This window comes from Danio rerio, chromosome 21, assembly GCF_049306965.1.
Source record: "Danio rerio strain Tuebingen ecotype United States chromosome 21, GRCz12tu, whole genome shotgun sequence".
Taxonomy (NCBI): domain Eukaryota; kingdom Metazoa; phylum Chordata; class Actinopteri; order Cypriniformes; family Danionidae; genus Danio; species Danio rerio.
The window spans coordinates 25,215,360-25,359,538 of record NC_133196.1 but is presented as its reverse complement, the minus strand read 5'-3'; the positions used below and the strand labels follow the sequence as shown (position 1 = coordinate 25,359,538).

Here is a 144,179-nt window from a genome sequence, read left to right as displayed (position 1 = left end):
AACGTGCTTCTAAAATAGATTTTTTATTTAACATTTTTTACCCCTCCTTACTCTTTCTGCCACACACACACTGAATGTATGCATGTATGTATATATATATATATATATATATATATATATATATATATATATATATATATTCATTCATTCATACATTCATTCATTTTCTTTTCTGCTTAGTCCCTTAATTATCGCCACTGCAGAATGAATTGTCAACCCAAAATGAATTTAGCCTACCCACTTTACTTGGGGCCTCATATACAAAGACTTGCGTTGAATTCATACTAAAACATTGCATACGGACAAAGCTGTAAATGTGCATGTAAAAAAAATCTAATGTATGCAACTCTGTGTACGCGGAATCCCACGCGTATTCTCTTTGTACATCCAAATTAATGTGAAATTGAGCACAACAAAGAGAAGAGTAACTTCACAGAATGTGAATTGAAGGTGCTCCTATAGGAGTGGACTGAAGAAAAACTGCTATTTGCATGTTTTTCCTCCGGAAGATAACAAAAGAAAAAAAATAGAGTGGGAGAGTTTAGCTGATGTGGTTAACGCAGTGGGGTCTGAACAGCGTACTGTGAACGAATTTAAAAAAGAAATGGTCCGATGTAAAGGTGCAGGTAAAGAGGAGACCAGCGGTGCACTGTTAAAGTGTGGACCGAACAGGCAGGAAAACGGGATGATGAGCTAACACCCTTTAAGGAAAAAGTTGCCTCCATTGTGGGTGACACTAACTGTCTGGAGTCTGTGAGAGACACAGATTAGAGGAACAGTTTGTTAGGGCAGTATAGCAGCATCCCTCCGCTCTTATCAAAGCAGCGGCATCTGCATTTCAGCTGCCCAACCCCCCGCTCTACAACTGATTGAGTGCGAGAATGGGCATTATTGTATCTGCACTCTTGGTCAGTTTGTGGGTTGTTAAGGGGGGTTAACAGCCACGTCTTTAATGGATAACCATAGTCTCATGAAATGCAGTTAAATAATTACGCTCAATAAAATTAAAAATAAAAAACAACTTAATATCTTTAAATACATCACTCACCAAGAAGTAACCCATCATGCACCCTGCCACCTTGGAGTCTCCTCGCTGTCTCTCTTTCCAAATTTGGACCCAACTCAACACAGAGCTCCAAGTTATGTCTTGGAAATCTGAAACGGCTAATAAGCCAGTCATCATCATGTGCCAGAAAATCACGGTGATCCCTAAAAAACGTGTTCCCTTCGGATTCGACCATTGACAATGTCCTCAAATAAGGCCAACACTGCCATTGCCATAGACTAAGGGTTGTATAAATTTGCAAATGCTTTTATATGTTTTTAATCACATAATTGGTAAAAAATAAATTGTGTCAATTAACCCATTTTATCAGTTATCAGTTAATAGGAATATTTTTCACATGTGTTGGTGCGATACTTTGTAGTGTGTAATTTAACGTAATATAACGAAATACACGTACGCCAGACATGAAGTTGGTGCAGACCAACATTCTCAAGTTAATTTCATAGTTAGTAAATCCAAACAGGACTGTGAAACCTGGCGTATACAAAGTTTTGGTGCATACGCAGCATTAACACATGAGGCCTGTGTACTGCTGCCGCATGTCTTTAAACTGTGGGGGAAACCGGAGCACCGGGAGAAACACCAACTAACACAGCCGAGGCTCGAACCAGAGACCCTTTCAGCCAAGGGCCTATATTTGGTGCACATATACTTTTCCAATATAAGAAAATAAGCCTTTTCGCTTGCAGACATATATTTATGAATATAAGCTCCATCTTTTTTAACTTGATCTTTTTGAGATATAAATTAAATAACAAAAATGAAAGGACAAACTAGCATATTAACCTCAAAAATGTTTTCTATCATTTCTTTTACACCTTTCCAGAAGTTCTGTATTTATTTATAATCCCATATGCAGTGATACAGCGTTTCTTTTTAGGTCCAAGCAAGTATCTCGAATATTTTACATACGTGTTTGGGTCTGGTTGGAGCTAAACTCCACAACACACTTGTCTTCCAGAGCCAGTTTTGGGCACCCCTGTCTTAAACTCTTAAGTACTTGGAAACAACACTGGTGTGATGTCACAACTTCATTGCATTTTGGGACATACAGTAGGTGATGGAGTGAACATTTGAAGCTGACTCGCTCTCTCTGTCAAAATCGAGGGATCAAGGGTATGTGTTACAGTAGCTTACCTCTCATTCATTTGATGAAGTGGAACACACTTTAAACTGGTGATGGGGATCCCCCAAGAGAACGAGGAAAGGGAAGTTCATTTATGTATTTGTGTAAAGGTAGAGTGGAACAAACCCTAGATAGATCTTTGTGAAATCTATGTGGCAAGCTTAAACGTGCCATACCAGGACTCAATGTCAACATAAAGTAATTAATCTCCATGAACCTAGAGGTCTCTGTTTTCCCCTGTACATTATTTCTTCATCATGTGTCTTTGTTAGCCTAATCCAGATCACCTGTGCCTTGTTTCCACTATGGTATTTAAGTTGTGTTTGTTCCTCTGTCTCTGACTTGATTTTTGAGTCTGAACACTGTGATCCTGCCTTGGGTTAGCAAGACCGCTTGATCTTTGCCTTGTAAGATGTTTTTGCATTCCTTTTGTTATTTTCTGCTGTCTTGTTTTGAGGTGAATTGTTTTCTGCTGCCTGAAATGCTGGTAATTCCTCTGAGAAGGGATTCTGTTGGATGTCCTTGCGTAGCTTTTATATTATGAAGCGGTTCAGTGGTAAAACTGTCCAGCCGCTACACCAGAGACCCAAGTTCAAGCCTTGGTTTTAAGACCCAATAAAACCAGAAATCTATCAAAAAGTATTCTCATTTGTAAAGAAATAGCTCATCCAAAAAATAAGTCTTCGCATAGATTACTTGCTTTTGATGTATGACTTTATTTAAATGAACAGTCAACATAGTTTTCAATTTTATTTGGGCTCTTCCATGATTAATAATGATTTGAGTTTCCAAAAGTACATCAAAACCAACTAAACCATGAGGCTAATGTATGTCCTAAGAAGTGGATCTACTGTATGTGTTTTTGTAACTCAAATATTTCTAATTATTTAATAACTGTGTGTGTGTGTGTGTGTGTGTGTGTGTGTGTGTGTGTGTGTGTGTGTGTGTGTGTGTGTGAATGAGTGTGGGTGGATGGATGTTTCCCAGTGATGGGTTGTGGCTGGAAAGAAATCCACCGCGTAAAAACGTGCTTGATAAGTTAGCGGTTCATTCCGCTGTAGCGACCCCAGATTAATAGGGACTAAGCCGAAAAGGAAATGAATGAATATGAGTATTACAGTACAGTTGGTCTATGGTAATTGATTCCCATAAGATTGCAGTCATGTGTCGGTGCAATAGCCTAGTGTTTAGCTTGCTGACATATGGTGCAGTACCGTTTTACCGTCCTGTGTTCGAATCCCAGCTCAAGGACATTTCCCATCTCTCTCCCACTTCGCTTTCTGTCTATAATACCATTCTATTGACTTAATAAAGGTCAAAAATACATTTTTAAAAAAAGATTACAGTCTTGTTAATTTTTATTGTTATTTTTATGAGCAATATCACACGAGTAGCAGTGAGATATGGCTGTATATCGGCACTGCGGTCTCGTGCCTTAGTGCCCCCACCAATGCACGTGACAGTTACACGTGCATCTTTTAAACTTTAGAGCTTTAGTGTCTGCTTTTTGCTGGTTGTATGTGGGCGGAGTAATACACAAAGGGTAAAGAGGCTGTGGGAGTTCTGACATTGCAGAATATCGCACGGCTATCAGCCAATCACATTTGAGAACCAGACAGAACTGTTGTAAATATATATATATATATATATATATATATATATATATATATATATATATATATATATATATATATATATATATATATATATATATATATATATATATATATATGTATTTATTTATTTTTTTTTTGCAAAAACACATTGATTCCTTTTTTTTAAGACTTGTGTTAACCCTGTGATGCATGTTATTTTTATGATGGATTTATGTGCCAAGGCCCACTAACCAAACACCATTATTCAGCATGGAAGAACCTGAATCAAATGTAAAACTATGCAGAGTATGTTTGTCTGACAGAAAAAAATACCATATACATTGAGGATGCCTCCAGGGTGAGGGAAGTATACATTTTCATTTTTGGGTGAACTATTCCTTCAATGCCACCGTTAAGCCAGCCATCTGCTCCTAGCTACAGTAAAATTGTAACTTTTTTTTTTTTCTTGGCTCCCTGACTGAGCTTTATTTCTCCCTAGGTTTTCTGTCACCTGATAGAGTTTGGCTTCATTACCACTGATGCTTTCTATCTTGCTCAGCTTGGGTCTGAAAGTCTTGCTTTTCAGAAATGCTAGTGGTCAAATCATGTCACTAAGGTAGGCATTCCTAAATTGTGCTTTTGTTATAACAGAAAATATATAAAGCTAAAAATGCCACAGAAAGTGCTGAAGGAAGTGCAAAATTTGAGCAATACCACAAATTAAGGAACACAGAGCTCATTTACATGATGACCAATGCAATCTACCAAAAGCAGCTCATGCTGGTTATCAGGTGTGGATAATCTATTGACAACACGGGCATAAAATGGGTTGAGATGTTTTAAGCAGCAACAAAAATGCAGTGCAAACTTTCATACACAAAGTTGCTTTAGATATTCTCCTATAAAATTGCATCATCTTGTATGATTCAGAATTTAATTGAATTTAGCTATTCTTGTAGATTGTAGGGAAAGTTCTACAAATGCATTTGCAGAAAGGTCAGCAGCAAAAATGACTTAAAAATCCCAACAGGGTAATTGCAATAGCAGTTTAATTTTTTTATTATTAAATATAGCTCACAGATTAATACATTTGAAATTATTATTTAATGTTTTTTATTGTTCAAGACTTAAACTAAAGCCAAAGTTTTATTTTATTGTATTTATTTTTATTTTTTAATTATGCTTCCAATAAGTTACTAGATTCGAATGCTTGGAGTCCATGTTACAAAAACTGAAGCTGAAGTATTTATTTTATTTTATTTTATTTTATTTTATTTTATTTTATTTTATTTTATTTTATATTTTATTTTATTTTTATTATAATTCTAATAAGCTACTAGACTACATTGTTTGTTTAGAGTTTCTGTAACAAAACAATAATGTATTATCAATTTATGTTTACCACAGACCTTATTTAACTGAAAAAAATGACAAATAACTAAAACTTAAAGATATGATTTTTAAACTAATAAAATTAAAGTTAAATACATAAATAAAATGTTGCAATACTTTTGTTACATAAATCTAGTGCTTATTGATGTTACTGGAAAAATATTGGTAGTCATGTTTTTTCCAATAGACATTGTTTTTAAAATATAATTTAGAGCTTTTGCTATTTTTAGCACCACTTAAACACAGTCTTATTTTCAGCTATTAATGTCAGCTTGTGGTTGTGATGCCGAAGTGTTTCGACTAATCATCTCAGTTTTATGAAGAGGGTATCAGTCAGATGTTTGTTTTGTGGAGTTGTTAGTGCCATTGTATGTAGCATTAAATTCCAAGATGGTCTTTTAACATTTAATCATGCTAATAACAAGAGCATACTTTGACCGTCAGCCTTCGGGAGATGCTTCCCATAAACCTTCACATTCAGCAAGTTCTCCAGTCAGCAAGCTTGTAATTGAATGGCCTCTCATTTCTGTCACAGTAACCTCTAAAAACATGTCCTCAGCATTAAAACCATTCCCTGAAAGGAAACAAGAAGGTTTCTGCGGTTGGTAAACCCATCAGCAATATTATAAATTGCATAACTTACAAATACAAGGGAGGAAAATGTGTGTATTTTCTTGTTTTATTTAGTGCAGACTAGACTATATTAAAAGTCATTTACAATTCAGTTTCTAATGACACTATCATGTCTTTTTCAAGAAAACAGCTGCTTTAGAACTTCAAATGTTCAACAACCCTAACAGTATTATATGTCTTAACATTAAAAATGAAAAGAAAAAAAAAAAATACTCGGGTGAGGTTCAAACTCTGGTCAGCGGCATCGTAACACAATGTGCTGACCACAGGAACACAACGATACTGTTACGCTGGTGTGTTTGGAATAAAAAATTAATATTGCACTGTTATCTACAAGACTCTTAACCATAGTAGTACTTTCTATTGATGGCTTGATCTTTTTCTCCCCTTTTTAGATTTCTGATCAAGTTATTGATTTTAGTCAGATTTATTAAAGTAGTGAATAATCTGATTGTCATTGAGCAGGTATAATATTCATTAATTTTAATTATTCAGATTCTTAAATTCACTAAGGTGCCGCTGTTTGGGGTTAAATGATAGTTACGTCATCATTAACCAGCAGGCTGAATTCTGCTCATGGTGCTGCAAGAAAATAAATAGAAAGGAGCTGCGGCAAAATAATGAATAAAAAAAGTGAGGCTATAGTCAAATAAATAAATAAATTAAAAAAGTGCGACTGCTGAGAGTGCAAGCAGCTAAGGAGACCGCCCCTTGTGGCCAAAAAATGGACCGGCCCTCCGGTAATTCTACTGGTCCGTCCGATTAGCCAATCCGGGCCTGCTGAATGCTGATTTGAGGCTTATTTAAATCATGTTCTAGACAATAGCAGTGGCACGCAATAGAAGGAATCTTTTCATATTAAAAGGAGTGTTTGTTTTAACCAACACCTGAAATATATATTTTAGAAACGGCATCTATTTCAACAGAACAACAGAAAATTGACAATGATCACCTCAGGTGACCTCATGCACACCTCATGTGCTTTATTCAGTGTTGAATGCTAATAATGTGAGTTAGAATGCCATTTCATATGACATTTATTGCCATAGTACCGAAAGCAGCAGCAGATCAAATAAAATCAAATAAACCATTTGAAATGGAACTTTAGAACTGTGACTCAGTGCAAGTCAACGCATATTAGTGATTCAACATGTACATTTGATAATGTTAAAGAGGTTTAATATGTATTAATGAGATTGTAAACCTTACCATTTTGTTAGAGTGCAGTAAGTGCACTATTCTGTGCTTCTGAATGGATGTGTTTGAATTTTTGTCATGTTTCGTCAGGTGCAAACAACCAAATTGCTTATTAACACAAATGTCCTCAAGTAGCGTGTTGTTAGGCCACAACAGAAGTTACAATGTAACCTGCTCACCTAATGTTTACGTTTATAATATTTATATTATTTGCTAATTAGAAACTACCTTAAGTGGAACTTGAATCTGCATGTCATTTCGAAGGCTGTCACAATCCACAGGAGGTAGCATTTTGGTCAAGGACGCATAATTTGAGAGCCTTTATGACTGAATGAATGAAATACGTTGTTTTCCACCAAGACAACTCTGGGTGCTGGAATTATTATCATAATATAATTATATAATATAATTGGCTAAACTAACTTTGGGCTGGTTAAAGTGACAAAAACAAAGACCATTCCAGCACGTATATCTTGTTTTTCAGATAAACAAGAATGTTCACTTAGCATGTTTCTTAAATGTCTGCAAACATACTATAATATTTTTATCCTTTTCGAAGAGTAAAAAACTTACAAACAGCACCTTTAAGCTAAACTGACGATGAAGCCTCAAGTAAATAATATTTTAATCTTAGATGATGCTAATTTAAATCAAACATTGCAACCGTGCCATTTAATGAAGGTAAATTATTAAATGTATAATATAATATAATATAATATAATATAATATAATATAATATAATATAATATAATATAATATCACTTTAAATGCATAATTTGCAGTGTTTCATAGGATAAAACATTGATTGGCCTGTGGTTTCATGAGTTACATATTAAATTAGCATTGAATTAACATTTGTTAGCTTATGATTTGTCTCAGATTTAACTGGTTTAAGCCTGGCTTTTCAGAGTAACATGTTTTTAATACCTCTGCACTATTAAAAGAAGTTTCAAACGGAGGTTTTTGAAACCCTAGTTGAAATTTTCATTTAGTTTTTAAAATAAAATTTTGTCTTAGTTCAACAAAAGTTTTGATAATCTATAACCTTTCTCGAATATATTAAAACACACTTTACATTACAGAATTACAAGTGCGTTTTATGATAAGGGTTCTTCTGGAATGTTAAGAAAGAACCTTAAGTTTTTAGAGTATGTAGAAAAAATGAATCTAAACTAATGGGCATTCACTTTTGTGCTCCAGTGCACATTGAAATAACACATAAATTACACATGTGTCCGGTAAATCAGACTGAATCTAATTTCATCAGAAGCACAAGGGAAATAGGAACTGCTAACTACAGACTCTAAACCAGGGCTTACTAATGATGTTAAATTAATAGGAAAATCTTTATTCTTTACTTGTCAGTATTCACCGTAATAAATGTCATATGATTAAACAAAAATGATTAAATTCCTTATCCCTGTTATATTAACTTTGAGTTTAAGCCCTTCAGCTGTGCTCGACTCATTTTAATGATCACCTCGAGCAATTATCTAAAAACTTGTGCCATCTCTACCAGTCAATTAGGCTGCTGCTGCGAAAACATCCCTGCGCTTCCCTGAACTCAAATTATAAGTGGATATTTGTTATAGACTTGAAGCCATGTATGTTCAGTACAATTTCCACCATGTTCACACTCTTCAAAATACATAATTGGCCCAGTGCGGCAGCTGCTGAAACCTTATTTTGGTCCCACAACAGTGACTTTCAAGCAAATTCCCTTCTGTGTAAAGTAGCTATGTGACAATAATTAAAACAGTCTCAAATTTACTGTAGCTTTCAACCCCAAAAATCTCTGCGTGTTGTATTTTAATGGATCTGTTTATGTCAGAGTTTATTTGAATCATCATTTCAGGATTATTTGTTGATGCTGAAAAGCAGTTTGACTATCCACACTGTATTTCTTAATCTTTTGATATATTTTTGAAAAACTTTTGAAATGTTTAACTGTAACATTTTCACATTCCCCAAAACAATATGCAGAGACCAATATTATAATTACGACAGTTTGTAGATTTGTAACTTTTGAAATGTTGTTAACCAATAGCATATTAACAATTATATTAGACTCTAATACATTCTATTAAGTACAGAACAGAATTTATGGACCAATAGAATATTGTATATATTATATAATAAAATTTTAAGCCATGAACTAATCTGTGTATAACTAAATGTTAATATTCATTAACAGACAACACTGTCCTTGTTTTATATTCAGAAGAGTTCATATTTAGTTAAATAACCCTGATTCAATCACAAAAATCATAATCAAAATATTTGTTATTCTGACCAAAACGATTTATAGAATGTGTTGATGACATTTATAAAATAAAACAAATGTTTTAAGCTCAAACCCACATCTAACATATCCAGTAATTGCAATAAAATGATCATGTCTGCTAGAAAGACCATGGAGATCCATATTACATTGTTACTAGTATTAAATTACATTTATTTGACAAGAGTATTATTAAACAATTTTTTTATTTAACAAAACTTAGGATTCCTTTGGCAGAGGCCCCACCAGTATGGAACAAAACCAATGCCAAAAGTCTTGAATTAAAAAGCTTGTTGAATAGCACAAACTGAAAAAAATAATACACCGTATTAACAAGTTCTTGCATTTTAATGACTTGAATTCCAGGGTTTGTATTTTTAGGTCCTGAAATTTGACATATCTGTTTATTTAAGCTGTGAATATTTCAACGAAAAATATTTCAAACACGTTTTCATACTTAAAAATTCAATAATTCATATTAAATTTTCAGATTTCACTTACAAAATATTCAATACCCTTTAAAAATACAATGTATAATATTCAAAAGGTCATTTTCAGTTCATTTTATTTCAGTTCAAATATTTGCTTCCATGAATTCAGTGGATCAAATTCTACTGTTAAAATTCAACATTACATCCGGGAACTGCAGGAAAAGCAATAGATTTTTCAGATAACAAATGACAATAGACATTTCAGATAAGTTCTATCCAAACACACATTGGTGATGCATACATCTCCAAAACCCAGCAGGTGGACAAATCTAAACTTGTTTTATTCAAACAAATATAAATATGCACATAATAAATAATTCTGCTAATAATTATACAACATTATAAATGCAAATTGTCATGAAAAAACAAACAGACATGGAGGTAATGGTTTTTATATTCATGTGGAAACATTTTAATCCTTTTTTTTTTTCATATGTAAAGATGTTTGTGTATTGCTGTATATCCTGTGTGTATTAAGCAATGTGTACGCATTTTGGACCTGTCTATTTCAGTTTTTCAAAATAGCAATGTGGCAACAATGCACCTTAACACACTCCCTTTTTAAACCAGCACTCCCATGAGTTCACAAAGTGGTGCAAACGGATTTGCTATTGAAACAATGTGGCACAAAACGTGAAAATTAGGGTGGCGCTGGTCTGAAAATAGCAACAAATCACCCCAAACATGTCTTGTGCCTTATTGTGCCGGGTGTATGATGGAGCACCAGGTCTTTAGTCGAACTAGTGCTAAAGTTACATTTTCATGAATTGATGCAAACACAATTATATCAACAACAACAACAAAAAATATTTGTTTATCAGATGGAGTAAATGGAGGTATAAAAAGAGTTCTTATCTGTCAGCATAAGCTTTTGATATTTTACAATAAATTTAACCTGTGTTTAATGCTTAAAAGGTTGCGTTACAAAAAGGCATCAGAAGAGCCACGTTTCGAGTGAATGTGTATGAGAAATAAAGGGATATAATGACTGTGGAGAACAAAGTTGAATGAGAGCTTTTGTTATACTGTAGATGGCTGGGCATTATCATTCAAAGGCAATATTTTGTCTTCTAGATTTATTGAAAAGGCAGCCTCTCATCCCCGCATAGGGAGCATACATCCACAAACTCTGATACGGCTTGAAATAATCATCGCCAAAGAGAGTGGGACTGAAGAAAATGAATTTTCTTTTTACAATAAAACAGAATTTGAAGAGCCACACTCGAGTGAGGCATTTTAATACAGTATGGCTCATTAAACTCTGCTGACTTGGCCTGGGTGGCAGATGAACATTAGCTTCACAACTCATAATGTGGAACTGCAGTCTTGAGGCAATTTGGGTGCTCTGCAGACCCCATGAAGCTTTGAAACTAGTTTTTATTCTAGGCAGAACTGTCAATCAGGATGCGAGCTGAAAAGAGTGAACCTTCTGACTGTAATTTACGTGCCACACTTCACTACGCCAGATGAAAATCCCATTTATGATTAATCCGTACAGTGGAGACAGATACTGCGTGTTCTGTCTGAGGATCTCTGAATGGAACCGTAAATATCACCGTCGTGTGTCAGCTCTTTTGTCTGTCATATTTATGTAGATGAAAAAGGTAGAAGTGAGGGTTTGGGGAAAGGAAAAAGCTTTTGAATATGATTTGTTTACCCTTTTTTACTGCAGAGCATTCCACTAGTTGTGGTTGTGCACTTGCTTTTTAAATAAATTCCAATGTATTGATTACATAGCATGATCATCAACCTGATTATTTAAAATACTTGAATGTTTGATTCTCTTTCTTTTCTGCCTTTTTATTCTGAAGAAAGAATGAAAAACATGATTTTCATTGTAATTCACATAGTAAAATATCATGGATGTGTACGAGTGGAGCTTTGCTGTGTGCTCTGGAATGATAAAAGAAGGGATGACAGTAAATGTTTACTCTGAGTTTTCTTTGAAAATCGTGCAAAGGTCTGTGTAAACAGCCAGCATACTCGACCGCCTCAGTAACGAACTCGGCTAACATCTAAACAAGCCAAATTTTCTTAAAGAGACAGCAACAGCACCACCTGAATGATCATGTAGGCCTATAAATAAATGTTGTTGCCACTCTGCATGGTCCTTATTCTAAATCTCATTTAGGGTCTTAAACAATTAGTTATGCAAAGGTCAGAATTTACGTTTTTAATGATTAAATTTACATTAAATTATACATTAAATTATAAACATTTTTGAGAAAAAAATACACTTGAAAACATTAAATAAAAAAACTATGTTAATATTTAATTCAATAAATTCATATATTTTATATTTGTAAATTATGTGTTTTAGTATTCATTTTTAGTATTAATACATTATATTAGTGTTATATATTGTCTTGATCTTGTCATGAGCTGAGGGTACAGTTTTGGTCCTGGGATAACACAATATATAATTATACCTTTTAAATGTCTCAAATTGGTCCTTTAGGGTAAAATTTTGTACCCAAAATGGGCTATAAATGTACAAAAATGTAAATCTAAATCTGAACGTTTGTACCTTTTATAGCCCATTTGGGAACAAAATTATATATTTTGTTACCTTTAGGAGCAAAATTGTACCCTCACTGTACATTTTTTACAGTGCAGGCTCCTTTGTATAGGCTCAGGAATATTACTTTTATGATGATGAATAGGTTATTTTTATTGGCTTTGAGGTAATAACTGAACATATGCAGACTAAAAAAAAAGCTAATTTTGGAAAGAGCTTTCAGATGACATTTTTGGATTTGAATTCTTGAAATGTACCCTCTCAGCTTTCTTAATGTACTTGTGCATCTGATGATTTCTTTTTATTTTTATATTATTTGGTTGCATTACAAAAACACAACAGCAGAAACATAAATGGGCAGATGTAATGCCAAAATTACTGCCTTGCTATGAGGGGAATTCACCATCTGTAGACACATTTAGAATGTGTTTTCATTTTAGATTACCTCTGTAAATGCCGTTTAAAAAGCCCTCACTGTAAAAACATCCCTAAATTAACAGTTTTATGTATTTTGTGAATATTATTTATTATTTTGAATAGCATCATAAAACCTTGATCTTTCTTCTGTCAACTTTTAACCCCAAAAAGTTTGAAAAAGTGACTTGTATAAACACACTCAACTGCATAGTATATGTATGCAGTGTCATCACAAATGAAACACTAATGGTTTTTTTACTAAGCGGAAATTCAAACCATTTTCCTAATGAGGTTTACCAAATATACCTGTACCTGCCATGACTAAAACTGCATTCACCATCGAGAGGCAGCATAATACGCGCTCAATTGCTCTGCCCCTTCTGCTATGTGAGCAAGCTGCAGTCGTTGAGTGCGTGAAGTGTCCAACATTCCACACTTCATTTTAAGGGTTGAATAAATGCATCATCCGGGGATTTAAAGTGTATTTATAATTTTTTGAATTTTCAGTGTGAATGCACTACTTGCACTATTTATACTGCAAAATGGAGAATAATAGTACATAAGTATGTGATTTGGGATGCACCTATTGTCTGGGTTAGTGTTGTATTTTGTGCTGCAAAAACCTTTTAATAAACTGCCAGTACATTTTTTTGTTATTTTACAGATTTTTGTATGCATTATTTTTTTGTACGTTATATTTTTTCAAACTACGAAAATATCAACACAAATCACTCTGATCAACTGTATAGATAAATTTTCAAAATCAAAAGTTGAAAGAGCAGAGATCAACATCCCATAATCATATTCACAACCATAAATAAACAAAAAACACTAAATACCAAAACTAGTAATTAACAGATATTTTTTTACAGCTAATCAGTGGTGGAAAGTGCAGAAAAAATCATAATCAAGTTACCTTTACCTGACAAAATATGTAGGGCAAGTATGATAAAAGTATCTGCTCTGAATACAACTCAAAGTGAGTATCTAAAAGTACTTAAGATGGTGAATAGTCACTATTTCACTGTGAAAAATTTTCCACCTTATACCCTGCAAATTAAAAATAGCTTACATCAATGTCATTTTCTTTTAATGGTGTTTCTAAATGCAAGTTAAATTATTTGCCATCCATGGACTGTACATTAAAATATGAGAACGCATTACATTAATATATGCAGCTATAATAAGTCGACAGAAAGCCGGTAACCAAAGGGGAAAAAATTCTTGCTGTTATGTTAAAGCTTAGCTTGTGCACTTTAAACCCTGACTAGCAAGTTAATGTCCAGCAATTTGGTGTGTTACAAAAACTACAGTATTACTACTGGAAGTGAGGGAATTTACATTTTTATATAGCCTTGAGACTGTTTTAGATTATTAGATTATTAATTTGATTAATTTCAGGCTATAAGGAATAATTGATGATGAGCTGCTGAATTATTAGACAATAATGCACACCCGAGGAGGATCCTGCTACACCTTGGCTGTAATAATTCAATAAGACCAGAGTTAATTATTCTACTTGTACTATTGTTACCACATCTAAAGGTATAATTCAAATGTTGTATTTCAAGAAAATTGTCGTGTTTCTACTCAAACTGCTCCTATCAATGGGACTATTTCCTTCACATCTCATCCAAAGTCTCCATGGCTGATTCCAAAATGTAATTTTAGAGCTAGTAAGAAAGGCTTGAGCTATTGAAAGCAGACTAATGCAGTTATTAAAGCAGTTATTAATGCAGTTATGAGAATGAAAGATTAAGCGTGCATGAATTATGTGTGTCCGGCAGCAGTGTTTCTACTTATAGCAAAACCAAGTTTAAGTTAAGAAAAGCACATCTAATAGAAGCTTGAGCTAAGGCAGCTATTATCTTTGACTATGTATCTTTGCCTTTGCTTGTTTTGTTATGGGCTAAAAAGTATGCATATGGAACTGTACACCACTGAATGTTCATCAGCCAATCAGAATCAATCATTAAACAACCTTTATAGTATTCTATAATTTTTTTAAATTATATTTAAGATATGATATATTTTAATTAAATCACTGCTAAGCTGTTATGTTTTAGCATCTTCTTGAAATACTTACGTTGTGTTCTGAGAAAATGCAGCGTGTTTTCATAAAATGTTTGCGTTGTGTGAAAATGCAGAGCATTATTTTAAAATGTGTATGCATTCTGAAAATTTGCAGCACGTGTGTTGAAACTGATGAAGATCTTTTCTCAATTTGCTTGCAGTTTTTTTTTTTTCTTAAATTACAGCATATTAAACTCTCTTGGTCACCATCAAAATCCATTCAGTCAAATAAATTCATTAAAGTTTAGAACCACTTTAGTGTTAGTAAAAACTATATTTATTTTTATTTTTGGTGGATCTTTTGGTTATCTCTGGAAATTAACTACAGAGCCTTTGACTTGACTTACTTTGAGTAGCAGAGTTTGAGTTTGACTCTTTGAGTTACAGACATACAAATTTAGGGGAAAATACAAAAGAAGGGCTTTTTGAAACACTTTAATTGCGTCCATATTTAAATAACCACACATTGCTAGAACAACCATATTTTATTAAAAAATCAATCAGTCTCTGTGTAAAATAAAATCCAGATGTTGTTTAAAGATAAAATAAAATAAAAACGTTCATCTAATGGCTCCAAGTTACAGGTTCCATTTAAACCCTTTTCCAAAACAGTTGATAAGTAAATATCCATCCATGAGATGTCATATTTTTTCCTTCAACTCTAATTCTATTTTCTTTAGTTATGTTGTTTTAGAATTAAATATTTACAATATTAGTTTTTTTGAGCTGTGGCAGCTAGCTGAATTGGTATTACCCTGCAGAGAGAGAATAATAGGAACCTTAAAATCAACGCAGCATGCTTCAAAAACATATGAGGGAAAATCAATGCATCCCTTAAGTCATTCAAAATGGTTATCCAATTTTTATGGAATTTTTAAAATTTTTAAACAAAGTTTATTTTTCTTAAATATATGGTCAATTTAAATTAACAATTTATTTGTTTGTTTGTTCGTTCTTACATTCATGACAATTTTATACAATTTTCGTTAAAACATATAGGTTTTTATATTTTTGTCCTACAATTGACAGTACAAATACACTGAATTATAATTATATATAAATAAATGTTGGTGTATTTTGTTTGGCCTTCTGTTGTAATGCATTTCATGTTGCTAGCAGTTTCTTGTAAAAGAAAAAAAAAAAAAAAAAAAAAAAAAAAAAAATATATATATATATATATATATATATATATATATATATATATATATATATATATATATATATATATACTGTATCTTAAATGTGCGTCAGGCTTAACATATATCTTATTTACAGATAAAATAAATGATTAATGCTCTGTTTTTGCACACTGTCCATCACACAATACATTTTACAACAGGGAGCTGAAATTCACTTCTATTTACTGAAGCCCTGGTGTTTTACTGATGCCAATCCTTGTCTCAAGTTAACATTTTATTATTGTGAAGATAATTGATCAGTATAGACAAGCCTAATTGGTTCCACCGGAGCCAAGTTTCTGTTCACATTAATGTCATTCTGTGTGAGGGAGAGATTTTTAAAATGGTCTGAGGCCTTACATGATCTTTCAAAAAAAAAAACAAAAAAAAAAACTGAAGCCTACAAAGATTGTTATTTGCCCCTCTAAATAAATAAAGCTACAGATTTTATTCTCCTCCTGTTTGCTAACCGTTAGGAATTTAATTAAATCTGTGAAAGAAAAATAATGGATCCTAATGCAATCAATTATCAAATACAAAATAAATTATTAAAACTTAATGCATTAATTAAAGCACAAATGCAATATAAACACTTTCAATGTATGTTTTTTTCAGAGATGTTTGCAGGGTTTTATTTTCTTTTAAGTGCAGATGCATAATATAGCAATGTGCATATAAATACATTTAATCCAATCCCAGTATTTCTTTAAAAGAAGTAACAGGGGGGTAAAAAAAGTCTGTCACTTCATAACATGGTAAAACAATTGATGTACAAGCCATCCATTTAATAATAGTCAAGGTTCAACTGTTTACAAGTTTTAGGTCGATTTTGCATATAGCCAACAATCAGGCAACTTAAAAATAAAATGTTTCCTGTGCGTCTGTGTTAAACAAATGGTGTTTAATATTATGTACAAAGCTCTACTTTAACATTGCATTAACCCTGAAACATTCACTGATTAATTGCTTTAGAGTTTTTGGAGTGGAAGAGATCCAAGGACCAACACCATAATACTTTCCTTGGATGCTTTAAACAGGCTTTATTGTGTTCTTGGAGCGAAGAAACTTGGCTCTGTCATAAATGTGCTTGAATATCAAGTGTCATCATGTTTTCTGAATATCATGTTTCATATAAAAACTGCATAGCCGGCATTAAAGTCATTGTGCCAATTACAACAGGCTTTAGTTTGAGGCCCAGGAGATTGAGCTGTTATGAAACAGCTTGTGCCACAACTGTGCCTTATTAAAGAAAACTGAAAGAGGTGATAAACCCACCATTACTTCCTTATGTTAGGTGTTTAAGCAGTGTACAAGTTCCTGCTTGCATAGTTCATTAATAACTTTTAATATATGGTAACCTAGTTTCTAGTTATTTGTCGATTATCATATGATAACTGATTTTCTCATTTTTTAATCAATATTAATATGAATTTATAAACCTCAAGACCAATCTTTTAATAAGACTTTTTTTTCTAATTAATAAATTTGAATAAAACTATTTTCTTAGTGCATCTGCAATCTAACAATTGCAATAAGATTAATTTTTTATTATATTTCTTATATTTCTTTTTCATCTTTATTGTATAGGACAGGGCGGCATGGTGGCTCAGTGGTTAGCCCTGTTGCCTCACAGCAAGAAGGTTGCTGATTCGAGTCTCAATTAGGCCAGTTGGCATTTCTGTGTGGAGTTTGCATGTTCTTTCCGTGTTCACACGGGTTTCCTCTGGGTGCTCTCACTGGATTGCGGTTTGAAGGGCATCCATTGTGTAACTCATATGCTGGAACAGTTGTTTGTTCATTCTGCTGTGGTGACCCCTGATAAATAAGGGACTAAGCTGAAGGAAAATGAATGAATGTATAGTACAATGGAGATGGAGACAGGAAAGCATTTGGCAAAAATGCATTTGGCAGATCTCTGAAAAAAAAAAATTTTGTAAAATTGTTGCAAAGAATTTATTAAGGCTGAATTTAAACAATCAAATTAAATTTAGTAATATTCAACGTGATTTTTGTTTACATTCAGCCCAGATAAATTGTTTGCAACCACTTGCATTAACAAAAATAGTAAATCCAATAAATCATTATTCATTCAGTCATTGACAATGTACCTTGAGCCAGGAATCGAACTCAAGACACTGTGAGCACCTCAGTACTATATATTGAAGTACTTTGTTAATATGTTACAAGGTCTCAGCTTTGAAATTCTGTCATGTAATACAAAAACATCATAATAGAAATTTATTGACAGAACATTCAAAGTAATTTAGTCAGAAACTAAAATATACAGACAGTCCTGTGGCCAAAAATGCTTTGTTGATGCCAGAGGTCAGAGGAGAATGGCCAGACTAGTTCGAGCTGATAGAAAGGCATCAGTAACTCAAATAGGCACTCGTTACAACTGAGGTATGCAAAAGAGCATCTCTAAATGCACAACACTTCCAACCTTGAGGTAGATTACAGCAGCAGAAGACCACACCGGGTGCCACTCCTGTCAGCTAACAACAGGAAACTGAGGCTACAATTTGAACTGACTCGCCAAAACTGGACAATAGAAGATTGGAAAAATGTTGGAAAAAAGTCTTAATTTCTGCTGCAACATTTGGAAGGTGGGGTCAGAATTTGGAATCAACAACATATAAGCATAGATTCATCCTGCCTTGTCTCAATGGTTCAGGCTGATGGGGGAGGTGTAATGGTGTGGGGGATATTTTCTTGGCACAATTTTGGCCCATTAGTACCAATTAAGCATGATGTCAATGTCACAGCCTACCTGCGTACTGTTGCTGACCGTGTCCATCCCTTTATGACCACAGTGCACTTATTTTTCTGATGGCTACTTCCAGCAGGATAACACACCATGTGATAAAACACAAGCATGACAAATTCACTGTACTCAAATGGCCTCCACAGTCACCAGAACTCAATCCAATAGAGCACCTTTGGGATGTGGTGGAACAGGAGATTCGCATCATGAATGTGCAGCCGACAATTCTGTCGTGATGTCAACTGCGTGATGCTATCATGTCAATATGGACCAAAATCTCTGAGGAATACTTCCAGAACTTTGTTGATTCTATGCCACGAAGGATTAAGGCAGTTCTGAAGGCAAACAGAGTCCAGCCGGTACTAGTATGGTGTACCTAATAAAGTGGCTGGTGATTTGTATAATGTAATCAATCATTTTGGGAAATGGGCTACTATTAACTTTTTGGGGAGGAAGTTTTGAGTTGCCATTGCTTTTGCCATCTTGGAGCTGGAAATCTTGAGAATGAAACTAATTTAATAGGAAATTTTATCACATAACATTACATTTACAGTACCACACAAGTCACTCAGTGTCCATAAACTCATTAGTCAGCTATACGAATTAGAATGAACAGTCTATATGCACATTTTATATTATATGTATATGTCTCCAGTGAAGTCTTTTCCAACCAGCAAAGCAAAATTTAGTTGACCAAACCACATCTTGTTGACTATTAAAGGGCAGCCCTAAACATATGTCTCTTTTATAAAATGAGCAAAGCATCAAACACATTTTCAATTAATTTATAAGGACTGCGAGACTTTTAGATTTTATTTTAATGCATTTCAACTCTTTCTAAACAGCTGAGTTTAGCGTGTTTTGTGTTCTATTTAGTTTTACTCTTAATTTTCTTATCACCATTATTAATGAAGGTGTTTTAGCTTTATTATGAGGAATTTAATGGAGGGTTTTCCTAATTAGTAAACAATCAGTCCTAACCATTGATTAAATGCCAGAAGAATGAACTTATCCTAATCAAGAAAGATTTGAGAAAGGACAAATACATCCACTTCAGTCAGTAGCATCTGCAGTCCTTGTGAGTTGCATGGCTTAAAGATAAACAGAGCCGTGATATTGATTCCTCATCATTCATAGCAACAGCATCTCCACAGTTGAATTACCGCTAGAAGAACGACAGAGAACTACCTGGGCTATTTTGCAGGTAAAAGAGTCTTTGTTAGCCTGAAAAATTAGGGCAGCGAAGTCACAGAATCGATCATTCAACAACAAATTTTAAGCAGATTGTCATTACCGAGCTCAGGCAGAGTGATCTGATGAATGAAGCAATGGTGTGCTCAAGACAGTCACCATTAACTGTTTACAGATGAAGTGCTGTGCCACAGAGTTTCTGTGTAAGCGTCTTGCTTCATTAAATCAGTGTCTCATATTACTTTGATCAAATCCTGTCCTGTCCAATCTTTCATCATAGTGCTGAGAAGTTTCCTCCAGCCAATGCAAGTCCCAGAAAGGCATTATGGTGACACATTTGGTTTGTTTATAAATCAAACTCTCTTCCACGTGAGTTGAAAACCAATGGCAAACAGTGTCCTTGCAATGTCCGAAGAGGCATAATGAAATACACCATTGGCTCTTTATCTTGTTCATAGACTCCAGCGGTGTCCTCCTTGTGTCAGTCTCCCAGACCTTCAATCATCAATACTGTACTGCCAGAGAAATGTAATAAAAGAGAAGCATGCTGTGTGTTCATTGTACTCCCCTTTCATCCATCTAGTTCATACGCAGTATTAATTATGCCTTTTATTCCTGAAATGCACAATGCATTAGATATGCTTCTCTAAACTAAGTACTGTCAAAAAATTAACATAGCCATCAAAACATTTTTATTGTGCCATGCAACACATACACAAAAAACACAAGCCCACCAAAATGGACATTTACAGCTGTTAGAGCACTCTGGGAATGAGACTTTATTTGTCTATGGTCCATTAGGGACAAAAAAGTGTATTGTTTGAATTCAGTACTAAAATATTGGAAAGAGTTATGTAATCAGCTTGCAGATCCTTTATCAACAGCCTAACGAATAGAATAGCCTTAAGTAATGTATAGTCACTTGCCTAATTAAGAGTTTGCAACCCGTGATAAATGAATCTAAATGAGCGCATTGAAAGCCAGATGTTCTTTACTGAGCCAATGGGTCATTACCTGGTTGCACAGGGTAATTCTGCATTAATTTTTTTTTTTTTTAATCCACTCCAACAGGGGCACATTTCTTTAGGAAGAGGGGCAGGAAATATACATTTTTGTACAAACAGATCTCTACAAAATTATCAGTTCACAAAACTTCACATAAAGAACATGCATGGTAATTTTTTAAATTTAACTAATTTATCACAGGAACAGGCTAAGACACAGTGTGCATATATTTATATTTTAGTTTCAAGTAATATATATATATATTATATATTATATATATATATATATATATATATATATATATATATATATATATATATATATATATATATATATATATATATATATATATATATATATATATATATATATGTATGTATGTATATGTATACAGTGGTCCCTCGCTATAGTGCGATTCACTTTTTGCCACCTCACAGATTTTTTCTGTAGAATTTGACATTTTTTATTTATTTATTTTAATTTTTTTGCATCGCATTGTGTTCTGCATCCTGACTGCAGACCACTTTTAATCAGTCTCCTCCGTGCCGTGTCTTATACAGTACGGAATACATTCAGCTTGCCAAATTTACAGTAATCTTTAACCGCTAGCAGAGTCACTCTGAAGTGCTGTACTGTAGCCTATTTGCAAGTTTTCTCCCCAGAATGTCGACGAAACGATCTGCACCATCAAAGGCACCTGTGGTAACACCCAAAAGGCAGAGGAAGATGCTAAGCATCGCACAAAAAACTTGGACTTCTGAACATGCTGACGGAAGGTAGAAGCTACACAGCTGTAGAGCAATATTAAGTAATAAATAAATGAAGATCAAATGGTTTTGATTTTTTTGTTTCATTTTATAATACTGGGTTTCTTTAGCAAAGGTTTGAACTTCGAGAGTATTTAAACGAGAGAAAAATGTGAAAATTTTAATGCCTGTCTAAGAAAAGTGTATAAAGCGTGTAGTGAGGGGTTTTACAGCCTTAAAACATCTAAAATACTTGTAGGTTACTTTATTTTGATGGTCCATTTGAGTAATAGTTGACTGCTTAGTATGTTGATACTGCTCCTTCAACAAACATTAAACTGACTATAAGAAACTTTGCAGGTACTGTACATGTTAACTTACACTAACCCCAACCTTACAGTCTACTTATAATCTATTGGGAATACATTGGTATGTAGATGCAATGTAACTTAAATTCAACAAACAGACCATCAAAATCAAGCATGACCTGATTTTTAAAAAAGAAAAAGATGACTACTGCGCATATTTCGCCTATTTCACCTATTTTTTTTTTACGTAAATCCCATGAATAATGAGGGACCACTGTATATTCAAACTAAATGCCTACGCAAAAGGGATGGACAAGTCCTCTCGTCCAAAAAATATCCTTGATGTCCAAAAAATGTACATGATGTCCAAAAGCAAGCTCCTTATGTCAGATGGATGTCTTCTGATGTCCAAAAGACATCTGAAAGTTGTCCACTGATGTCTAAAATTGGTTCCTACTGAGGTCCGAAAGTGGCCCGAGAGCAACAAAAAGACATTCACTAATGTAAGAAAGCAGTCTACTGATATTCATTCATTTTCTTGTCGGCTTAGTCCCTTTATTAATTCGGGGTTGCCACAGCGAAATGAACCGCCAACTTATCCAGCAAGTTTTTTTACGCAGCAGATGCCCTTCCAGCCGCAACCCATCTCCGGGAATCTTCCACACACACATTCACACACACACTCATACACTACGGACAATTTAGCCTACCCAATTCACCTGTCTTTGGACTGTGGGGGAAACCGGAGCACCCGGAGGAAACCCACACGAAAGCAATGAGAACATGCAAACTCCACACAGAAACGCTGACTGAGCCGAGGTTCGACTCAGCGACCTTCTTGCTGTGAGGCGACACCACTACCTACTGTGCCACTGCCTCGCCCTCAGTCTACTGATATTTGAAAGATAACTGAAAGCTGTTTAGTGACATCCAATTGACATCTACTAATGTCCAAAAGCAGTCTATTGATGTCCAAAAGATTTCCTAAAAAGTTCCACTGATGTTCAAAAGATTTCTGAAAGACATCCACTGACATACAAAAGCAGTCTACTGATGTCCAAAAGATATTCAAAAATGGTCCAATGATTTTCAAAGGATGACTTAATGACATCCAGGGACATCCGAATCACATAGAAAATTACATTTTAGTTCCACATCCCAAGTGCATGGGCGTACATGGCGAGCTACTTGGCAAACTGGTAACATCTAAAATGCATAAATATGGAGGTAAACGTGAAAGTGTGAATAGGAACAGAAGTTATCAGCAGCGCCATACTACCCAATAGCATTAATTTTACAGGAAAAAAAAAAATAGCCAGTTGTATCCCCAGGTACATATTTGTGGTTTCTCAGAAATATAGACCTGGGTATGTATCCACAATGAGTCTGTGTTACAAAATGCATTTATTTATATACACAGTATATAATCATACATAAATTACTATAGTTGCATGACATTTTTAAAAAATCAATCAAAGATGCATCTTGCCTGTGGTATTGCTAAGGAAGCTATTGATCAGAGCCCCTTCAGTGATGCAAGAGCAAATTAAAAATCAAGCACACCTCACATATTCTCAGCCTATCACTAATACATAAGGACGCAAAAATGATGCATCAAAATGCAGCCTTGAAATAGCATTTTCAGAGATTTAATATTAATATTAAAATAATATCTGTTTGGATAGTTCCAATCTGATGCAGTCTGACCTCCTCCTACATTCACCTGAAGTGATTCTGGCCTGTTATAGAGCCACTGCTGTCCATTCAGCCACAGGCCCAGCACATAGTCAGTCATTTTAATTAACAGCAGAGGATGTGATGTGTCATCTATGAACAGAGTTGGGAAAGTGAGCGGCGTTTGTTAGAGCTGTGTGCTCAAGCTTTAGTCGTTACCGGCCCTGTGTGGTTAAGAAAAGAAAATTAACCTCAGGGGAAAAATGGGGTGAGAAGCGTGCGTGCGTGTGTGTATGTCTGAACCTGTGTCTCAGTAAAGGAACGTTCAGCATCAGCGCTCAGAATAACTGGAACAAATCATAGTATGTTTAGATGCCAATGTTTTTCTCCATCAAATCTGCATCATGCTGTTAAAACCAGCTAAATGGAATTATTGACCCGGCAATTGAAAGCCCACACTCGGGGAAAGCGCTCGATAATATGCAAGTGTGCTTCCAGCATAATCTTCAAGGTTATTTGGAATTGTGTATTATAACAAAACTCTCGTCTGCTATCAAGGCAGTCGAATTCGGAGGTTATTTCACCAAGAAGGCTGGCATTTAGAGTGTTTGAGTTCAAGGCAATATTTCAGACTGGAAATTCACATCCCCTTAAAGCAAGCAAATTGAAAGCTCATTAAGCGTTCCAAGAGCCAATTCCCATAATCATTGTAAAAGTACATATTGCAAAGGCTTTTCATGTGCGTTTTCAGGCGAGCGAAAATTGCAGACGGTTTCGTAGATAAATATGTTTGTTTATCTACAAAAACATGCTCGGCAACACTTGCAAAAATATCTGAATAATTTATCTATCTTTGTCAGAAGCAACAAAAGCAGTCCGGCGCAAGAAAAGACTTCCTCCCACTGCGCTGCACGGTAAAAGAGTCTTAAACGTAATGTCTCTGAAGAGGGAAAACTTTTATGGCCACAGCCGAGATGAGACTGAATTGGTGTCATAGCCCATCTGGACAGGTTGCTATCAAGGAGGCAGCGAACAACAAAGCGGCGCTTGTAAAATCCAAGAAAAAGATGACGAAATGGAGCGAAATTCCATTTTGATTGATATGTAATGCAGCATGTATTCCAGAAATGGAGAGCGGAGCCTTTTTCAGCTCAATGTGCTGCCCATACGGCCTGAAGGCATCTGTCACTAAGCCATTACTGTCCGCTGACAATAGTGGGTGTACAGCCTGCAAATCACTAGCATTACTACTCGCACAATCCCCTCTCATTTATTTATAATAACAAGAAATCCCTTGTAATTCAGCAGTAATGCCGTATTAATGTGTTGCATTGGCAGGCACGATGAAATCACATTAGGATTCAAATCTTAATTTTAAAGGGCCTTGAATCTTTAAATGTGGAAAAGAGTAAGCTATTAAATGTAAGCCATCTATTCTTTAACCATATTATGAGTGTCATTAAACCTAATTAAATCTCTGAAGTTCAAGAAACCTTTGTTTCTGGGAAAGTCAGAAGGTTGCAAAGTTTCAGAAGAGAGCAGAGAGGGGTTTTGGCAGAGGATTTTGTCTTTTTTATGAGTCATGCGGTACTGTATGTCTATGACGACACATGGTAGTTTTGATGTCTTGACTCACTTTTCAAAAGTGAATCCAAAAAGCATCAGCACCTCAGACGACTAAAATAACTTGAAGTCCCAAGGTCAATGTCATTAGCAGAGCCTTGTGGGAGCCAAAGAGAATGGATTCTTATTTCAGGAATTCAATAACCTTGTTAAATTCAGCTGAAAATTGTTAATGTTTTATAAAATGTTCATATTAGGTTGTTTAAACTTAAACTCAAAGGGTTAGTTATCGTGGCTGAGAGAGCCTAACATGCTGCAATTTAAAAACTTTATTTGTTTTTTAAAAAACACACTGCATTTTCACACAAAGCAAACAATTTACAAAAACGCACTGCATTTTTTTCACAATACTTTTAAATAGCATGAAATACAGCAGAGGCGACGCAGTGGCGCAGTAACTAGTATTGTCGCCACACAGCAAGAAGGTTGTTGGTTCGAACCTCGCCTCATTTGGTGTTTCTGTGTGGAGTTTGCATGTTCTCCCTGTGTTTGCGTGGGTTTCCTCTGGGTGCTCCGGTTTCCCCCCACAGTCCAAAGACATGCAGTACAGGTGAATTCGGAAGGCTAAATTGTCCGTAGTGTATGAGTGTGTGTGTGGATGTTTGCCAGAGATCCGCTGCCTAAAAACGTACTGGACAAGTTGGTGGTTCATACCGCTGTGGCGACCCCAGATTAATAAAGGGACTAAGCCGACAAGAAAATGAATGAATAAAATACAGCGTAAATGTTTCAAGAGAACCCTAAAACGTGACGGACCCAGCTATTTAGCTTATGGGCTGTGTCCGAAACTGCACACTTCCATACTATACAGTACGCTAAAATCAGTATGCGAGCCAAGTAGTATGTCTGAATTTATAGAATTCGAAAATCAGTATGCGAGAAACACCCGGATGACTTCCGGCAAGTTCCACTGCACTATCCCATGATGCCCTGCAAGAGAATTCATGCATGGGATTGAAGCCACGCAACTGACGCATGTAGGTCACATGACCATGACAAAATCGCGGATGTAGTATGTCCGAATTCCATTCATACTTTTAACTTTCATATCGTATAGAACGTCCTTTTTTAACATCTGAGTTTAAATTCAAATGCAGTACCTGCTAAGTGGGCGGTTTCAGACAGCCATGGTAATTTAGGCAAATAATTACTAAAGAGACGAGAAACTGGATGTTAAAATAAACAAACAAAAAACTCAAATTTCAAAGATCACCTACAACTTAGAGCAATAGTCACGGCATGGCAGTGTCACTTTTTTTGGGTTCACTTGAGACGTTTCCATTGTTTTCCAAAGTTTTGGAACGCAAGTGTTGTGAGAAAATACATTGTATTTTCATAAATTGTTTGCATTGTGAAAAAATGCAGTGTGTTTTATTCATTTGCTTGCGTTGTATGAAAATGCAGCACATTTTTTGTGCATGCGTTGTGAGGATTTGAAGTACGTGTGTTGTCAAATGGATGATGATAGTTTCTTAAATTGCAGTTTTTTTTATGTAATTGCATGTGTTTTCTTTAATTGCCACACCTTAAGTTCTCTCGGCCACCGTAGAAAGTACATGCCAAAATGAAAACTGAACTGAAAAATGAATAATAATACTAATACAGAGGGGTCCAAACTCGGTCCTGGAGGGCCAGTGTCCTGGAGAATTTAGCTCCAACCCTAATCAAACACACCTGAAACAGCTAATCAAGATCTTACTAGATATACTAGAAACTTCCTGGCAGGTGTGCTGATGTAAGTTGAAGCTAAACTCAGCAGGACACCTGGCCCTCCAGGACCGAGTTTGGACACCCATGTATTAATAAGACATAATAAATGACATTTTATATTTTTTATTCTCTAAAACAAAATAATAAAAAAGAACTAAGAAAGAAAGAAATAATAAGTTCATAGAATCTAAGTCTACTGAATTTTATGTAGGCTTTTGTTCATATTAAAATATTAATGGGAACAATGTTTAAGTTGTTTTTAATTTGATGAAAAGTTTGAGCTTGTACAAGAGCCAATAAGGTTATATCTTAAACATCAATCATAATGTTTGTATATCAGTGTTTATATAGTACACTCTCAAAAATAAAGATACAGGAGCTGTCACTGGGGCAGTACCTTTTTAAAAGATACATATTTGTACCCAAAGAGACTACAGTGTTACCTCAAAGGTGCATATTAGTGCTTAAATGTACCTAAAAGTACCTTTGAGGTATTATTAGGGACCCTTCGGGTTCTGAGAGTGTATACTATTAATATGTGATTTTAAAAATCCAAAATTAATCTGTTAAATTGTATAATAGATTGTGTCACTTCAGATAGCTTGGAATAAATAGCTTGACTAAAAAGATAGTTCATCCAAAAAAGAAAATTGCCATCATTTCCTTGTCCTTCAATTGTTCCAAACCTGTGTGATTTTCCTCTGTTGAACACAAAGGGAGATATACTGAAAAAAAATCGCCATTGACCTACAGTATTTTTTTTTCAACTATGTATGTCAATGGCTGCTTTTCCCGCAAGATCCTTTAGAATAGCTATGTTTTGTGTTCAACAGAAGAAAGACAATTATAAACGTTTAGAACCATTTTAGTGTAATTGAATGGTAAGGAACTTTTTATTTTTTTGGGTAAACGATCCTTTTAACATGGATTTATTTTGTTGGTTCTTATTATGTTTTGTGGAGCTAAATGAGTTTTGGAGTGAGTTTGGAGTGAATAGCACAGAGTTAAATGAGCTGGAGAATATTTCATGGAAATAAGAAAAAAACATGGGTAAATCACATGGGCATTTATATTTACCGGCCATTTTATTAGGTACACCTGTCCAACTGCTCCCTAACGCAAATTTATAATCAGCCAATCACATGGCAGCAACTCGATGCATTTAAGCATGTAGACATGGTCAACACAATCTGCTGCTGTTCAAGACCACACAACGTGCCACTCATGTCAGCTAAGAACAGGAAACTGAGGCTAGAATCCACACAGGCTCACCAAAACTGAAAAATAGAAGATTGAAAAAAACATTGCCTGGTCTGATGAGTCTTGATTTCTGCTGTGACTTTCAGATGGTAGGGTCAGAATTTGACATGGACAGCATGAAAGAATAGATCCATCCTGGCTTTATATCAATGGTGTATCAGTGGTGTAATGGTGTGGGGGATTTTTTCTTGCCACACTTTGGGCCCATTAGTACCAATTGAGCATTGTGTCAATGCCACAGCCTATCTCAGCTTTGTTGCTGACCATGTCCATCCCTTTATGACCACTGATTATCAGTTTTATCAGTTTATCAGTTCATCTTTTGATGGCAACTTCAAGCAGGATAATGTGCCCCGTCATAATGCGCAAATCATCTCAAACTGGTTTCTTAAACATGACAATGAGTTGTACTCAGTTGTACTGTACTCAAATGGCCTCCACAGTCACCAGCGCTCAATCCAGTAGAGCCCTTTTGGGATGTGGTGGAATGGGAGATTCGCATAATGGATGTGCAGCTGACAAATACGCATGCTATCATGTCAATATGGACCAAAATCTCTGAGGAATATTTCCAGTACCTTGTTGAATCTATGCCTCAGAGGATTTTCCGAAGGCAGTTCCGAAGGCAAAAGTGGTCCAACACAGTACTAGTGCAGTGGCTGGTGAGTACTGTATATCACATTTAGGCTATGTACCTGTATTTAGTTGCATTGTAAATATCCGCAGCTCATTTTTTTCTGTATTTACTGTACTTGTGCAGTGACTATTGTATGCCCATTTCTTTATTTGATTTCTGTATTTGACCAAAGTAGGAATTTCTGCAGTGTTTGTGTAATTAGTTGCATTGTAAAGTTTTGTGACATCAAACTGATGAATGAGTTTTCTTCAGTAGCAGTGCTCTGAGCTCTCTTGAGCTGCGTCCCAAATTGCATACTTATGCACTATTCTACGCCATTTTGTAGTATAAATAGTGTATGTAGTGTGTGCACACTGAAAACAATAATAAAAAATAATATAAAAATAATAAGTAATAAGGCGGAGCTATCGGGCGCACATGTTGGATAACTTTGTTTATTTTGGATGGTAAGAGCAACATTCTCCTACAAAAGTGATTATACATATACTATACTGTTGAGTGTGTAAGTGCATAAGTACATAATGCATGAGTGCATAGTGTACAGTATAGTGTGCCATTTGGGACGCAGCTTTAGTCACTGTACAATATAAGCTCGGTGCTAGAAATCACTTCGATTTCATTAAAAATACCTGTTTTTTTTTTGTTTTGAAGATGAACGAAAGCTTTGAGTTTGAAATGACATGAGGATGAGTAAATGATGAGAGAACCCTTTAATGTCACTTTTGTTTGAGCGTTTTGTATACAGAACAGCCTGCATAATAATCATCTTCATTTCAATTTCGTCAAATGGCAGAATGGTTTCATTCTTGTCAAACCATCAAATTAAGCTCTCATTCAGAACAAACCTTCAAAATATCAATCCTAACTGATACTAATCTTGCTCCCATTTAGTTACAAACATGCTATTTGGAAAGCTGTATTTATTTATTTAAACTTAGTAAGGACTATTTCTTTATTACCGCTGTAGGATCTGTTTGGTTCAAGTTTTGTTGAACTCCTGTCAGCGTTTGTTCTCGTTTCTGTCAAAAATGTTTATGCTAACATCACTGGGCAAACACGATTGAGCCGCTCCGTAGACTCGCATGCCTGGATTGTGTTGTGTGTCACGTTGACTTTCTGTCAGGTCGTTGCTTAATTAGTCACATAATTGTCACTGTTATAATGAAGAAATATACCATCGCTGCTCCAAATTTAACACCCACATTTCACATAACGCATATGCTTTACACTCTGGGGACCAAAAGTAACCACTGACACCACTGAGTCATGAAATGCTTATTTCTGTAGCTCAAGAGAGAGTGGAATTATTATTCGATGTCAACAGAAAGTGAAGCCTTTAGAGCTTGAATAAGAACAGCATGGCATTTAATATTATTGATCTAAATGATTGCATCTTAACTGACCAAAAGAAGCATATATATATTTATGGGTAAAAGTAAATATGCATGCAGTACATAGCTTGAACTTTTTTTTGGTAAAACTGCTGGCTTTGATAAACTCTTGCCCTACTCTATTTATTGTTTTCATAGTGCATGTTCTATATTTGCAATTATTTTGCTAAAAGTCAGCTTCAATCATGTCTTGGTAATGCTAATGAATTCTGTTTCTATAGAAAAAAATTGACTACTATGAATAGTGCCTTTGAGGGCATGCTATTTTTATTAGTTTGTTTGTTTCTTTCTTTCGAGTTTGCAGAACTGGTTACCTCGTTATTGAAAATATAAAATGAATATACATGCAAACAATTGACATAATGATGTGAGAAATTAATTTGAACAATAATTTATTTAAATGGGTGTGTTATTGTGTTTTTGTTTTGCTCCTGTCGATTTGTACCTTGTCTATCGTTTATATATTTAAATGCATGTTTACTTATTATACAGTTAAGGATTTTTATGTTTTATTCAAATGCCAGAAGTCTTTTTAGAGCATGATTGCATTACTATTAAAAAACTTAATTAAAAGTAATGCAATTAAAACAAAGAAAAACTCAATTGATCGTTCTAATCTACTGACTGAAAAGATTTTTATTTTCACTCTTAGATTTAATCAAACTTTGCTGTTTGAACTAGCAATCAAGGACTAATAATTTAAAGAGAAAGCTCACCCACCAAAATTTAAATTGGCTGTTAATTTACCTTAGCATTACAAATGTGGACCTTCATTTTCTTCAATGCAACATTAAAGTTATTTTATTTATTTATTTATTTATTTGTTTATTGGATAATGCAATTCATGATTAATAATAAATTGCAAGTCAACTGATCCTGATATTTTAATAATAATAATAATAATAATAATAATAATAAATGTTACAATGGAGATTAAAATGAATGTTCTAAAATTTCCTACACTCCCTGGTCATACAGTGCTGTAAGTTATCCTAACCGGAGTAAAATGGCTGTTTTTAAGTATAGTTCATGAGTTACATGTCAGAAGCACAATATAAAAATCTTTTGAAGAAAATAAAGTATTTAAAGAATAAATCTATGATTTCTTGAATATTGCATTTTTACAGCATCACTTATTTTAGTCTCATGAAAAGGCTGATCATCCATGAAAGACAAATGGGAAGGAAAGGACTGGATAATGTGGAGAATCTCAATGGCCAGTCAGTTCAGTGCTAAACAGGGTGAAGATCTACTGTATGTCTCAACGTAGTATGCAGACATATCAGAAAATTTGAACTGAAAGCCCAGTGATCAAACCTTCAACAGCAGAAAGAATCAAATGTCTTGATTAAACTTCACTGAGCATGTTGTGTGGACAAAGAGCTGTCCCAAAGTTTACTTAAATTTATTTGAGTTTTGAGAAAAGATTAAACTAAATTGTGTTGTTTATCCGAACCCATACTTAAATTTAATTCTTTATATGGGCATATATAAAAACATTAATACATTATATTTATAGCCAATGTATGTGAACATATGCACAAACTTGTAATTCCAAAAAATAAAACAAGCAAACAAAGAAACAAACAAACATGTAAACAGCTATTTCATAAGTCATAAATGTGACCTTGTGGTCAATTTTTGGAAGTATTGGTTTATACAGCATCTGAATAGCTGAACAGATAGGAATTTCAATGATGTATGGTTGGTTATGATAGGATAACACTGGGTAGAGGCACAACTATTTGTAAATCTGGAATGTCAGGGTTAAAAAAATGAAAGAAAACACTGAATTTTTAAACAATATTGCCTCATACAGTACTTTTTTTTTGGGCTGTTTCCACAAATATACCTGGTTTTGTTATGAGGCACAAACTTAATTTACATACAATGCCATAAACAGTGTTTAGCATAAATGAGTACACGGCATTTTGAAAATGAATATTTTTATTCATTTCTCAATAAATATGGGTAATATATATGGATTTGGAAAAAAAACAGATTTATTAAACAGATATATTCATTAAAATAATATTTTAGTTACAGAACATCTTTATAAATGGAAAAATGTTAGATTTGAATGAATACTAAATAGTGCAAAAATAAAAATACCAACTACAACAATTCAACAAAATTGGATAGATATTTTGTTTCTCTAGATTTTTGCTATTTTTTGAAAGTTTTATTTAATATTTTTCCCTAACATATACATTTGGGCTACTAATTTTTGGACTGTATCATGTTTCTATATACATAAGCTCCTTTGGCCATATGTGAAAGCCACTTCAGTTAGGAACTGAACCCATTTAATAAATTTCATGTGGAAGAGTTTTTATTTTGATTTAATGCAAAAGAGCTCTTTATTTGAGGATTATTCTTGAACCTGTCAGAATGTTTTGCTTCTAAAACCCATCGATACCTTCCAGACCGAAAGCAACTAGTGATGCTTTTAACCGCAGATTTAACGTCAGCTCAAATCAAGCGTTGAAAAATAGCCTGCTGCAGTTGCTGTAGTCTCGCAGCCCAGCCATGCTTCAAATATCGAAAAAAGATCCAGAACAATCCCATCCAATTTAGTCATAAAGATCAAGTTCAAGGCCTGCGGAAAAACACAGAGGCGCATTTTGAACCTCCGGTGATGGGAACGGCAGACGGGAAAGCCGTAATAACTTTTGAGGCGTAGTTCACAGTCACCGGAGATGGCTTTTACAAGGATATGTGATACTTGCCTTGCAACACGGAGGTTAACAGTGACACCCACAAATATTACAGGCGCTGTGCTCTCCATATGAGAAAAAGCCAACCTCTCCATTTACAAACACTCTCTCATTTGTCACTGTCAGATTCAGCCAGATATTTATTTAACACCCAATTTCATTTCAATTTAACTAATCTCAGCATGGTGCATCAAACAGAGTAAGTAAGACATCAATCTACTCTGTGTTCTCAGCCAAGCCTGTTAATTTAAAGTCTCACCTAAGTGCTTGCGTGATATTCCTCCCGTTGGGAATTCATCAGGTAAAAGTGTGCTCCGTCTTTTATACAGACGTGCGGGTGTCCTCCCTCTGACCTTCCAGAAAATTAAGCATTTCATAAACCATTTGTAGCGTTTTGACTGAATAACAACTGTCTGCCTCGACGCCGCAGCTCGAGGTTTGAAATGTAAGCAAGATTAATTAGAGGATCTCCATGTTGTGCAGCCCATTTGATCATTCTCTTAAGTGGCCTGTTGGATTGTGTACTGCAGATCATTTCGCTCTGCTAAGTTAAGATGGAATGTCAAAAAGAATAGGATATTTTCATGAGATGAGATGAGCGCTTCAAAGCATGGGCAAATATGTTTGTTTGGCTGTAAAACTGATGATTCTTTGAAGTGCAGCTGGTCTGTTAGACATTCGGAGTCTTTCTGTTCTGTCTAATTTTTAAGTCTTGCGAATAGTGTTGCATAAAAAACGCACAACTTGATCTTTCAGTGCCAATCAAGCTGTGGTGTTGTTGCCAAATGTAACATTGCATTGAAGTTGAAGTGTACTATAATTGAATTAATCATAACAATGCTAGGAAACAATTGTAATAGATTATTTAGTAAAGCTAGAATTTGAAAAACAAATAAAAATTTTGCATGTATTGTGTATATTGAAGTATATATACAATTGAAGCAATGTTGCTGTCACGGGTGAAAGAGCGAGGACTCAAGTGCAGGGAAAATTATGGGTTTTTATTAGTAATAAAATAAACAGCCAAACAAACTAGCCCCTATGGGTAAAACATTACCAAACAAATAAACAAACAAACTTAACCAGGAAGGCTGGCAGGGATCAGGGTTGAACATGACACTGTAAAACCACAAAAATTATGGTAACTCGAACCATTTGGTGAAAACAATTGCAACAAACCCTTTAAGTTCAAAAACGAATCCTAATGAGTACTATGAACTTAATCCATTTGAGTAAGCAAAGCAATTTGAGCACAGTTAAAACTGATAAATGAAGAGAACTCAAACCAACTGTACTGTAAAACCTTATAAGTTAAGGCAACTCAAACCGTTTAAAGAAACCGATTGCTACAAACCATTTGAGTTAAAAACTAATCTATATGAGTACTGTGAACTTACTCTATTTACGTTGAAGTAATGAGGTATTTAATTAACTGATTACCTTCAACACTGAGTTCAAAACTCTTTCAAATGAGTGGAATTATCTTTCAGTAAATTTTGAGTTAACTACACTCTACTTGATAAAAATGACTGCTGTGTTTTACAGTACAGGACAAGGCAATACTCAACAATGAACTGGCAGAGGACAGCAGACATGAGGAGAATATAAAAGAGAAATAATTGACAATCAAATAGGTAAACAAACTAAAAATGGCTTAACAAGTAGGGTCGGAGTAGTCAAGAGACAAGAGCACATGACAAAGAAACAACAAGAGCCATGTGCTCTAAATGAGACTACAACTACAACCAATAAGAGAACTCAATAACCGCGTGTTCACATGAAACAACACTAACAGAAGACATAATGCAATACACAATCACACGTTAAATAACAATTACTGTGCACTCACACATGCAACGTGCATGTTTCATCCCAGTGCCAACCAAAACCAACTAGACAGAGACGCTGTGAATGAAACAGCATGCTTCAGACAGAACAAACACAAAGACCAGGATGAGAGCATGCATCCCGAGCACGCCCAGACCTCTTGCCTGTGTCAAGCGAAGACAAAAAAGACAAAGACAAACAAAAACAGAAAATATATGCTCGACCAAAGAAAACATACAAGACAGGACAGGAACAGTATTGACAACTTAGCGACTTTGTTGCTAGATTTAGCCACTATTCTGACCCCTAGTGACAAATTTCCAAACAAGCGACTAGCAACAAATCTAGCAACTTTGTGTTACTAGAGATTTCTATAGACTGTCAGTTGTCCATACTGTTCCATTCCTACTCTTCTCATTGAGCTGTTGGTGATGCCGTTGGCCCCTCCCCCGCCTCAGAGCACTGACAGGCGGCCCAGTCCTCATACAGCACCTGCAGCCTGAGAGCAGGTCACTCCTCTGCGTACCGACGGCAAATGATTTAGCACCGCCAGTGTGAAGGTATTTCCCTAGTACAGTCAAAACGATCTGCTTCTTCTTTATTTTAACAAATTAATTTGAATGTTTATTCTCTTCTTGTTCACAATCACAGATATTTTAAGTGACAGTTTCAAACTTCTCTGAATTTATTAAATCTGAGAAATTAGCCTACTGCAAATTCACCACATCTATATTGATATACTGTATTCAAACAGCAATCAATTTTATTAAATTGACATGCATATATAAAGCATAGTGCAAATATAAATATCCCTTTATTGACCATTAGCTGTAAACAAACAGAAATGGTAGAAGGTGATGATGTCAGTAATATGCAAATTGACGTATGACATAATCTAGCAACTTTTAGCAACTTTTCGGGCAGAGCTTAGGGCCTTTCCATTAAAAATAGTTGGCAACAATAGACAGGACTAGCGTTTGGACTGAAATTGACTAGACCAAAGTGGCAGAATCCATCATTGGGAGACACACTCATTCACACATACACTCATACAGTACGGTCAAATTTAGCTTACCTAATTCCCCTGTACCACATGTTTTTGGACGTGTGGGGGAAACGGAAGCACCAGGAGGTACTGGGAGAACATGCAAACTCCACACAGAAATGCCAACTGATCCAGCCGAGATTCAAACCAGTACCTTTCTTACTGTGTGGCAATTATGCTACCCACTGCGCCACCATGTCACCTTCTTTTACCATGATTTGGAAAAATCTGAATTTACAAATTATATAAATTGTGCAGCGGTGGCCCAGTAGTTAGCCTTTTCACCTCACAGCAAGAAGGTCGCTGGTTCGAGTCACAGCTGGGTCAGCAGGCATTTCTGAGTTTGCCTGTTCTCCCCGTGTTGTCATGGGTTTCCTCCAGATGCTCCGGTTACAACCACAGTCTGAATACATGCGCTATAGATGAATCGAATAAACTAAATTGTCCGTATGTGTTTGTGAACATGTGTATGGTTGTTTTACAATACTAGGCTGTGGCTGGAAGGGCATCCGCTGTTAAAAACATATTCTGGAATAGATGGCGGGTCATTTCACTGTAGAGACCTCTGAAATAGAGACTAAGCAGAAGGAAAATGAATGAATGAATGAATGAAGAAAAGTTGTACACTTAATTGTGTATTTATTTGAATTAAAACAGCCAAAAATTCCTGAAAAAACAAATAAGGATAATTATTATAATTGAAGATTAATCTTTAGTAAATATAATTTCTAAACAATTGCAAATTATGTACGTATTGATGTTGATTTAACCAAAATAATATCTGATTTATAAATGAGCATGTTATTTCTTGCTCAAATAAAACAGAGTAAAATATCTTTACTTAAGAAAAGGCAAATCTTTTCCATCAATATCCAAATCTTATTTTAATGACACAAGCTGTAAATGGCATAAATTATAAACTCCAAATAGTTTTATTTATGATTTTATAAATTCAAGGGCATATGGTTAGAGAACCAACAGTTCATGAAGAACTAATCGCATCGACGCATAAGCAGAAAAAGAGGAAGACCCATCACAACACATCCAAACAAAAACGCTGCTTGTATTTGTTCCTGCGTAATGGATCGCAATTGCAGTTGAAAAGCATGGAATTTTGTGCAGATGGAGAGAAAACAAACAATTATGAATGGCTATTAAATGTCCAAAGACACCAACCATGTCATTGCATTTGAGCGAGAGAAAGACGGCTTCTCCTGCACTCCACTGCTCGTATAAATGTTTATGGTCTTTCTCACTGACCCTTTAAAAAGTTTATCACGCCAAATTTACTCTGTGATTATCAAGTTCTTGTTGTTTTCCCCAGGCACAGGATGCAATTACTTGTCTTAATGGCAATTTTGATGGTGACCTTTTGTGCGCGCAGAAAAGAGATGCACAAATGACTTTACAGCTTCTTTCGGAAAGACAGCTGGTGTAACCGAGATGCTTTTATATTTAAGTCTTCACACCACACTAGCTTTGTGTTATACCCTGTTTTCACTAAAACGGCAATAATGTTGACAATTACACATTCATACATTGTAGAAATCAAACGCTGAATGAAAACTGTACGCTTAATTTGGCTCATATTCATGTGTGCCTTGATATCTTGATACAGCCTGTGGAACCAGCTGCACACGTTTTAACAGATGTTTTATAGCTCATACTGATTTGTAAATTATGCATGTTCTTAAAGGTAAAGTGTGAAATTATTGCAGTGTTAAAATGTATTATGTATTCTAGTTTAATATGCAGAGGCAACTGTAAATGAGGTTGATTTATACAGCTGTAATACTGCCGTTTTCAACTCAAATGCACTCTATAAAGCAATAAAACAAGTGCAACTTGTGTTCCTTGTCATGCAAATTATGATTATGAGACAGATTATTAAATACCAAGGGAAATTTTCAACACAATTCTTTGCACAATACTGTCACCAAGTCAAATCATTTTTATCATAGTGCATGATCTCTAAGCTAATATATTTTAACATACGTAGTGCGCGTATCTTCATCTGTACTGATTTTACCAAATAATAAACTTGCTCAGTAGCTCACCTGAGCCCTATTTTAGAAAGGAGGTTAAGTGAAAACTCAGAGTATGTTAACCCTGAAATGAGAGAAACTCTGGGTTTTTGTTTATGTGTCAAAATCGAGAAAGCCAGGTAAGTCAAGCTTGTTTCTGAAAGAGAGGTAGCCTTTATTCAGAGTCAGTTATCATGCAACTAACTCTGTACACCTAACCTGGGTTTCTGTCAGACTGCTCCCCTTTTTTAAAGACGAATCTGTATTTCTCATAAGCCTGATTTATACTTCTGTGTCGAGTCACTGGCGTGACCCATGGCGCATACCTTGCACGCTGCCATGCATTTACTGTATACTTCTGCTTGCTGTTTGTGTTGCTCTGCAATAACATTTCCGAAACGCTAGCTGCCAATGAGGTTTTTATCTTATATGTCCAGCTTCTTCACTGGTGTTTTGTTTGATACCTTATTGTAAAAGTAGCTCAAACTCACTCATTTTGAGGCGGGAACCAGGGGACGTGCATCAACAATAATCATAAGGTAAACACCAAACAAAAATTTCCATCTGGACTGGAGATTCTTCACGGGACTCGACACTTGTAAACAATAACTCCAGCAGGTTCGTGTGGCTCTCAGTCCCACCCAAACTCATCAGCGATACCAAGCTGACCAATTGCAGAGCTTGCACTATACGTTGTTTCAACATGTGCTTACATTTTTTAAATGGTGCTTGATGACCACGTAAACGACAAGGGCTATGCGTCTATGCGAAGGGTGCGGCGGAGCACACGTGTGCACTTGACACAGAAGTATAACTCAGCCTTTAGTCTGGTTTATACTTCTGCGTCAAGTGACCGGCGTGATCCACAAAGCATGCCTTGCATGTTGTCGTGCATTTATACTTATTTATACTTATACTTTAACACTTCCGAAATGTTAGCTGGTAGTGACGTTTTATGCACCTCTCGAGTTTCTTTGCTGGTGTTTTGTTTTTTTTCCTGCTCAAGTGCACTTTTAAAACAAAAACAAAAAAATCTATTTTAGAATTTTTTAGAACGTTTGTAAAAGTAGGAACCTTAAATAAAACATTTCCACTAAACATTAAGTTAAGGTTATATTTTATAAAACTTAAATAACTTCAAAATTATGGCCAATTCCCAACTTTTTCAACTGAAAAAAAAGTTTTTTTATTTTACTTAAATACTTAAAAAAAAAATTTAAGTGTAAACTTGTTTATTAACTTGAGTGTTTTTTTGTTTGTGTTTTTCCACACTAATTGTCTCTGTTTCGCCTATGAAGTGGTGTTTTTTTTTTTTTGTTAACAAATGGTCATATTTGCTCTGCATGAGCACATTAAGTTCAGCTAGAGAAAAAAATGCTGATTTGATTCATTTTCAGATGTTTCCATAGTGACTCGTAATATCTGCGATTCATTGATAAAGACTTTTTATAGTTGCGGTTTGCACGCTTAACTCTGAATTAGTCTACGCAGATTTGATTGACCTAATCTGATCAGCTGTTCTGAAACCTCTTGGTTTTTTCAATCTCTTGGTAAGTCAACTTAGAGTTCAAGTTTAAACTTCAAGTTGGTTAAACCTCCTTACCGAAACAGACCCCTAGTACATCGATACCCTTGTGAAGCCATTTTTGTCAAAATGACTGAAAGTAGTGTTAACAAAAGTGTGAAATAGCAGGGCTGCTTTATAGGTGTATTGGTATTAGGTAAGGTTTAGTAACGGTGGTGTGTTAAAGTCACAGCATTAACTGTTTAGGCTCTAAATTGTTGCACTACATGAACCAACACGATAAAATGTTGCCACAGTTACCTTAATTTGTAAAAAAAATCTAAACAATCTAGCATGATTTTTAGTGCCGTTTCACTTTTAAACTGCCATGAAACATGCAAGATGCAACGCAATGTCACATTTGCAAATAAACTGCCACAGGCACATATTTTTCATAAGCCTAGGTTGAATATATTTTACGAATATATTTGAATTCATTTTATTCTTATTCCTGCTATGCAAAGCTGAATGTTCTGCAGCCAATTCTCCAGCCGTATTATACAAATTGTTGTTTTAATTTATTTATTTTTTGTTACTAGGTTTTTTTATATAATGTTTTATACACATTAGAAATAAATGGTGTAGAAGTAGAGGTTAATTTTTTTTTTTCAAAAATGTCATTAAAACACTCATTAAAACATTTTGTTTTTGTTTATAGAAAAACAAACAGAAAATATATGCATGTTTGTGTGGGACTAATATTACAAATATTCAGTTTGTGCACTCGTGGGTGAAACATGTTGATAAGACAGAAGCAGATAAATAGATATGCATTCATATGTTTTCAGGAAATAAAAATGATTTAAAGTAATCAAAATAACGACTGATGTTAGTCTAATAAGTCACAGGGAAAATCTGAAAGTATATGAGCTAGTGAATGAGACTGAGCACATTTAGAGCATTCTAGATTACAAGCAGCAATCTAGATGACACGTTAGTGGTATTTCCTGATCAGTTTTTTTCATTAAAAATTAGACATTTAAAAATATAAGTGGTTTATGAATATAAATAAAATAAAAAAACATATAGGTTATATATTCAAAATCGTATTTCTGATTTTGAGTAGAAATTAATTTGATATATTCTGTGTACCTGCTATACCACATAAACCTACCAAATCCGGTATGGGCAAACTTGATTCTCAAGGGCTGGTGTTCCTACTGAGTTTTGCTCCAACACTAATCAAACACACCTGGACAAGCTAATCAGTAGCTGCGTCCGAGCTTGTGAGTCCAGCAGTGTGCCCGAATTCATAGAATTTGAAAAAACAGTCTCTGAGAAGTACCTGATGTCTGACCCACTACCTACCCATTGGATGGATAGTATGCTACACTATGCCATGGTGCATCATTTAAATGAATCGATCAATCAGTGGGAATAAATCGATCTGGAATAGATGCAACTGACGCGAGTAGGTGATGATGACAAAACGGCAAATGTAGGACATACGAGGTCCATTCATACTTCTGACATACTGTGTAAAACTCATACTGTAGAAAACTTTCCTAACGTAAAGGTAGCATAGTAAATTTACATTCTAATGCAATACCTACCGAGTGTTAGGCAAATTCAGACACAGGTAGTTTCTTTAAGATCACTAAAAAAGTTACAGGCAGGTGTGTTTGATTAGGGTTGAAGCAAAACTATGCAGGGCATAATCCTATCCAGGATTGAATTTGCCTATACCTTTAATAAACTTACTAGGTCTCTTAAAATCAACTGCATGCTTTGGCTTGTTTGTCAGACAAAATGGTGGATGTAAATATTAATTATTCATATCTGGGCAACACACTTTTTTAAATTGCAGATTCTAAAAAGGGTCTTCTCTGCCATTGCAGCAAAAAACTGAATTCCTAAAAAATCTTGTGGAACATGTATTTGTAAGAGTAGATCTTATCGGTCACACTTTATTAAGGTATACGATACCTGCTATTAATAAGTTACAAACATATTCTTTCAGCTCAATAAAACACTATTTTGCTGCTTATTAATTCTAAGTAAGGTACTGGTATTGGATAGGATTAGAGATGTAGAATAAGATAATAACTAAGTACTAACAAACTGCCACAAACTAACAAATGACTTAATAATAGGAAGATAATAAGCCAGTAGTTAATAGTGAGAATTTGTACGTAATCTAAAGTGTTACCATCTTCTGTATTCAAATTTCTGTATACAATACATTTTATATACAAATGTATAAATGTTAATTGTCACATTTTATTTTAATGTACAATTCATGCTTTTAACAAATCATCTTTTAGCTTAACAAACTACTAACTAGCTAATAGTTAGTAAGGGTTTAAGTAATAGGTAGGACCAGGGATGTAAATAAGAATCATACAAGTGCCAATAAAAAATGTATATCATCATAATAAGCAGGTAATAAGTCAGTAGTAAATGGTGTAAATTGAAACTAAAGTGTTACCACATTACTGAATACAGATTTATACACGCACTGTCTCATGAAATCCTTCATGTGAACACATCTGTCCAAATGAAAATATCTAGGATGAAAGTGCACATTTTAAAAACATTTTTATACATTACTTGACAAAGAAAAGCACAGCTATTTATTGTTACTCAACAGTCACTCTTTTTATTCCCAAATTGAAGGTTTCTGCCATTTAATTTCTGCCATTGCTTTGTGTTAAAACCACTGAGCAGTGCACTTTCTGTACCTGAGAAAACCGAGGAAGGGTTTGAGAGCTTTGCCATGTTTTTGCACCCGTGGAGTAACCGTTGAAGTTAAGTGGCATGCTCTAGGGCACAATGACCATGGGCAAAAAGACCAGCATGGATATAAATACCAGCAGCCCATAAAAAATATCCCAGGTGTCCCACCTGCCAGAATAACACTCAGACTGCTTGTGGGAAGCTTTTTTCCCCAATGCGCCATTGCTTTATACACTAAAACTACAGCTAAATCTACAGTGCCGCCATAATCGTTCAAATGTATCCTAGCAGGAACAGTCACAAACCTGTCAAATGTTTTATCTGTAGCATTATACCATTCATCCAAAGTGCTCAGGGCAAGTTTTTGAGTGTGATTCTAGTTTTAGTAGCTGTACTCGTATAATTTTATGCTTGTTTATACATGCCTTAGTGCAAATTGAAAGCATATTCTAAAGATGACAGAAAAGAAACAGGAGTCTGTCAGGCTGCTTTGACCAATCTACTGTCGGGATATATTTTTATTAAGATATGTTTATCTACAAAAGCCCAGCCTGTTCATTGTAATCCCACATTAATTTCTGACCTTTAATTGGGCTCTTCTTTCGCTGAAATATGGGTCAATATTAATATCCACGTATTGTAAGGATGATCAGGTTCCATTATTTAAATCTCCCTTATTAGGAAACCTTTTCCTCCCTGCTTTTATTGCCTCATAAACTTATCATTTCCACATTTATCATGCTCCGATGATTTCCACTCCTCTAATTCCTTGGAAGATCAGAGGCCAGAGACAGAAAGGGGTTGTGGTTGCGAGTGGATGAGCGATGTGTGTGCAGAACGTGCTCGTATGACGCATGTGTGCTTTCTGCTTGGTTACACTCACACAGGTGCTCCACGTTTTGGCAGTAACAGGAGTGGACGTGTATTAACTGTGTGCCCCGAGTGCAGGCCCATCTCGTTTCCCCCGCATTTCAATTTCAGGAAGAAAGAATGCAGTGATGGACACAGAATCGGACAGGTTGACAGTGCGAATGCAGAATGGTGTCATCGGGCACTCGCCCCGTGCATTCGGAAGGTTATCTGACACTCCGCAGACAAGATGTACTCTGTTTTTGGCTGGAGTCTGGTCTGCCTGCCTGTCTCAAAAAAAAGCAAGCTGAAGATTTGTACTTGAGTGTAAAATCTATTAAAATAGAAGGATTTCAGTAAAACCTGTTATGACCTGCTGCTGCTTTTCGTGGATAGATAGAGCCACATTCAAATGAACTGCAGGCTCACTATCTCATCAAACTCGGACTGCTTGCTAAACAACACTCCTAAAAAGAAAAGTTCTTTATTGACATCAGTGGCTCCATGAAGAACTTTTAACATTTTATTGAATCTTTTCAGAATGTTCTTCATACTAAGATTTTTTTTAATAACTCTTCACTCAAAGATTCTTTGCAGAACCATAATTGAGTATTTTATCTATTTTAGAGGGCATTTTATTTTTAAGGCTGAAGTGTTGGTCTCTGAGTGAGGCAGTGGTGCAGTGCTGTTGCCTTACCGCAAGAAGGATGCTGATTCGCGCATCGGCTGGGTCAGTTGGCGTTTCTGTGTGGAGTTTGCATGTTCTCCCCGCATTCGTGTGGGTTTCCTTTGGGTGCTCCGGTTTCGCCCACAGTCCAAAGACATGCGGTACAGGTGAATTGGGTAGGCTAAATTGTCCGTAGTGTACGAGTTTGAATAATTATGTATGGATGTTTCCCAGAGATGGGTTGCAGCTGGAAGGGTATTCGCTGAGTAAAACAAAAGCTGGATAAGTTGGCGGTTCATTCTGCTGTGGTGACCCCAGATTATTAAAGAGACTAAGCCAAAAAGAAAATGAATAAATGAATGTTGTTCTCTAAACATTGGTAGGGATGTTTTAACATTTAAGTTGTAGGAGTATTAAAAAGAGTATTAAAATGTTCAAGGAGTATTAAAATGATAATTATTAATAATAGCATTAACTTGCTTACAGGCAATATAAAAAAAATAGTACATTTGCTTTTTTATTGCTTTTTTATGCTTTTTATTTTTATTTTAAGTACAGTTTTTTAACTTCTTATACACATTTTCAAAACAGCGCCACCATTTATTTTAAAAATCTACACACAATTCCCAAAACTGCACACACAAAATGCAAAATGCCTCACATTCCCTTCAAAATGTAACACTGAATTCAAAATGCCATAAACACATGTTTTAATGAAGCTGTAACAGAAATTAGTTCATTTTATGAATATTAATAATCAACATTAATGGTTTATTCTTAATAATTAATATTCCGGCTTAAGCTTCAGTCAATTTGGTCAAACAAACATATAATTGTATATGATCCTGCCCGCGCGACCGATTCATTATTCGACTCTCAGATTATGAATATTAATTATCAACAATAACGAATTATTATTCATTATTAATATTCTGGATCGAGTGGACACGGTAATGATCTATTCATTTAGAAAAAGGGAATTTAATTGCTACTTCTTGTGAAGTAGATTGATCATTTATAAGTTTTAATCAACTTATAACAGCTAGGCAGGGGAATCTGTGTTTCAGTGACATTTCCGTGTGAGGCAAACAATACAATTTATTTGATTATAATGGGATTTATTGACTAGTCAGACAGATAACGAACAAACACTCGAACATACATTAAACATAGAACAAAGGTAAACCACGTGGAGATCGGCTGTACGGGTCTAGAGAATATGTAACAACAAAGAGAAATAGTAAAGCGAGGAAATATAGTTTTCAGATAAAGAGTGACAAAACTTCCAGTTCCACACGCACCATTAAGGATCACCAAGATTATAAAAACAAAAACACTAAAATAAAAGGGGCACAGCTTAATCGCATAACTAAAAATACCTGGACTTTAATGTCTGGGGTCTCTCCCTTTATGCTTCCGTCCTGATGAAACTCCTGATGTCCTTCTTGATGCGTTGAGTTTGTAATACAGTTCGGACGAACACAATCGCAAACCTTAAACTGAGTTTACTTTGCCGGAAAATAAGAAATGTGGCTGGAAGTCCAGCGGCCAGAGGAGCCGCTTGCCCCTTATAGGGGCGAAGAGTTCTTGAGTTCTTTGTTCAGACGTTATCTGTTCAGAGGTTGGGGGTCAGCCCGGTTATACCTGCGGGTCACGTGACAACCCGTTCAGCATTCTTGACCAATGATTTTAGGGCAAAGTTTGAGCGCGAAACCTTCCTTTGTCTCGAGGCTGCTCGTATGCAAACTTGAGTGTCCGCCCAAAGCATGCCGAGAGGCATTAATTCAGAGCATTAAAGAATGCATGCCGTACGAGTTATTATCCTGCTCTACGCATCATGTGTTGTAAAATGTCAGCAGAAACCTATCTGTACTAAACATGGGGGGTTTACAAGTACATCAACATAATTTTTCACATCCTTACATTATTTATGCTCTAAACAGGCCTAAAGCAAGGGTGTCAAACTCAATTCCTGGAGGGGTTGTACAGGTAGGAAAGGTCAGAAATGAGATACAAACATAACATTTATGTTTGCAAACATAACATTTTAGTTCTGTGCTAGTCCCTGGTTTCTCAGTCGATTTCTCTTTGGACTAGTGTCCTTGTGGGTGTGGGGATGAGTGTGTGTGTAAGAAATTAATGTCTTTGAAGCATTCTCCCTATCTCTCCAGTCTCTCTGGGTAGCGTAATATTCTGTCGCGGAAAACCAGACTTCTTGGAGCCAGGAGTCGTAAAACGTACGCAAGATACTCCGTGATAAAATCAATAAGTAATTTTATCTGTGGACTGTACGCTATAAAGTATTGTCATCAAACGGCAAACAATTCTTTCGTAATTTAATCCTTTTGCATATAGCTTGTCAACACTATTGTTCTAAATCTAAAGCTTTTTGCTCTTTCATAGACATTTGTCTACATTTCAGTACGGTGCTCTGCAGTGACAGTTTGTTCCAACTGCTTACGCACTAAATCTATTCTTGTCATACAATTTCTGAAACATCTCACTCAAAATGCAAAACTACACCTCAAATCTCCAAAACCAGAAGCTATTTCTCAGCCTTGAACTCAGTTTTCAATTGCATAAAACACTTTTTCAAAACACACAACTCTCTACCTAAAACACAAAACTCTATCAGGAAGCTAACTTACTTTCCTTTTTCAAACACAACAAATCAAAATGCTACACATATTAACAAGTTTGCACACACATGCTCCAAAAAAATGGTTTCCATTCACAATTTGTAGTTTTGTACCTACAGGATTTTTTTCATTTTCTAAATCCTGAATTCTAAAAGAATAGAGAATTCTTCTGAGCCTAGCACTGTAAAGTATATGATGGCCAACCCTATGACCACATGATGCTTTTCCAGGTAATGGATACCTCCTCCCTGAGACTCCATTCACACACAGTTGTGTTTTGTACTTTTCTATACTTTTGCTTTACATATGTTCAATTTTTTTTTATTTATTTACACACAGTACTGTATGTTTATGTTTTTTATGCTATAAACAACAACGATTTTTGGCCTAATAAGCCTAATGAGCAAAGAAAAAAATAATCTGCTGAGAGGAGTAATAAGTACACTGTAAATACTGAATTTATTATATAGGCCAAACGTTTTTGACGTATATAGCATAAAAAAAAAAAAAAAAAAAAATATATATATATATATATATATATATATATATATATATATATATATATATATATATATATATATATATATATACACACACACACACACACACACACACACACACACACACACACACACACACACACACCCCAAAAAAAAAATAAATAAATAAACATAAACATACTGTATGTAACAATGTAAAGTTTTTGGGGGCCAGAACAGCCCCCAAAGGTGTCACATCACCTTTGGCCTATACTAGAGTAAAACAGTGATTGATTATTGATTAGATATAGAATTAGTGTTTGCACTTGTGAGGAGTCTTTTTGTGTGACCTGGATAAGTGTAACATTTTGATTGGTTGTTTTGAAAAGGAAAGCAAGTTAGCCAAGGCTGAGGAATAATGTCTGGTTTTGGAGATTTGAGATTTTTGAATTTTGAGGGAGATGTTTCAGAAGTCATGTGACGAAAAGATGTTGTGTGTAAGCAATTCAATACATAATTTTAATGCGATTAACATTAGTCATTATCAGTACAAATGATTACGCATCTTACCCATCAGTTTTCATGTTTCAACGTTAAGAATCATTGGAAATCACTAGACACATTTTTTTTAATATTGTACACTTCTAATTTACAACGTAGAAGTTTTATTATCTATTGTTTAGTCTTGTCTACAGAGTGCCACTAAACATACCAAGTGTCCGCTGCTTCTTGCTGCATCAGCCAATATTTCTCGGCTCTGGGATCGGTTTCCATTCTGATGCAACAGAAAATGTATTAGCTATAAATGCTTCTCAGCTCCACCAAAGTTCCTTTGAGGAAAGCCAGTCCCCTGGGCGTCCATCTTGGTAATGTCTTGGGCAGCTATTTCTATTCACATGAGTAGGACTATAGCTCATGCCTTCAGTTTGAAAAGAAAAACTAAAAAAGTTAGTCTCCAAAAATACTTTTCATATCATATATGAACTGAGAAGATAGATAGATAGAAGCAATTCCAGCGTTATGATGTGACATTTGCAGTAAAAACTCAAAACATAAATTTGCATAGAAAGTATATGTTAACATTATATTGAAACTTTATATTTGAAAGTTTATATTTTCCCGAACAACTGACCACAGAGTTAAGGAACCAGAAAAATATCAATCTGTAAATATGTTTTGTCTATGCTTAGACAAAAAAAGTCTGCTGGTTTGCAGTATACAACATACTTTGTAGAAATTCTGTGAATTGAACTGCACAACCCAAAAGAAATAATGCTAATCAAAAGGAGAAGTGCTGGCTTTTTATAAAACAAAAATGATTGATTTAATTGAATATTTTCACATTTATGAGGAAAAAGTGTCGCTATGGATGTGAAATTGCCACTTGTTTGGTAAATCAAGTAGAACAGTTTGTAAACATTGACAGATGCATTTTTGAGTATTTATAAAGAACTGTAAAATACTTGCTTACCCAAAAAACCCAGAAAAGGTTTCCATATTTTGTTGTTTTTCATGGCAAGGTTGACATTTGCACAGGATAGCTCCGATAGATGGTGGATGGACGGACAGATAGATGGATAGATAGATGGATTGATGGTACAACAATTCATCTAGCATTCCCTTGCATTATATCAGTCTTATATTCTAACTTTCTTCCTTTCTAATACAATTCTTATTTTTCGATCTAGCAGACATTATCTATATTTTCTCATTTATATCGAACATTTTAGTATTTTATCTCACATTCACTGTCTAGTATTCTAGGTAGGGTTCTAGAATTCTGTCTATAGCATTTGTTCACCTGTTGTTGCTAAAATGGATCCAGATCTGCCAGAATTATTATTTAATATAACCTTTTTAATATCATTTAAATATTTAGCATTCTGTCTGTCTAGCTTTCTAACCTAGTGTCTTGTTTATTGTTTTTTCTATCTAGCATTCTTGCATCTGCTTTTATCTGTTTTTCCAACTAGCATCCTCTCTTCTAGCTTTCTAGCCTGCCACTTACAGTAGCATTTTAGCATTCTTTTTGGCATTTTAGCGCTCTCCAACACTCTTTCTGTCCAGCATTTTGTTCATCTTGTACTCCAGCATACTGTCTAAGCATTTTTTTGTCTAGCATTCTATCTCTCTAACATTCATTCTCTTTAGCATTCTATGTAGTGTTGTTAGCATTTTCTAGCAATTATTTTTTAGTATAGCATACTGTCTAGCATTTCTGCAGATAAAGTCCCTTTAAGGCAAGTCCTTTTACTCAGTGGCGATCTTTGAAACGTCTCTCGGGCAGTATTCTTGGGCATTTTGTCTGAATGGGGAAACATTAAACTCTCCAATACTATTTGCCAAGCTTACGATTACATTACATATTTGGACCCACCAATAAAATTAAACAACCATCCCACAAATTTCGTTTCTAAACATCCTAATTAAACAAAGTTGGCAGATTTTCAGGTTGCCCAAGCTAATTTGCATGTTTACAAGTTTGTGGGCATTTGAGGAATTGCTGTCACGTGATGTGCGTTTGACAGAATGGACTGTACCTCACGTTCGTTTCATGCATATTACAAAATCAAAAGTTGTTTTCAAGTGCACTTGGTTCATTTAAATGCACATATTTCGAAGTTGATCTTGATATATTTCCTATGTCTGTGAAGCAAGTTTTCGCTGAGATGCAGTGTGTTTGTCGACCACCAAACTGTCGTAAAAGCACACGTCTGGTCTGAGCTTTTCCCCTGGAGAAATGTCAGCCTACAGCAATCACTGATTGGCTCCTGTGCTACTAGGCGGGGCTTCATTTGCCATATTGACCTTTACGCTTTTCCGCATTCAAAACTATACGAGTGACATATGTCTTGTGTATTCTATAGACTTTGATTCTCTTTAGCATATATAGTAAAGCTAGTGCTTTAGCTTTCAGTTTAGTAATTGAAGCATTCAACATATGAAGAGTTTAGATGCTAAACCCTCTAAATGCCATCTGAAATTTTCCTCTAAAATGAGCATTTTTATCAGGCTCCTGTGTGTATGTTCAGTAATATCACTTTTATGGCAAATAATAAGTTTTTTTCCTGGTCTTTAAAGTAAAATATCTCAACATAAACAAAGGAGGCTGAGAAAAATGTTTATTTTCGATGGAAAATTAAGACAGGTATTTTGCAGAGGTTTTTGTATCTGAACTCTTCATATTTTATCTTAAATCTAGCATTAATTTCATTAATGGTTTTAGCATTTGTCTGGTTTTGGCTTTTTTTTTTTTTTTTGGCATTGTACCTAGCATTACCACTAGTGTTCTGTTTCATGCAAATAAGGAGCTAATTTATCATTTATCAAGGTAAATAGATCACTTTACAATTGTTATTTATAATAAAATATTTATTTTACAGTAAGTAGTCATAATCCATTTAAAGTAAGTCATTATTGGTAATGTAACCCACAGCCTCTCAAAATAGGCTTTACATACCTCTATATGACGAAGCTGTTCTCAATTAATCTCATAAGTCTTATTTTTCTTCTTTCTCTGCCTCTTTTGTTGATTAGTCAACCTTGATGAAATCAAGTTGCCATGCACTTTCCCATTCATCACCCTCAGCCTTGTCTTACAGTATGTGTTTTTCTTTGCATAGCTCTCTTATTGATTCACAACATAAAAACACTAGATATGACATATGAAGTAAGTGAGATGAACCTCTTGAAATCTATGCATTGTGAATGAATCGTTATTTTGATGAATTAGCCCTTTGGCTGGAGCAATCTAGATGAGCTGTGAATTTACAGCTGTTGGGCAGAGAGCCGGCGTTACTGTGAGTGTTTTTGTAGCATAATGAACCGAGCCGAGCAGTCACTGCAAGGTCATTGATGCACCATGGAGAATAAAGAGGAACTCTTGGCATCCTGTCCTCCTACACGGCAAGGGTAAAAACATCCATAATTCGGTCGTCTATGCTTCAAGTTTGGTCCGTAAGCTCTCAGGGGTCTTTTGGACCACCTGTCCCCCCTTAAAGCTTTTGATGCTGACTGGCAGACTTACATGTGAAAGTCATGCATTGAAATCCATAAGGACATTTGATGGACATAATTAAATTTCATGAATATTATTATTTCCTTCTCACATGTAGCATACTTTGAACTTCAGACTTGTTAAAGACCCAAAGTAAGTTTTTTATGATCCCTTGTGCATCCAGCACAAGGCATAAACGGCATAAATTTTGTCAAACAGTGCATTTTTATTGAAATGTATTATTCAATTCAAGTCACGTTTATTTGTATAGCCCTTTTTACAATAGTTATTGTTTCAATGCAGCTTTACAAAAGGTGCACATTATAGCATTACCATGAAATTAAGTTAAAGTTACAATCAAATATAAGTTATTATATACAGACATAGTTAACCTGCGATAGGCGATGTCTATATGTGTATATGTTTAACGAAGTGTATTTGTGTGTTAAGTCTATGTGTTGTCCTGCAATACTCGATGGTTGGCATTATCTCTTCATAAATGTTGTCTTTAAGGTTCTGGATAGTTAGCATCAGCTCTTTACAGGCCTTGGATTCTATCAATAGTGCTGCACAATCTCTAGAGGCCTCAGGATGAACATCCCCAGGTGGGAATAGACAACAAAGAAAATAGTTAGCATAGCTGCTGTTTATAATGCATTTGAACAAGAGATATTAAATGTCATAATGAAAATGAACTGCTATAAATAAAAAATAGCATACATATAAACAAACATAGAAAACATAAAAGTATTTCTAACAAAATACCTGATGCGTTAAGACATTAGGAGTGTGTTCTACAGGTGTTGTCAAGCCCAATCACCTGCATAGAGCACACTCATACATCATATCGTTATGTGATGCATTGTGTGTATGCTTTACTAAAAAGATAGGTCTTTAATCTAGTTTTAAACTGAGAGAGTGTGTCAGCCTCTGACATTATCAGGAAGGCTATTCCAGATGTTAGGGGCCATAAATGACAAGGCTCGACCTCCTTTAGTAGACTTTGCTAATCTGGGTACTAACAGAACCCCTGAGTTTTAAGATCTTAAAGAGCGTGTTGGGTTGTAGCAAGACAGGAGGTTGGTTAGATAAACAGGAGCTGGATAATTTAAAGCTTTATAGGTAAGAAGCAATATTTTATAATCAATACAAAACTGTAAGTGTAATGTGGATTAAATTTGGATGATATGGTCATATTTTCTATGCCTGGTAAGAACTCTGCCAGTTGCATTTTGTACTAACTGAAGTGCATTACTAGAGGATGCTGGGTAACCGGTGAACAGAGGATTACAGTAATCCAGCCTAGAAGTCATAAAAGCATGAACCAGCTGTTCTGCATCTGAGATGGACAGCATGCTTCATCACTTAGCAATATATTATCAGATATTATTTCAGTGACACTTTCTTTCAGTTTCTGTTTTCAACTAGACATACAAATTACTGTATTACTGTATAATACAGAATTACTGTACACTCAGGATCGTCAGAACGAAAACGTCCCTATTTGAAAGTGCATTTAAAGCTCCAGTTCCATTTAAGCAAACAGTCCAATATAAAGTATTTTTTATAAATGTCAAAATGTGTAATAATTAAGTGCTTTTCAAATAAAGTGTACAAAATATTTGTAATTTCTATTGGAATTGATATTTTTGTCCAATGTAGCAAATAAAACCAAGCAGACTGTCAAATATCCGGCTTTAACATTTCACTGAAATAAAAAATAGTGAAATACAAAAACAAAAAAACACTGGTTTATTTGTACATTTATCACATAGAAAAAAAAGGTTCTCAGTGCCTATATTCAAAATTGCATGACAAACCTGATCTAAATATGAATTATGGCAGGCCAAGAGCTTAAATTAAGATAGAGTATAACAATAGCATGCCAACAAACCATTTGATATATATGTTTTAGTCCAGGAATGATCCAGGAATAAGGAATAATCCATCAAAAGGCATAAATACAGTACATAACCCTCACCTAGAAATGAGAAAATGTTATAGAACTGCTTTTTACTTCTTTTCCATGCCAAGCATCCTGAAAATAATGTGTGCAGACACAGAATGAAGAAATCTATTGATAAAACATCTTATAGCAGGACTGAGTCTAAATTTAATGATGTTTTCACAGTCGATTTAATGGGGTGGTCCGGGCTACACTTCTCTATCCACAGGTCTCTGTTCACATTGTACTGCTGGGGTCTTATTGTGTGTTTGCATCACGGCAGCTGTTCATCACTGTATCCAGGTAACGAGTCAGTCGGGGAAAATGCCAGTTTCACTGTTATTGTAGGATCCGTCCCTTTGGATTAGCCAACAAAACCTTACACGCAGAGGCATTTGCGTTTATCAGTGGATGCATTGCAAAAGGTGCAAAGAATGAGAGCTTCCCTCTGAAGGCGAGTTTATTTTCAGAGCTTTGCATTTCTTTTTGATGTCTTTACATGCTTCAGGTCACATTTATTGTAGCATGGACTAAAAAGACTGTTTGACGTCATAGTTTGGATTGTAATTTTTTTTACCTTTAGAGCACACAGAATGTCAATAGTTCACAAAGGTATTCCGGTCACACTTTACAGTGCCATAAGATTTCAATTACCAATATTGTACAGCATTTATTGACAACATTTACTAATTGTGCTTGTTAGCATTGCTTAATGCAATGCGAGTTAACAAGAACTAAATATTTTTTTAAGAGTTATTTTATTAACACTGCAATAATGTAAATGTATATGTGTCGTTCATTGTTTGTTAATATTTACATTAACATTAACTAATGGAACCTAATTGTATCTGTTTTTTCTTTTTACCATACTTTATCATTCATTGTTTCAGGGTTTTAATTTTAATTGTAAATTAAGCAAGAATATATTAATTAAGGAAAATTACAGATATAATTTTAAGAAGTTCTAATAAGTTGTTTTTCTTTTTCAACAGTTTTTTTTAGCATTCTTAATTTGAAATGTTAATCATCATGTTGCAATTATTTATTGTCACAGTGAATGCAGCCTTGACAAGAGACAAATCTCACTGATCACTTTATTATAGTGTTATTTCCCCCCAATCTTTTTAAATCACTTTTCCAATATTCTGTTTTCAGTGTTTTAATTTTGTATTGATATGTATTAATTATGGTTTCATTTTAATGGTTCAAATTCATTTTAGTGATCAAAAAGCATGTTAATTCAAATTTTATTAAGAAGTGTTTTTTGTAGAACACTTAAAAAAATTTTCATTGCAAATTGTTACAAACAATTTATATAAGCCGAATTTAAACAAAGCAATTAAGTAAAACATTACTAAATTAATTATGTTTGTTCAGATTCAGTCCATATAAATTGTTTTAAAAACACTCAATGAAGAAAAAAAAAGTAAATCCAATTAATATAAGAGTATAAGAGAATTGTAAATAAATAAAGGAATACATTTTTTTTATTTGATGGTTTGTAAATAGAATATTTGCTTTTTGGTAATGCATGGTACAACAATAGTGTTTTTTACTCTAGTCAGATCAGCTATAGATATGAAGTTCATGTCTTCATGTTTCCATTCGCCATGTTGTTTAGATTTGTCCTCCTGTCAGGTTTTAGAGACGTATGCATCACCATATCGGGCATAAGAATCGGACATGTGTTTAGAACTCAAACACACTTTCTTATTATTGTTTAGTTATTCATTTGCTGGAAATTTGAACTGAATTTAGAAACAGTTTTAAAGACAAATATTTGCGCTTAACAAAACAGTATTAAATATGTAGGCTAATAGATGTCTTCAATGGAGTGCGTGAAAAAACACAATTTTCTTATCCACGAAAGTAAAGGAGTAAAGTAAAGAGTAAAAGTAAAATTAAGAGAAAGGGGCTGATTGGAGAAGGCTCATTCTTTATTCTCCCACTGCAGATGGTCTGTTTAACTGTTCTCTCCCTAGTAAAGCATTCAGTTTTTTCCCTCTATAAAGTCTGGCATGTAAATAGCAGCATGGTGCGATGCAACTGACTCTTAAAGGGAATGTGAGATGAGACTCTGATTGGTTTAATGCACATTATGCTCAAAACACACCCATAACTCATTAAGAGAATAAGCACAACCCTGTTTAACATGTGCTGTGCTGCAAACCTTATTTTTCCATCCATTAAATAGCAAAAGTGGATTCAGACCACTCTCTTGATGTTTTTACGCCATGTGCTTTAGACTTTGGACCTAGATCCTTAAAATAGAACCTTTTGAGTTTAAATAGTAGTTTTTGTATTTTAATATTTCTAGACATTATTGCAATATAGATGCACAGCCCTAGTTTTGATTTATTTGTCCAAATAACATTCTTGGACTTTTCACTTTATGACTCTGTCCACGATTTCCCACTTCACTGAAATCATAGAGTACCCCTAAAAGGCGCATATTAAAACACCTGACTTGAAAACATAACTTCTATTTCTAACTGCTTTTTCTCATAGCCCAGTTTTAATATCTTGAATCATCCATGCTTTCATGCACACTGTAACTGTATCAGTGTGAAATTTGTACATTTAGCATTCATAATGTGAATAATGCACAGCTGATCAGATAGCTAGATAATAACTCAAGCGAAATCTCCAATGCTTGCTCTGAGGGTTTAACATAATGCTTACAGTCTAGTAAAAATATAACTCTAAAACAAATGAAAGCACTGAAAATCTTCATTATGTTTACACACTCAAGCTGCTGTTTATTCCTTAACAAAAATAATGAGATGATTAAAAGAGGTAGAAAATAATCATGGAAATCTGGATTTTTTTCATGATTTAAGAATTTGTGCTCCTATGACAGCTGTTTTGTGAAGTTTAGCACTCTTATCCTTTGGCAAGGTGAATGTTGTCAGTCAAACGGTGAGGATACGGCACATTTAGAGGAGGGGGTGGCACTAGACAAGATGCCAGCTCTGCTTGCCAGTCAACACTAAACCTTCAGAAATATGTTCAAGATTACATCAGATCTTGATATTGATTGCCAGTAGTTGGATATTCTACACTCTTTTTGTTTCTTTTATATTACATATTATGAAATGGATCCTTTATTCTGGTCGGAGCCCTGCCATCTAGCAGAAAGATTGAATTAAATGTTTGCTTAAAAAGATAAAATAAATATTCATTTCATATTGGATTGAATTTAATCCTTTTGTTGAAAGCAAAATTAGACATTCTTAAGAATGTTGGAAATCCGTAGCCCTTGACTTCAATAGTATTTTTTTTTTTTTTTGATCTCACAAGGAAATGTAACTACAGTATTTTATGTATTTTCAAAAAAGTGGAAGGTGGATTTTTAAATTGAGTCATGCCCCTAAACCGCTCTCCTAAAGCCTGATTTTTACTTTCGCCGGGTACCGCGTCATGGAACTCCGCTGACTGCGAGCGCACCTGACATAACGGACAAGGCTTTTATACTTGACGCGTTCACTGTGATATTCTTTGAAACGGGGCGGTCAAAATAAACTGACCGTAAAATAAATTACACAGATAAACATAGCAGTAGGAAGCTTCCAGAAATAAGTCATATCATTTAATATTTTTAAAAAAATTATAACTATATAAAGTATTTTAATGATTCTAAGTATTTTTATAACCATTCAAGATTTTTTTGTAAGTCAAACTCGAATGCATCACTAGCTTTTGTTCATAGTTCTACCTATTAAAGTAAATTAAATTCATATGTTAATGACAAAAGAACATGGGTTGCTCTTCGAATATATATATATTATGGCAAGTATAAAAGAAAAATAAAACTTTTTTTTTTTTTAAATATAGCCTGCTCCGCAATTGACCCTTCAGTCTAGTTAGTGTCTGTCCTCTACTACAGTATACGCTAAAAAGGCTATAATGGTCCAACATTTCTGACCATTGTCACCAATAAAGCCTAGAAAAACAGGGCATCAGCATATTGTAAACTGCTTCAAATATTCATTTCCAGTTATCAAAAAAATATTTGTTTCTTAATTATAGTTTTGCAACTATTAAATTGTTTTAAATTCAAAATTGTAATGTATACATCAGTGTAAAGCCTATAAATGGTGGAAAAACATTTTTCTGTAATGTGCACCTTGATGTCCACTTTTACCATGGCCTCTTTTGGCTTAAACAAACTTATCTCTCAGATTTGATGAGTTCGTTCCGACTTGATTCTAAGTTGTCCAACATGATGACAGTGTTTTAATTGTTAAATGAACTATTACTTTAAATTCAAAATAAAAAAAATTAATTTGTGTAGTTTTGTGTGGCATAGCCTACTCAATGCACGATGTTTCAATGTATTGTACAAGTAAGGAAAGAAGGAAAATGCTATTCACAGCAAGCAAGCAAACAAATAAACACATTGATTAGGACATGTTGATCAGTCAGCTCCAGTAGCTGAAGGCTAGGACAATCAGTTTCCAATGTTGAAAGAAATCATGACGTTTTCTGAAACAGCAGTAGTATTAGAGCAGTCGAGCAGGCTCTAGAGGAGGAATTGCTGGTGCCTTCTGGAGTTTGTTTTGCAATATATGCATCACAGTGCCAGACATTGGAATTTAAAATTGATTTAAACCATTGAATGTTAGGTAGGTATATAAAACACTACTGTACATGTTTGTTTTATATCATACTTATGTTTTTTTTTTGTTTTTTTTTTACAAAATGCTGCATCATTGAAGGAAGATTTTACTATGGTTTCCACCATTAACAATAAGTTTCCTGGAAATGGAGTGCAACAAATAGGTTTTCCCTTGTTTGGTTGGTTTCAATAATATCAACCCAATCAGCAGCAATGTATACTGTATGTAAACCACACGGTATTAATGCTGAGATTCAAGTAAGTAAATGTAGTTAACATCAAAATAATTTCACAAGAACATGTATCTGGTTTGCACAGTTATTTACATTAATTAATGTGACATACAATAAATTTAAAATGTATTCATTTTGTTATAGTACTGTGAAGTGACACACTCATAAACCTTTCTATAATCCCCTGGTTGTATAATGGTAAATATTACAACATCATATCACAACAACAGTGATCAGCACTAATGAAAAGCCAAATACTCATAATAAAAGTGTAAGAATCAGCTCTTTGGTTTAAATCATGTTTAAACTTTGGGGATTCGAATCAAAGATTCGAACATGATTCACATAGAATTATTTAAAGCTTACACTTAACTTTAGTATTTGTCCAGCAAATAGAACGTTTAGTGTAAAGCAATTCTGTATTATATTATTACGTGGCCAACAATAACAATATAAAAACAGTATCTAATTATTTAATGAGCAAGGTAGCAGTATCTGAAGCTGAGGCATTAACTTATAAAGCACACAACACACCAACACGGATCTTAAAACGAAACAAAAGTTTATTGCTACTCTATAACACAAAGTACTAATCTACGTAAAACAAACAAATGCACATACATACACACACGCACAGGCAGTTTGAGGAGAGTTTTGACTGAGTGGATTCAACTTCTAGCCTTTGCTAAGTTCTTAGCATTGTAACCTGAGAGAAACCATAAAAGCAGAGAATCTTGCTATTCTTTACTACTTAAACATAATTCACACCAGTGTCAGCAATGGATAGAAACCTCGTTTGTGCTACTTGCGTTCTGATGTAATTTTTGGTTTCCTCGACTGGTCCAAAGGGAAATCCCGGCGAAGCTGATTGGTCAGCGTAGCAACTTCAGTGACGTGATGGAATTCCCTTGTCGGTGAAGAGGGGTTTCCTTAGTCGGTTGCTAGGGATACAGATGTTGGACAAAGCGGCGTTCGAAGTCCTTCCTGGGTTCCTGTAGTTATGATGAGTTTCAGAGTTTGGATGTGTTGACCCGATGGCTTGTTGTTGAAGCGGTTGCACAAGCAGATCGGGGGTCGAGCCGGCAGCAAGTGAAGGTCGCGGTCTGCTCCGTGATGTAACGAGGCTTCCGGCGAGGCGATGTAACGGCCACAGCACGAGAAGAGCGACGTCCGGGCAGCGACGGCGGTGACGACTGGCAAAGATGACCGGCAAAAGACGACGATGAAATTCCTTTGTTCAAAGTTTTATAGGCTTTGGTAGAGGCTGGGTCTACACAATACTTGTCCAATCAGATAAGGTGCGGGGTGGAGTCACACCCCAATTCTGCCCTCTAGGAGGCCGGGTTGACACCTGGTGTGGGTGCTGCTTTGATAGCATAGTGGTTAAAATAAAGTCTTATAACGTCAACACTTTTCATAGTATGGTTTCTTCATATAAACCAATGCATTTAAAATGTTCCTAGCTTTCAATCGATACCAAACATGAAGTATTTCACAAACATTCTGTAGATTTCATTTGTCACTGAGGGCTATTACTCAATAACTATCATAACAGTTTTGTTAAACAAATGGAACATGTACACACAAAAACCTACAGAAACATAAAGCAAACGTACATTACTCAAATAAACTGTTTTACTTAAATGTCCATTAAACTCTGGAAGCGTTTCTGATCGCTTCTGTGTCTGCCTGAGAATGTGTATTCCTTGCAGACGCCAAAGGACAAGCGAACCAAAAGGTACTTCTCAAAAACCGGTTTGGTGGGTTTTTGATTGTAGAGCCTCTTATTGTTTTAGGGTGTAAAGTTAATTAACACGCAACTGTGATGTTGACTGGCTAGGTATCCTGTGGATTTGCCTTTTGCTGGGTGCCTGTGGATTGCTTTGAAAATGAAATCAATCTCAGACTCGTAGGCACCAACCAATCTTTTAAGGATAACATGGTCTGTGGCTTGTTCGGTTCTGGAACGATCCGTTGACTCCCCACATCCCCCATTTGGATGGTGATGTTCCTGGCATGAACATCGGCAGACACTGGAACAAGAGGCATAGGTAGAGAGAGAACAGACACACAAGACACAAACCACATTTCCATTCCATAGACTGAGTTCTGGTGCAGGTTTTAGCTTAAATTGTTCGGGTTAAGAACACAAGGTGTAGTGTAACATTGCCTGAAATAATTCAAATTTAGTTATTTAGCTAGTTTACTTCATTGCAAGTATGGAGTGGCGCTAGCTTCAACTTAAATAAGCAATAATTCTGCAGCAATTGACACTAATTTGGGAGAAGGAGTCAATTCTACTTTTAGGCCCTATGCATGAATTTGCAGGAGTTCCCTGTAGAGGGGACTGGAACTGCAAATCAGTTAGGGAGAGAGAGAGAAAGAAGGAAATCAAGAGGTACAGGGATGCAAAAAAACAAGGTAGGTTAAAAACCAGCAATAACAGTGTTGCATATGTGAAGTGGCTCCTCTCTTACTAGAGGTTGTTCTAGCAGTGCTGTAGAGGAGAAAGTATTAGTGTTGTGTTTAACTAGGTGTTCCCTAGAATGTCAAAGGATATGTTAGTATGTAGAGGGTAGAACAGTTGATCTGTGTCAAGTTGTGGTCCTCCCCCATTTGTTGTTCAGTGATGATAGAGCTGTCAAATGTTCATCCAGTAACGGAGGTAGCGGAGTTTGGCATGGGTCAGGAAGAGTTTAGGACTGAACTGAGGTTTGTCGGAGAAGTGGCAGACGACCCGAACGGCACTTTTGGGAGCCTGAGGGCTTTCACCTGCAAGTGTTTGTTGGTTCAGGCGGTTGTTGCTTCTCCGCTCGGCGACTAGTCAGGCTGAATCTGCTTTTTCCTTTTCCCGTTTCCTGTCCTCCTCTATGCATTTGAGAAACTCTTTCATCATCAATTTTACCAGTTCTTGAGGGTCAAATCCCGGTGGGGCATTTTCCTCTTGCTGGGATTGATTCTGAGCGTTGTCAGGGTGGAAGTTTTTGGAGTACCTTCGTTGACTCCTTGGACTTGATGATCCAGGTTTTTGATGTCTTCCCTTGGATGGTGACCAGTTTTTGTTCGACCCCCATTGGTTTCTTTCCCGGTGGTGTTCAGGTGAGCGTCGTTGTCCACGCGGTCCATCCCAGTGACTGTTCCTCTGTTTGAATCTTGTGTCAGCATAGGAGTTCCGTTGTCTATTGGACGGAGACGCATTCCACGCTGGGGATAGTGGTCTCACGCTGTTTGGGCGTTGGGCACCCTCTAGTGCCAGTTCTGGATTCTGGGTGTTAAAGTCAAGAACTTTTGCAGTTTTAGTGTTCTTCTCTAACACCATCTTTTGTTTGTCGTGGGCTTTCTGTGTCAAATCTCGCAATTGCTGGATGCTCATTGTTCGTGGGCATGCGAGTACTCCGAGATGTTGGCTTACTGCAGGATGGAGGTTTCTCAGGAAGAGAATCTTAAAGTTCAGGTCTTCTTCCATATTCGGTTCGTTGCGAGTTCCGAAAAAGGCTTGCCTGAGTCGGTTGTAGTAAGCATGTGGGGACTCGTTGCGAGCTTGTTTTGTCTCCAGAGCACCTAACAGTCCTTGATCTGATTCAGGGTTTGCAAACTCTCTGATGAGGGCTTCTTGGAGCAAGCGATAATCATTCTTTACCCGAGCCGGTTGTCGGTCCAGGAAGCTGCGCACCTCAGTGCTGGATGTGGCTCGAAGCAAATACAGTCTTTCTTTATTAGAGACATTAGGTCTCATTTCCAGATGGAAATCAATGTCTTGCAAATAAGTGTGGACCTCCAGACCACCTGACACACTTGGAGTAAACTTGCCAATGTTTCTGGCCAGCTTGTCAAGGTCTTTAAGGTCCAGACTGTATGACGATCTGTGACTGGCTATCACAGGTTCTCGTCGCTGTGGGGTAAGGTAAGGCTCTTCAGAAGGTGCTGGTGAAGATCTTCGGCATGGTTTCTCACATCTTTCAATAGGTGAGAGCTCAGGGACAGGGGATCCTATCCTGCTTGGCAGGGGCGAGGCTGGTGCACATCTTGTCTTTGGAGGTTCATAGCGCAGTGCATAGGCATGCCTGAGTTCACTGGCGGACTCCTCTTTGATGTCATCCACTTCCTGCATTAGTCTGTCGATCTCATGTCTTGCTTCGCTCAGGTGAGTTTCAAGGGCTTTGATTCTGGCCTTTTTGTCTCTTAAGTCCACCTTCGCTTCCTTCAGTAGCTGTTCAGCGTAATCTAGCTTGTTAGCGACGTCAGCGTGGTCTGCTCTGGCTTGTTCTCTTTCTTCTGTGATGGCTGTTAGGGCTTCTTGTAGTTTGTTGATCTCCTCTGTGGTACCTTCATCCACCTCACTTGGTTGTTCCAGACGTTCCTGAGCCTCTAGCTCTAGCTGCTCGATGCGGGCTTGCAGGCGTGTCAGCTTGTGTTGGAGTTGGGAGGCATGTCTGTCACTCAATTTGAGGGTGGCTATGAGTGTGTGACTCAAAGTACCAGTGATTTTGGCCAGCTCCTTGTGGTTGAAGCTTTGACTTGGGTCTTGCTTCATGATGCTGTCTATGTTCTCATCCAATTGGTTTTGCGTCAGGGGCTGCAGTGTTTCGGCAGCTTTAGGGAGGAGACTGCCTGTTACAACGCTCAGCCACGTTTCCAGGTCCTTCCAGTGGCCAACAGGATCTTTGGAGTGAGCCATGTTTTGCGGCGGGGGGAGGACTTAGGATTTTAACTGACACAGACCTTGAAGAGAGATAGAGAGGAGAAAGAAAAGAAAAAGAAGGTAGAACAATGCAAACAGAAAAGGAGAAATGTTAATGTGCAATGTTAAGTGTGTTCTAATGTTGAGTGAAGTGTGGTTCTCTGGAACTGTGGCCCTCTGGTGGGTACGCGTGTCTAACTGGTAGTCTCTGTGGAAAGAGTCAGTAGCACAGACACAGTGAGAGAACAAAGAAAAACAAAAGTGATAGGGAGACCAAGGAGTAGGGTGAAAATCTGTAGTTTCCACTTTCCTAGAGAGAAGGTTCCTTTAGCTTTTGTTAAATATAAAAATAAGATTTCTAAATACCAGGACTGAAGTTGATATTAACTTTCTTCTGAAGTGACAGAAAGTAGGACAACAATAACAGTATTGGCTTCTGAATAGGATTGACTCCGTACACCAAATAAATTGTTTCTGGATGCGTGTTTAGAATTGGATCTAACGACGCCTATCTTCTTGGTGACCTGATGAGTGAGAAAGGAGGGGTGAGATCAGACAATTTTAACAATTAAAAGTGTTCAAGTGTCCCAAACATCTATTAAATGTTTCTAAAATTCTCTGCTTTTTGACTCTCACAAGCACAATCCTTAAACCAGCATCATTAGTCTAGTTAAAAGAAGATAACTAGTAGAAAGAGAGAACAAAGGAGTTAGTTTTCTCTTAGCATTAGGTGTATTTAAGGATGTCAAAGCGGTGGCGCTGTCGAGTTGACACTACAAGAAGTGTTGGTTTTATTGTGTTATATAGTAACTGCTTAGCCTACGTAGTAGAAAAATCTGAATTTTCCTTTTGAAGTTTGGCTAATTGGAGGGCTCCACTAGATGAAAAGACTAAATTCAAATTTGAATTGAACTTAACTTTAAACCTGTAAAGAAGTAATAACTTTTATAAATTATCATTAAGATTGATAAGAACACTTATGACTAAATTAAATTAATAATTGTTATTAAAATGATAGAGCCATGCATAAATGAACCATTAATGAAATTAAAATTTCAAAACAATGAAGTTGGTTAGAGTAACATTTAATGCAGTTTATCATCAAATTAAACAATCATAATTAATATAATCAAGGAGTCTTATCCGTATAAATCAACAGTCATAGGAAATGGGTGTTCCTAGATGTTGATGAATGGAAAAAGTATTTATACTTGAATAAGTCAGAGAGCATTAATTTATAGTCATGAAAACAAAACTATAATTCATCACTAATAAAACCAACAGCTTATGTGAGTTCAAACTGATCAAATTCAACAGGCCAGGTACAGCAGGAAAAACAAAAATAAAATAAAATAGTAGTGATTAAACTCAGCAGTTAGATCGTGCACACTTTTATTAACTTTGCATTCGTCAACTTTTCCAGGTGAGTAAAGAGAAACAACTGAGATGCAAGAGTTATTTCAAGCATCAGCCATGCAATGCATTTAAGACCACTAAATGCTACGTGCTATCTATTAGCCTTCGCTGCTACTGGAAATGCATAAACTTTAATGCAAACGCGTTAGCGTTAGTTTAGCTTAGCTTCACGCTATGCTCTTTGTTTACAATTCAAGCTGGCGCTGGCGGACTGCACATGCGCGCTTGAATGTAATTCCGGCAAGTCTCTCTGTACTTCCGGACCAGGGTTGCTGCTATGGCAACGACCACAAAGTGGAATAATAGCAAATTTCACAGTATCACTTGAGATGACGGCGCATCTCACACTGTTCAAGCAAAAAGCACTAGTTAGATTTTATATCTTAACAGTACTGAATGATTCTCAACTTATGAAAGTGAGACAAAATTAATCAACAGGATTTCTGAGATTAATACAAATCGTGACAGAGATATGGGGGATCTCAGCACTCTGTGTTAAGTCTGTGTAGACTGCAAACACATCCGTGGATTCAAACCACAATTTCAATTGATCAATTTCAAAACTTCTCCTATAAACTACGCTAGTCAGCTCTCTCTGAGCTCCGCGTTTTAAATAATTTACTAAGTATTAGCAAATTACAGGGCAACAAGAATTTAGTTAGCTATGCTAAATCAGTTACCAGGAGAAAACACAGCTGAGTTTCCATCCGGGAATCGCGGCGTACGAAATCATACTGTGAAGGCCTTATATAACGTTATGAGATAAGCACAAAGGAATACGCTTTGTCTTTCTCTACATGCGCTTTAGAGCGTCTTACAGTTTGTCTCGGCGGACAACTTAAATGAAGTTTTACTTTCTTAACAACACTAAATGCAGTCAAGCAATAAAACAACTGGTACCACAATGAAATTGTGCAGTAGCAAAACTTTTGTTCCCTCTAATCTATTCTTTCCGGACAAAAATAGAAAAGATTAACAACGTGATTTCTGGGTTTTGTGCTTTAAAAGTTAGATCTGCTTGCCCGCATTCTCCACCACTATGTAAGAATCAGCTCTTTGGTTTAAATCATGTTTAAACTTTGGGGATTCGAATCAAAGATTCGAACATGATTCACATAGAATTATTTAAAGCTTACACTTAACTTTAGTATTTGTCCAGCAAATAGAACGTTTAGTGTAAAGCAATTCTGTATTATATTATTACGTGGCCAACAATAACAATATAAAAACAGTATCTAATTATTTAATGAGCAAGGTAGCAGTATCTGAAGCTGAGGCATTAACTTATAAAGCACACAACACACCAACACGGATCTTAAAACGAAACAAAAGTTTATTGCTACTCTATAACACAAAGTACTAATCTACGTAAAACAAACAAATGCACATACATACACACACGCACAGGCAGTTTGAGGAGAGTTTTGACTGAGTGGATTCAACTTCTAGCCTTTGCTAAGTTCTTAGCATTGTAACCTGAGAGAAACCATAAAAGCAGAGAATCTTGCTATTCTTTACTACTTAAACATAATTCACACCAGTGTCAGCAATGGATAGAAACCTCGTTTGTGCTACTTGCGTTCTGATGTAATTTTTGGTTTCCTCGACTGGTCCAAAGGGAAATCCCGGCGAAGCTGATTGGTCAGCGTAGCAACTTCAGTGACGTGATGGAATTCCCTTGTCGGTGAAGAGGGGTTTCCTTAGTCGGTTGCTAGGGATACAGATGTTGGACAAAGCGGCGTTCGAAGTCCTTCCTGGGTTCCTGTAGTTATGATGAGTTTCAGAGTTTGGATGTGTTGACCCGATGGCTTGTTGTTGAAGCGGTTGCACAAGCAGATCGGGGGTCGAGCCGGCAGCAAGTGAAGGTCGCGGTCTGCTCCGTGATGTAACGAGGCTTCCGGCGAGGCGATGTAACGGCCACAGCACGAGAAGAGCGACGTCCGGGCAGCGACGGCGGTGACGACTGGCAAAGATGACCGGCAAAAGACGACGATGAAATTCCTTTGTTCAAAGTTTTATAGGCTTTGGTAGAGGCTGGGTCTACACAATACTTGTCCAATCAGATAAGGTGCGGGGTGGAGTCACACCCCAATTCTGCCCTCTAGGAGGCCGGGTTGACACCTGGTGTGGGTGCTGCTTTGATAGCATAGTGGTTAAAATAAAGTCTTATAACGTCAACACTTTTCATAGTATGGTTTCTTCATATAAACCAATGCATTTAAAATGTTCCTAGCTTTCAATCGATACCAAACATGAAGTATTTCACAAACATTCTGTAGATTTCATTTGTCACTGAGGGCTATTACTCAATAACTATCATAACAGTTTTGTTAAACAAATGGAACATGTACACACAAAAACCTACAGAAACATAAAGCAAACGTACATTACTCAAATAAACTGTTTTACTTAAATGTCCATTAAACTCTGGAAGCGTTTCTGATCGCTTCTGTGTCTGCCTGAGAATGTGTATTCCTTGCAGACGCCAAAGGACAAGCGAACCAAAAGGTACTTCTCAAAAACCGGTTTGGTGGGTTTTTGATTGTAGAGCCTCTTATTGTTTTAGGGTGTAAAGTTAATTAACACGCAACTGTGATGTTGACTGGCTAGGTATCCTGTGGATTTGCCTTTTGCTGGGTGCCTGTGGATTGCTTTGAAAATGAAATCAATCTCAGACTCGTAGGCACCAACCAATCTTTTAAGGATAACATGGTCTGTGGCTTGTTCGGTTCTGGAACGATCCGTTGACTCCCCACAAAAGTAATAAAGTAATATAAATCATAACAGTCTCAGAGGTAAGTGGATTGTCCTTCACCTGAATAGATTGTCTATTCATTTTGAAAAGTGGTAAATGCTGGATCACAGAAAATAGGAACCACACTCTCCACAAATCCCTTCACTTGATTGAGATGTTTTCTTATATTCTGGATGGAGTGACTGTAACATTGAGCTTATTTTGCAGTATTAAACACATATTTGTAATGACTTCATGTGGCTTTGAAAATTCTTCAAAAAGAACACAATAAATGGCCTTCTCAGCTTCTATAGATGCAATGCTTGCGTCATCAGAACAGGCTGCTCAATGCACCAATGTTTCCAATTTTAATATCTTTTGCATTGTCTTGTCATGGTTGATTGCATCCCAGACCAGTTTGAGGATGGTAACCGTATACAGCCTTAATAGATTATCAGATTATAGATTGTGTCCATTTATAAATATATATATACAGCTCACTGTTATGCATTTCAAATCCAACATACCAATTTGTTAGCTGTTTACTTGTTTTTTCTGGCAGAAATCAAGTAGATTGCTTACTGTTCAGTATTTATCTAAGCAAATGTTTGCCAAACTCGTTGGTTCTGTTCATTCCTTTCCTCTCATCTGAAGTTTAGCTGTGACTCATGTGCAACAGTCCTTGCTGTCAAGCTGACAGTGTCCTCTTGCTTTCACCCTTTAATCTCTGCTCCAGGTCTCTGTGCCAAATTGGATTCCACCTACGCAGACCCACCACCTGTTCTGCCCAGCCATGATGTTGTCCTCCAACACCTGCTGACCCCTCCGAGCACTCTGGTATGTCTTCAGATTAATTTCTGCCCCATTACTGCACTAAAACCAAGGCGTATTTCTACCCTTGGGGTGTCTAACACCTCCCATGAGTATTTAAAGTTAAAATTGTATGCCAGGTTTTTTTTTTTTTTTTTCAAGAAAGCCTTGATCTTGATTTTGACAGAATCAGCAAATGCACTATAACACAATTGTAGAGACTTTATTTATTTATTTATTTATTTTTGCACAAGCTGCTTTAGAAATGTGGAATGCATTCCATGTGAAAACACTTTACTTTGAACCAAAATGTCATGTTTTTACCTTGTATTAAAGGTAATGCTAAGCCAGCTTTTTTATGATATATGATTCATGAATATATGAATAAGTTGCAGAGTTTCACCTCACAATATGCAAATCTCCATGTGAAGATAAGATGTAGAGAGCGTCTTTGTCATTATAAATCTACCTCGGTGAGATCCGTGTATCGCTTGTATGTTATTACAAATCAATTGTGGGATGGAACAAGCAACGTCTACAATAACCCTGAAATGTCAGCTTCGCTGCATGTTAAAACTGGCCATGCAGCTAATCATATGCATGCTGCAAGATTCAGACACACATTTTCCGCATCTCAAATCTGTTAATTTGTCAATGTTGAACAGCAGTGTTAAGAGGGATGTTTATCAGCTGAGGGGTTTATATCATGCAGGTAATGAACCATGCAGTGTGCTCATCAAACACGTAGTGCTGCCTGGCATTTTTCAAGTCAGACTCGATGTGTTACCGGAATACCACTAGAGCCCGGGATCATGCTCTGAATATACTGAGACATTCATGCTGGTTCCGCTCACTTACATGCAGCAGTTATCCATCAGTGTGGCATTCAAATGTTTGCCATCCTTCTGCCATTTGATGCAATCGTTGTAGCAATGGACCTCCAGCTACTACCGATTGCTCACTTTATCAGCAGAAATGTTATTTAACGTGCTCTTCCATATGTTCAATATGGTGTGACATATTTGCAGGAAACTTTGAGGGACTACTGCAATGTTTTGTTTTCTTTTTTCACACTGCTCAGTTTGGCTTTAATAAGGGGATATTATTATTTAGGAAGAGCTGACCACTAAAAACAACTAATCAGTAAGAATCAAGGGTTCTAGAGAACTTTGTAATACACTGAAATTTTTTTTAAAATGTATGGTAAAAAAAGAGCTGTGGTTGCAAGAATTTTACCCTCAGACAATAGAAAAATCAGGTTTCAAAATATTATGGTGAGCTACAGGATTTCATTCATGTTTTGTGTTTTTCACCAATGTTTTGAAGTACTAATATCTACAGACCCAAACATAACCATAAACAGTAAGCATGTGAGAATGAGAAAGTCATGTGATGAACCAAGTGGAGAAACACCAACCTGATTTCACAAAGTAGAACATATTCCTGGATTAACATCTATGTTATGATAATGCCTTGATAATGCCTTAATTTTTAATAATTTATTTTGGACAGTAAGGTCTGACTTTGCTGAGATAAGTCTTGTCATTTAACAGAAATAATGTACAGTATAAAGTAATGCTGCAGTGGAAAAATAATTTATATTTTCTATGACTCCCATAAGCTTGGAGGACTGCATCAATACATTTCTGCAATGACTCAAATTACTTATTAATAAAGTCATCTGGAATGGCAAAGAAAGCGTTTTGCAGGACTCCCAGATTTCATCAAAATTCTTTGGATTCATCTCCAATGCCTCTTCCTACATGTTACCCCAGACTTGCTCAATAACAGTCAACAGCCCGTCTGGTAACTGGGCTGGCCAATCCTAGAGCACCTTGACCTTCTTTGCTTTTAAGAACTTTTATGTGGAGGCTGAAGTATTAGAAGAAGCACTACCCTGCTGAAGAATTTGCCCTCTATTGTGGTTTGTAATATAATGGGCAGCAAAGGCTGTTGATGTTGCCATCCACTCTGCAGATCTCTCACAGGCCCCATACTGAATGTAATACCAAACCACAAATTTTCCTTCACCAAACTTGACTGATTACTGTAAGACTCTTGAGTCCATGAGTCCATGTTCTTCCTCAGTACTTTTGAAGATTAGGTTGCAGCTCATTTATCGAAAAAAATCTACCTTCTGCACCTTTTCCAAATGATCAACTAGAAGCCATTTATTATTTGTTGCTTTTACAACTGGGATCGATGACAAAACTTTTGTCAGGTAGTACATGATTATTATCCAACTATTATTCTCCACGGATTTTGGGAATAATTTAAAGTTATGGTTGGGTTTATGGGTAGGGAGTAGGTATGTATTACATTTTTTAGACAACAATGATAATAACATAAATGTTAATCCAGGATCACATCAAACTTAGTAAATTCATGTATCCGCAGAGAAACATACTGATAAGGCACTCAGTGCCAATCACACAACTACTAAACACCATTATGGTTACAGACATGAAATTAATGTAATGTAATAAACATTATTATCAAAATTAGATGTACAGTATCATAAAACTCTAATGTACACAATTGATAAAAAATACTGTAGTAATGTCAATAAGAAAGCTTAAAAGTGAAGTGTCATTCAGGAAAGTAAATTGTAATAATTTATTTTGTTTTAAAGTACTAACTGACACACATACAGTATAACCATAAATATAAGGGAAATAGAAAGTCATATAATGAACCAATGCTCATCACAAACATTTCCCACAAGAATTCCCATTTATGCAGGGAATTCAATTTTTATGAAAGTAAATGTAAGGAAACCTAGTGTTAATCAGATTACAGATTTTTACCGTAGCATTTTAGTTGTTTTACTAATGATTTGTTATAGTCCTGGTTCTCAAATTTGATTGCTTAAGCTTCTTATTCTGTCCAATACATTAGAACTTTTCATTATCACCGTGCTGTTCATAATGTTTGTGTTTCTTGTGAAGTCAATTCTTTTGGTTTTCTTCTGAAGTCAAATGTGTGCATATAGGGCAGGGGAGTCAAACCCACAGCCCTGCATAGTATTAACCCTGCTGCAACACACTCACTTGTAGGTTACAAACAAGCCTGAAGTACTCAATAAGTTTGATCATGTGTATTTAATTAGGGTTGGAACTAAAACTGTGCAGAGCTGCAACCCTCCGGGAACTGAGTTTACAACACCTGTGATATAGAGAATTCTAGTGTTAAACACTGGTTTGAACTTTGACGTCTGTGGTCTTCTTTGCTTTTAAAATCAGTTCATATTTGAAAAGTGTCTTGTGTGAACAAGACATAAGGCACAAAAAATAAAAAACACTTTGGGCACATCAAAGTCATCTTCTCATTGGATGAATTCTACAGGATTTCTGCAAGATTTGTGTGTTGATTTTTATGACAGTCTGTCTGGCTGTAAACACTTGCTTTTCAAACGTATGTGAGGTTCACACCACGGTGACTCTTGATAACCGATGACTGAATTCTTGAATTAATGATGTATTGGTTTATTATGAACCACTAATTTAAATTTTTACAGTTAAAGATGCCTCTAATATAAACAAACTGTGATTGGTTGCTGTACAGTATATAGGTCAGATAGCATCTTGAGTAGTCCTTGGCTAATGAAAATGGTGATGGAGTCCGGATCTTCTGCTATAAGTACAAAGGGGTGTGTAAGACTATTGATTCATTTTCTCAGTTGATTTATTTAAACAGTGATTCAATTTGAAATTGCACTCCTCCTAATTCCCCACTATATGTTTACATGTTTGGTTGGTTCTGTCAATGTCAAACATGTCCGGATGTGTTTGATTTTTTTTGACGTATTCTGTTTTGTGAAGAAACATTTTCTATTTACAACGAGGGTTCTAGTCCCTATTTACATGCAGCAGTTAGTTATTATACTGTAAAAACTGAATACATTACAAAAGAAGAGACTGTGAATGTGATAACATCTGTTATTGCTGGATGAATTTGTTTAACTGAATTTTAATCAGAATTTTAGTTGTGTGATTTGTTAAAGATGTAGACAAAATAATTTGTTTATTAAAATAATTAAAAGTAATAGTAATCGCAATAGTAAATTGATGAAACAAATTAAAAATTTCTATACTACAATAAATGAATAAAATATAGTAATTTTTATTTTGAATATTTACTATTAACTATTATACTAGACCATTTACTACTAACTAGTATTTAGTACATGTATTTACTTGATGGTTAAAAAAAAAAAAATATATATATATATATATATATATATATATAATAATTATAACAATAAAATAAAAATGGTCGCATGGTGGCTCAGTGATTAGCCTCACAGCAATTAGTTTGCTGGTTCGAGTCCTGGCTGGACCAGTTGGCATTTTTATGTGGAGTTTGCATGTTCGCGTGAGTTTCCGCTGGGTGGTCCGGTTTCCCCCACAGTCCAAAAACATGCGCTATAGGTGAATTAAATAAACAAAATGTTTGTAAGTGAATGTGAGAGTGTATGGGTGTTTCCCAGTAATGGGTTGTGGCTGGAAGGACATCTGCTGCGTAAAACATATGCTGGAATAGTTGGCGGTTTATTCCAATTTGGCAATCTCGGATAAAATCAGAGACTAAGCTAAAGGAAAATGAATAAAATAAAATAAAATAAAAAAAAATTAAACATGATAATGACAAGTGATTTGATAATAATTGATACTAATGAAGTAACATTTGCATAATCTACTCATACAAAGGATATTATCAACTAAACCTTTATATTTTGTAAATATATATCTCTTAATTTGTATATCTAAAAATAATTGATTTCTTTCATTGTATATCATCAGTCTGCAGTTGTGTGGTTTTGTCAAATGTGTGCTTAAAGAGGTTTCTAGTGTTTACCACTGGTTTGAACTGTCCTTATGTCTGTGGTTTCTTTTGCTTTTAAAGTTAGTTAAGATTATTTATATATCTAAAAACAATGAATATTTTTTATTGCACATCATCAAATGTTGCTAGCTAATTCGTCACACTTAATTTGACACTGTCAAGTCATCATTGGGTATCAGAATTGAAAACATGTTGTTGTACTATCATGACGTGTCTATTATAAGATACTCTCAAGTGAAATCTACTTGGGTTATGTTAACAAAAGTTATTTCTTTAAGTCAGCTCAGGTAGATATACTGCAGATTCCTGAAATCACACACTTTGGCTGTTTTCAGCATTGCTTGCTTTATTTATTGGCTAGCTGTTGCACTGCATTTTGTTTGAGATGTTCAGTCCAACACCTGGAAAGGTTGCTGGAAGTTTTTCTTGTTTTTCTTTGATGTTTGAAGAAGGATGCTGAGAGAAAAGTCCACTTCCTTTGAAAGTCTGAACTTTGCCTCGGCAACTTCTAGTGGTGTTTTGATGGTGTTCACAGACTTTCACCCAACTTGTGCTGAGTGGACAATTGGTGAGATGGATATATTTTTTCATCACAGACATCCGCATTCTCTAAGTAGCCTCAGCATCCATCATTCAGCTGGCTTGATCTGAGAAAGATCTGAAAGTCATCATGCAGTTTGTATATGAAACGTACACATCTTTCATCCCCCGTGTTCGAAATATAGCCTTGAGCAATCAGATATTTCTGAATTGGACATATGGTTATGAAAAAGAATATGAAGCCTTTTTAATTTATCTGGATTTCTGCATGAATGGATCTTAAAATGCGAGCTGCTTTTCATCATTTTAAATCTTCCCTGAGGGAGTAATAAATAAGGCCTGTCTGTCTGTCTGTCAATCTCTCTAGCATCTGCTTATCACCACCAGATACACTGCATATTTTCTGAAAAAACAACCAAGGTCATTGGTGATAAAAGTAAACAGCGGATTAGTAAAGGTTAGAAGTTATCAAGTATAAATGGCTATGAGCAAAATAATGAATATTATGTTTTGTTTTGTTTTTTTGACATTCTTAAAAGACGCCCACTAAAATGTCATTGTTATTTAGTAAATTGTACTTTAAAAAAAAAAAGAAATCTTGTCAGTCATATTTATATACAATTATGACTACATATGAATTAATATGAATCATATGCTTAATATGTGATTATAACTCAAGCCATCTGAGATTTATGATATTTTTAACGTGCAAACTATTAATAGGGTCTGATACTTCAGATTTCTCTTTCTGCATTAAATATTCATTCTTAAGACAGCCAGGGGATTGAACTTGAGTTCTTTATTATTTCACACATTAACAGCATGGCTTATTGCGCTGGCTTGATGGAAAGACTCACAGGATTGAGAGAACAAAGGAGAGCTGGTAAAAGAAAGGGATTAAAGTCATAATTTCATTCAAAATGAATAAATAAATAAAATGTTGGAAAATTAAAGTGTAGTAATAAAGTGTTAATCAGGTGTTGCGTATTGAAAATTATTAATGTTAGAAGTTTATTCATATTCATTCATAACGTTCTACATCTTTACTGATGTTTGTATTTTCAGGATGGCTTTTTATTTTCACAGAAGATGTGAACGTTGATCTATTTTTCTCCTTGTACGATGCTTCCATCTGCAGGTTGAAGAAAGCTATTGCTCTTTTTGTGTGTCACTACTGTAGTTCAAAACATTAATTACTGTTTACTTGCTTTAAATTGATGTTAGATTGAACATTTAGGCCTACTGAATATTGAATATTTATTAAAAAATAATAAAAGTAACGTTTGTTGATATTAGCTACAATTTTGTGAACTAAAAAGTAACATGAAAATAATAAATTAGCCGAACAACGAAAAGCTTTTAAAAACCTATTTTAATTTTTAAAGACTAACTAACGCTAATAACAAAAACCTTCACAATCGAAACATTCTTTACTGCAATAATGATAGTTATGCATTACAGTACATTAAATGTTGTGTATTTATAAAATGTATATCTTAAACTTTACTATTTAAAAAATTGGATTCAGTAAAATTTACTAAGACTTTTAAAAGTCATTCATTCATTCATTTTTCTTCAGCTTTGTCCCTTATTTATTAGGCGTCACCACAGCAAATGAGCCACTTATCTTGCATAGGCCTATGTTTTATGCAGCGGATGCCCTTCCAGCCACAACCCAGAACTGGGAAATACCTATACTCTCAAACATTCACACACTCATACACTACAGTCAATTTAGTTGATCCAATTCACTTATAGTGCATGTCTTTGGACTGTGGGTGAATCCGGAACACCTGGATGAAACCGACGCAAACATGAAGAGAACATGAAAACTCCACACAGAAATGCCAAATAGTGCATTGTGCACACTGGACAAACCTAAAGCTCTCAAAGCACTTACAGTATATATAGATCCTGCTCGTAATCACTGTAATTCCACCCCAGCCACAGCATGCACATATGTTTTTGTCTTGTATAAAGCTTAACTGCTTTTGGGACACTATTTTAAAACTATGTGTTTTTGGGGGGTATATCTATATCCACTTGCCCATTGATTGCCACATTTGGGATTTTTCCCATGTCATTCATTCATTCATTTTCTTTTCGGCTTAGTCCCTTAATCTGGGTTCACAACAGCAGAATGAACCGCCAACTTATCCAGCACATGTTTTACGCAGCGGTCGCTCTTCCAGCTGCAACCCATCTCTGGGAAACATCCATACACACTCATTTACACACATACACTATACAGACAATTTAGCCTACCCAATTCCCCTATACCACGTCTTTGGACTTGTGGGGGAATCCGAAGCACCTGGAGGAAACCCTTGCACACATAGGAAGACCATGCAAACTCCTCGCAGAAATACCAAGTGACCCAACTGAGACTCGAACCAGCAACCTTCTTGCTGTGAGGCGATCGTTCTATTCACTGCTCCACTGACACCTTTCCCATGTTATATGATTTAAAAAAAAAGCTATGATTGCATAGCTTCCATTGTGCTCCTGGCCAAACGACTAATGTTAGGTGGAAGGGTCAGAAACCACCAACCCAAACACAGGATCCATGATATCCTCTTCTTCCTAAAGTTGGAAAAAATTAGACTGTTTAGAAGTTTGTCTAACCAGTTTAAGAATTTTTGGGATCCATTTAGGAAAATATCCAAGAACATGTTTTATTGTAAAATATGTACCAAGTCCTTGCTCCAGCTAATTGATACTTTTTCTTTGCCAAGTTCAAAGTAGAGTGTATTGTATGATACATTGCACAATTAAAGTTTAAGCCACATTAATTCAATTCAATTCAGCTTTATTTGTTTAGTGCTTTTACAATGTAGGTTGTGTCAAAGCAGCTTCACATAAATGGTCATAGTAACTGGATTATTATTTACCTTTTTTTGCTGGTGTGTTTTTTCCCCTTTTATTTCATTGTATGCACTTAAGTTTATACTACTTATACTTTTTAAAATATAATTGTTTTGTCTTTTTTTACTGTAATTTGCCATAAAATTCATACTGTAAATAAAATGAGATATATATATAAAAAAAAAGAAAGGCCAACTGGTTTAGCCAGCACTCGAACCAGTGACCTTCTTGCTCTGAGGTGACAGTGCTAACCACTGAGCCACCATGCTACCCCAAATTTTAAAATGTATTTATTAATTGAATTTTTTTAATCATTTGTTAAATTTATTAAATTAAAATAGATTTATTTAGCATCATTACTCCAGTCTTGGGTGTTACACGATCTTTCAAAAATCATTATTTTGGTAACACTTTAGTTTAGGTCACAATTCCTGCTTTAACGACTGGCTTATTACCTGCCTATTATTAAGCTATAAACTGTTCATTAGTAGTTATAAAGTCTTATTCTGATCTTATTCAGCATCCCTAATCCTACATAAAACCTAAACACAACTTCTATCTTACTAACTATTAATAAACAGCTAGTTTATTAAGCTAGTAGTGTAAGTAAATGGTTTGTTAATACCATGAATTGTGACCTAAACTAAATTTTACAGTTATTTCTTATGATTATCATATTATCAAATTATATCATATTTCTTATGATTTGTGCATCTGTATACATTCATGAAAACCTTTTTTTTTTTTTAGGATTTTTGATCATCACACCATTTGAAGATTAGCCCAAATATTATTATTAAAATACATTTACTCAGTAACATTCTAAATATATTTTCAATTGTTTTTAAACAAGTGAATATGTCCCTGCTGAATTAAACTATTTATTTATTTTGCTGAGAATAATGCAGATCTCAAATGTTGGACCGTTACCATACATTATGCTAATAAACAAATGTCACAATATCTTTAAACAATGCATACATACATTCTGAAGGCCAAGATTTTCCTTTTTGCATCAGTCACAACAACACCGCTTTCCCCAGCAGCTGTTAATGTTACTGTGAGATAATGTGAGAGTTTCAGGCTTCGTGCAGCTGATCAAGGGCCCATTGGCTGAGTAGGAGTGTCCTGTCACTCAAAGCACAAAGCTCAGACATATGGGCACACGGGGGCGGAAACTGACTGAAAACAGCCTCCACCGGTTTCTCTTTTCAGCTAATGAGAAACTGAATGCACTGGATTGAGCAGCCCACATACAAAAGTCACCATATGCACCTTAAGGGAGGCGTGCTTTTGCTGTCTGCAATTCTAAATATGGTACAGCATGGAGCTTTGTTGGGTCTAGTCTGTTAGAATATGCCTGACCTCACGAGGAAACGTAAGTATTTTTACGTTTTGTCAGTATGGTGGCTAATTTGTACGAATTAGTATGAGTTCAGTCAAAAGAAAATGTTCAATTTTAAAAAGAAGACGTGGCACCCAACCCCAGCCCTAACCCCAACCGCCATTGGGTGAGGAGCAAATCATACTAAATTGTATGATTTAGATTCTACGAACTCATTCAATTTAGCCACTAAATCAAAAAGTTATGAATTGCTGTAAGATTGCGTTGCATATGCTGCATTCTGTGTCCTGTTTATAATACATTTTTATTTACACATTTAACATAATTTCTAATGAATAAATATATTTCTGGATATTCTAAAAAAAACATTTAGTCCATTCTGTAGCACACCTCCCATTCAATAATGGCAAGAAGCATTCTCTGTTACTTTCAATAAGAAAACAGAGTCTTATCTTTTAAATTCTGTGCATTTTATGAGGAAATTCTAACTATAAATGCTGTTTTGACTTTAACACATACTATAAACCACAGGTAAGTGTAAATATGATTATTTCACCTATACTACTTACTTATTAGTTTGCTATTTGCTCAATTACATTCTATTTGCTCAATCAGATATGCTCACCAGCCACTTTATTAGGTACTCCTTACTAGTAACGGTTTGGACCCCTTTTTGCCTTAATCCTTTGTGACATAGATTCACATAGATGATGCGAATCTCCCGTTCCACCCCATTCCAAAGGTGCTCTATTGGATTGAAATCTGGTGACTGTGGAGGCCATTTGAGTACAGGGAACTCATTGTCATATTCAAGAAACCAGTCTGAGATGATTCACGCTTCATGAGATCAAATCAGAAGATGGGTACACAGTGGTCATAAAGGGATGGACATGGTCATCAACAATACTCGGGTAGGCTGTGGGGTTGACATGATGCTCAATTGGTACTAATGAACCCAAAGTGTGCCAGGATAATATCCTCCACACCATTACACCATCATCACCACCAGCCTGAACTGTTGATACAAGGCAGGATGGATGCATGCTTTCATAATGTTAATGCCAAATTCTGACCCTACAAACCGAATGTCGCAGCAGAAATCGTGACATCCCTAGCTGAAAGGACTGCCACCCGGTGTGGTCTTTTGCTGTTGTAGTCTATCTGTCTCAAGATTTGACGTGTTGTGCATTCAGAGATGCTCTTCTTTCTCAGTTTTGACGAGTGGTTATTTGAGTTACTGTTGCCTTTCTATCAGCTCAAACCAGTCTGGCCATTCTCTTCTGACCTCTGGCATCAACAAGGCATTGTCGTATTGTTGGCAAAAAATGTTGCTCTCTGGATAAATTCTTTTTCGGACCACTCTGTGTAAATCCTAGAGATGGCTATGCATGAAAATCTTAGTAGAGTTTCTGAAATATTCAGAGCAGCCTGTCTGGCACCAACAACCATACCACGTTTAAAGCCACTTAAATCACCTTTCTTCCCCATCCTGATGCTCGATTTGAACAGCAGGTCATCTTGACCATGACCACATGCCTAAATGTATTGAGATGCTGCCATGGGATTGGCTGACTAGAAATTTATGTTAACAAGCAGATGGACAGGTGTATCTGATAAAGTTGCCAGTGAGTGTACTGTTTATGTGAGGACAAACTTGTACCTTAATGTTTGAAAGTGTATTTACTAGTTGTCATATCAGCGGTTAATGGAGGAAAAAATGTACCAAAGTGCAACAGTTTTAAGAATACTGTTAAACATTTTAATACTCAATCATAGCAAACGTACATTTCTGAATGAAGTTACAATTTTCATCTCAGGTTTTAGTGTTTATTGAAAATGTGCCATATTTTAAACCCCAGTCTGTTATCTGGCAGTTTTGCAATGTATCAATAGCAGAAGACACTCAGTTTTGAGAAATGTAATGTTACAGTATTTCACCCTGTAATATTAGAATTGTGATACTCCTTTTTTGTTTTGTTTTATTTTTTTTCAGAATGAATTTTTCATTTTTTTTTTTTAGATTTACTTTTGCCATTTTTGCCTTTATTTAAAAGGACATAATGTTTGACTTGTTTTTTAGGCAATTATTGTTTTTTCATTAAAAATATTTTATTGAGGTTATTTTTAGTTTGTCTTGATTATTTTTAGCAGATCAGATAAAATATTAATTTATCATTTTGTTAATGTTGTCATGGTGTGCCCCACTTTTTTCCAACAATGTCTACCGTTTCTGTGTGTGTGCGTGTGTGTGTGTGTGTGTGCGTGTGTGTGTGCGTGCGTGTGTGCGTGCGTGTGTGCGTGCTTGTGTGCGTGCGTGTGTGCGTGCGTGTGTGTGCATGTGTGTGTGCGTGTGTGTGCGTGTGTGTGCGTGCGTGCGCGTGCGTGCGTGTGTGTGTGTGTGTGTGTGTGTGTGTGTGTGTTTTAAGGTTTTCTTTTCTTCTGATCAGGTTGCATATCCATACTTATGCAAAGTTATATGTAAAACTTTTAATAGTACATTGTGAAACCAAACCCATCTGTGTGATCTTTCCATACATTTAAATGTACAAATAAAAAAGTGGAAAAATGACAAAGCAACCCACTAGGTCTTGTTCAGCTAGAGTGCCACAATTGAATTGTCTGGTCGTCTGAAAATGCTGTTCGGAAGCAGCAGTCAGTCAGACATCTGTTACATTAGACTGCACTTTCTCTTTTGAATATTGCTGCTTTTTAAAGCAAATTGAAGCACCTACTTTGAAAAAGAAATGTGAACTGTCTAAAAGCTCAAAAACTGCTAAAAATGATTGGTTGCCTGTGCTGTCCTGCACCGACAAATGAATAGCATGTAGACGTGTAACTATTATCCTAGCATTGTTCTCTGATATATAGAAACAAGCACTTGTTTAATCATTGTATGATATTGTATGTGCTTTTGTCCTTTGAAATTGCAATGATTCAAATTGTGTACTTGAAGCGAAAACTTCTTAGATTCCACTTTGCGTCTTTTCAACCTTTTAGAACAAATTGAGTAGAAATAACAGCACATCTTAAAACAATTCCCCAGTTCCTAAAGTTTTCGGCATCCAAGTAATCTTTTCTCTTGAGAGTTATGCAAAATGAATGTGTCGTGTTCATTATTTGCATATCTTTTGCTTTTAATGTCTTCATCTTGAACACTCTGGGGATCCCCAAACGCCAGTGTAACTGATACAGGTTCGTTGGCTCTCTTGCTCGCACTAGCTTTTTCAACTCTGCCCACAAATTTTCTACAGGATTGAGGTAAGGGCTTTGTGATGGCCACTTTAAAATATTCACTCCGTTGTCTTTAAAGCACATTTTTAACTAATTTAACAGTATGCTTAGGGTCATGGTCTGTTTGGAAGACCCATTTGTGGCCATGTTTTAATTTCCTGGCTGATGTCTTTAGATGTTGCTTCAGTATTTCTAAATAATATTCTTTCTTGATGATGCCATCTATGCTGTGAAGCAGAACAGTACCACAACAAGATGCTGCCGCCCACATACTTCACAGTTGGGATGGTGTTCCTAGGCTTGTAAGCTTTTCCCTTTGTCCTCCAAATGTAACACTGGTCATTATGGCCAAACAGTTCAATCGTAGTTCCACCAGACCACAGGACATGTCTCCAAAAATGTTCTGTTTCCCAGTGTAGTTTAGCTAATTTTAATCTGCCTTTTGTTGTTGATTATAGCTTGTTGATTTTCTCATTTTGTAACACAAGGAAGCAGTGTGTTTGAGGTTTTTTTAAAATACTATTCTACAGTTGTGCCTCCAATTAACTTGAATGTTGTCATTTAACTAATCAGAAACTTCCAAAACCTTGACACCATCGTCTGAGCTTTTTCAGAAGCATAATAGTTTTAATGTATGTAAACTTGACTTTTAAGAAAAGTTTTAACAATTTCTCAAAAATATCTGTCTCGTTTTGCTGCTATTAAGCATAATAGAAACAAATTTAATATAGCCTAACTTACCTTTAAGAGAAAAAGTTTAGTCACATTAACATCTGACTTTTTTCAAGGGTTATGTGCCTTTTTATACAGTGTATGAAAACTTCTGGTTGCAACTGTATGTATCGTAAAATTTTCTAATGTGTAGCTAAACACTTAAATAAAAAAAACATTTAAGCAGCAACTTTTACAATTTAAATATATTAAATATTGTACTGTAGTTTTGACCCCCTGTGACTGCAATAGTGTTGCAGTAATACAAATGAGAAGAAACAAAGGCATAAACAACCTTCACCAATTAAAGGGCAAACAAAACAGGTTTCAGATTAGAGCCCAGAGGAACTCCACATTTTAATTTTACAACAGAAGGAGAACAGTTTAACGAACTGGCTGAAATGGTTCTAACCTTAAAATATAAGGAAAACCAATGCAAGGGTAGACCTTATTGTTCATATTGTAAATTATTATATTAAAATAGCATTAAAATACACTTTAATAATAATATAATACACAACCACAATTAAAAAAAGGTGTGACTGAATGAAAAAGGCAAATAAAAAAGAGAAAGTAGTGATTTCTAAATTTACTTTGACTTGTATTTTATTACTGACAATACAGTATGAACAAGTATTTCAGTTTTGTCTGGACAACTTACTTTGTCAATATACATTTTTTTCCTGTCATTCGGACCAGCAACACTGCAAAAAGAAAAATTTGCAGGAGCAATTTAGGGCTAGAAAAAACAGCATCCAACAAAGGTCTAATCCTTTAGGAGTAAAAATCGGTTGCCAACAAAGACATGATAAAATTATTAACGTGTTTTTAAAAACAATGTTCATTAGAAATAAAAGAAGACATTTGGGTCTTTAACTTTTAACTGTTCATAACATCAATAAAAGATTCAAGTAAAATGGAGAAATATCAGTGCATAAAGGACAAGGGCACAAGCCTAAGCTGAACAACTGTGATCTCCAATCCCTCAGGACACTGCATCAAGAATCGTCATTCATCTGTAAGTGAAGTCACATAGGTTCAGGACAACTTTGGCAAATCTTTGTGAAGTACCACAATACATAGTCACATTCACAAATGCCAGTTAAAACTATACTGTGCCAAAAGGAAGCCCTAACAGTGTTCAGAAGCTCCATCAACTTCTCTGGGCTTGGACACAGTGGAAACGTGTACTGGGGTCAGATGAATTAGTATTTCATGTATTTATTGGGAGAAATGGATGCTGTGTGCTCTGGACTAAAAAAATCTAGACATTTACCGGCAACAAGTTAAAAAACAGGGTTTGTCATGGTATGGGGTTGTGTTCATTGTCTGCAATGAAATACAAATCAAGGTACTTTTTATTTTATTTGCGTTTTCTATACTGTCCAAACTTTTCTCATTAGTGGCTGTGTAAATATAAAAATATATATATATAATTTTTGTGTGTTTAAGGATTAAATATAGATTGTAAAAGATATTTTAGTGTTTGACCAATTGCGTTGAGAATTATAGGGGTCTGTGTTATGTTGACATTTTGCCATGGTTACTAATATGAAGTATAGAGCCTGTATTTGTGTCGATGGCAGGTGTGTGTGTGTGTGTGTGTGTGTGTGTGTGTGTGTGTGTGTGTGTGTGTGTACGTGCATGTGTGCTTGCATTTTTGCTTTTTTTAACATTAATTATATTGTGATTCTTATTGCTTTCTTTATGACTTTAGACTTTATTATGCATTGAATGTTTTTTACTATTTCATGGTGTGCACTTTAACCTTAAGTTTTCTCAGTTTGCTAAAGTCAAGTCTGTCATAAATTATAAGCATTTTAAATTACTTACAACTTGGTCAAAAGTTTTTTGTAATAAATTTATTATTATTATTTTTAAATTATTTTTATCTTTGTTGTAGTTGTTGTTGTCATTGAAGTTATTGTTATTAATAATAATAATAATAAATAATAATATTAATAATAATAATAATGATAACGATGATAACGATGATGATGATGATAATAATAACAATAATAATAATAATAATAATAAAAATGATGATGATTATAATAATAATAATAATAATAATAATAATAATAATAATAATAATAATAACAATAATAATAACAATAATAATAATAATAATAATAATAATAATAATAATAATAATAATAATAATAATAATAATAAACTAAAGAATACGGTAAAAAGCAAACAAGCAATATTTAGTAGTCAGCCCTGAGCTTCTCATCTTCTTTTTCCAGCATTCAATCTACCATTTAACTAACAATTACTTGATGCATCATTTAGGTTTTTTTCATGGCTGATTCCAATTCCAATTTATTTTTACTAGCAAATTGGCCAATTCAATTTCCAATTTTTATGATTTTATTATTGTTTTAATGCTTTATCACACTGAATCTGCAGTGATTTCTTATTAGAGGCAACAGATGCCATTCATCATGATCCACACAAAAAGCAACAGAAAATATCTTGATAGTTAGCGATTTAAATTGTATATATGTGTATATATGTATGTATATATATAATTTTTTTTATTAAAAAATGAATACAACAAATTAATCAGTTAATTTTTTAATAGATTGACAGCACTAATATATATATATATATAGTGCTGTCAATCGATTAAAAAATAACTGATTAATTCTTTTTAAAATTACTCTCGATTAATCACAATTAATCACATTTAAAAGAATGAAACTTGTAATTTTAGCTATTCAAATGTAAAATTAATTTAAACGCAAAAATATTTAAATTCAAAATGTAATTGTTATTTGAATTTTTGTTAAACTTGTAACACAGATTTCTTCATGTAAACAACATACCTACAATAAACCATCAAGATCCAGGCTTGACAGTCATATTTATTACAGAAATTAAAACAAAGGCATGTTAGTGCCATTTGAATTTCAATACAAAATACAAATTCAATTTGTTCCAACAGGTGGTGCCTTTACTGTAGCACAGCAGAAGTACCAGCGGTATGCAAAACTTGTCATATTTAATATACATTATACTGATATAATCTAAGGAGAAAATACCACGTACATGTTTATAATGACAGTGTTTCGCTTGTAAATATCTTAATAAAATCCCAGAATATTTAGAATTGTCCTTCAATATTCCACTCATCACAAAAAATATGTGTGCTGGTGAGTTTTCAAACACCCTACTAACTTACTATAATCTACAAATAAACTGAAATTTTATATTTGGATGTACCGTTATATTAAATGGAGCTTTTGTACATAAAGTGGATGTTTACTTAAGCTTTAGACTTTGAAACTTTTATTAATCCAAGTGACTTTTATTAACCTAAGTGTTTGCCTAAATAAGCTCTAACAAAACCTGGACAAACAAAAATATGATCTGCACAGTATTTAATGTTGAAAATATTGAGGAAAAAATGAGACAAATAAAGGTTAAAGGTAATGTTCATTAAAATGGCTGCATCTTGTGCTTTCCTGTGCATATTCAGACATTTCCATGCAGCGCTCCTGTCACCAGTAATCAGACTGTAAAACATGTCTCTGCGGCATCATCTCTCATTCGCATTCTCAGATCTCTCTTAACATTTGCTTAAAAACGTTGTTGTATAAAGTTATTGCAGTGCTGTTTGTATGCTAAATCCAGACATAGATTGTCCAAACTGAAACCTGAAAACTGAATTGTGTGTTTTAACAAAAATTAGCTTGTTCTTTTTTCTTTTCTTTTCTTTTTTTGGTGCATACTGTACATATCTGCCCAATACCAGAAAATTCTAGTGGTGTATGGCTGCTTCTCACTCAGGGCTATCTGTGCTAATGAGGGAGAGATCATCACTAAAGAGCAGGACTTTTCCCATCCAACGACATTTACAAAGGGAGTGTTAGCAGACTGTTTCTATAAATTGTAAATATAAAAAATGGAATAGATTTAGAGTCTAGCTGTACACACACTGTTCTCAACTGGATCACTCTACCTGTTTTTATTTGTGATGGTGTTTTTTTTTTTGTTTTTTTTTACATGTCTTAAATAAAATGCATTTTTTTATTGATATTACAATAGAAAAAGTACTCATTACAAATTTATGTAGCATAATTTAAATAGCCAACCTAGATGTATGCAATGTAGTGTCTAGTTTCAAGCTTTGAAATGCCAATAAAAATAAATATTTAACATCAAAAGTTACCATATATCTAAGATCAAGTTTCTTTAATGTAATATAAATGCGTATATTAACTTGGATGTGTATAAATTGAGTGTTAATGCAGTCCATGCTATTAACAAACACAACTACATAAATAAAAGGGATTGCCTATTGTTGTCATAACAGATTTAGATTTAAAAAACTATATATTTTTGCTAAAAGTTCACTTTATAAAAGTCAGTATCTATTTACTTTTTTTTTTCCATGAACTAAATATAGTTTACATGCAGCTCTTGATTATTATGCATAATCATATTTGCATATAATTTGAATACACTATATTATTACTGCCACTCAGACACTGGCATTCATAAACTAAAGTTTTAGCATAAATATAGATTTATAGATCTAAAACCCTTATGACGGTAATGGGGAACTGATGACAGATGACGCTAAATGAACTTTAAATGACCCTAACAGCAAATCATAATAGCAATGGTTGTTGCTCATTCCACATTTCAAGATGCTAGCTATTCATCATAACAGAGGACGTTTATTATGTTTTTTTTTCATTCATCATCTATTTCATCCCAATTAAACAGAATGTCAAATCTCCTTTTTTTTACTCCTTTCTCCTCAGTTGGATTGCATTTGCTGCTTGCAGAATGCGACAGAGTAATAACTTACTGTCACTTTTGACTAGATAACACATGACATCCCACCACATGACCTCCATATCACAGCTTCGATGTTCTGACAGCGTTTATTCACATCTCAGACACTCTCTCTGAAATGTTGTAGCAATCCTTGCAAACAATTAACAGCTGTGCCTGGATCTGCTATTTATGTGCATCACGTTAGCTTAGAGCATGTGCATTAAGCCATCATTTAAACATTTGATGAAATATTATCTATATTACATGAGGCATTCATAAGAAAATCTCCTTGGGAAATTGGCTTTTACTGTATACTTGATTGCCCTATACTGTATCTGACATCATTATTATTGTATGCTGAGTTGGAGATTTTGCACTAGATGGCAGCATGATTCCACCACTAGAGCACATAATGCTGTTGTGTTGTGTGTAACAGATCTTTATGCTGGTGTGTACAAGTATTTTACAATACATTAGAAATACTCAATGTCTCTGTCAATGTTTTAAAAAATTTATTTGATTTACCAAAATCACACGAATGGCAATTTCACATCTGTCACATCCATAACGCAGAAGTGTCTCATCCATAACAAGGCTTTTCCCTCATAAATGCAAAAATATTAAATCGAATCAATCATGTTTGTTCTTTAGTGAGTTCCCTCTTATCCTTTTGATCAGCATTATTTTTAGAATGGAATTTTTACAATTTCCACAAAGTATGTTGTATACTGTAAACTCACATACACACACCTTTTTGATCACATCCATGCATGTTTATTTTCTTTATTTGAAGTATAAAACATGTTTACAGATTGATATTTTTTTTTGATCCCATAACTCTGTGCTGAGTTATTCTGGAAAATATAAATAGGTGTTTAAATAAAATGTTAACATACTGTATGCTTTCTATGTAAATTTAAGTTTTGAGTTTTTACAGCAAAGGTCACATACATATTGCTGGAATTGCTCATATAATATAATTTTGAAATTGAAATACTGAAATAACACTTTATTATTAATTCCAAAGATATTTAGACTGGTCATACATTGCTTTCTTGAGGGATATGTGTACAGGGAGAACATGCAAACTCCACACAGAAACACCAACTAAGCTGAGGCTCGAACCATAAATATATATATATATATATATATATATATATATATATATATATATATATATATATATATTGTAGCGAGCGATTACATGCCACGTCGCCCTGGTCGCTAATTTTACCCAGCTGGACCATCATCAAGCCAGGATCGTTCACAGCTGGACGGCATCAAGCGGAGAGACATATAAGCCCAACCCACGCCAGGAGAAGAGGAGCTTCATTCTTTCTATGACTCCCTGTGCTAATGCTTGTCTCTCTGTCTCTCCATAGCGGACTCCAGCTCGTGACGATCCTTCACCCGACTACTCACTGTCCTTCACCTACTTCCCGGAGCACCAGAGCACCTCACCCTAAAGAAGAGCACCTTTTACATCACATTCACTTTGTAAATAAAGCACCCTCCGGGGACTTGTCTGTAAACTCATCCTGTTGTGCCGCTGTTTTCCCTCTGCCTCGCTACAACTGGAGGAGAATGCGCGCTTTTTCAGAGGGAAAAAAATTCAGCACTTACCAGTAAGAAGAAGTAACCACTGAATTTTCTCTGTTTTTTCTTCTGTTTACAGACAGGCATCCGCTCTCTCTCTCACTCACGCTCTCTTACTCGGCTGTCATCCCCTCCTGAGTCATGTCGATCGAAGAGGTAGTACGCCATCTAGCGGAAATCTCAAGAAGACAACAAGTGATAACTGAACAACTCACCGCCAGACAAGACCGTATGGAACAACAGCTCCGCCAAGCGGCCGGTTCCAGCCAGTTCTCTGAGGTGAGCGCTCATAAATTCATCACAAAACTCAGCGACCTGGACGATATTGATGCTTACCTGCACACCTTCGAGGTAATTGCGGAAAGAGAGAGATGGCCGAAGGAAAGTTGGGCGAGGATGTTAGCACCATTTCTGACTGGAGAAGCTCAAAGAGCTTATTTCGCATTAGAGACACCGAAAAACGACGACTATAAAGCATTGAAAAAGGAGATACTCGCCAGAATGGGACTCTCCAACATAAGCGCAGCACAACAATTTTCTCAGTGGTCATATGATGACAAACAGCCGTTTCGGACCCAAGCAGCCAACTTATCCAGATTGGGAAGATTATGGTTGCTAGGAGGAGATCCAACCGCAGTCCAGGTCGCTGAGAAAGTGGTCATTGAAAAGATGATGAGGGCGCTACCCAAACGGCTCCGCACACTTACCAGCATGAGGAACCCCGACTCGCTGGCCGCTTTGGTGGAGGCGGTGGAGCTGGCGGAAGCTCACGTGGCCCGGGAGACTGGGGAGAGAGCGGCTCTGCCACCCCGGAGGGTAAATGCGCCATGGCGACCGGTGGAGGGCACAACAAGACCAGGCAGCAGACCGGCGGTCCCCAGCCCAGTCGACGAGCCGATGCCCACAGAGCCAACATCTCACTCGACCCCGGCCTGGATGGCAGGGTGCGTGGTACATCGCAACGTCCCTCCCGAAGCTCCTACCCGTAAAGTATGCATAGATGGGAAAACACAGACGGCCACATTGGATACAGGAAGTGCAATAACCCTGGTTCATCCAAAAACATTAAAATGTCATCAAGAAGGAAAAAGCCGAATCCCGATTACATGCGTACACGGGGATACCCGCCACGTACCCTCCCAAAAAGTCACCATAGCGACGAAGTCGGGAAGCTGGCGCATCGAAGTAGGAGTAGTTCCAGATCTGCCAGTACCCCTTCTTCTGGGCAGAGACTGGCCGGGGTTCGATGATCTCCTCACCCACCATCAGGCTCGATCGGCTCGTGCAAAGAAGAACAGCAAGGGATGGGCTCAACGGGACCGCCAACCAGCGCTGATGGCCACCGAGAGCGACAGAGGGGGTGAGTCATCATCGGCTAACCTGTACTATGATCTCTTCCAACAGATTACCGCAGGTGGCGATTTCGGAAGAGCACAGCGTGAAGACGAAACGTTGAAGCACTGCTGGCCACAAGTCCGGATCATAGACGGTAACGAACGGTTTCCCAGCCCTCACCCCCTCCCACATTTTATTGTACAAAATGGTCTGCTGTACTGTGTCGCAGAGAGGCGGGGGGAAACGAAGACGCTATTGGTCGTCCCGAGGACCAAAAGGGAGACTGTTCTGGAACTGGCACATACTCACCCGATGGCAGGACATCTAGGAGCAGCCAACACGATCAAGAGGATCAGAGATCGTTTCCACTGGCCCGGGTTGGATGGAGAAGTCAAGAGGTATTGTCAGGCATGCGACATCTGCCAAAGAACGTCTCCCCAACGACCACCCCCCAGCCCTCTGATACCATTACCCAACATTGAGGTGCCCTTCAACCGCATTGGCATGGACTTGATAGGGCCTTTGCCGAAGTCGGCCCGGGGACATGAACACATCCTTGTCATCCTCGACTACGCCACCAGATATCCAGAAGCGATCCCTCTGAGAAAAGCCACGTCATTGGCAATCGCTAAGGAGCTGTTTTTATTATGCAGCCGAGTAGGAATACCAGCAGAGATACTGACCGACCAGGGCACCCCATTCATGTCCCGGTTGATGGCAGACCTCTGCCGGCTCCTAAAGGTAAAGCAAATAAAAACCTCTGTTTATCATCCGCAGACTGATGGCTTGGTGGAGCGCTTTAACAAGACGCTGAAGCAGATGCTCCGCAGGGTGGTGGCAGAGGATGGGCGCGACTGGGACCTCATGATCCCGTACGTGCTTTTCGGGATCAGAGAAGTTCCCCAAGGATCTACAGGTTTCACACCATTTGAATTGCTGTTCGGCCGCCAACCACGAGGGCTATTGGATGTGGCTCGTCAAGCTTGGGAACAAGAGCCAGCCCCACAACGGTCAGTAATTGAGCACGTGCGGGACATGAGAGGACGAATAGAGAAAGTCATGCCTATCGTCAAGCAACATCTGACCGAAGCCCAGCGCGCCCAACAGCGATTATATAACCGGCCCGCCCAACCCAGAGAGTTCCAACCAGGGAACAAAGTAATGATCCTGATACCTACCACCACCTACCACCACGGCCTCTTGGAAGGGGCCATATACAGTGGTAGAAAGGGTAGGGCCGGTAAACTATCGAGTCCGTCAGCCGGGACGAAGAAGAGAAGAACAACTTTACCACATCAACTTGATGAAGAAATGGGTTGCAGCTCCAGGTCATCTAGTTGCCTTCTCAGAAGAAACTTCTCCCGTTATCCATATAGGTGAGCAACTCTCACCGAATCAGAAGGCGGAGCTGCAAGCCTTGGTCGGTCAGTTCAGGGATGTGTTCTCAGAGAAACCGGGCCGAACCACCATCATCCAGCACGACATCATCACCCCACCTGGCACCATCGTCCGGCAGAGGCCTTATCAAGTACCAGAAGCTCGCCCGCTGGCTATTAACGACGAGATCCAAAAGATGAGGAAATTGGGAATCATCGAACCATCTCGTAGCCCGTGGTCCAGCCCCATAGTGATGGTCCCCAAACCCGACGGCACCCTCCGCTTCTGCAATGACTTCAGGAAGCTGAATGAAATATCCAAATTCGACGGGTATCCCATGCCTCGGGTGGACGAGCTGCTGGATCGGCTGGGTGGAGCCCGATTCATATCCACGATCGACCTCACCAAAGGCTACTGGCAACTACCACTAAGTGAAAGCGCCAAGGAGAAAACCGCCTTCTCCACTCCCGGTGGGCACTGGCAATACCGGGTTCTTCCCTTCGGGCTCCACGGGGCTCCAGCAACATTCCAGCGTATGATGGACATCCTGCTGAGACCCCACCAGCCGTATGCAGCAGCATACCTCGACGACCTAATCGTCCACTCCGAGTCATGGGAAGAACATCTATCCCGGTTGCGGAGGGTGCTCCTTGATCTTCGTAGGGCTGGGCTCACAGCTAATCCCAAGAAATGCCACCTGGGTCTAGCAGAAGCCAAATACCTCGGTTTCCACATCGGTAGAGGTCTCATACAGCCACAACAGAACAAGATCAGAGCACTACAAGAAACTCCACAACCCACCACAAAGACCCAGGTACGTGCATTTCTGGGGTTAGCGGGCTACTATAGATGTTTCATTCCCAATTTCTCATCCATAGCCAGCCCTTTGACAGACCTGACCAGAAAGGGGCAGCCAGAGAAGATACAATGGAACAGGGAAACAGATGACGCGTTCCAAGCCCTTTAGACGGCACTGACATCCTCTCCGGTACTGCACGCACCTGACTTCGGCTGCCCCTTCATCCTACAGACAGACGCTTCCGACTCGGGCCTGGGCGCGGTCCTCTCCCAGGTCCACGGCGATGAAGAACACCCCATCATGTACGTGAGTCGGAAGCTTACCCCTGCAGAGACCCGATACGCCACGGTGGAAAAAGAGGCCCTGGCGATCAAGTGGGCAATACTGGAGCTCAGGTATTATCTCCTAGGCAGAAGATTTACCCTGGTGACCGACCACGCTCCCCTACAGTGGATGTCAACAGCGAAAAATAACAACGCTCGAGTCACCAGATGGTTCCTGTCGCTCCAGGATTACAATTTCACCGTTCAACATCGGGCCGGGGCCTCCCACGGAAACGCCGACGGGCTCTCAAGGCTATGGTCAGGATGGGCAGGTCTGTCAAACCATTCTACCCCCCCTCTCAATACTCTACCTTTTCTCCGCAGGACACCCAGGACCAGGACGACGCTAAGGGGGGGGGGGAATGTAGCGAGCGATTACATGCCACGTCGCCCTGGTCGCTAATTTCACCCAGCTGGACCATCATCAAGCCAGGATCGTTCACAGCTGGACGGCATCAAGCGGAGAGACATATAAGCCCAACCCACGCCAGGAGAAGAGGAGCTTCATTCTTTCTATGACTCCCTGTGCTAATGCTTGTCTCTCTGTCTCTCCATAGCGGACTCCAGCTCGTGACGATCCTTCACCCGACTACTCACTGTCCTTCACCTACTTCCCGGAGCACCAGAGCACCTCACCCTAAAGAAGAGCACCTTTTACATCACATTCACTTTGTAAATAAAGCACCCTCCGGGGACTTGTCTGTAAACTCATCCTGTTGTGCCGCTGTTTTCCCTCTGCCTCGCTACAATATATATATATGTGTGTGTGTGTGTGTGTGTGTGTGTGTGTGTGTGTGTGTGTGTGTGTGTGTGTGTTTGTGTGTGTGTGTGTATATATAGTTCGAGCCTCAGCTTAGTTGGCATTTCTCATTCGTTCTTCGTTTACATATATATATGTATATGTTTCCCAGAGGGTGCAGCTGGAAGGGCATCCCCTGCTTAAAAGACTTGCTGAATAAGTCAGCGGTTTATTCCGCTGTGGCGACCCCCTATTAATAAAGGGATTAAGCCAACAAGAAAATGAATGAACATATATATAATGCCATGATGACAGTAAATAATATTTGACTAGATATTTTTCAAGACACGTCTATACAGCTTAAAGTGACATTTACAGGTTTAATTGGGTAAATTAGTTTAACTAGACAGGTTAGGGTTATTTGGCACGGTATTGTATTATATTGGTTTGTTCTGTGGACTATCAAAAAATATACATTGCTTAAAAGGGCTTATAATTTTTACCTTAAAATGTTTCTTTTTCTTTTTGTTTTTTAATTACAAACTGCTTTTATTCTAGCCAAAATAAAACAAATAAGACCTTCTCCAGAAAAAGAAAAATATATTACATACTGTGAAAATTTCTATTAATATTAATTCTGACTTCAACTATAGTTCTGACTTCAACAACTTTAAGGTGCACAGTAATATGTTCATGCTATTTAAAAAATAATAAAACCTCATTATTTTTCAAATATGTTATTTATATTAATTAAACACCACTTGTACCATTCTCATTAAAATTCCTCAAGAGTTCTTGGTTCTATAAAGTCCCTCTCTCAGAAAGTTGGAACATGCTCTGATTGGTCAGCTGCCTCAGTGTGTTCTGATTTACCCGCCACTTAGTGCCATGACCAAAAAAAATTGAAACATCCCCCCACCACTTTTTTTTCTCACCTATTGTTTAGGTGCTTTCAGAGGGCTTAAAATGCAAAGTAAAAACAGAAAAATAATTTGCATCAGTTTAGAACACTGTCATGCATCAGGATTCTTAAAATAAAAACTTTGGACCATCTGCACACACAAAACATAATTGATTAAGATTTTTATTAATTTAAAAGATTAATTAAGCTTCTCTTTTAAAGGGAGTTAATTAAGGGACAGTGGGATTTCTTGTCTGAGAAAATTCAGCTTATTTGAGTTGTTTGTAATGACAGAATCTGTGATGGCACCAGATTGCTGTTGCAGGCAAGCTTTTGCTATCTGCTGAGTTAAAAGTGAGTGAAGATTGTATATTTTAGCAACAAGCTTTTAAATTTGAGATATTTGTTTACAACACAAAACGGGAAAGTATTTCTCAGATAACATTAGCCTTGTAGTGCAACATATACTGTGCATTTTCCACCAGCTGTATTCAAAGGACAGCTACAGTATCATTTTCTATTATTTTTGTTTTAGTCATAATTAGCACAATATTATGAAATTTTCACATCTCACATGGTGAAAATGCGACTGTGATGTGCGATTGACTGAAATGCAATAAGGTCGAAGTGAGACATTTTACTGCTGAAATTCGCACCTCTTATTGTGTCTGGAACACAACATTAGCCTCGGAGGGTAAGATAAGCACACTCAGCTCAATATTCCACAACAGTTGAAAATCCATCATCATTCTAAAATAAAAGTCCATAACAACTTCCAGTTCATGCAGACTTTAACATTTTTAACGCCACTGGTTTAAGCTCTTAAAAGTCAATTCTGTCAAATCGTTGTCCTCTTTAAAAATAGCTATTAATAAATGATTTATTGCTAAAAAAAAAAAAAGCAGTTGTCACCAAATAGTTTTGTATAATAATCTTATATGATAAATGTGTGTGAATTTTTACTGAACTTTTAAATTACTGCCAAAAATGTAAATTTTAAGTGCATAAATAACAAGCAATTGATCGTAATAAGTGTAATTTTAAAGAGAAAACATGCATGAATGGCTAACACTTCACAACAATGTTGCATTAGTTAATGTTAGCTGATGCATTTACTAACATGAACAAACAATAAACACTACATTTATTACAGTATTTGTTCAAGTTAGTTAACTTTAGTTAATGAAAATACAATTGTTCATTGTTAGTTCGTTAACACGTTAGTGCATTAACTAATGTTAACAAGCATGAATTTGTATGCTAATAATGCATTAGTAAATGTTGAATTATGATTAATAAAGTGTTGTATGTAGTTCATGTTAGTAAATGCATCAACTAATGATTGTTTAAAGTGTGACCAATGAATAATATATAATATATATTGTGAAGTATAATTAATATTCAATATTGAACAACCATATTATTATAGACTAGAATTACTATAATTTATCTCTCATCATACACACAGTATAATGTCAGCTATAATAATGAGAAACTTCACTGCAAAAAAAATAATAATAATAATCAGTTATTTTGCGGTTTTATTCCGGCAAATGGGGTGTAAAAAAAATACGTAAAATAACGTCCATTAAATTACAGAAATTTACTGCAAAATAATAGATGTTATATTACAGAACTATATATAATATACAGAAAAAATTAATTTCTGGTAAATTTCTGTAAAATGGCATCTATTATTTTACAGTAAAGTACTGTAATTTAACGGCTGTAATTTTTTTCCGGCATTCCAGCCGCAGGAATAAAACCGTAAAAATAACAGTTTTTTACAGTGTTGGATGGACACTATCAATTGATTTATTGTGAGTGAACATCATTATGAAAAAATATTGCATAGTAAATACTGTAATAAATAATTTCATAAAAGTCCTGTTTTTTTCTTTCTTTCTTTTTTCTTTCTTTCTTTCTTTCTTTCTTTCTTTCTTTCTTTATTATTATTTTTTTTATAAATATTTATTTACACATCACATAAAAGCTAAAAAAGATAAGATTTGCATTGATATATGGATTTTATAAGACAATGTTTGGCCGATATAACTATTTGGAAATCTGGAGTCTGAGGGTTAAAGGAAATAAAAAGATTGTTCCAAGCAATGTATCTTACCATTGAAAATTGAGTTTTTACATACATTTACAGGAAAATTACAAAATATCTTTATAGAACTTAATATTCTTACAGTTCTTAGCAATAACAAATATGACCCATATATTTTATGTATATATATTTTCATATATATATATACTTCTGTTTAATTTATTTCATATTAAACAGAACTGTGTTATTAAACAGAACTGCATTATGAAGGCTTTCAGTTTCTTAAAGTAACGTGAACTGACTGAGTAAAAAGAACTACAATGACTAATAAACTGTGAGGAAAGAGTAAGAGAACCAAGTGCAGTATCTTGTTTATCATGGAGCTGGTGTCTCTTCGGGTCTCACGTCCTGCCCATGGTTATAACACAACAGTGTCTATGAAAAGCTAAAGAGGGAATCTAATCTCCAGAGGCTTGTACCTCACAGACCCAATTATCTGCGCCTTCCTGGCTCTGTGTCCCTCAGTGCAGCTGCGCACGCTGGAGATGAAGCTCAGGGAAGGACAAAAGAGACAACCTGGCTTCACGCTTATTTTACACCTTCTATTCAGTGGCTATAAAACACAAGGCGATTTTAAATGTCATGGATCTGTGAGTCTTGTTTGCAGCTTTCAGTGTGTTTGTTTTTCTGTGTGTTTGTGAACAAGGTCAGTAGCATCAACAATATGTGCAGAGCAACAGGTCAAATTATTTAAACATCTGGTTTAAAGGTGTAGTTAATTAAAATTACTATTAAAATAAGACAATTTACATTTGTAATGGCATGATTTTATTTGTACAATTAAAAAAAAATTGTATGTACTTATTTATTCTGAATCTGAGCCAAAAATAATTAGTATTATACATTTTTGCTTGATTCACTAATGACATGTTGTTTACAGTAGTCATAAATCACGATTATCATTATAGTTATATAAGAAAAATGAATAGTATAGTCTTACAAAATATATTAAAATTTTTATATTCCAACTTTTTTAATGTAATTAATTATTATCATTATTTTTAATGTAAGCATGTTGGTATAAAATTGTTTCATTGCTACTTAAATATATTTATAATCCTAAATTGTAAAATTATTTTACTTGTATTATTATTATGATTATGATACATTTAATTTTTACTATTATGATTATTGTTGTTATTATTATTGAAAAAATAAAATAAAATAATAATAATAATAATAATAATAAAAGTACTAATAATGAATGAAATTATGTGAGTCAAGTGTGACAGCAAAGACCTTTATATATGCACTACCTGTCAAAAGTTAGGGGTCAATAGGATTTGAAATGTTTTAAAATAGGCTTATACTGCTCACCAAGGCTGCATTTATTTAATCAACAGTACTGTAAAATTGTGAAATGTTTTTGCACTATAAAATAACTGTTACTACTACTACTACTATTATTATTATTATTATTATTATTATTATTATTATTATTATTATTATTATTATTATTATTATTAATAATAATAGTAACGAAAGCAATAATGACTGGAGTAGTACTTTTATTTGAAACTACAATAAGAAAGCAGTTATTTAAAATTTGAATAAATATTTATTATTTACTGCCATCATAGCAAAGATAAAGTAAATCACTTATTAGAAATGAGTTATTAGAACTATTATGTTTAGAAATGTGTTAAAAATATGTAATGCATGGTTTTTCTTTTATTTTTTTAATAAAATTAGCTCTTTTCTTTGATGATTATTAGAATTTTTTGACTTATTTCTTTATTTTTATTTATTTAATAAATATTGTGTAATATTTTACAAAATGCAATACTCTTAATGTATTTCAGAAAGAGCATTAAAACAACATCTTCAATTTTCAAATTTGCATATGCTGAATTCCCAAACATTTTTTTGCCAATTAAAAATGAATTTCATTACCAGAGACAAAAACAGGTTTGGAACAACATGAGACTTATTTATTTTTCACGTTAAAACTTCAGCTTAACATGGATTTGAAATTATTCTGGAAGATGAAGACATGGAATAAAGAACCGGAAAATCGGTCTTACCACGTCTGTAATTACAGTATGTTTCTATTTGCATATATATAGAAAAGCATTCAAGCATAGATGTTAAAAAATTGCACCGCATTTAAACATCTATGTTTTTTTATTTAGCCAATATACAAGTCATTTTTTGTTTGATGGGAGTCAACATTTTATTCTGCTTATTTCCCATTACAAATTACATGACCGTTGTAATTACGAGTATACACAGGTAGTACAATTATTGCTGTACCAATTACAGTTAACATCTGATAACTGTGTAGTAGACAAGTGTAGTGGTATGATAAAGAAATAAGAAGCAGCAGTGTTTTTTTCCCCGTTATGATTCGCTTCCCGATTTGAGGCCAAACTAAACGCTGGAACTCCATTTTCAGTCTTGTACCTGTAACTCATTAGCACAGAGATTTCCATACAGATTAGACAATCAGATGAAATCTAGTATGAAATTATTCTCACAATTATGAGTTAACTATAGCCCTAGCATTCCTCAGAATATGTCCAGAATTGAATTATGTGTGTCTGGTTATGTGGAAAAAATTCATTCTCCTCAGCAAACACTCAACACAGAGCGAGACCTAACCAATAACACATGCATCATGATGCCTACCTATGATAATACCTGGAAAAAGTCATGAATAATGTGGAAAAATTGCATTTTGAAGGAATACCGTGTAGCCCAGAACAGAAAAAGATTGAGATGCTTCTTGGATTTGATGCATTCAGCTCTTTTCCAATATGTCCAATAAGAATCCATCTGTGAAACTCTATCAGCCGTGTGCGTTTCACATCATCAAATTTGCTTACCGCTTTTACTTAAACTCCTCTACATCCAAGCAGCTGAAAAAGTTGTCATTGCACTAAATAAATTACCCATCAGGCCTGGTATATTGCTTCCATAGTCCTTGTCACATTAAATCATCCTCCGACAGACAAATCTCCGAATGCACAGCTTCTTTCATGTCGATGTCTGGCTGGATGTCCACAATCTGATTAATTGGCGCTACTAAAGATACCAAGAATCAAGTCTTTTGAAGTCCGTTTACTTGGTGACTCTTGGCGACACCCATGGGCATTCGTTTCTAGGTAACAGACAGTCAAGTAAAGTTTATATACTTGAATCTGAAAAAAATCTAAGTCTACAAACATTTTTGGAATTGTTATGTTGCAATGGCGTAGTTCAAGGCTACATCTTACTGGCAAAAGCAATTGTTCTTTCACACACTGGCCTATTTGAGAGTGTAGGCTTTTTTTGGCTTACTGACGACTGGTAGAAAGGAAAAGTCCTACAGCAGATGAAAGAATATAGTTTGCCTGATAACCTCAAAAACAAAACATTTAGCTTGATATTTATCTTTTGTAATTATGTTAGTTTAAATGCAGTAATTGTTTTGATTTTGTGCTGGGTTTTATTTGTTTCAGTTTTTGATTTGAAGTATGTTTGATGTTTTGTTTATAATATATATATATATATATATATATATATATATATATATATATATATATATATATATATATATATATATATATATATATATATATATATATATATATATATATATATATTTTTTATTGTGCATGTGTGTTTAACATTTAGTTTGGGTTATTTTTGTTTCAGATTTTCCTTTCTTTTCTTGTTTTAAATGACTTGCTTTAAGAACAAAAAACAACAACAACAACACATTAAACAGACCAAACCCAGGAAAAATTAAAAAAAAATGTTATTAAAGTTAAATTAAATTAAATTAAGATTTTTTCTTGTTCGATCTGTTTAATGTGTTGTTGTTGGTTGTTTGTTTGTTTTGTCATAGGTCTTAAAGAACTGTGTACTGTTTATACAGTAGTTTTGTTCACTGCAAAATGTAATTTACTGAGAAATATGGTGATGTCTATTTTCGGCTTTTCTATCTTATATCTATGTTCTCTTTTCTATTTCTTTTTTACGTCGACATTAAATCAAAATGTAGTCTTATTTTTATATGTACTGTTTATAGTAGTGTTTGTTATGAACAATATTTTTGTGCACTTTATTATTTCATAATATTGAATGGAGGCAGTGCTTTAAATGAATAAGATACAATTCCATCTGTAAAATAAAGCTTCTTGCTCACATCATCATTGGCTATCTGAAAACATTCTGGAACAGAGAGTGCCGACAATTCCACAAGTAAGTACAAACTGGCATTTGAAACCTTTCTCCATTCTGTTAACAGCCATCTTCCAATGATCCAATTGGTTCCCAAAGGACAAAACCAGGCACATATACAAAAATACTTATTTTTCTCATTTCAGACACCTTTTCAATCAGATGTACATCACAATAAGGGGGATCATAAATTTAGCTTCAGTTTTTATGCTGACTTTAATCTTTACCCTCATCACCTGTGGTGTCTTTTACTGATGTTTACTCTTTATTTTGCTACCTTTTTTAAAAAATTCATTATTATGTGGCTTGTTTATCTTAATGTTTATTAATTTTTGTGGTTTTGGCTTGTTTTGTGCTTTGTTTAGTTGTTTTGTTCTGCCCCTATCATCTTCCTGTCTTGTCACAAATCCAACCCAATTTTAAAATCCTGCTCAAAACCAAACTCACTTCAGCAGAATAAATATATATTATATTTTTGGCTTGGATTTGTTTTGTTACATGCATCAATCTATGTAGCCTAATTTGTTTTGAACTAGTTTGTTTTGAATACTATCCAAAACCAGAGCCTCCTCTTTCGCCATTGATCTGACCTGTATAGTTTATTTCAGACGAGTGAATTACTGGGGTTGCTGTTAAAGCAAATACTTAAAGATGTTTCTCATTAATTTCTCATTAAAATTCACTGTGGTTTACTTGTTAATTGTGAGTGTTGATAGCCAAGGGCCTCTTGCTGCTAATTATACAATGGCACTTTTACAAAAGTGTATTTATAGAGCCTATTTATTTGATTCATTTGTAACAGAAAAGAGAACTCCAGAGTCAGCTCTTAGAAAAACCAACATAGGCATAGTTTGTATACATACACACACACCAATACCTAATACTTTTGCTTCCAGCTGCAAGGGAAGCTGAGGAAGCCTTATTCATGTTATGTTATGATGCACATGTGCAAAAACCTATTCATCCAGGCTTTAGTCTGGTTTGCTTAGGTGTGTGTGTGTAAGTGCGTGTTGAACAGGTGCTGTCATTACCAGCCCTGTCCTCAAAAATCACAGCAGTGTGCTGTCTAGTCCAAATGCGGCAGGTGCTTTTTCACAGGTCACCCAGAAAGGTCCCACAGCCTAATGGCAAACACGACTGGAATCCAAACACACAAGCCGACAGATGTGGCCACTCGTTGCGGCCCACTTTTAGCCACCATTTACATCCAAGGAGCATTTCCTCAGATGCAGAGCCACCTGTTAAGGGTTGTAAAGAGAGTGGACGACATAAAAGTCATGCATAGCAAACAAGTAGGTGCTTTCTTTTCTTTTAATAGAGTTTTTTGCATGGTAATGGCCCATTTTCACTAAAGTACTCGTGCTACAAGCTACTTAACACCAGTGTCAGTCATGCACAGGGCAAAAAGTGTGCATTATCACAGAGTTGTCTAACTTGATGGCATCTTATTAGCATTTTAATCCATTTACACTAGCAAAATGTTTCTTGGGAATTAAGAATGAAGCAAATATACAGTGTATCAAGTATTTGTTTTGCATAATTATCCAATATGAAGCATATTTGTGGTAGATAATGTGAATCAGGCAATGCTCCACCGGCTTGTGTTGTCTTTAATGGAGGGTTTTCAATTTGACGAGTGTTATTGTTGGAGCATAACACCGAGTAAATGTCAAAAAACAAAGATTAAATTGTGTTTATCTGTTCTGATGCCTTGGCAGCAGCTGAAGTGTAAAAATGTGTGCGGATTCTGAGAAATAAGAGCTGTAAGTCAGATGCAGTATGGCGTTATTGAACGTTATTGATTGGCTAAGTTAATAGCATCCCAGTCAAATGATGAAAAGCTCAAAAAGCAATAATGCTTTTTGTGTAAGATAGCTTTGTCCAAGCAACAAATAACAGTTGATAAATAAAAGCCATTTAGGCAAGCTTCTACACCCTTGCAATTCAAATTCGCAAGCAACTGTATAATGTTATTGTGGCAGAAATTATTGACTGACCTTGAAAACAATCAATGCACCCTGATGATAACAATGAGGGAAAGTTCAATACTGCTCCACCAACACAAAAATAGGATACCAAACAATCTGATGTTTTCAGCTAAGTAAAAGGGCAAAGAAAGGGTCGTTGCATCGCTTTTGGTCCAATGCCTGTCTACCTCAATTAGCTTCATGAATTCATATCTATGAGAAGAATTATAGTGGATAGGGCTATGTTATCAGATATGTTATCTGAAACACAAACTGATAACTATGAAAAATCTCTTCATTATAAAAAGCAGACTGTTTAAAAAATATATTGCACTGTAGCAGTATCCAGCGTGTGTGCATTAAGAGCTACCATAAACGTTGCTAGCATGTTGATTAAAAATTATTTGAAATTCATGAGGTTTCACTATTAATAATCTTTTTTTGCATGTGTTTATCAATCTACAGACTTTTTTGTTAGTTTATGTGGACTATATACATCAATGTAATCTACATACAAAGGAATACATGTTGCAAATATAGTACTATTGATTGTCATTGGCATTATTGATTAAAATGCTAAATTAGGTATAGATTCAGGGTGTTGCACTTGCATTAAATATATTTGAACTGGGTCCTGGTCTCCTGGCTGTGGACACCAGAATTCAGCTATCCATAATTCTGAAGCTGAATTATTAATTGTGTTAGACATATATGCTTGCACTCGGTCACTGACTGCATATACATACAGTAGTCCATTTTCACTGGTAAAACCAGACATTTGTCATTATCAGATTCCTTCTTGCATTATTAAACATTATATGCTAGGTTATAGTTTAATGCAGTACTGCACTGAACCTCAGTAGATGTTCATTTTTCCTCACGTAGTACACTTAAGCTGTGAAGGCAAGCATTCATCGGATCTATTTATTGCATAGAAAAGCGCGGTGTTTTTAAGATGTATTTATGACCTTTATTTCAGTGAATAGACTTGAAGAGACAGTTATCTGAAGTTTCACAAAAAAATCCCCATCTGGGGTAGATGGATACATATTTTACATGTTGCACAGTTCAGATGCATCATTATTGATGTCTATCATTACATTTATAATAGTGCTATATAATAGTCAAATTTAATGCGTTAACGCATGTGATTAATTTGAAATATTTAACATGTTAAAAAAAAAAATAACGCAATTAACGCAGTTGCAGGTTTTTTTATTTCCTGTGGTGTGGTGTGTTCAACATGCAAGAAATATGGACAAAACCAAGGAAGCACTTTATGAAGGCAAGTTTCAGTATAAAACAATTAGTCACATCACCAGGTTCTCCAGACTTTCATGCAATTTCGGGTGTTTCATTTTTAACTTTCGACTTCTGTTTTAAGGCAATTTGATACCGAATGGTGAACGGAAAGAAAAACCTCTGCATTTCGTGATTCGGTGGTCCTTTGAGATAATCAAATCGCTGCTTACACGGTAGACTTTTAATAAGAGTATTATCTTAATCATATTAAAATCGGAGTATTGGCAGTGGCGTGGCGGACGGGCCCGCAGGGCATGCACCGCGGGGGGGCCCGCGTGATTAGGGGCCCAAAGTTTACAGGTCTGTGTTCTCTGAACTCCGCTCAGGTGGTGGACTACTTCATTCCGAACCGCGTCATAGCCAATGAAGACGCGCTGCTGTTTCTCGCCGCCGGTTCTCGTTAAAAAATGAATGACTTCTGGCTACTTTGACGCTCTCGCCACTTTCGATTTGTGATCGCTCCTCAGTTTGTGAAGGATTCCCCGCGTTGTCACGCCACTCCGCCTCCTTTCCCCGCTCCTTAATTTGTGACATAGATATATACACTAGATATCGCATAGGGACCCTGAGCATGCGTCTATAGCGCCGCCACATTGGTACAGTGCTCCCAGGACAAATGTCATTCAACCGCACTGGTCAAGACAGTGTTATTACGTGAAGATGCAGGACTTAAGCGCCGTCTACGAGTGTAGTAACGAGCAAACAAAGAAAACAAAGCACAAAGGCAGAACATTTCATAGGATTAAGTTTTTACGTTTTTGTATGTTTTGAAATTTGTGCTAAACAGGTCACGTTATTGATAATAATAGCTATAGTCACTTACTGCATTCACCATAAGGCAAAGTAGCACCAACTCGCACTAAACACTCGGTTTATGCTAGGTTTGTTGAATAAATCAGCAAACAATGCAAAAGAAATATGACAAAGAGATGCTGTGGTGCCAGAAACTTGTATTATTGTCGGCTAGTGAACGAGTCGTTCATAACGGATATTCATTCACAAACGAATCGCTCCCTCCGTCAGTATGAGCAGTGAAAGCAGGAGAGGAGGTGTATTTCAGCACATGATTAGATCAAATTTAACAGGGAGAGTGAATAGTACATTTCCATACACACAAACACAAGCTTTTTGTCAGGAATGCCCGTGCGATAAGGGATCCATCAATGTAGAAAAGTGATGTCAAATAAAAATTTTCATCATTAAAAAAAAATGCATACTAACATCCAGGAAAACTCCCGATCATAGACATATGTGTATATCTATGTGTATATCTCCCCCCCCCCCTCCCCCACCCCCCACCCCGCCTTCAACTGGGGGCCCCGACGGTGATCCCTGCAGGGGGGCCTCCGCATTTTGCGCTACGCCACTGAGTATTGGTGTCTTATGTAAATATACTCAAAGTCTCTGGTAAAGTCGCGAGCTCATAAGCGCATTACTCTGCCTTTTAGCATGAGCTCTCTAAGTTTAGCATGTTTCCTCATTAAACGCAACGAAATGCTTCACGTTCCAGTGTCAGAATCCTGTTTTTCTTTATTGGTATTGATTGTTTTAAAATTCAAATGGCACTAACATGCCTGTGTTTTAATTTCTGTAATAAATATGGCTGTCAAGCCAGGATCTTGATGGTTTATTGTGGGTATGTTGTTTACATGAAGAAATCTGTGTTACAAGTTAAACAAAATTAGTTTTTGTCTTGCATTTACATTAATTTTACATTTGAATAGCCAAAATTACAAGTTTCAGTATTAAATGTGATTAATCGCGATTAATTAAAAAAAAAACGTGCAATTAATTCGTTAATTTTTTTCAATCGATTGACAGCACTAATTTATATAATTTGATATCTTAATATTTTGATGGACTGTTACACTCTAACTCATCATATGACCAAAATACACATTTAATAGCCATCAAATAGCCATCATGTGTGGTATCGAAAAAAATCACAGAGTGTAAAATGTGTTGTAAGTTTTCAGATATGAGTAGATTTTTTATATATGCAATTTATTTAAATATTCCTTTTTTTCTTTTAAAAAATTAATGAAAAGTTAAAACCAAGAATGACTGGATTGTAGATTGGCGTTTGTGACAAGTGCTAACACATGGCCAAGACTGGTGTTCTTGGTGGTACAGTACATACTTTCAAATGCGATAACCTTTAGCACCACTCAGTACAAAGTATTTCTGCTCATTAATCACTTCCAAACTGCATGATATGTGCATGAAACAAGCATCGATCTGTTTTTTGTAAACTTAAATGTTTACAAAAATATTACATGTCCTTTTGTAACTACCGTATATAGTGGAAGAAACAGCAGTAGCCCTAAAGATATGTATTTTAAAAACCCTATTTTTACTGAACCCTGTTTTAAGTAACCCTGGTATTACTGAATCATTCACTGGTACATTCACCTTTTTTAAAAGAACATCATTTCAGGCATTTATATGTTTGATTTAGCTTTGAGGCATTATCTTCAATGTATTAATGATGTAATCAGGACATTAGCGTTAACATTTCTATGGCATTCACTGCTGTATGCTAGCATCAGTTGGTGTGATATCCTAGATTGCATTCTTGAACAAATGCCACTATATTTCATCAAAGAGATGTGTGGTTTATGAATAGAGTTCAATTCATTACCTTCACATTATTTCTCTTTTTTTTTTTCGTCGGTATGTTAAATCATTTGCACGGACTGTGATGATATGCTTTTCATATCAAGGAGTGGCTAAATTGGATCTCTTCTCTAAAAGGTTTCCGGATCCAAATTCATTTGTGTGGCGAGGAGGACAGAAAGAGGGAGTGCAATATCTAATATAGATTCATGGGTCGTATTCCCCTGACACACACTGTGAAACTCACAGTACTGTGTCCAGTCCACACACTCATGCTGACATTCACTGGGAGGTGTTATTCATTGAGGAAATGGAGATTAACAAAAAAATAAATAAAAAATGTCTTTCTTTTAACAAATGAGTTTGAGGATTTTTGCATATTTTGACCTCTGGGAAAGAGAAATGGTATTTTGTTTCCAGGTTAAAATGAAAATGAGAAATTATCTTGTATTAAAGTGTGGGGCTGTTCAATTCTGATTGCTTGATGAGTTCCTGTGAAATTTTGACCTCATTAAACTTCCATACACTACAAATAATGATTTCCATATTTTATGTCTCATTTCTAGTATAGCAATCTAAAAATTCTTAAAGAAGCATTTTCAAGACAAGCAAAATTTTTTGTCTTGATTTATATATTATTTATCATATATGATTTCATTGATTCATTTTTTTTTTCGGCTTAGTCCCTTTAATAATCAGGGGTCACCACAGCGGAATGAACCGGCAACTTATCCAGCATATGTTTTTATGCAGCGGATGCTCTTCCAGTCGCAACCCAGCACTGGAAAACACCCATACACTCCTGCATTCACACACATACACTACGGTCAATTTAGCTTATTCAATTCACCTAAAGCGCATGTCTTTGGACTGTGGGGGAAACCAAAGCAACCTGAGTAAAAACCCATGCCAACACGGGGAGAACATGCAAACTCTACACAAAAATGCCAACTCACCCAGTCGAGGTTCAAACCAGCGATCTTCTTGCAGTAAGTCGATCGTGCTACCCACTGCACCACCGTGACATTCTATTTAATATCATATATTATATTATAAAATTGTATATTATATATAACATTAAGGGCGGTGCAGTGGGTAGCATGTTTGCCTCACAGCAAGAAGGTCGCTGGGTCGCTGGTTCGAACCTTGGCTCAGTTGGTGTTTCTGTGAGGAGTTTGTATGTTCTCCCTGCGTTCGCGTGGGTTTCCTCCGGGTGCTCCGGTTTCCCCCACTGTCCAAAGACATGCGGTACAGGTGAATTGGGAAGACTAATTTGTCCGTAGGGTATGTGTGTGTGTATGTGTGGATGTTTCCCAGAGATGGGTTGCGGCTGGAAGGGCATCCGCTGTGTAAAAACTTGCTGGATAAGTTGGCGGTTCATTCTGCTGTGGCGATCCCAGATTAATAAAGGGACTAAGCCGACAAGAAAATGAATGAATGAATATATTACATTAATGTTGTATTATTTATCTATTATCTATTTTGTTCCTATTTCTCCTTTTTTTTATCCCAAAGCAAAAACAAAATTATTTTGCTTACTCCATTGGCATGTTATTTTGCATGTTTTAAGAAAAAACTCATTTGATTTGCACTTTATTATTCCAAAAAACAAGACATGCTTGTCCAGAAAATGCTTCTTGATTTAAGAATCTAATTTTTTAGATTTTTGACTAAAACAAAAAAACCTTGTGAAACAGAGCATCAGTTTGTCCAAATGATTTGAATTACAATAATGGTCTATGAGTTACACATGCATTTTTCAATGTTCTGCACAATGTTTGTGGGCAAATTCCAGCAACTTCTGTTGGAATCCATGGACTGATCATAATGAAAAATGAATAAATCTTGCTGCAGACTTAATCAAATAGGACATATTTTTACAACCAGCAAAACAACCAATTAAAGCAGTGACAAATAAATTACACACACAATAGGATAAAAATGACAAACTGATATTTATGGTTTTCTGATAGGGATCATTTTGTCTTTTTATACAAAAACACTTTTACAGCACAAATAAAAGAGGGTCCCACTTTATTTTAAGTGGCCCTGACTACTATGTACTCGCAAGAAGACATATACAATGCACTTGCTGTGTTTATAATGTATTGCAGAACGTTTCTGATGTGGTTATTGGTCAGTTAGGCATACGTTTGGTGGTATGGGTAAGTTTAAGGGTGGGTTAATGCAGCCGATTTGAGTGTTATCTCTTGATTAAATGGGCATTATCAGTGGTTATCAGCTGATAGATATGGGCGAGCAGGGGCCTTTTGTGCCTACTGGTAGGCTCAGAAGGTTGTTATCATCCAGCCACATGGTTAATTAGCTATGGATCACACTATTTTTACAGAATTATTAATATGTTTTATTAAACTACCCCTACCCCAACCCTAAACCCAGCCGTCAAAGTAATGTAAAAACAGATCTAGATCTGGAGTCTTCTCTATTAGTATAGCTAATTATCCATGTGGATGGATGATAACAGCCTTCTGAACCTATTTGTAGCAGAAGTCCCTACTTGCCCATATCTATCAGCTGATAACCACTGACAATGCCCATTCAAATAAATGATAACATTTGAAGCGGGTGCTTAATCGATGAGGGATGGACAACAGTGTAATTAAATAAGTAATTACAGAAATTAACCACAGATGTAATTACATGCAGGTAATTAATCAATCATAAGTACAAAGTAAAACATGTATTTACACAATAAGTACATTGTATAAGTACATATTATTTAAGGCCACTTAATATAAAGTGAAAAAAGACACCCCACCCCCTTATATAGGCATTCTTTTGTCAAAAGTCTACCATTTATTAGTTTTTTCCTTCAGCTTTGTCACTAATTTATCAGGGGTCGTCACAGCAGAATGAACCTCCCAGTCTGTTACCAATTATAAATGATGCTTTTCCTCTATTATCTTTATGGAAATTTGATTAGTGTCATGTACTATACTTACAGAAAGTACACACACCAGTAAAAAGGCAAAAGTAAAGGTCAGTGAATTTCAACCACCTGCATTTTTCTTTATATTATTATTTAGGTTGAGGTGACTTTCGTAAAAGCCTTCAATCACCTGTTTTTCCCTGAATATGTCCATTTTGTATGAACATAATTTGCTACCATAAACCACTTAGCCTCAAATATCGATCAGAATATATAGCAATACAAAAGAACTTACAAACTAATGACTTGTGAAAGTCTTCAAAAGGTTACAGTGAGTTAAAAAAAAACACACACAAAATGGCACTTATTTAGGCTGACTGGTGCTGTCTGAGCCCAGGAATGGCCTGAGCTCACTCGACTGTAAAATAACACAGGTAGGATTTCAAAATTGACTGAGAGAAACTCTCTTGTAAGAGCTGACTGCAAGAGGAAAGTGCTCTTAAATTACACGTGTTTGCATGAAGAGTCAGTGAAGTGCATGATGCTTACTAGATTTTGATTGCCAACTGTAATTGTGAGTTTTGTTTGAGATTTTACATGTGCTTTGGGACTTGTTCTGGTGGGTCATGTAGCATAGTTGTCATTATTATGGAAGTTTGTGCTAGTGTAGTCTATGTTCTTTGTAGTCTATGCTTTCTTTGAATTTTTGGAGAATTAGCACCGTTCATTACACTGTTCATTTCATTACAGTAAATATTTTCCAGATAAAGGGTCAGATGTGATCATTAGAGTGTTATTATATTAAAATATGTGCAGTAGTAGACATAGTTTGTAATTTTCCCCCTAATTCTGTTGCATTCTTTGCATTTGTACAGTAGGAGGAGAAGGAGAAGGCAGTGTCTGAATAGCTTCCTCAGCGAAAATGCCTCTGGTTGTAATAGTAATTAATTACTGTTAGCTATTTCCCAAATGTCTACTATCTGAAAAAATGACTTGCTAAACTAAAAGGTTGAGCCAGCGTTGTTATCTTAGAGAGAGTTATCTCTCTTAAACACGATCCATCTGCTTTAGCTCTGACAGTGAAGTCACTACAGGATGGATTTTTTTACTCCTATAGTGGTTATTTTGGCTACTCTTTGATGCTGTGAGGTTATAAAAGTAAGTTAGCTATTTAACTTTCTCACCTCAGAGAAAAGAACAAACAACATGACAATAAAGTAGTGCACAAAATAAGATGATGTTATTGTTATTGTCTTGCACAAGCACTTAACAAATGCACGTTTATCTTCATCTTTTGTTGTTTGACATTGCATAGCTGTTTTGCAGCCAAATATATATACATATGAACATTTTAAAGCATAAAATCCATATCTTTTAATAATATATTGTAAAAATAAAAACAGTTGCTCCAATGCAGTACTCTGTCTTAGTTGGCGGAAATACAGTTTTGTTAATGAAAAGAACGAAAATCTAGGTGTAATTGTAGTTGAAAAGTTATTATTTTAAACTGTATGCAAATAGATAAAATTTAATATGTGCACTTTGTGTATACCAAGGATGATATTCAATTAAAAAGCTATATTTGATGGTCGAAATGTAGTTTGCTTTACTGTAAAGTATATTACTCTCAGACATTTAACACTTCAATTGTTCAACACTTTTCATACATTAGATGCTTTTACAATTAAACTGATTATTTTTACTGAAATTTGTACTTTGTGACTGTAAAGCATAAACCCCACCTACTTTAAAGTGGGGTGGTCCACTACAATATCATATTTTAAACTTTAGTTCATGTGTAATGAAGCTGTGTGAACAAACAACATCTTTGAATGTATTCGAAGTTCAATGCAAGGAAGACATTTTACAGGGTTAGCTTAGCAAAGCCTACAGTGAATGAAGTTAGGAGACTACTAACAAATACATCCGAGTTAGTGAGATCACAATTTAGTTTTAATTTTGTTCCAAATAATTATTAAGATATAGCTATATAACTTTTAAGGTATAGCTCTAGCATTTGACAAAGGATAGCTTCTAGAATCTCTTCCAGTTTTGTGCTGGATTAGGCTAAAAGCTCCTCAAAGAAGAAGCAGCTCCAACCATGATAGAAGCTTTGGATTGTGAGCCACAACATGTAATTATTTTAATTTGTTACAATTGATCTATTACATGCATAGTTTCCAGTGCTAATGGGATGTTGTAGCACATAAACAAGGATGTAAACAACAGGAAATGTTGTTTGACAGGGTTAACAATTTAGCTACAAATTCATATTTATCCGTCAAACCCCTGTAAACACCCACAATCTTTAGCAGTGCTGCAGTGTCTCTTTACGCAGCCACTTTCCCTTCATTATACATCTCAAATAATGAATTCACAAAAGTTATGTGAACGTTTAATATTACTTACACATGCTTATTCCGAATATCTGTGTAAGACACTAGTCAGATTTTATTTTAGAGAGCAGGCGTGAGGTGACGTGAAGACAGTATTTACACAGCGCAAAAGCATGTGTAGGGCCATGACGCTCTTCCGGTGATGTAAAGCCAATCAGCGCATCACAGAACATTGTTAGATGACCAATCAGAGCCTCTTGAGGGCGGGCCATTCAGAAGAACTAGGAAATATGACAGTCATTTTCATGTTAGCTGAGTAACTGTATTTAATTAAAGCAATATATATGAAAATTATTGTGATTTCTTTACAAACGCAGCATGAGCACACATTGCTTTGCATCTTTTAAACACAACCAAGCCTTAAAAACACACTAGACCACCCTATTAATTTGATTAGTTATCATTGTCTTTTTGCCATTGATGTGAACTGTCTGAACGCTGATGTACATGTTTAAAAATGTTCCCTTTTTGCCATCCTAACAAAAGTGATGTGTAATGGAGTGGAGAAGAACAGTGCACGAATTTTAAATGCTGATAGTGATAATTTGCCTATTACTAATCATTTTGGGGCTTGTTACTTGTGGGGTTGCAGACCTAGATTACTCATACCCTCACACAAAGAAACAGAACAGATTCACATTAGAGGGAGTGAAAGAACGATTGCACAAATGAATAGGAATTCAAGGCCACTCCATCTTGAGACAGTCTATTTAAAAATAACTATGTAAAATACATAGAGCATTAAAAATGCAAAGCAGAGTACTGAACCACCACAACCTCATCTCTCAGGAAAACTGATTTACATTTTGGCAAATTAGTGTCTAATTCCTGTGAATTTGCATATCTTATTCCAACAGATAAGTCTAATTTCAGAAAAAAATACAAAGACATGCCCCTAAACAACTATTGTGAGCAGATCATATGAATCTGTACAAATATGATTGTACGGATACATACAAATTAGCTGATAATTTAGCAAGAGCTGCAATGCAATCACCAAAGCCTGTCATATTATTTTAGAAAATGTGAGTGTTGCCAGTCACTGGATCTAAAATATAATGCAGTCAATCCTTATTGCATGTGCGCTAACAAAATTGGTCTCACACTATATGCAAGCGAACCATATTAACATATTATGTGAAATAATCAATTTATTTTACTGTTAAATGTAACTTTTATCTCAATATAAAGTTAAAATAATTTAACTTCTTGGATTTTTTTTCTTTCTTTAGTTTGTTGCAATGCATAAGTGATCATCTTAATCATAAAATATTTATGAGGTATCTGCCTCTATGTAGGCAGCATAATTAAGATGCCTACCTTCTGCAGTGTTTTCACACCAGAATCTCCATAAGCAGCTCACTCAAGTTACGAAACCGAGTTTGTGTGCACTGGTTCGGAGCCCATGTGCCATATGATGGGTGAGTTCTGCTATAAAGCAGCAAGTTGAGCGAGTGTCTGGGTGAAATTCTGTGATATGTTGATCAAATCCCAGAGTAGCCCTGCAGCCCAGAGAAGGGAAATAGCTAGCTTTTTTGCCTTGAACCAGCCATCTCTTGAGTAATGACTCTGTCTTATTTGTAGCAGTGGTAAAAAGGATTCGCTGCAGGGCTCGCGGTTAGCAGGGCAGAGGTTTTCTGTTGGGAATTTGTGCAAATGAATGTATATTATGATAATTCTTGAAGCTTTACTGTGCGCGGAGCTCTCACAGAAGGCTTGTCATTTGGAGGGATGATATCCAGCTGACTTCAATCGGCTTGCTGAATGTATGTTGAAAAATGTCAGTAATCAATGTATGCATCCTTTTCCAGTTTGATGTGTTCAACTTCCTGTTGAGTCATGGCCCTGAAATGTATTTGAGGTGCTGCCGGATTACTCTCTTTTTTCATATTGCACAGCTGGGGGCTGTCACAATATAACAGTATTGATGATTATTATAATATTTAAAAAATGAAATATTGTTACTGTGTATCAGTATACCGGTGATGTTAGTGATGATTATAATCTTTAAAAATGAATAGTACACTGCAATATGACACAGCAATCTAGTGGCATATGACACAACAATTTATCTGGGTAAAGGGCATACACTGTAGAAATGCTATTGACTGATGAAGCTGAAGAAACCTGAAGAAAATCAACACATGACTACAACTGAAAATGTTTATTCAGTGTTCTTCAAGCCATCTAGGGCATTTTTTAAAAACAAATATGCATGTTTAATGTAATGCTAACTGCCTTCAGTGTAAAGAGCAATATTAACCAATATAATTTATGCTTCATTTCCAATCATTCAATCCAATTCAATTCACCTTTATTTTTATAGCACTTTTACAATGTAGATTGTGTCAAAGCAGCTTCACATAGAAGATCATAGTAAATTGAAACAGTGTAGTTCAAACAGTGTAGGGTTCTAATGAGACTTTTTTTACTGGTTTTCTAAAGATGCTTTAAAATATCATTAATATTATATAAGTAGATATAATATAAGTAGACTGTTAGGTTGGGGTTAGTGTAAGTTGACATTGTACTTGCAAAATTTCTTACTGTCAGTTAAATGGCTGTTGAAGGAGCAATAACAACAGATATTAGGCAAGCAGTCTACTAATACTCAAATGGACCAACAAAATAAAGTATTACCATTATTTATTGAAAAATCTGAAATTGTGACAATCCTATGTACAATCAATACTCAGATTGAAATGCATAAAATTACAAATACTCAGATTACAGTAATTGAATAGTTTCTTTAAATGTATAAATATATTGTGCTGCATATGTATTTTTACTGTGCTAACAAACACACTATATATTCATATATATATATATATATATATATATATATATATATATATATATATATATATATATATATATATATATATATATGAATATATAGTGTCTGCATGTTAGCACAGTAAAAATACACATGCTATATATATATATATATATATATATATATATATATATATATATATATATATATATATATATATGAATATATAGTGTCTGCATGTTAGCACAGTAAAAATACACATGCTATATATATATATATATATATATATATATATATATATATATATATATATATATATATATATATATATATATATATGAATATATAGTGTCTGCATGTTAGCACAGTAAAAATACACATGCTATATATATATATATATATATATATATATATATATATATATATATATATATATATATATATATATATATATATATGACAATGGCGAAATGACAATGGGGTTTGACTGTGGTGAAGAACGGTTCTAGAAAGCAGGTAGGACAAAAACAAAAGGCAAAAATTAAAGTAAACAAGTAAATAACCTGGTGAAATTGTGGTAAAATCTGAAAAAAAAAATCATGAGGGCTTTACTTTTTTCTTGATTGCTTTTAAAAACATTGTCAGTTGGGTTTAGGCAAGTGGCTGGGCACTGATCTATCTGTGCTTTTTAAAACACTATTAGTTGGGTTTGGGGAAGGAAGAAGGTTGATTCAGTCGATTGGTCAGTCAATCAGCGGCCTCTGTGGATTTATGTAAGAAGAATAGGTGTGAATGGCCCTTGTGGAATAAATTTGAGATTTAAAAAAAGTGTACACAGTGCCCTCTGGCAGATTCGCAAAAACAAAAACTGCCAAAAAAAAAATTGTTTTTCTTCAGAAATGTATATAAGGGTACATAATAAGAATGAAACTTTATACAGTGCGGTGGCATTAAAAGTGTCCAAGAAGACTTAATCAATACATGCAATGAATGAGAGACTGTTTAAATGCATGTCTTTGATGAGAAGATGAAGGAGGCCTACTGTATGATGAGTGAAATCACTGACTAAACTTAAACAATAACTAAATGCAGAACAAAACTACAGAATGTTATGTTTTTTAAATAAGTGCACAAATTGTATACATGTATATTCTCTTAGCACCGAGTTCAAAGTCCATAACCTAAGCTTTAAAATTGTTGCTGCAAGATTTTTGCCCCTTATTCACAGATTTAACACTGTTAGCTCTTGCTTTTAGTTGGCTTATTATAGGTAGTATTATAGCATTAATGTGCATTTATGATACTCATTACTTACTACACTAAAATAATTTTAAAAGGGTTACTTTCTACTCATACTTTGAGTAGTATTTCAAACAGATACCTATACTCTATGAGCGACACTGGCTCAGTGGTTAGCACTGTTGCCTCACAACAAGAAGGTTGTTGGTTGTTGGGTGAGTTGAAATTTCTAAGTAGAGTTTGCATGTTCTTCCAGTGTTTCCCGCTTCTACCATAATCCAAAGACATGTGGTATAAGTGAATTGAATAAACTAAATTGGCCATAGTGTATGTGTGTGCAAGTGAGAGTGTATGGTTGTTTTCCAGTACTGGGTTGCAGCTGGAAGGGCATCCTTTGCGTAAAACATATGCTAGATAAGTTGGCGGTTCATTCCGCTGTGGTGACCCCTGATAAATAAAGGGACTAAGCCGGAGAAAAATGAATGAATGAATGAATGAACTTATACTCTACAGTACTTGCATCACATTTTATTTGGCTAGTAGTACTTTTAGTTGAGTATGCATTTTCAGTACTCTTTCCACCACTGTGTACAACAAAGGAGAAATGCAGTCAGATCAGGTCAACCCAGGTCAGATGACTTCAAAAATATTGAACAAATGCCATCCTTGTGGGTTTCTATGACTACCTTATTGAGTAAAGTTATTGACCTCTCTGAGAGGTTGATAAATTGTAAACCATTTGTTTCCAGGAAAATCACCTACAGAAGTAAAAGCAACATCTGTTGCAGGTAGGCTGCACAAAATCCTGAAGTATGCAGACAGCTTCTTGGATAAAAATAACAGATTTCCTTGATTTAAATCAAACACTCTTTTTGCTATGAATAACAAAAATCCAAGAAGAGATTATATGAAGTAAGCACAGAACTATGTTGGAGGAGTGACTGCGATATCAGATAAGCCCAGAGAGGAAATGCTGAAGTTTTAGTGCAATCCTATCAGAAACAAAAGCGTCTCATAAATTTCTCATAAAGAGAATTTTAAAAATATATATATTGTGTAGCAATGGTATGGTATGGTCTATATATTATTGAAGAGTTCTTACCGTAAATACATGTCATGCATTGCAATTTTGTAGGAAACTACTTGAGACAGCGAAAGTGAGAATGCCTTGTCTATCTTTTGCATAATGCATGACGTTTCTAATTCAGTATAAGTGCACTTGGCTGAATTGACTACATTTTCAGCGCAAATCCTCCACCTTCGCCCACTTGAATCCCTCACACCTTGACTGCAACTGATTTTTATGACTTATGATTAAGATTTGTGTGACCAGCGAAGAGAGACGAGCCAATACCGAATCCAAACCGAGGTCAAGCCTTGCCAATCATACCAGGTTAAGCCAGAGGTTAGAGGTTTGTTAGCTTTTCTCTGCAGTGCACTCACATCCATAATGTTTCACAACAGTTGCTTCAAATCACTTCATCCAACATGAGCAATATTCTGTTTTCGTCGCTCCCATACATTATCTGGTCCTGTGCTAAAAGCTTTATCATGTCTAAATGGTGGGTTGTTTGAAGTGAAAACACCTTGGAGAGGAATTGTTTGCGATAACTCAGTGTTGAATAGACGTTTCCTTCCAGAATGATCTATTCACATGACCTCCTACAGTGAGGTTTACTGATGGTTTATCAGGGCTGGCTAGATACACATCCAATGCCTGCCTTCGAATGTGGGAATGGATACGCAAGCACCACAATAAATAAACATGGACATTTATCTTGCTGTGTTAGACTCCATTTCCTAAACTCTCCTCAACTTCTGCAAGAAATATTCTGGAATATTCTAAAGGGTCTGTCAAAAAACGAATGTGAACTTTAAGCAATCTTATCTTGGCTCTGAAGATTTCCGTTCAGTGTTTGCTTTTGCAAGGTGAGATTACTGAGTGCACTGGTTCCTTGAAATGCAAACCTGTTTAAACTTTGTATTTCAAAGATGTGGAGGGCAGATATCTTGCTGATCTGTGGTTAATATTCTGTTTTCAGTTACTGTGGTTTTGGACTTATAATATTTTCCCAATGTGTTTGCTCAGCCATGTTGGCTTAAACAAAAGGGCTCATATTATGTGTACATAAATATATAATTTGCATGAACATGCCCATATGACTTGCATATATTTTTTACTTGGTACTTTGTTTTCATTTGTAACTATTTAGTTGATGAATTATGAACAGACTATGGAAAACAGATCACGCATTTTTGTATTTGTTTTCAAAATTTAGGTGTCTGTTTTTTTTTTTTTAATTATGTATTAAAACGATAAATGCTTGGATGCTTAAAACCCCTGTAAACTGTCACATTCATTAAGAATGCAGGGTCTCTCTATGCGGCTGCTTTCCCTGCATTATACATCTCAAAAAATGAACTCGCTGAAGATAAGTAAACGTTTTATATTACTTACACATGCTTATTCCAAATATATGAAAGACACTTGTCAGATATGGGGCCCTATAATACACACTGTGCAATGCAGCGCAAGGCGGGACACATTTGTTGTTTGCTAGTTTCAACTTGGCGCAAGAGTCATTTTGGCGTTTTGCGCCACGCTGTTTAAATAGCAAATCCATTTGCGCTCATACGTGTGCCCATAGGCGTCTGGTCTAAAAAAGGAGGCATGTTAAGGCGCGTTGCTATTTTGAGGAACTAAAATACACTGTTCAATAGACTAGCTTAGAGTAGGTCTAAAGTCCAGCGCAGAGCGTGTTAGTTGTGCGCCTTGCTTACGCATTGCTTAATGCACACAGGATGTACAGCAATACCAAATTTCTTTACAAATGAAAAATAATTAAAGGAATAAAATATTACAAAAAATATTACATTTACATTTAGTCATTTTATTATTATATTATTTATATTTCATAATTATATTATATTATTTTCTGGCCTAAATAAATATAAAAACCACCGCCTTCATGCCTTCATCTCGGAGGGCTTTTTTTAGTTTATTCATGACAATTTGCTTTAGTATGATGTTTTTATTAGTGATAGTATTAATTATTATATGCAAATTTATATTTGTTTTTATTTAAAAAATCTTAGATTTGTCCACCTGTCAGGTTTTAGACCATATCGGGCACAGCATGTGCATTAGAATATCTCTCAGTTTTTTATAACACACTTCGTTATTATTGTTCTTTTATTCGTTTGCTGGAAATTAGAACTGAATTTAGAAATAGTTTTGAAACAAATCTTTGCCCTTAATAAACAAAATTAATTATGTATAGGCAAATGGATGTATGTGCATACAACACGTTTCCCTATCCACGATGATAAGGCTCATTCTCGATTTATAGATGCTCTGTTTAACTGTTTTCTCTCTAGTTTTTCCACTTATAAAGTCTGTCATGTAAATAGCAAATGCACTATGGCGTGACACAACTGACTCTTAAAGGTAATGGGAGATGAGACACTGATTGGTTTATTCTCAAAACACATTGAGTGAATAAGCTCAACCGTTAGACCATGCGCCACGACTCAAAGCAGATTTTCCTGTCTTTAAAATAGCAAAAGTAGATTCTGACACCCTTAATGCTTTTGCACCCTGCACTTTGGACTTTGCACCTGGATTGTCAAAATAGAGCCCTTTGTGTTAGAGAGCAGGCGTGAAGTTCAACTGTGTTCTCTGTGTCATTTTGATTCAGGCTCAAACTGATACGGCTAACAGCTACTCTGACTGACAGTATTTACACATTGCAAAAGTGCGAGCATGTGGAGGTGTGACATTTTCCTGGTGGCGTGGAGCCAATCCACAAATCACAGCACATTCTGTTAACTGACCAATCAGAGCCTCTTGAGGGCAATCTTTCGGAGAAACTAGGAAATATGACGTATGACAATGTCGTTTTCATGTTAGCTGAGTAGCTTTATATCAAATAATCAAAAAATAATGTGAAAAAAATAATGTTGTTTACAAATGAAGCATGAGCACACATTGCTTTGTATCTTATAAACACAACCAAGCCTTAAAATATACCCTGGACCACCACTTTAAATGATGCTGTATTTATGCTTGCATGAAGTTGATCAAAAGTATTAGAAGATATATATTATGATACAAAATAAATCGATATTTTCACATCACAAAACACAACAAAATATTAAGCGAAACAAGTTTTTTAATAGTTGCTATTAAGGATGTTTTTTTCTTTTTAAATCAGCATATCAACAATGATTTTTGCAGGATCATGTGACACTGTTGCATCACAGGAATAAATTACATTTTTAAGTATATTAAAACAAAAGACAGATGTGTTTTATTAAAGGGCACCTATGGTAAAAAATCTACTTGCTGTTTGGACAGATCTGTGTGTTGGTATAGTGTATAGACCGTCATACTGGGGTGATATGAACACACCCAGTCCTTTTTTTTTCAATTTAACTACAAAAAAAAGGGTCGGCCAATTGGAGCTGTTTTCAAATCGATCGCACCATTACGTAGTTGTGCGATTCCCCCGCCCACCGAATTGATTGACAGCTGCGCGCATTAACATGTTCCGGTAGTCACGTGTATATGTCAACAAGACCGGACAGACATACGCAAAGCAACCGGGAATAAAAGGTCTGTTCTGTTCGCTAGGATCAGCAATCATCATCAGATGTGATTAAGAGTAAGTTTCACATGTTTAAAGTGTTTTAAAACAGAGTATGTGTGTAATTAATCACAGCGTTTTACTTCAGCTTTACTTTATCAGCACAGCCGCGTGTCAGAACAATTATAAAAGAAGACGCTTCAATCCCGGTTTGTGGAAGTTAAATCAGGTTTATTTTGTACATTAGCATAACAGATATCCACACTTGAGGTTAGCCTTAACTAGGCTAAGCACGCTCTGTCTGTCTGCCTGCCTGCGTGTGTGTGTGTATCATCTGCGGTGTGTGTGTGTGTGTGTGTTTGTAACGATATTGTGTGTGACTCATCAATGCAACTTCACAATACTGATTAGTAAAGGTTAGTTCTTACTGTAGTATCTCACGAACGCTACGTGAGACCTCCTTCCTTTAAGTCTGTCTGTTGTCTGACGCAGCTGAGGGAGGAGGCATGTAGAAACAGTGGGCGGGAAGGAAAAAGCTTAAAGGCGCAGTACGACAAAACCACCCCCTGCTGGAAATCAGTATAAGACAGCATCTTGTAAAAAGTATAATGAAAAATCTGATGGGTATTTTGACCTGAAACTTTATATACACATTCTAGAGACGCAAAAGACTTATATTAAATCTGAAAAAATGGGTAACCTAGGTGCCCTTTAAAGATATTTAGTGGTAATCATTCATTCATTCATTTTATTGTCGACTTAGTCCCTTTATTAATCCAGGGTCACCACAGCGGAATGAACCGCCAACTTACCCAGCAAGTTTTTATGCTGCGGATGCCCTTCCAGCCGCAACCCATCTCTGGGAAACATCCACACACACACTCATACACTACGGACAATTTAGCCTACCCAATTCACCTGTACTGCATGTCTTTGGACTGTGGGAGAAACCAGAGCACCCGGAAGAAACCCACGCAAAGGCAGGGAGAACATGCAAACTCCACACAGAAACGCCAACTGAGCAGAGGTTCGAACCAGCGACCCAGCGAACTTCTTGCTTTGAGGCGACAGCACTACCTACTGCACCACTGCCTCGCCTATTTAGAGGTATTGCTGAAAATAATTAAGATAAATGTGTATGTGTAATAACCACAAACTGGTGCTTATTATAAAGTATCATCTGTTATTATTATAGTACCATATTTTCATTATCTTAGCAATCACCTGATGATGATTGAAATGAGCCAATATAATGTCAAAGAAATTTGCTCACATAGCTGTACATTACCCTGTTGCCATGGTTACACCAGCTCTCTATGTTCTGATGGCCATGCAATGCAAAGCTCTTTGTGAATTCTGGCGGTCACTAGTTGAGTTTAATCTAACAGCCCAAAGGAGCACAGCTTGAACGTCATCAAAAACACCTAACTCTCCAGATGACAGCAATTGCCCTTTCGTGACCTTTGCCAACATTGATTCCTGCGTAACTTTCCTTAGACAGGTTTTTATCACTCTGGCTTTGAGGCATGTGCTATCTCTCTGCTCTCCCACAAGCTGATCAATACAGATATATGTATTATTTTTTGGTTCACCAAGGAAAAGACCTTGTGGGCACAAATAATAATTCTGGAAAAAAGTAGTATGATTTGAATATGAGCAATGAGTGGTTGCAGTTTTTATAATTTCCCAAATCAATAATAACACTAAAACATAGCAGTGTAAGAATTTTTGTCAGAAATAAACTATTATTTCACTTTTTTATAATTCCTTGACACTCACACTATTAAATGTTTTATCTAATTGCAAACAGCGTGTTTTTTTAATAAAGACAGGAAATTCAAGTAGACTTTTAGTAAAAATGTGAATGTGTAAGCATTCAATGAAATATTAAGCATTCAGAACATAAATTTCATGTGCATAGTGAATTACCATTGGCCTTTTTCTTACCTCTATTTGCATAATGAATTGTGACTGGCCTTTTTTGTTCTCTACACACACTCCATATAGGGATGGCGTGATTTTTTTTTATATATATATATATATATATATATATATATATATATATATATATATATATATATATATATATATATATATATATATATATATATATTATTCCCACCAAGACTGTACTTATTTGATTCACAATACATTAAAAATGGCAACATTGTCAACGTTGTTTAAAAAAAGACATTTGACATGTTGTTTAAATTTCAACAGTTTCAATTTTTAACTTAATTTAATTTAATTTAATTACTTCGATTGTAAAGCTGTATTTTCAGAACAATTACTCCAGTTATCAGTGTCACGATCCTTCAGAAATTATTCTACGGTTATAATCAGTTTGAAAACAGTTGTGCTGCTTGTTTAATTTCAGCCAATAAAAATGGTTTGCCACCAGTTATAAAATTTAGTAAATCCAATGAATAATTTTTTTTCAATGTGGGGACAAAATAGTAACATATTTGAAATCTGTTTTTTAAATGTTTCACCCTTTAAAACACCTTTGCTTTGAACAAAGGGAATGGGAAACACAGAATAAACATATTGGTGTAATAATAAAAAAAAATATTTAAAAAAAACATGATCATGACCAGAAGAACCGGAATTGGTGGACTGTGGCATAATATAAGCTCTGCTGTTTTGTGTCTTATTACTCCCGTCTCATCAGCAAATGCTTAATCAATATTGTTTTGACAACTTTCATCCTTTCTTCATAATACCAAAAATAGTAGGTTTTGAATGCTTTAGCTCATTCATGAATACGATTTCTGCAGGAATCCTGTAGGATGTAATGAACACTGTAAAAAATGTTACCTAGATCTAACTTATAAAAAGTGAGGCAAGTGGCTGCATCGGACGTTTTAGGTTGATTCAACTTCCAGCCTTTTTTAAGTATTTTAAACACTAAAACATTGCTTAAAACAAATGCAATAAAATTAAGTTGAGCCAACTAATATTTCTAAAATTACTAAAATCAGATAAACTTACTTTTTTTGTTAAACTTAACTTACTTATACATTGCTATATGTTGATTGTACTTATTTTAATTAAGTATTAAGAACTTAATGATCTAAATAAAATTAACCATGCATATGTCATTTAAAATGAATTCAATTGACTTCTGGCTGTAACCTCAGAAAATAAATCTTCATTTCTATATTGTAAGCACAATATACACAAGTAAAAACAGATAAACAGACTTTCCTGTCAATAACAATTAAATAAGAATGGGAGGATGGATTAAAGACCATAACATGCATTCAATGTCAATCGGTGTTCCTTTTAATAGTGACTACAAAACAGGCCATTAATGTGGCTACACATACACAATACATAAATAAAAACATTAATAATAACAGATCCTATTGAGAAATCATCTAAGGCAACTCAGTGAGGAGATTTGCATATTTTGATGAAGATTTAGGATGCATAATGTCCAGTCCCACAAAGAGTCTCTGATATATCTCATATGTATACAGTTTTGATGGATACTTGAAGTCGAGGACATCAGTAAGTCCAAACAGGAGTCATCATGCATTTGACAGGTTTGGCAAACCTCTGACAGTCCTATGATAATCCAAACTGTGTTGGCCTGATGGCAAATTTTTCCCGTGGGCAGCCGCATGCACCTCTGATTCCTCACAACTCTATTGGTGGAGACAAAAAAGAAACAGGAGTTCAGGTGATTGATACCAAACAACATTAAATAGCTAAATACTAAATAGGAAATAACTACAAGTAAAGTTACAAAAGTGCAGTGAGAATGATGCATGGATGAAACACCTTAGTTTATCAGTTAAAAATTACCTTAGTTAAACTTCTATTTAAAAAATAAAAAAGGTTATACAGGTTATTGTGTACTTACATTATTCCAGGTGTTTTTAGTTATCAAATTTTAAAGAAAACTGTGATTTTACTCAGTGTAACAGTGTATGTCATTGTGGTTTCCTGTCAATCAAAGAATTATAAAAATTTAGGTATTACATTTTTAGTTTATTTTGGCAACTTATAAAGCATAAGAATGTGTATGTAATTTAGATATTAAAACTGATTGAAAATGGCTATATGAAAAATATAGAATACAAATTCTATAATTTAATTGTCATCTTCAATTTGCACCAAACTTTGCACATGTCATAATACAAATTTTATTAAATAAATAAATACATTGCCATTTTACATATTACATTAAGGTTTACATTAAATTTTTGCTAAAGCTACATTTAATTGACTTTTTTTTTTCAAATTTAATGTGACTGGCAAATGACAGTTCAGTGAGGTCACTGTTATCAGTTAGCTTTAGTAAAAGACTGACAGATAATAAGAAACTGCATTAGGACATTTTTTTACTGTTTTTACTGTTGCACACATAAAAAAATCTTCAGATATCAAATGTAATTCTATGGAGCCCACTATTGTTTGCAATTTTACTGTTGCAATTTTAATGTTTTACTTACCTGCAAATAATTATATCTGTAATTGTATCTAATGTTTTTCTTACCTGGATGTGAAGTTTGAAGATCCACAGGTAACAAAATCACTTTGGTATCTAAAGACCAAAAAAATGCATTTTAGAATAAGGTGCATACAATTTAAATGGTTCTGTAAACATCAGTAGTGAATTTAAATTAAGTTAAAATAAATTGTAAATCTGTAATTTATTCACTATGCAGAAGACACAACTCTCATGATTCCACACTCAGTCACGGCGTCATCAACCTACTCATTTGTTTGTTGTGAATGTGCACCCTCTAGTGGCAAATATTACACACTGTGCCTTTAATGCTTGCTTTATAAATATATGTATATATTTCTTTTTTTCTGTATTTATGTTTTACACACAGTAAGACTATGCATTGATTTTGATGGGAATTTTTGTATCATTTGAGTTTGAAAATCTTCCTCTAAGATTACAGTCTTCTGTCTATGTAGGCAGCACACAGCAACTTGACTCACTAGTCTTTGGAACTAAGCCATTATCTTCATCACGTTGCTTCAGATGAACTGTGTCAGCAAAACGCGAAACAAATAGGTCTGGTGACAGATTTCCTCATGCATATCATGATGGTGCCAAATTATGAATATAACCCATTACTTATGTTCCTACAGTATAATTCATTTTGACAAATATTTTGTGCTTATTTTCATATCTTTCGAGCCAGACGAGTCTCTTAAACACATACCATATGAGTCACTTTGATTGACACTGGCTATTTAACTTAATTAGCTTAGCTTCCCGTATTATACTTGTGATATTAAAGAACCATGGCCCATATTTCTGCATTTTAGTCATAATTATATACTATTAGCTTGCAATCTATATGACACAACACTGCAAATGTTCATCAGGGTGGTTCCATTGTTTGTCTGCATACAAACCTGCAAGCCAATAGAATTTATAAACATTTATTGTAATTGGAAAAACCAAGAGTAAAGGTCATTTTTAATTGGATGAACTGCCATGAGAGACAGCAAAATATATTGCAGCGTTTGACACGACATGCTCTAATTAATTAGAACTAATGGTAAATCTTCACATGTTGCCACTCATTAGCAAATGCCACGCTAATATTACTCACATTAGTAAATGTTTATGTCAATGAGATGTACTCAAACTCATCAGTAGAAGATTTTTACATTCCGCTGGAGCCTTTGCTGAAGTGCTTGTCTAATCACAGGTATTAGGATATCATTGAGACGTCCATGTATGGGAGGGTGTTCACACACTGTTTGGAGTTAATGTGCTTCAAATACTGCAGATTTTTCTCTGAATGTGGACCACCCAACCATTAGTATTAGCATTAACCTGACAGATCATAAAAATATGATTTCCTTTTTAAAAACATTTTAGTACAGAGTGAGTAGTGTTGCAGAGAAAATCTAAAGTAGCTTTCAATTATCAGGAAAAAAATGCATATCTATTACATATATATTCAAGTGTCAGGCAGATGAAATACAAATATAATACAATTAGTAGTATTTAAGTTGATAACTTCTAATAGAAATATGTGACTGTTTATTTTTTAAATTTTTTTATTAATATTCAGATTTCCCTAAAATGTAAAGTGGTGACCAGTAATGTAATATATATATATATATATATATATATATATATATATATATATATATGTTTTGGGTGTTTTTTTTTCACTAGGGACTGTGTGTGTTGTGAAACAGGCCCTAAACATGTCAAGGTTTCTACACATCCTTGGATTGACAGAGTAGCTGTCAGCGAGTGCATGAGCAGTAATCAAACAAACCGCTGCTCTAGCTTTATAATTCATAGCTTTTTACCATATCTCAATGCCACGCTGTCCTTGCCAACCCCTAAACTATGTCTGTGCCCCTAGGTAAAGAAGATATCAGCTCTTTTCCTCTGTAACAGTCTCATAGTCTGCTGTCACACACACACACACACACACACACACAAACACACACGCACACATGCAACCTGAGTCTTCACCCTCCTCCGCTCTCAGAAAGATGCACTTGTTTACTGCAAGTTGCCAACTTGTCCGTGAAAGACTCTGTTGGGAGTTTGCTGTAAATATGGTGACAGGCAGGAAACACTTCCCCAAGAACTGCTCTGAAAAGAGGGTTAGAGGTTGACATGGGTGGGTGTGGGCAGAAAACAAATTGAACCCTCGATGTGTTTCTATTTTAGAACATTTATAGAGTCTGTCACTGGATGCATGTTACAGTGCACTGTAATAAATCTTTAATTTTAAACACTGTAAGAATCAGCTCTTTGGTTTAAATCATGTTTAAACTTTGGGGATTCGAATCAAAGATTCGAACATGATTCACATAGAATTATTTAAAGCTTACACTTAACTTAAGTATTTGTCCAGCAAATAGAACGTTTAGTGTAAAGCAATCCTGTATTATACTATTACGTGGCCAACAATAACAATATAAAAACAGTATCTAATTATTTAATGAGCAAGGTAGCAGTATCTGAAGCTGAGGCATTAACTTATAAAGCACACAACACACCAACACGGATCTTAAAACGAAACAAAAGTTTATTGCTACTCTACAACACAAAGTACTAATCTACGTAAAACAAACAAACGCACATACATACACACACGCACAAGCAGTTTGAGGAGAGTTTTGACTGAGTGGATTTAACTTCTAGCCTTTGCTAAGTTCTTAGCATTGCAACCTGAGAGAAACCATAAAAGCAGAGAATTTCGCTATTCTTTACTACTTAAACATAATTCACACCAGAGTCAGCAATGGATAGAAACCTTGTTTGTGCTACTTGCGTTCTGATGTAATTTGGTTTCCTCGACTGGTCCAAAGGGAAATCCCGGCGAAGCTGATTGGTCAGCGTAGCAACTTCAGTGACGTGATGGAATTCCCTTGTCGGTGAAGAGGGGTTTCCTTAGTCGATTGCTAGGGATACGGATGTTGGACAAGGCGGCGTTCGAAGTCCTTCCTGGGTTCCTGTAGTTAGGATGAGTTTCAGAGTTTGGATGTGTTGACCCGATGACTTGTTGTTGAAGCGGTTGCACAAGCAGATCGGGGGTCGAGCCGGCAGCAAGTGAAGGTCGCGGTCTGCTCCGTGATGTAACGAGGCTTCCGGCGAGGCGATGTAACGGCCACAGCACGAGAAGAGCGACGTCCGGGCAGCGACGGCGGTGACGACTGGCAAAGATGACCGGCAAAAGACGACGATGAAATTCCTTTGTTCAAAGTTTTATAGGCTTTGGTAGAGGCTGGGTCTACACAATGCTTGTCCAATCAGATAAGGTGCGGGGTGGAGTCACACCCCAATTCTGCCCTCTAGGAGGCCGGGTTGACACCTGGTGTGGGTGCTGCTTTGATAGCATAGTGGTTAAAATAAAGTCTTATAACGTCGACACTTTTCATAGTATAGTTTCTTCATATAAACCAATGCATATGAAATGTTCCTAGCTTTCAATCGATACCAAACATGAAGTATTTCACAAACATTCTGTAGATTTCATTTATCACTAAGGGCTATTACTCATTAACTATCCATAACAGTTTTGTTAAACACATGGAACATGTACACACAAAAATCTACAGAAACATAAAGCAAACATACATTACTCAAATAAACACAGTTTTACTGTATGTCCATTAAACTTTGCAAGCGTTTCTGATCGCTTCTGTGTCTGCCTGAGAATGTGTATTCCTTGCAGACGCCAAAGGACACGCAAACCAAAAGGTACTTCTCAAAAACCGGTTTGGTGGGTTTTTGATTGTAGAGCCTCTTATTGTTTTAAGGTGTAAAGTTAATTAACACGCAACTGTGATGTTGACTGGATAGTCGTCCTGTGGATTGCCTTTTGCTGGGTGCCTGTGGATTGCTTTGAAAATGAAATCAAAGCTCAGACATTTAGGCACCAACCAATCTTTTAAGGATAACATGGTCTGTGGCTTGTTCGGTTCTGGAACGATCCGTTGACTCCCCACATCCCCCATTTGGATGGTGATGTTCCTGGCATGAACATCGGCAGACACTGGAACAAGAGGCATAGGTAGAGAGAGAACAGACACACAAGACACAAACCACATTTCCATTCCATAGACTGAGTTCTGGTGCAGGTTTTAGCTTAAATTGTTCGGGTCAAGAACACAAGGTGTAGTGTAACATTGCCTGAAATAATTCAAATTTAGTTATTTAGCTAGTTTACTTCATTGCAAGTATGGAGTGGCGCTAGCTTCAACTTAAATAAGCAATAATTCTGCAGCAATTGACACTAATTTGGGAGAAGGAGTCAATCCTACTTTTAGGCCCTATGCATGAATTTGCAGGAGTTCCCTGTAGAGGGGACTGGAACTGCAAATCAGTTAGGGAGAGAGAGAGAAAGAAGGAAATCAAGAGGCACAGGGATGCAAAAAAACAAGATAGGTTAAAAACCAGCAATAACAGTGTTGCATACGTGGAGTGGATCCTCGCTACTAGAAGTTGTTCTAGCAGTGCTGTAGAGGAGAAAGTATTAGTGTTGTGTTTAACTAGGTGTTTCCCTAGAATGTCAAAGGTTATGTTAGTGTGAAGAGGGTAGAACAGTTGATCTGTGTCAAGTTGTGGTCCTCCCCCATTTGTTGTTCAATGATGATGGAGCAGTCAAATGTTCATCCAGTAACGGAGGTAGCGGAGTTTGGCATGGGTCAGGAAGGGTTTCAGGACTGAACTGAGGTTTGTCGGAGGAGTGGCAGACGACCCGAACGGCACTTTTGGGAGCCTGAGGGCTTTCACCTGCAAGTGTTTGTTGGTTCAGGGGGTTGCTGCTTCTCCGCTCGGCGACTAGTCAGGCTGAATCTGCTTTTTCCTTTTCCCGTTTCCTGTCCTCCTCTATGCATTTGAGAAACTCTTTCATCATCAATTTCACCAGTTCTTGAGGGTTAAATCCCGGTGGGGCATTTTCCTCTTGCTGGGATTGAGTCTGAGCGTTGTCAGGGTGGAAGTGTCTGGAGTACCTTCGTTGACTCCTTGGACTTGATGTTACAGGGTTTTGATGTCTTCCCTTGGAGGGACTACTGGATGGTGACCAGCTTTTGTTTGACCCCCATTGGTTTCTTTCCTGGTGGTGTTCAGGTGAGCGTCGTTGTCCATGCAGTCCATCCCAGTGACTGTTACTCTGTTTGAATCTCGTGTCAGCGTAGGAGTTCTGTTGTCTATTGGACGGAGACGCATTCCACGCTGGGGATAGTGGTCTCACGCTGTTTGGGCGTTGGGCACCCTCTAGTGCCAGTTCTGGATTCTGGGTGTTAAAGTCAAGAACTTTTGCAGTTTTAGTGTTCTTCTCTAACACCATCTTTTGTTTGTCGTGGGCTTTCTGTGTCAAATCTCGCAATTGTTGGATGCTCATTGTTCGTGGGCATGCGAGTACTCCGAGATGTTGGCTTACTGCAGGATGGAGGTTTCTCAGGAAGAGAATCTTAAAGTTCAGGTCTTCTTCCATATTCGGTTCGTTGCGAGTTCCGAAAAAGGCTTGCCTGAGTCGGTTGTAGTAAGCATGTGGGGACTCATTGCGAGCTTGTTTTGTCTCCAGAGCACCTAAAAGTCCTTGATCTGATTCAGGGTTTGCAAACTCTCTGATGAGGGCTTCTTGGAGCAAGCGATAATCATTCTTTACCCGAGCCGGTTGTCGGTCCAGGAAGCTGCGCACCTCAGTGCTGGATGTGGCTCGAAGCAAATACAGTCTTTCTTTATTAGAGACATTGGGTCTCATTTCCAGGTGGAAATCAATGTCTTGCAAATAAGCGTGGACCTCCAAACCACCTGACACACTTGGAGTAAACTTCCCAATGTTTCTGGCCAGCTTGTCAAGGTCTTTAAGGTCCAGACTGTATGACGATCTGTGACTGGCTATCACAGGCTCTCGTCGCTGTGGGGTAAGGTAAGGCTCTTCAGAAGGTGTTGGCGAAGATCTTTGGCATGGTTTCTCACCTCTTTCAATAGGTGAGAGCTCAGGGACAGGGGATCCTGTCCTGCTTGGCAGGGGCGAGGCTGGTGCACATCTTGTCTTTGGAGGTTCATAGCGCAGTGCATAGGCATGCCTGAGTTCACTGGCGGACTCCTCTTTGATGTCATCCACTTCCTGCATTAGTCTGTCGATCTCATGTCTTGCTTCGCTCAGGTGAGTTTCAAGGGCTTTGATTCTGGCCTTCTTGTCTCTTAAGTCCACCTTCGCTTCCTTCAGTAGCTGTTCAGCATAATCTAGCTTGTTAGCGACGTCAGCGTGGTCTGCTCTGGCTTGTTCTCTTTCTTCTGTGATTGCTGTTAAAGCTTCTTGTAATTATTCGATCTCCTCTGTGGTACCTTCATCCACCTCATTTGGTTGTTCCAGACGTTCCTGAGCCTCTAGCTCTAGCTGCTTGATGCGGGCTTGCAGGCGTGTCAGCTTGTGTTGGAGTTGGGAGGCGTGTCTGTCACTCAATTTGAGGGTGGCTATGAGTGTGTGACTCAAAGTACCAGTGATTTTGGCCAGCTCCTTGTGGTTGAAGCTTTGACTTGGGTCTTGCTTCATGATGCTGTCTATGTTCTCATCCAATTGTTTTTGCGTCAGGGGCTGCAGTGTTTCGGCAGCTTTAGGGAGGAGACTGCCTGTTACAATGCTTAGCCATGTTTCCAGGTCCTTCCAGTGGCCAACAGGATCTTTGGAGTGAGCCATGTTTTGCGGCGGGGGGAGGACTTAGGATTTTAACTGACACAGACCTTGAAGAGAGATAGAGAGGAGAAAGAAAAAAAACAAGGTAGAACAATGCAAACAGAAAAGGAGAAATGTTAATGTGCAATGTTAAGTGTGTACTAATGTTGAGTTAAGTGTGGTTCTCTGGAACTGTGGCCCTCTGGTGGGTACGCGTGTCTAACTGGTAGTCTCTGTGGAAAGAGTCAGTAGCACAGACACAGTGAGAGAACAAAGAAAACAAAAGTGATAAGGAGACTAAGGAGTAGGGTGAAAATCTGTAGTTTCCACTTTCCTAGAGAGAGGGTTCCTTTAGCTTTTGTTAAATATAAAAATAAGATTTCTAAATACCAGGACTGAAGTTGCTATTAACTTTCCTCTGAAGTGACAGAAAGTAGGAAAACAATAACAGTATTGGCTTCTGAATAGGATTGACTCCGTACACCAAATAAATTGTTTCTGGATGCGTGTTTAGAATTGGATCTAACGACGCCTATCCTCTTGTTGACCTGATGAGTGAGAAAGGAGGGGTGAGATCAGACAATTTCAACAATTAAAAGTGTTCAAGTGTCCCAAACATCTATTAAATGTTTCTAAAATTCTCTGCTTTTTGACTCTCACAAGCACAATCCTTAAACCAGCATCAATAGTCCAGTAAAAAGAAGATAGTTAGTTGAAAGAGATAACAAAGGAGTTAGTTTTCTCTTAGCATTAGGTGTCTTTAAGGATGTCAAAGCGGTGGCGCTGTCGAGTTGACACTACAAGAAGTGTTGGTTTTATTGTGTTATATAGTAAATGCTTAGCCTACGTAGTAGAAAAATCTGAATTTTCCTTTTGTAGTTTGGCTAATTGGAGGGCTACTGCTCTAAGACTAGGCTCAATGATGGCTTAGGTTGGTACCATTACAGCTCACTGGGCTGCACTGTCCAATTGCATCAATGAAGCAGCAGGGGGAGCACTGTCTGTAAGCAGGCTTAAAATAAACTAAATTTAATAGACTAAATTTAATTTTGAATTGAACTTAACTTTAAATCTTTAACGTGGTAATAACTTTTATAAGTTATCATTAAGATTGATAAGAACACTAATGACTAAATTAAATTATTAATTATTGCTAAAATGATAAAGCCATGCATAAATGAACCATTAATGAAATTAAAATTTCAAAACAATGAAGTTGGTTAGAGTAACATTTAATGCAGTTTATCATTAAATTAAACAATCATAATTAATTTAATCAGTGAGTCTTATCCGTATAAATCAACAATTATAGGAAATGGGTGTTCCTAGATGTTGATGAATGGAAAAAGTATTTATACTTGTACAGGTCAGAGAGCATTAATTTATTGTCATGAAAACAAAACTATAATTCATCACTAATAAAACCAACAGCTTATGTGAGTTCAAACTGATCAAATTCAACAGGCCAAGTACAGCAGGAAAAACAAAAATAAAATAAAATGATGGTGATTAAACTCAGCAGTTAGATCGTGCACACTTTTATTAACTTTGCATTCGTCAACTTTTCCAAGGTGAGTAAAGAGAAACAACTGAGATGCAAGAGTTATTTCAAGCATCAGCCATGCAATGCATTTAAGACCACTAAATGCTACGTGCTATCTATTAGCCTTCGCTGCTACTGGAAATGCATAAACTTTAATGCAAACGCGTTAGCGTTAGTTTAGCTTAGCTTCACGCTATGCTCTTTGTTTACAATTCAAGCTGGCACTGGCGGACTGCACATGCGCGCTTGAATGTAATTCCGGCAAGTCTCTCTGTACTTCCGGACCAAGGTTGCTGCTATGGCAACGACCACAAAGTGGAATTTTAGCAAATTTCACAGTATCACTTGAGATGACGGCGCATCTCACACTGTTCAAGCAGAAAGCACTAGTTAGATTTTATATCTTAACAGTACTGAACCATCTCAACTCATGAAAGTGAGATAAATTAATCAACAGGATTTCTGAGATTAATACAAATCGGGACAGAGATATGGGGGATCTCAGCACTCTGTGTTAAGTCTGTGTAGACTGCAAACACATCCGTGGAATCAAACCACAATTTCAATTGATCAATTTCAAAACTTCTCCTATAAACTACGCTAGGCAGCTTTCTCTGAGCTCCGCGTTTTAAATAATTCACTAAGTCTTAGCAAATTACAGGGCAACAAGAATTTAGTTAGCTATGCTAAATCAGTTACCAGGAGAAAACACAGTTGAGTTTCCATCCGGGAATCGCGGCGTACGAAATCATACTGTGAAGGCCTTATATAACGTTATGAGATAAGCACAAAGGAATACGCTTTGTCTTTCTCTACATGCGCTTTAGAGCGGCTTACAGTTTGTCTCGGCGGACAACTTAAATGAAGTTTTACTTTCTTAACAACACTAAATGTAGTCAAGCAATAAAACAAATGGTACCACAATGAAATTGTGCAGTAACAAAACTTTTGTTCCCTCTAATCTATTCTTTCCAGGCAAAAATAGAAAAGATTAACAACGTGATTTCTGGGTTTTGTGCTTTAAAAGTTAGATCTGCTTGCCCGCATTCTCCACCACTATGTAAGAATCAGCTCTTTGGTTTAAATCATGTTTAAACTTTGGGGATTCGAATCAAAGATTCGAACATGATTCACATAGAATTATTTAAAGCTTACACTTAACTTAAGTATTTGTCCAGCAAATAGAACGTTTAGTGTAAAGCAATCCTGTATTATACTATTACGTGGCCAACAATAACAATATAAAAACAGTATCTAATTATTTAATGAGCAAGGTAGCAGTATCTGAAGCTGAGGCATTAACTTATAAAGCACACAACACACCAACACGGATCTTAAAACGAAACAAAAGTTTATTGCTACTCTACAACACAAAGTACTAATCTACGTAAAACAAACAAACGCACATACATACACACACGCACAAGCAGTTTGAGGAGAGTTTTGACTGAGTGGATTTAACTTCTAGCCTTTGCTAAGTTCTTAGCATTGCAACCTGAGAGAAACCATAAAAGCAGAGAATTTCGCTATTCTTTACTACTTAAACATAATTCACACCAGAGTCAGCAATGGATAGAAACCTTGTTTGTGCTACTTGCGTTCTGATGTAATTTGGTTTCCTCGACTGGTCCAAAGGGAAATCCCGGCGAAGCTGATTGGTCAGCGTAGCAACTTCAGTGACGTGATGGAATTCCCTTGTCGGTGAAGAGGGGTTTCCTTAGTCGATTGCTAGAGATACGGATGTTGGACAAGGCGGCGTTCGAAGTCCTTCCTGGGTTCCTGTAGTTAGGATGAGTTTCAGAGTTTGGATGTGTTGACCCGATGACTTGTTGTTGAAGCGGTTGCACAAGCAGATCGGGGGTCGAGCCGGCAGCAAGTGAAGGTCGCGGTCTGCTCCGTGATGTAACGAGGCTTCCGGCGAGGCGATGTAACGGCCACAGCACGAGAAGAGCGACGTCCGGGCAGCGACGGCGGTGACGACTGGCAAAGATGACCGGCAAAAGACGACGATGAAATTCCTTTGTTCAAAGTTTTATAGGCTTTGGTAGAGGCTGGGTCTACACAATGCTTGTCCAATCAGATAAGGTGCGGGGTGGAGTCACACCCCAATTCTGCCCTCTAGGAGGCCGGGTTGACACCTGGTGTGGGTGCTGCTTTGATAGCATAGTGGTTAAAATAAAGTCTTATAACGTCGACACTTTTCATAGTATAGTTTCTTCATATAAACCAATGCATATGAAATGTTCCTAGCTTTCAATCGATACCAAACATGAAGTATTTCACAAACATTCTGTAGATTTCATTTATCACTAAGGGCTATTACTCATTAACTATCCATAACAGTTTTGTTAAACACATGGAACATGTACACACAAAAATCTACAGAAACATAAAGCAAACATACATTACTCAAATAAACACAGTTTTACTGTATGTCCATTAAACTTTGCAAGCGTTTCTGATAGCTTCTGTGTCTGCCTGAGAATGTGTATTCCTTGCAGACGCCAAAGGACACGCAAACCAAAAGGTACTTCTCAAAAACCGGTTTGGTGGGTTTTTGATTGTAGAGCCTCTTATTGTTTTAAGGTGTAAAGTTAATTAACACGCAACTGTGATGTTGACTGGATAGTCGTCCTGTGGATTGCCTTTTGCTGGGTGCCTGTGGATTGCTTTGAAAATGAAATCAAAGCTCAGACATTTAGGCACCAACCAATCTTTTAAGGATAACATGGTCTGTGGCTTGTTCGGTTCTGGAACGATCCGTTGACTCCCCACAACACTCGAATAAATCTTTTTTTACAATGTACTTATTGTGTAAATACATGTTTTTTCATTGTACTTATGATTGATTAAATACTTGCATGTAATTACATCTGTGATTAATTTCTTTAATTACTTATTTAATTACACTGTTGTCCATCCCTTACACATAGCCACCTGCTTCGAATGTTATCACTTGATTGAATGGCTGTTATCAATGGTTATCAGCAGATAGACACGGGCCAGTAGGGGCCTTTTGCACCTAATGGTAGGCTTAGAAGGCTGTTATCATCCATCCACATGGTTAATCAGCTATACTAACAGAGAAGACTCCAAATCCAGATCTGTTTTTACATTACTGTGACAACTAAGTTTAGGGTTGGGGTAGGGATAGACATTAATAAAATACAATTAATGGGAAATTTAACAAATAACATAAATAATAGAGTAAAACGAGTAATAGAGAAAACTCCAGATCTAGATCTGTTTTTACATTACTGTTGTGCAGGAGCGTTTCTAGACATAAATAGAAAGTAGGCACAGCTCCCCTTCAAAAATAAAATTTAATATATATACAAATATATAAATATAAATGTATTATATAACATTTATATATAATAATGTGATCCATAGCTGATTAGCTATGTGGATGGATGATAGCAGCCCTCTTAGCCTACCAGTAGGTGCAAAAGGACCTTACTGGCCCATATCTATTTATTTGTTATATATTTATGAAACATTAAATGGTTAAATGTCGTTTTCCCAGCTAGTAGCACATGAGTGTCATGTGTGTGAAATTAATTTCAAACAACAATTTGGCAAACATTAATATTTCCAGAATCAAACAAAAAGTTCTTGAGGGGTAATTGATGTGCTGGTGCTCTTTGGATAAAGGATTTATAAAGATACACAAAAACATCAAGTCCAAGGTACTAAAAGTAGGTGAAAAGTAAGCCTTTATTAACAAATTCTAATTTGTCAATAGAGTCTATGTACATTTTATTACCCACTTTAATGTTTAGTGTATCTTTATGATTTTTTTAAATAATTTAATATTTTGTCATATAATAGAGACAATATTGTCTGTAATTAATCATTGTTAAAAATAATTTCCAAAGAAACTTGAAGCTGTTTTGAATACATTACTTTCCCTTTTGTAAATGAATCACAAGTTTCGAATGAATAATTTGAATGAATGCTTCAATTAATCACTCAAAATTACAGAGATTTGCCAACATCTATTGGTGGTTTTAATGTCACAATGTTTTATCCATTACAGGCCTAAACCATCCAAAAACATGATATATATATATATATATATATATATATATATATATATATATATATATATATATATATATATATATATATATATATATATATATATATATATATATGTGTGTGTGTGTGTGTATATATATATATGTGTGTGTGTTTGTATATATATGTGTGTGTGTGTGTGTGTGTGTATATATATATATATATATATATATATATATATATATATATATATATATATATATATATATATATATATATAATTTCAATCAATCAATTAACCAATCAATCATTTAATCAATAAACAATTGCAAAAATGAATTCAATTAAAAAAAAAATTTTTTTTTTCCAATATTGGACACCCCTGTATGGGATTCGTGTCGACCTATACAGCTAAGGCAGTAATGCTAATACTTCACTACTTTATTGAAATGCCCAGTAGCCCTCTTCAAAAACCTAGTATTGTCATATTGCATGGACAAGCAACACTCACATTCTTTCACAGTTTATTATTGCTTTATGCATATCAAATTAAATGCGTAGCTGTTCATCTCTCATGGCTGTAGCATGGGGTACCAAATGGCAGTGCGTGTCTAATGATGGAAGACAGTGACTCTTTCAATCTGCGCTGAATCAGTTTTACTGAGCACTGAAAACAAATCACAGCAGGTCTGGTTGGCAGACATGGTTTTAGGAAAAAAAAAATCTAGACTATTTTTGTGAAATATGCAGTCTTCCATTGGCAATATTTCACTGACAGTGGATGAGACAGCAAGAAGTGTTAATGGAATTTTCAATAGGGAATGAACTATATAGGAAATGGAGAAAGACAAACACCTCACTGGGCAGGGGGTAAGACTTGGATTTATAGCTGGATTTTTCCCCTTCTTTCCTGGAAGATAATTTGTATACTCATATGGATGTATGTTCACTAAAGCTGTTTAATGTAAGGTGTACAATAAAGAAATATTGATTATTACATAAACGTAAAAATTTATTAATTATTTCATCCAATATATTGGCAAAATATTGAACATAACAGATATATTCATGTTAAATTAAACAACAATATTATTCTGACTGTACATATAATAATATACATATAATAATACACATTAATACACAATAATAATACACACCAATAATACAATAATACATTTAATACATATTATGTAATATACAATTTATTTCTGTATTGTATTAAACATAAGCTAAAAAGCTATCTTAATAAATTTGGTTATATATATATTTTAAATGAATAAACACTGGCTAAAACCTAGTGATCTTTAAATAGTAGCAAAGAATACATTTCCAAAATGACAATTATATAGATTTTTTCAGCCCAAGCTCATTCTGAAAACGTAGCCCCGGAGGCGTTTCTGGAGACCACGATTTACGTGGCCGGAGATACGTATGGCTGCGTTTCAGTTTTTCAAGTGAACACTACAGGGCGGTGTGACATCGCTCCTCTTTGTGCTTGCCGGCTGACGGCTGACCACCATGTGAAAGGCTTTCCTGCCGCAACCAGTTGGTCTGGTTAGCTCATCATGTTACGTCGGCTAAGGAGCTGGCCGCGGCGATGACCGGGTTCGAGTCGGGGAAGAGCGGTTCCAGAAATCAGGTAAGACAAAAAACAGAATCCAAAAAATAAAGTGTATGAGTTTCGAAAACGGACGATGGCTTTTCTTTTTCTGGACGGCTTTTGTAAATTGTCTCTTGGGTTTAGGGAAGAAGGAGGAGGGTGGCTGGGTCGGCTGATTGGCTGGCCGGCCGCCCAGTCAATTGTTCACACTGTAAAAAAAAAAAAAACTAATTTTAAAGAAAATATCTCTACAAATTTTTACAGTAATTTTTTGTCATTTCAAATTATATTCAAAACTTAGTAAAATGACAAACAATCTCTCTAAATCAGGGGTCACCAAACTTGATCCTGGAGGGCCGGTGCCCTGCAGATTTTACCTCCCACCCTAATCAAACACACCTGAACAAGCTAATCAAGCTCTTACTTGACATACTTAAAACATCCAGGCAGGTGTGTTGAGGCAAGTTGGAACTAAACCCTGCAGGGACACCGGCCCTCCAGGACCAGGATTGGTGACCCCTGCTCTAAATTAACAGTTTGACTTTCACTTTAGGTACTTTATCATTAAAGACAAATTACTGACATTTTTATTTTTTATACAGGAAATTTCCAGTATTATTCATACAGTATTTTTTCTGTTATTTTAAATTATATTCAAAAGTTCGTAAAAATTACAAACAATATCTGTAAATTAACAGATTGACTGTTATTTTATGTACTATATAGGTAATGACAAATTACAGCAATTTGTCTGCTTTATACAATAAAATTGCCTTTTTATTTACAGAGTGTTTTTTTCCTTTTTTTTAAGTACATTTAAAATTACATAAAATTAAAGTAATGAATTGTAATTACTTGCTCTGAAAAAATAAATAAATAAAAAATCGTAAAAAAACAGGTCAAATTACTGGCAGCTACGGCTGCCAAACAAAAACCATGAAATTACGGTAAAAAAATTTTGTTGAAATAAAGTGCAAAAAATATTAAATCTACAGATATTTTCATTAAAATGTTTACAGAAAAACACAGTTATTTTACAGACTTTTCCTAGATTATTACGATCAAATCTGTTCGATAAAGTTACACACTAAAGAGCACTCACATGCACCTGTTCCGGATTCAGCTGATTGCACAAACACAGTCGGAGGATCGTTATGAACTGATGCACATGCACGTTAAAAGCAGCACTGACCAATTACTTAGTTTTGTTATACTGTTACTGAGAACATTATGTCGCTTTTTCTTCTCTTGCCTAGCTTTGTTAATTGTTCATGGTTTGCTGCCGGGACTGACCATTTGCCTGTTATTTGACCATGACTCTGGATTCCCTGCAAAATGTTATATCTGTTTGCCCCTGTGTTGAATGTTGCTTGCCTTTGGATCTGCATTCATTTGTCAGCATTCCCTTCATGTTACAGTTTCATTTAAGATTTGGAACATTCCATATAACTTAAACCTCAACATGTTTTACATAAATACTATTCAATAAAATGTAACAACTGTAATTTTAAAGTTGTGAGAATTTTAATCCGTTGTATCTTGTTTGCTGTTTTTTTCCAAAAATTTTGATCCAAAATAAAACTGTTAAATTATGACCATGAGCATGTCTTGGCATTTTATTAAAGGTGTTTAATCGTAATGATTTAGGGAAAATTCTTTGAAATAACATTGTCTTCTCTTGAACTTTCAGTGCTGTCACTTTATTGATGATGTTCGATCATAATAATCTAGGAAAAGTCTGTAAAATAACAGTATTTCTTTGTAAAACTCTTAGTGTGTAACTTTATTGAACAGATTTGATCGTAATAATCTAGGAAAAGTCTGTAAAATAACAGTGTTTATCTGTGAACACTTTAATGAAAATATTTGTAGATTTATTATTTTTTGCACTTTATTTTAACAAAGACATTTTACCGTAATTTTATGGTTTTTGTTTGGCAGCCGTAGCTGCCAGTCATTTGACCTTTTTTTTACCACTTTTTTTCTTACAGTGCAGTCATCCAGTCAGTCAGTCAGTCGGACTAAGGGTCGCTCGACAGCGGCCTCCGGCGTCTTTTTACGCGAGAACGGTGCGGGCGCGATCAAAAACAAAAACTGCACAAATACGTACCTCCCGGGACGTATTTCGCGGTCTCCAGATATGTCTGTGGGGCTACGTTTCCAGAATGAGCCTGGGTTGAGATTTTTGGAATTTTACTTATTGTATTTTAATCTCATCAAATAATTATTTTCCAAATAACCACAATAAAAAGATAGGGAGAAAGAGGAAAAACTCTCAAAATGTTACTAAATACAGGAATTATTTGTTGATTTCAGTTTCTCCTTTCATGATGTATAATTTTTATTACTGGTTGTTACTACCTAACTTTAAATGCATCCCGGTTTCGGAATGATCCTGCAAACAAAAACAGACATAAACCAGACACAACCAGATTTGCCATAGCAACTCTTGTATCACATAATACTTTGTATCTTTATTGCCTCTCAAGTTCACTCATGCAATGCATCTTGGTCCACTCCTACAGTGCCTGGCTCCACAAGGTCTGCCAGCTCAGAGCTCATCATAAAATTTGAGCTGAAGTTCCTCATTACCTTTAGAGCCATTGTTGAGTCGAATATTGCCACTTCTTTAATTATATATTCACTGTACAGTATGTATCACTGCAGTGATTCTGAGCACGTACTGTAGCTGTCTAACATGAGATTAGTAAACAAAGTTTCGTCTTGTATGTATTTGCAGCTTCAGCAAACTGTCCGCTCTGACCTGTGTCTGATTACTGCACTTTCTACGCTGGTAATTTGAAAAAATAATGGCATTTTTAAGCTCACATTGGATTTAGCTGATGAAATTTTAATCACGTTAGGTTATACAATATCTAATAATATGTGATATTTCCTACTCTTAATACTGTTCCTTAATAGTTAATAAACATCACATTTTATTTGTTATAAATATAACTATGTACATACTGTATAATTGAGACTAAACAAGTCCCTGGATGTGATGCAAATTAATTTTAAACCACAGTTTGAAAAAAATAATTGAACATATTAAGTTAGATTTTAAGAAATGATATAGCCTGTTCTTTTTCTGTTTCACTATTAAAAACAAATGTCATAGAAGCCAGATACATTCCTGCAGTCATTTGTTACTAAATCAAACTGTTTTAAAATAAATGATTTCATTTTCTATTTAAAAAGAAAACCCCTTTTTTGAATAAATCATACTTTTTGAATGAATCATTTGAATGAATGATTCACTGAATTACTCAAAATGACAGGGATTTGCTGAGGTGTTTCGGTGAATTTAATTTTACACTTGTTTTACATACACTGTAAAAAAATGCAGGGTTCCACACAAGTTGATTAGGTTACATATAATTGAGACTAAACATGTCCCTGGATGTGATGAATGTGTTACAAATATATTTTAAGCAACAGTTTAGAAAACAGCAATTGAATACAGTGCGAGTTAGATTTAAGACACAATATTGCCCATTTATTATTATTATAATTATTATTATTATTATTTGTGCTTTATTACTAAAAACAAATTTTACAGAAACCAGACACATTACTGCAGTCATTTGTTTCTAAATCAAACTGTTTTCAATAAATGATTTCATGTTCTATTTATAAAGATTTCCACTTTTCTAAATGAATCATATTTTTTGAATGAATCATTTAAATAAATGATTCAGGGAGTAACTCAAAATGACAGGAATTCGCTGACCTATATTGGTGGTTTTGATTTCACATTTGTTTCACAGTATTTTTAAGAATAATAAAACTTTCCAGCTCACATTAGATTCAGCTGATGAAATTTTAATCTTGTTATGTTATATAATTTCTAATAATATGGAATATTACCTACAATTAATTCTGTTTCTTGGTAGTTGTAATTACAACAACAAATTATACTTGTTATAACTATAATTATTTACATATAATTGAGACTAAACATGTCCCTGGATGTGATGCATAATCAAGGTTATTCAATTTGTTCTCGAATTTGCATTTCACCATGGGAGTTTGTGACAGCACAACATTGTCATATTTTTTTTTTCCTCCTCCAGTGCAGCAGCTTGCATTCAACCGGCTGTTGGCGGTCAGTGTTGCTCATTATATCAGAGTAAGCAATAACTGTAATGGAGTGGTAAAAACAAACAATTGGCTCAAGCGAAATTTATATTGGCAGTAAGCATAGCATCCAAATCCTGCACAGCTATCATATTAACAGCATTAGACTAGACAGTCTAGGCTTAAATCGTTCCGTTTCATTTTAAAACAACCTAAATGTACGCCATTCGATTTATAGAACAGCTTTCTAACTATTTAGATCAGCCAACTGCACCGCTTCACATAAAACAACAGCATTCGTCAGCAGATTTGGTGCAGCTTTTAAACTTTATATGTATCAGTGGACTGGTAAAGGCAGATTTGGCATCTTAATCACTTACATTATCAGATATTAATTCTGCTAATTGAGCTAGATTGAGTCGAAGATATTTATAACCTGGTGCCCGAGGCCTGACCGCTAAATGTTTACCTCTGCTTTAATGTTAATGTGTCATCCCTGGAGATCTCCTCAGCTCTGCTTATATTCATCACTCCGCAGGAGCACCACAGACTTGGAGTCAGTCCATGGAAACACTGCGCTCCGTCTAGCGTGCGCTGCGTTGGTTTTGAAGTCTTTGCAGCAAACAAGGTATTTATGTAATTGTCTCAAATTATAGGCAATTTACCTGCCACTGACTTTTCCCTGTAAATTTCTCCGACTCTGCTTAGACCAACGCAGGATAGAGTTTATTAAAAGTTCTGACCTGGTCATAAAAGGAAAAACGCAGTGCAGTGTTTAATTAAATCCATCCTTAAATGTTGAGCTCTTACTATAAATCACAATCTTGTTTCATCAGGGCAGAATTCTTGCTTCCACAGGCTTACAACTCATAAATTTAGGCATTGAATCTGTGTTATTTAGGCCATAAATATTTCCTTTTATACATCATTAAATGTTGCTGAGTTGCGATAATTCTTCAATCACAAAACAGCTTAAACTTTGCAGTAGTTTCATCGTGTCATGTTATATTAAACAGCTTTTGGAATCGCATCAGATGTTGTAGGCAGATAAAATGGCTCATTAATCTGGCAATATAGGCAAGATGCAACACATGAGGCAATATGGGGGCCATGCAAACTCTACCGATTGCTATCCAGCTGAGTCACATTACAAAAAGCCGCACGGTCTTATTGCAACCTGTTATTAGTTTTGGATGGGTTTTCCCTCCAGCCTCGCATTGAAATGAAATGGAAAACTATCCAGATGTCTATCTGAAAGTGCTGAGGCTTCTTCTTTGTGTTCTTAAAGGTGAAGTCGGATATTTTTCCAGGCTTAATATGGACAGACAGCAACAAAGAGCCATTTGTTAGCTGATTTTACTTGAAGTTTGTAATCACTGTGACTTATAATTAGATTTCGGAGCATAACAGACCTACAGTGTGAACATCTTTGTACTGTGGAGCACAAATAAAGATAATATGAAAGTTTGTTTCCATCAGGAAATAAACAATAGTCTGTTTGTGACTGTTTATCTTGCAGTCATCACTTTCTTTTTTTCTGACAAATTTTGTTAAAATCTAACAAATCAGACCTTTCTTTCTTAGAATTGACTTACTTTCTTGTAGAACTGCAGATTTACATATACTGAAGGTTTTTATTGATGGCTTATAACATCCTGTAATAACACTTGTAACATCCATTGGAACTATATTTTACAAAAGGTTCCTATAAAAAAAACACTTCTTTACACTATTAAAGTGTTCTCACATAGACAACAGTTCTTTAAAATCATATATTTTAATACCTCCCACAATGTAAAGTCATCAATTTTTTTTTTTTGCTCAGAATATCCAAACATTTCTCTTTCCTTATCCCTTTAACTGCCCCACAAACAAAAAACAACTTAATGTAACTCCTAATATCACTAGTTAACACACTCAATGCATTTTTTTCAACACATCCTACAATTTCTAAAGTCAACCATTTGGTAGAGGGTGATATTTCAGTTTATGGTAAAAGTACCAAAATTAACAAATATTCTCATTCATTCATTTTCTTGTCGGCTTAGTCTGTTTTTCTGGGGTCGCCACAGCGCAATGAACCGCCAACTTATCCAGCAATTTTTTACGCAGCGGATGCCCTTTCAGCCGCAACCCATCTCTGGGAAACATCCACACACACATTCATACGCTACGGACAATTTAGCCTACCCAATTTACCTGTACTGCATGTCTTTGGACTGTGGGGGAAACCGGAGCACCCGGAGGAAACCCACGCAAAGGTAGGGAGAACATGCAAACTCCACCACATGAGCTGAGGTTCGAACCAGCGACCCAGCGACCTTCTTGCTGTGAGGCAACAGCACTACCTACTGCGCCACTGCCTCGCCTAACACATACTCTATGAAAAATAATTGTAATAAAACATTTCTGTATACTAAATCATCTTTATTTTTTGGAATATGCCATAAAATGTTTCTGATTCTCATTTTACAAGTTTTCTTGTTTTAAAAACAAAATCAAGTGTAGTAGAGCAACAGGTTATGTTGGTTGGATTTTCTTGTAAACCAACAATGCTGTGTGTAAACCGGTCATTCTTTAAATGACTTTATTTAAAACAGTCAAAATATGGTCAACCATTTGATAGAACAGGCAGTGAAAAGGGTATTCTGAGAAATACACTGTTGCAAGACCTTTTTTAAAAATGTTTAAACAGTGTTGATTCACACAGTGAAAGTCAGCAAGGTCTAATATTGTTTAGAACCCCATTAACTTTAAGGGCCTACTCACACTATGCCATCCGTACCGTGCCCAGGCCCCGGATCGTTTGAGAAGTGTGAGTGCGCTGAATCGGGCTCAAGCACGGTTCACTTGGCCGGCCCTGGCCCAGTTAGAAGAGGTGTGCCTGAGCACGGTTCACTTGGGCTTTGGTGCGGTACGCTTGTGTGTGAGTGCAAAACGCGCCAAAGCCCGAAACTGAAAGCGAGACGTGACTTTTAAGGGACTGTTTCATATAGATTTATTAATCATTCTTACTGTTCAGTGAACGCAAACTGCCGTCGTTTATTAAAGACGCAAACTCCTCACTTCACGACAGCTGCGCGCCTTCAGCAGACCTCCTTATTCCTGCAGCACGAGAGCTTTATGATTGCTTATGAGCGCCAAAAGTGGCGGATCTGTA

The 144,179-nt window shown here is 35.9% G+C and overlaps 1 protein-coding gene and 1 long non-coding RNA gene across 2 annotated transcripts; one reads left to right on the top strand and one right to left on the bottom strand.

Moving 5' to 3' along the window:
- Positions 1-2,531: 2,531 nt before the first annotated feature.
- Positions 2,532-11,715, top strand: LOC141379807 (uncharacterized). Its single transcript, XR_012396634.1, has 3 exons — positions 2,532-2,599; positions 4,287-4,403; positions 10,856-11,715. It is a non-coding gene; the product is annotated as an uncharacterized lncRNA (long non-coding RNA).
- Positions 11,716-63,306: 51,591 nt separating this feature from the next.
- Positions 63,307-133,327, bottom strand: LOC141379869 (uncharacterized). The gene is made up of 2 exons (XM_073935349.1): positions 127,023-133,327; positions 63,307-66,336 (listed from the first exon to the last, which is right to left on the bottom strand). The coding sequence occupies exon 1, from the start codon at positions 129,231-129,233 to the stop codon at positions 127,935-127,937; it is 1,299 nt and encodes a 432-aa protein (XP_073791450.1). The 5' UTR covers positions 129,234-133,327; the 3' UTR covers positions 63,307-66,336; positions 127,023-127,934.
- Between the last annotated feature and the right edge of the window lie 10,852 nt (positions 133,328-144,179).

Bases quoted from the DNA above. Each gene is read 5' to 3' on its own strand.
- LOC141379869 (XM_073935349.1), bottom strand. From the start codon at position 129,233: ATGCAGGAAGTGGATGACATCAAAGAGGAGTCCGCCAGTGAACTCAGG.